Source organism: Spermophilus citellus, assembly GCF_964194105.1.
Source record: "Spermophilus citellus genome assembly, chromosome: 2".
Lineage (NCBI taxonomy): Eukaryota > Metazoa > Chordata > Mammalia > Rodentia > Sciuridae > Spermophilus > Spermophilus citellus.
This window is the reverse complement of record NC_138183.1, coordinates 227,513,471-227,657,649: the sequence shown is the minus strand read 5'-3', so window position 1 is coordinate 227,657,649 and position 144,179 is coordinate 227,513,471. Positions and strand designations below refer to the sequence as shown.

General features: G+C 43.4%; 1 protein-coding gene and 1 long non-coding RNA gene across 3 annotated transcripts; one reads left to right on the top strand and one right to left on the bottom strand.

Annotated features, from left to right (window-relative positions):
* Nucleotides 1-23,823: 23,823 nt before the first annotated feature.
* LOC308640587 lies at nucleotides 23,824-30,891 on the bottom strand. Its single transcript, XR_014020309.1, has 4 exons — nucleotides 30,655-30,891; nucleotides 30,440-30,565; nucleotides 28,559-29,296; nucleotides 23,824-23,948 (listed from the first exon to the last, which is right to left on the bottom strand). It is a non-coding gene; the product is annotated as an uncharacterized lncRNA (long non-coding RNA).
* SLC1A2 (solute carrier family 1 member 2) lies at nucleotides 29,288-142,579 on the top strand. Of its 2 annotated transcripts, XR_014020305.1 has the most exons (12): nucleotides 29,288-29,945; nucleotides 81,774-81,913; nucleotides 83,675-83,827; nucleotides 85,636-85,886; nucleotides 90,885-91,050; nucleotides 95,770-95,896; nucleotides 103,724-103,957; nucleotides 109,082-109,276; nucleotides 114,985-115,119; nucleotides 128,915-129,146; nucleotides 133,325-133,446; nucleotides 141,167-142,579. XR_014020305.1 is itself a non-coding variant. In XM_081278503.1 (11 exons), exons 1-11 carry the CDS (start codon nucleotides 29,923-29,925, stop codon nucleotides 133,394-133,396), a joined length of 1,728 nt encoding a protein of 575 aa, XP_081134629.1. In that variant the 5' UTR covers nucleotides 29,288-29,922; the 3' UTR covers nucleotides 133,397-133,465. The 2 variants fall into 2 exon arrangements, 1 of the variants encoding a protein (XP_081134629.1); XM_081278503.1 differs by lacking the exon at nucleotides 141,167-142,579 and having other exon boundaries at nucleotides 133,325-133,465.
* Nucleotides 142,580-144,179: the final 1,600 nt, after the last annotated feature.

Below are 144,179 nucleotides of genomic sequence, written 5' to 3'. Positions count from 1 at the left end.
ATGGCAGAAAAGACAATGGATCAACAGTATTAATGAAGAACGAAGGGTAGACATTTAGTCTTTTAAAGAGAAGAACTCCTTTTCTTAATGCTCTCTGTGTGTGTGCGTGTGTGTGGGAGGGTGCGTTTTCAAGGTGTTTTTCAACAATGTTGATATTTACTCATTTTTTCCTTTCATTTATTTACTTAATATCTCACTTAGATGGGCAGCTGTGACTGCTGCCTGCTGATCCACTGTCTGGTGTCTCGGTAACCTTGCCAGCTGCTGTGGATTATAGACTTGTTGAGCAAAAACTGTCCTTCAAAAATGGAAGGAAGGAAATGAATGCCATTTTGGCAGATAGACTTGATCTGTGTCAATATGGTTCCTGTCTAGGATGGATGATGGCAAATGTTAAAGACCTTGAATGAAGTCCATGGGGAAAGAGATGGAGACGTTGTCCCCATGCTCCACTGTATATTACGGACTTCATTTACATTGTGGAGAGTGTTCTCTTCTGTTACATTTGGCCAGGAGGGCCATCTGTCACTGGCTGTTTGTAATTTGGCATTTCCATCAGGTGCTCCTGCTACTCCTAATTCTCAGCCACTGTGCTCTTGGGATCCCATTGCTGGGGACAGAATTGGAAGGGGGGGTGAGACCTGTCTGTTACCTCAAGCTTTGCTCTGTGGGCAGCATTGGTGTTGAAGTCCTGTGGACTTTATGTGGCCCATAGAAACATTCTTTTTAAAAAATTTTAATTTAATTTAATTTTTATTTTTTTTGGCTTTCAGAGGATTTTGAAAATGTTCACATTTTTTAGTAACTTAAAAACATTTCACGTAAAAAGAAATTCTGATTCTGAATTTTCTTAAAAATTGGGACAATTGATGACCAAGAACCTGCCTTTTTGTCTTAGTACCATTTATTGAGTAATTACATAGCCCAGGATCTTTAAAAGTACACTGCATGCATTAATTTATTTAGTCCCAGCAACAGTGCCAAACAGCAAGTGCTATTATTAGTCCCATTTACAGGAATAGAAACCAAGGCACAGACTGATTAAGTAGCTTACCCAAGATTTCACAGCCAGTGAGTGGCAAAGTCTGGCCTTTAACTCTGGATGCTGACTGCTGGGGTTATGATTCTAACCACTGGCTGTGCCTTTTAGTTCCATGGGGCAGCATGTAGCTAAGGCTAAGGAGTGGTTGTGTCCGGAGGCAGGGCACACACTTTCCAGGTTGAGCATTGGTCATTGGGACCATTCCAGTTGTGTTATTTATTTAACCCACTATTTCTCCAAGGCAGATGTTCTGAGAGCTTGGATTCCATGCTTAGGGTATGCCACTGCCTGGTGGTTTTAGATCGAAGACTTAGTCAAAACCCCATTTCTATGTAATGAAAGGTAATTCATTGCAACTGTTTCTTTGTATCCTTGTAACCACTTCTTGTTGTTTCCTTTATCTTTGCTGTGGGTTGTTCTTAATAGAGAGTTCTTTCATAATTATTGATTGCCAGGAAGCTAATAGCATTGTCTCATCTTGATGTGGTGTTTTTAAACAGGCCAGGGCCTGACCACATGGGCCAGTCTTTGGAATATTGACTTGTGGGTATGTGTTCTTGGTGGCAAATGTGGCTGGGAATACAGCCGCCCCTGGAACTTATGCTTTTGCAGTCTTCAAGTGCAGTTCTTTAGGGTTATGATTTAACTTACCCATCCTTCTGAAACAGCTACTGACCCTGTCCTTCTGGGAGTTGGGCTGATATTGTTTGTTTTGTAACAGATGCAAACAGTGATGACCTCAGGATACCTTTTGAATGGAGGAAGAAATCTTTCAGAGGCCATATTTGTCTATTGAAGAGTAGCACAGTTTGCTGACCACCCAACAGGGGGCAGTAAAGGTGGGCACCGGTGGTCTGACTCTCTTTGGACATTTTTAGGGAATCCCAGTTTCCACAGCATTTTTTTTTTTAATAAAAATTTTTTTTTTCACCAAATATGTAATTTGGAAATAGTAAGATAATTGCAGTACATCAACAGTGTTCATTACTATCACCATGCACAGATATAAATAGGACCATTTATTTGAATTTATGCCAAGGATATGTGACAATACATATGTGACATCACTCAATTCCTGGAAAACTCCTAGGGGATAATATGCTCATTTTATAGATGGAGAGACTGAAACTTAAGAGTCTATGTTTTGATTTTGTGCCATCACTGGGTTCTTTACTTTTCTGTGCCATCTAATCCTATGGTCCTTCATTCATATTGTGTACGTTTTGCAGTTTATCCTCACTTCCTGAAACTCTCACAGACCTTTCTTTTATTTTTGTTGTCTTTGCTCCAGTGAGTGCCTCCAATCATTTTGATCAGAGAAGGCAAGGTAGCCTGTCCTTGGTGAGAAAAGGGTATGAGGAATTGAAGAGGTGACATATAAAATGGAAAGCAATAGCTACAGAAGGAAGTTAATCTTTGAACAGAGATGGGCCATTGAAAAGAAAATACCACCAAAAAAATTAAGAAAAAGAAAAGAAAAAAATGTGGAATAAATTTAGGCAACTGAGAGGGATTGTCATCGCTCAGTTTGTTGACTTCAAATCAGAGAACTTCAGATGGAAGGGTCAGCTGTGCATGAAGGAGAACAAGGAAAAAGAGGACAGATAAAACAAGAGACGCATTCTTCTCTGTTAGTGTCAGGGAAAACCCACTGTTATAGACCAACCTGGTTTTTTGTTTTCACCTTGGTCTTGACTTAAAAGAACAGTTGGGATCTGACAGCCAGCTTCATTGAGAGAGTAGATGGAACTTAACATGAACTTGCACAGCTGGATAAACCTGTGAAATGGACGGGCATTGACTGACAGCACTCACCTTCACACCCCGAAGGGACTGATGATCCCCAGGGGACTGGTTTAGCTGTTATTTTTTTATACTTATATGCAACCCATATGGCCTAGAAAAAGTGTCAAAAATAAATATTGGTCTAATTTCTAAGAATGGATTAGAGAGTAATGCAATCATAGCTGGAATCTATTTCCCCAGTGTCTTTCTGGAATTCAGAGTCATCAATCAGCACCATTTGTAAAATCATTATGGAATTATAGCACTGAAAGAATCATCGAGTTTTAGATCATGATTAATTGCTAACATTTCAAATGAAGAGCTAATCGTTTGTAGGAGTTTATCCATCTGAGAACACTCAGATTTGGATCCTTTTTTGTAGACATTAATACATTGGGCTTGGGGCATTATGGCTGGTTGGTCCCAGGAAACTTGATTCTGAAATGGAGACTTGTGTGTATGAAGTGTTTTGACAGTTTATGCACTCGGCATAAAGTGCTGCAAAGGAGGGAAGGAAGCAGTGGTGGACAGTCACAGCAAGGGCCACAACCCACCCACAGTAAGACCTGGAGCAAGGATGGTTCTTCAGATGGTGCCTGGTAGAGGAAAGGTGTGAGGCCTTTCTACCCTTGTGTTTACCGGCCATTGGATGCAGCTCTGCTCAGGCAGGGGCCATGGCCCAAGTGAGTATAGGGCCAGGATTTGGAGAGGAGTGTTCCTAAGAGCTGTCACTTACCAACACTCCCAGCCATGAAGCCAGTGATTCTTTCTGTCCTAAGTGTGGAGTTCTGGGGTTGTAGGCAGCCTACCACACCATCCACAGACTCCAAATTCAATGTTTGCAGGACAACAAAATAAGGAACACAGTTGCCTTCCATCTGAATAGGAGGCCGCCACAAAGTTACCATCTGTAACAAAATGCTATACCTTCTGATTTAGAGGATACAAAATTTAAGTTAGATGGAATAGGACATTACAGAGGCCTATTGTACAATCAGGGAATATAGTTAATAATAGCATGTTATGTACTTGAACATGCTAAAGAGTACATTTTAAGTGTTGTTTACACACACACACACACACACAGTATTCAAGGTAATAGATATATTAATTATCTTGATTTGGCTATTCCACACTGTATACTTATATTGAAACATTGTGTTGTATATCAAAACTACACAGAACTATCTATTATACATGAATAATAAATAAGGCTATACCTTAAAATAAGGGTGTTGTATGAAAAAAAAATGGAAAGTGAAGTGAATCCTTGTGGGCAAGAATGGGAAGAATTAGGGATCACCATCTTCCTCCAGTTTAGTTGTGACTCACAGAGCCAATAAGGACAGGTGACAGAAGCCCTTCTTTCTGCTTCAACCTTTCTGAGGATGCCTGGTCTAAATGAGAAGATGGTTTTAACCTTAGCGAGTAAAGTCAACTCCTGATTTCTGTCTGGTGTAGTGAAATTAATGGAAGGGGTCAGAAAGTCCAGTAGATAAATATGAGGGAATCAGACCATAGCTATTATTGATGTTTCCAGTGTCCAAAGCACCTGTTTTTATATTCCAGCTGTATTTATATTCCAGTATTATTTCCCATGGAATCCTTACCTGGGAGGAAAGTGGGCAATGACTCGATGGCCCTTTCTGGATTATCCATTGTATTATTCTGTGATTTGAGAAGTCAGGCATTCTGTCAGCCTCTGGCCAACGGCGCTCTCGAATGTTGACATTTCTCTGCTCTATTTCATTGGTAAATATTAAGGTATGTTCAGAGATGAAAGAACACTTTTGTACCTAATCCAAGGCCTTGTAGATCATACTTCTATACGTTCTTTCACCTCATTTTTTCTTGTCACTTTAGTCTGCTTTCTGAGACTAGGTCACTAATTACCCTTGTTTGTGTTTTTATTAGCACAATATAATTCAAGAGGCTCAGTTAGAGAAATAGAAGATAAAGCAAGCAAACCAAAGTTTCATTAAAATTTCTTTTCTTTCCTTTCTTTACCAGTTTTAATAATTGAAATATGTTATTGTTTTGGCAGATGAATATTGTGCTTATTTCCAGTATTTGTATAACAATATTACTGATTATTTTCAATTATATTTAGAAAATACATTTTGCACGTAGAATATAACTGTCAGCCAACTAAATACCTCTAAAGGATTTGTTATTCACTGGAAAAAAATTGTTAACAAAAATTTTAACCTTATGTCTTTTAGACCAGTGACTCTTCCCATAACACAAAACATAGCATTGTTTAAAATAAAAATATAAACCTATTACATTATGGAATGGCACAAAGAAGTAAGAGACTGTTTCCTGCCATACACAGTAGTGCACATTTGTGATTCCAGTGACTGTGGAAGTGGAGGTGGGAGGATTGCCAGTTCAAGGTCAACTTTGGCAAGTAAGCAAGACCCTGTCTCAAAATAAAAAATAAAAAAATTGGGCTGGAAGTGTAGATCAGTGGTAGAATGTCTGAGTTCCATCCCCAGTACCACAGGTACCATACATACACACAGTCTCCCACCAGATCCTCTTCTGAAATCCTGTTCTTGTTTTGTCTGCACTTTGAAACATTTTTCTATGCACATGTAAACACTGTAATCTCAATATGCAAATTGCATCTTCCAATAGACTACCCTAACAATTTGCCTTTAACTTAATACTTTTATGTATATAAGCATGTGGCATAAATATGTGCATGAGTATTTAAACATATGTATTTTATATGTAGAACTTGTAACACCTAAAGCATATATGTATGGGTATATTATAATTGATTCAAAGAGTTCGTGATTGACTTAATTAGTCCTTGATTTAAGTTATCACCGAGTCTTCATTATTATAATGATGTTGGGTAGAATATGGATGGAGAGGGGGTGGGTGCAGATGTTCCGAAGATAGCAGCAATAATTTAGTTGCAAGTTAGTGGTATGAACTAGACCACATTGACCAACATGCATTACCAGATATCAGGGAATATAACTGTCAGCCAACTAAAAAACTCTAAAGGATTTGTTATTCACATCAGGGGTATTAGAAGGACTCAGGGCCCAAGATCATGTGGGGTGAGCAGGAGGGAGGGAGTAGCACCACCTCACAGGTTGTTGGCTCAAGTAAATAGGGGGTGAGGTGATTGCAGAAAAATAATTCAGGAGCAAAATGGCACCTTTGAAGAAGAAAGAGATAATGGATTTGGTTCAGTAGGCTGGGTTGGGATTTTTGTGTATGTGGGATAGGAGGTGGAGATGTTCATGTGAGAGGCTGGAGTGTTTATAGAAAGGCAGTTATAATTGTAGAAGTAAATGAGCTCACTCAGACAAATCATGAAGGCTGGAAGCAAGAACTGGGCTGAGGGAAGGCTCCAGGGGAGCTCTGTGGCCATGAAGATGAGCAGAGGGAGTGAGTCAGGATGTGTAGCATACGGAGACATAAGGAGGAGAGTCAGAACAGAGCAGGTGTCCTGGAGTGGCTCCCAGTGCCACATGATATATAGAGAGTAAAAAATGTCCCTGTTGCAAAGTGATCATTGGATTCATCAATTCTAAGGCCATCATTGGCCTTTCTCAGAGCAGGGTCAGCAAAATGATGGCTTCTGTCACCATGTTGGTATAGATTCAGAAGTGGGTGGAGAGAAAATGAAAATAATTTTTTTAAAAAAAATTTATTTTACTGGTGCATTATAATTGTACATAATAGTGGGATGCATTATGTCATATTTGTACATATGCATGTACATGTACAGTTCTTCAAATGTGGTAGTCTTGCCTAGCTCAGGGCTGTTGTCTTTCCTGAACATTTCCTAGGACTCAAGTAGTCAAGGGCAGGATGGGGATAGGAAATTAGATACAGGGGACACCAGGATTACATTTTGGCTTACTTTTCTTAGTTTTAGGGTGTGTGTGTGTGTGTGTGTGTGTGTGTGTGTGTGTGATCTAAGCACATTCATATGCTGAGGGGAAGGCTGGATTAATAAAACTGAGGTCTTGAATACTCTGTGGAAGATGCCGATGAAGGAAATAATTGGAACCAGAGGTAACTCATTGCTTGCTTTGGTAGTTCCTGAAGGGGAAGGCGGGGAAGCAGGCAACACTTGTCCAAAGCATCTTGCAGTCTTCCTCTTTGATCCCACAGTGTTGGGAAAGACATCTCAGAATGCAGAGGGGGGGAAGGTCACCTGCCCAGTTGCCAGATCCACACCATCAATGCTGCTGATCCATAGAGTGACAGACGGGGCAGTCCGCTCTTCTTACATCTCTAGCCTCATTAATTGGCAAGCTAGAGTTGGGTATAGTTCCATGGTGGCTGCTATTTAAGATTCACCTTCCTCCAGCTTCCTGTGTCTCCCTGGCTGAAATTCTTCCTTCTCCCCCTTTAACCCTTTTGTGTTGCTCTGTAGCTTGTGAAACTTCCCTGGACTGTCTTTTTCTCAATCTCCTTTTGGCCTCTACTTTCTCTTTGGATCCTTTCCTGGGCATTTACACCCCACATGTGTCCTGATAACTCTCAAATGTGCATCTCTAGCTCAGATCTCTTTTTATACCTCAAGATCAATAAATCCTATGGCCTAATCAATGTCTCCATTTGTTCCAGGGGTGGCCTTAAAATTGATCAATCCGTGATCACTTTGCAATACTTCATCACTAGATCTCTCTACAGAACGAGTCATCCTTACTTCCTCCCAAGTTTTCCCTATCTTATTAAATGGTGCTGCCATCTATGCAGATATTCAAAGTCAGAAATATAAATATTGGTCCTGGATTTTTTGCCCTCCCATTTGCCCCACCTACAAGTCTTTTTCAGTCCTCTCTCCATAGGATTCCTCATGTCTGGCCCTTTCTATTGCCGTAGCCACCACGTTAGCCCAGGCAACTGTTAATGCTCTCCTGGAAGCCACACAGCTTCCTACCTTTCAGTTCTTCAAATGTGGTGGCCTCGCCCAGCTCAGGGCTGTTGTCTTTCCTGAATCTTTCCCGTTCTCCATCTCTCACCATTCTTCAGATGGCTAGTGTCCTCTTGTCACAGCGTCCTTCCCTTCTCAGCTTACATGTCACTTCTCAGAGAGGCCGTCTCTCCCTACTCTATCTAAATAGGTCTCCCTTTCTGAATCCTACCTCATTCCCCTCATTTGCATCAATGACAGCTTTTAAATATTTTCCTTGTTTATCCTTTTATTCATCTCCTCCCTCGCTGGAATCTGAGCACTCCGAGGGCCAGTTCACCATGGCAGAAACCCCTGCCTCCCATCCACCAGGCTATACTCAGTAAACACTTGCCAATTGAATTCTCAGCCCTTCAGCCTAGGGAAGGAGGGATGGAGTCTCAAAAGAGGTGACATTTGAGCTGGACCTCTTCCAGGGAGTCTGTCCTCATTACGCTTTGTTCAGACCTCTCTTTCAGTACTTCATTAGAATAGAGTGTGCTAAGTGTTATTGTGTCTGTGCCCTGTTCTGGTATCTCTCTGAGAATCAGAACTACAGTAATTTATTTGTGACTCAACTTATTATCATTGTTACAATGAATGTGAGTGTAATTGGATTGTCTACTTTGGGAAGAGACAAAGAAGGGCACAGAGAGGACAGAGGGAACAGGTTTAAGCAGGCAGTATGGCCAAAATTGAGAAAACATATTCGGATGCTTTTGGGGACATGGTCATCTTTATAAGGTTCTGGTGGCCAATGGAACATTTCTGCTCATAGTCAGTATCCAGCTTTTTGTTAAAAAATTTTTTTTTTTTGGTTGTAGATGGACACAATACCTTTGTTTATTTATTTATTTTTATGTGGATTAAACCAGTGCCTCACATGTGCTAGGCAAGCAAGCGCTCTACCACTGTGCTACAATCTCAGCCCTAGTAACCAGCTTTTTGATTGCTAAGTGTTAACAGGATTCAAGGAAGTTATAAGAGCAATCAATTGGGTGACAACTCCTCTTGTGAAGCCAAACATGCAGTTGTCATAATCCATCATGTCTCTGTCCTGCTGCCTGAGAAAGATTTCCAACTCCTATACCTGTGGTTCTTTTAAAATGCAAAGAAGCATAATCAATCAGATGTGCATCTCTGAGCCCCCCCAGCTTTCCCAAGACCACTTGCCTCCTCCCAGAATCACCTCTCTCTATTTTTTCCTTGTTCTTTGTTAAAAAAATAAATAAGCGAGGAGATGCTAGAATGGATTTGACATTCAATTACAAAAGAAGTAATCTAAGTCAAAGATGATTTTCACATTGCATCAGTGAATAAAACCCAGGACTTGACAGTTTAACTACTTATAAAAACTGATTTAGAAAAATAAAAGTTGCCAGGAGCTGACAACATTGTTTTTAAATCTTTGCTTTTAACGATTAAAGAGGATTTTTAGTGCATTGAATCATTCCCAATAGAGTCCCCTTAACTGTGGCTTTCTATAGGTCTAGGAGTAATGTCTGGAAGTTGGTGTGTGTGTTTTCTGGTAACCAAAATAAAAAATGATAGATACTTCTATTTTTGAAGAAGGGAAGTCCCCTCCCCCTGCCCCCCATAGTTTTCTGGTGACTGGACATGACTGGGGAGGTACTTGTTGGGTCCTGTTGGGATGAGAGAATAAAACAATGTCAGATATTCTCCTTTGGTCTCTGAGGCCCTTACTGTGTGGGTCCTATGCAGGGAAGAAAGGCCAGTGTATGGCACCCCCTTCCTGAGCTTATGACCAGTCCTCTTGGATTGAGAATCCAGGCACTCACACTGCTATTTTTGAAGGAAAAAGTAGACTCAAAACCAAGATTCTGCATTGTCTAGTCTACTCCGTTATCAATGTCATTGGCAGTGATGTCCTTCAAGAGTGATGGCTTACACGATTTTGTTGGTACTTCCTTTGCTTTCTCCCTCCCTCTGAAGACTCTCCGTGGGCTTCTCCACGGGCTCCAGATCTCAATACAATGCATATGTGATTGTTCAGCAATGGGGAAGGTCTAACCAATTTCTCCAGCAGGGGGCGCAGTGGAGCCACAGTCTACCAGCAGCTGGGCAATGGGGACTTTTTTTTCCGTGCAGCTCTGAAGCAAGAGCCAGTGGGTGAATTGTTCTTTCCCAGACCAGCACCAGCTGTTGCCTGGAATTTTAAGAAGGGAAGCCCTACCACTTTGATTATTTACATACCAGTGACCTGGAGTTGTTAAATCAACCAGAGGCCCAGAGCTCTCTGGAGGCCAAGGCCACTCTGGGACACCTGGGCCAAGTGAGGCTGGATGTGTGGTAGACAGCAGTTACCACCTTAGCCCTGGAACCTCTTCCTCAGCCTTGTCCTCCTCTTCCTCCTGGCCTTTCCCTGGGAGTCAGCAGCAGGGTTGGAGCAAGATTTGCTGGTTCTGGAGCTCAGGTAGGTCCAAATTGGTTTCATCTGGATTATTGACAAACTTTTTAAGGTGAAGGGACAACCATGGGTTAGGTGGGGGGGCCTTTAAAAGCAGGAGGGAAAGGTACTTGAAGGATTAAAGAGAATATTATGAAAGGATTGGAAGAGCCCCAGAATAAGCACACAAGAATGGAAGCAGGAAAACAGATATTCTTTTCAAAATGACCAACCAGCCACCCTAGAAGTCCAGCTTGTGTTTCAATCCAATCGGCAACAAAATTAAAATAGGCGGAAAAATGCCACGTTTTTGTTAAAGGACACTGTTCCTCAGGATTTTGGGGTTGAGTTATGTGTCCATATGTTTGTCTAAGGAGGTCTTTTCTCTTTGCCTTGAGCTAACCTGCTATGGCATGTGCGTTTTCAGGGAGCAGAGAAATCGTGATTCTGTCCAACTGTGGTTTCGGTGCTTCACCAGGAGGCATTTTAAAATTAACCTTGGAGATTCTCAGCGTCACTGGATCACAGGCTATTATTTGTTCAAGAGCTCACTGGATGAGTTCTTTACCAGAAGAGTTTCTGGTTTCACCTTCAAGACAGTCTTAGATTATTTGGGCATAAACAGAGGAACACGTGGAACACAGTGATGTCTTCATAGGCATGTGACTTGGGCAGTCTGTGGTTTAATGTTTGGCTGTTGTCATGTTGGAATTTTTCATAACAAGAGGCTTTGAGTTTTCATTTTGCACTGGACCACAAAAATTATGTGGCTGGTTCTATTGCAAAGCCACACATGAGTGAAATAGTCTGAATGGTGACTATGAACTTGATAAAGATGAGATGACCTTGAGAATATGTGCACTAGAATGTTCCAGTAATGAGCTGCTTAGCACAGAACAGCTTCTGAGAGCCAGTGTTGCACAGACGTTAAAAGGATGTGTTGTATACTCAGAAGACCCAAATACACACTTCCGGTTCTGTCATTTACTAGCTGTATGACTTCAGAGAAATTAAATGGCATCCCTGAGACTCAGTTTCCTTGTTAAATATGAACACTATCATCTACCTGACAGGATTTTGGAAGGAATTAAGCAAGACAGGTGTGAAGCTCTCAGCATAGTTTCTGGACAGGGAAGGTTCCCTGTGGTGGTGACTATCATTCTTGGAATTGCACTGCTGTGTTCCTTTTAGTTGGCTGAACTGGGGTTGGTTTTTCATGAGCCTCATGACTGTGCAAATTAGGTTGCTTGGTGCATACCAAAAGGTATGTTTGCTCAGTCTCTCTCATAGAGCCAAAGACGATAAGATTAGAAAGGAGCTCCTAGCTGCCTTTGGTCGTATGAGTGATGTCTTTGCATCAGTGAAGGGCTGTTCCAAGATTCTTCTCTTATGTGCTTTTAACCATTCAACTGTTTTTGAATTGCCGTACTTCTGAATTCAAATACATGGGATTCCCCCCCCCCCCCCAACACCAGAAAGGTGTCCTACATCTCAAATTTCCTTCAGGCATTAGATACCTGGAATTAGCATCTGCTCTCACAAATTCAGGGCTCAGTCCCACAAGTCTGTTCCCACTTCAGATGCTAGTCCAAAGTCACAGATTGTCTCTGGTTCTTCTGACTGTCACGCTCTAAATCAGGGGTTCCCAGGATTCCTCTCCTTGTGTTCCATAAGTCAGGAGAACAGCTCACAGAATGGACTGAAATGCTTTACCTGTGTTTGTTAGTTGATTCTAAGGGATACAAACTCAGGAACAGTCTAGGAGAGATGCACAGAGCAAAGAATGGGGGAAGCAGGTCTTACTTAGAAACCCCTCAAACCCCATCATATAGAGATTTTTTGGAGTTTCAACACGCAGGCATGATGGATTAAATCATTGGCCATTGGTGACTGACTAACCCCATATCTAGCCCTTCTTTCCTCCCTGGAGAATTTGGGGTGGGGCTGAAAGTTTCAACCTTTGATTTTTCTGGTGACCAGTCCCCATTCTGAAACTTTCTGCAGACCTCCAACCACTGATCATCTCATTAGCATACAAACCAGTTATCAGTATCCAAATTGGTGACACTCTTATCAGTACAGTGGGATTCCAAGGACTTTAGGAGCTGCGTTCGTGCCAGGAACTTGGGACTAAAACCAAATATTTAGTCTTAATTATATTGTAAGCCTGTAATATCAGGTTTCCCCAAGCAAGGAGTTCCCTCTGCCCCACTCGTTCATTTATTCCTAGACTAAAAATACAACTGATTGTATAGGGAGAGGTTGGGCAGAGGGACAAGGAACAGAAGAGTTACATCCAGGCTTTGGTCAGGTGGCCATGAGGCAGGGGCACCATAGAGGGACCCAAGCCTTGGGAGGAGATGGCTTGAATGACTCTTGTTTTTAACACTGAAGGGCTACGGCTTCCTTTCTGTGAAGTTACCGCCACTTATCTCAATAGGTTCAAGATTTCCAACACCTTAATGTACCTCAAGGGATATTTGCTTAGTAATTCCAGTGAGATAACTGAGTTTAACTGAGAAACGTGAGTGTTACAGTTACCAAGTGAACCATGGGGTCAGTGGAACCTGTGTGTCTTTAGAAAAAGAATGCATGCCTTTTCTTAAAGCATAAAACATAGCAAGCAGGTAGGCACCGAAAGATTTCTAGACCACTATTTTTCAGAGAAATCAAGTAGTTAGAAAGACATCTGCTTTTGCTATTATTATTCTCATTTTTAATGTTATCTCTCAGCTAAATTTTATGATACTCTGATTTTTTTAGGGATGTACCTATATATCACAGGGATAAGTCATATTAAGGAATATTTTATAAAGGTGGAGAGTATATCCATATTCAGTTTTAAGGTAGACATATTAAGTAGATATAACCAAGATTTTAAAAGCCTTAACACTAACTCTCTTGCTAACCAGCAAATAAATATCTTTAATATTGGAATATTTCAATAGTGATGCATATTTAAATGTTGATACTTTTTTATATAAAAATAGGAGTATAGCTTACAAATTGTCTTATAACCTCATTTTTTTTCACTTGACATGAATGTGTTGTGAACATAGGTTAATAAATTAATCTATATGCTTGCTTAATGGCCACACAGGCTATTCATTTTGTTTTCCTGTTGTTGGATATTTAGCTTGTTTCTAATCTTTCTCTATTATAAACATCTTGTATATATACCTATGGTAGCCCGTCTCATTACCTCCCTAGGGCTTATTGCTAGAAGTGAAATCATTGCACACATTTCTCATTTTGACACATATTGCCCAATTAGGCAGAGCCTGAGGGTCTGGAGGTTCCTAAATGCAATTGCTTTTTGGGTCCACTCACTGCAGTGAATTGCAAAATGGAATGGCTGTGTGGTTAACTTTGAATTCTTCATCATGTAGCAAAAACCTGAGCCAGGTTTAGGCTAAGTAATGTGTTTCCCTAAACTTGGTAAGTTTGGGTTTTTTCCTATGCTGACCTCATATTTTACATATCCTCTCTGACATCCCGTATCAGTTTCACTTGAAACTGATGGTCACATCCTTCTGAATGGGGATTTTATACAAATTGTGGGACATTCTATGAAGTATTTATCTGTAATTATGTAGAGATGACACTGTATTCTAAGGGTTTGCTCTCTTCTATTGAGTGCTTGCTGTGAAAAAAAAAGAAGTGTATTAGTCCATTTTGTGTTGCTGTTAATAAAATACTCAAAGATGGGTAACTAACAAAGTAGTTTGTTTGGCTCATGAGTCTGTTAGTTGGAGGTTCCAAAGAGCCTAGCACCAATGCTTTGGCAAGTGCTCCATTGGCTGCCTTACTCCATGTTAAATTGGGAAGGGAAATGATGGCATGCTGCAGAGACCAGGCATGGAGGGTGGGTTTGCTTTATAGCAATCTGTTCTTGAGAGACCTGTCTCCCCAGGGCCAACCCCAGTCTGAAGCCAGTATTAATCCATTGGTGAGGGTGGAACCCCCCCCCCCCATGACCTAATGACCTTCATGCCCTGCCTCTTGAAGTTTCCACCATCTCCACACCACCACACTGAGAACCAAACCTCTGGGCCTGTATTTTATTTATTTATATGCAGTGCTGAGAATCGAACCCAGTGCCTCACACATGCTAGGCAAGTGCTCTACCGCCAAGACACTATTCCAACCCTATAGGAACTTTTGGGGGACAAACCTCACCCAAACCAGAGCAGAGCAGCTCCTGACTTATTCAGGGCTGGGTCCTTCCTTTTGACCCTATCTTTTTGCTACAGATGGAAAGAACTGAGCATCCTCTTTATTTGGAGTAGGAATGGGTTATCTAACAGGCTACATGCAACTGGAAAAGGTCTCTTGGCTGCTGGGTTTGCTTCTCTTGTTCATAACCATCCTGCGTCAAGACCTAGTCCTGCCCTGTCCCAGGGCACTTCACTACCTGCTGCGGTGGTCATCCAGAGTGTATATCTGAGCTCTCCAGTGGTGCCATCTGCACCGTGAAGGGAGACGGAGAATTGAGGGCTCTTCTGGATAAACTGAACAGGGAAGATCATCCAGTCTGGCTTAATTGTCTGTGTAGTTCCAAGGGAAGGTGTTTGGAACAAGTAATTAAAGGTACTTGCTTTAATTTCTCCTATGAGTTAGGAGGTGATTACAGGAAGCCAAGTCTCTGTTTAAAGTCACACTTGACTATCCTGGGGAGAAAGGAGAGCTAAACTGGGCAGATGGCAAGATGGGGGTGGAGGAAGAAGAGCACTCAGGACGTGCTAAAGGAAAGTGTGGATAGGAACAGATTGCAAGCCAAACATTTTTATTCTGGAAGTAACTTGTGGGCTGATGCAAATAAACTCAAATGAAGTATGTTCCAGCATGGACTGGTGGCCTGGCTGTGGGCAGGTGATGCAGTGCCTTCCCAAATAGGAGGCTGCTATGGGCTCCTCTGAAACACCCCCTTCCTGTCCCACAGTGCCAGACAGTTGGTATGTAAAGAGGAGGCTAAGCCTTCTGCAGCTTAGGGTAAGATTTTGCCTGTATTTAGCACTCCTAAGATTAAGTAACTCATATCATCTTTCTGACCCAGTCAGCTGTGGCATACTTTCTATTTCCAGGTAAATTGGGGACCCCAAATATCTGTTTTAGCAGCCTTAAGGTGAAGCAGGGTGGTGCAGCTTAATATCTTTAAATGGACTATACGATGTGGGTAGGGCTTCAAATTCAGGCTGTGTTTCTTTGGACAAACTCAGACCATCTTTCTGTTCTTTCCCCTTCAAAACAGAGAGGTCAGGGGATAAAAGTTGGAAAAGAATGCCAAATAGGCATGCAGTATTGTTTTAGGGATAATATGGTGTTTCTGCTTGTCACCGTGGATGCAGAATGTTCCAGGACATTTGGCCCAGTCCCCCCATTATTCCTGAGGTCCAAGATTGAAATGAGTAGGGAGTCTGGGTTTTAATTCTAGCTCTGGTCAGTGGTTGCTGGACCGTATCTCAAACTATGCTCTGGGAGTTTGAAAGACTGGAAGAAAGACAGAAACGAGGTTCCCCATATCTTAGGCCATTTGTGCTCCTATAACAGAGGTCTATACACTGGGTGGCTTATAATAATAGAAACTTATTTTCTCGGTTCTGGAGGCTGGGAAGTTCAAGATCAAAGTAGTGGCAGATTCAGTGTCTGGGGAGGGCGGGTGTCATCTCCAATGGAAAGGGAGAGAGAGCTGCCTTGGCCTCTTTGATGAGAACATTGATCCCACTCCCAAAGGCTCTAGCCTCAAGAATTAAGAATCATTTCTCAAAGACCCACCTCCCGACACCATCACCTTGGGGGTTAGGATTTCAACATAAGGACTGTGGAAGGACACAAGTTTGCTGACCCTGGCCATCCAGCCTAAGTCCCAAGACTCTGGCTCAGGCATATCCCAAGCTTTCCCTCTTTCTGCCCATGACATGTGCTTTAGAAGACATGTCACCTACTTGACCTGTGACCCGGACTTCGCCTTGGACATCCCCTTCCCAGATTCTGGCTGGGCTGGAGCCTCGGGGTTCACCATGGCTTGCTGCTGCTCCCTCTGCTCCTTCCATGGAATGTCTAGTGGCTCTTGGTGGTGGGGAGAGGCGGGGAAAGGCAAAAGTCCCTTTGTTGCCCTGTCCTCGAGTTCTCCAGAGCCTCGCACATAAAAGGAAGAGGTCACTGTTCGGACTTGATCAAAAACTAAAAAAAAATTAAAATTGAAAATTAACCATAAAATGGCTACGCTCAGGGTTTGACAAGAGATCTCATGAGAGGAAACTCGGTGCAAGTGCCTGGCTCTACGTAGGCTGTCTTCCTCAGAGGAAGCACTTCTCTTTCAGTCCTTCACTGGGCAAATCACATGCTGCCCACAGGGAAGTGGCATGACCCCTGGAGCCCCTCCCTGCACAAGGATAGCCCGTAGTCGCTCACCGTGAGGTGTTCTTGAACTCATTACTGTGGACAGCACGGTCAGGGGCACCCTCCGGACAATGCTGTCTCTGACTGCCGTGAGAGCCCCCTTCCTCCTGATCTCTGGGATCCTTTGGGTAACTGTAGCCCATGACTGTCACTCAGCACAGGGAGTGCCCAGGCTCTGAGGACAGTTGGCCGAGGCAGCTCTCTCTCCCCTTCCATTGGAGAAGACCTCCATACGTACCAAGGAGAGAAAAAATTTTCTCAAAAACAGTATGATTGTCATCTGTATCCTCCATCGGTCACAGGGAGAACCCTGGACTTGATTGTGCACAGCCCTCTCCTCGTCTTCCAGCTTCCATGGAATGTCTAGTGGCTCAGCCATGAAACAGGAATGGGATTCAGTCCTCTGCCTCCTCTAGATCCAGGGCCATGCATTGCTACTCAGTCCTATTAGCTAGATGATATCTACAGCCTTCAGTTGACCTTGGTTGGCATCCTCTTTGGCTGGTAGAATGGAGGTCTTGCAGCTGTGAAGGAGGAGCTGAAGGTAAGGCCATACAATGAACACTCCAGAGAAAGAAGAACGTGGGCCCCTGGCTTGTCCTGGCTCTTTCTGCTGTGTCACCTAGTAATTTTCTGAAGGCCAAAGTTCATGTTCATTCCTTGTTGTGAAGTTAGGGAATTTTCTTTTTCTATCAGGAGAGTTAAATTAGCTATTTGCTCTTCCATATATTGGAAAAGTGACCTTTTACTCCAGCTTGTTCAGGGCAGGCTGCAGGTCCACCACCCTTGGGCACCAATGGCACAAATGCCCAGAGAGTGGAGCAGTTTCTTGACCTGAGCTGCAGGTTGAGGCTTTGGAGACTCAGATGGACATGTCTCTGGTCCCTCCACACCTGGCCAAAGAAACACTGGGGGACAGGGTATGGATCTCAGATGTAGGCTGCAGCTTCATGAGAAAACTAAGATGGGAGGCCTCTTGTAGCAGAGAGGGGTGGGAGTTTAGCTTTTAGAAATGTTCAACCCTGGGATGGTGTAATGTTTGTTCCAGGGTCAGGAGAAGGTGGTAGAGAGTGAACTTGAAGGCGCTGAGGTGTGTGTGGAGGTGGGACTGGCAGGCTGACTTCCTTTCCGATTGGACTGGAGGATAATCCATCACAGCTACAAGAGCCTATGGGAGCTCTTCCAGCCATTTCCAAAATAAGAAATCCAGGAAGAGGAAAAGTGTGAAAAGAATGCTTGGTGAACAGAGAGTCTGTTCTCTTCTGTCCTTTAAAACCTGGGCATTTGGGGTAAACAGATTGTCCCCAACACAATGGTTTTGACTTACGACTTTTTGACTTTCTGATGGTGTGGGCACCTGTACAACCAGCCTGCTACTCGCTTTCAGTATAATATTCAGTAAATTGCATGAGGTTTCCAACTACTTATTATACAATTGGCTTTGTGTTCGATGAGTTTGCCCTGTCGCAGTGTTCTGAGCATGTTTAAGGTAAGCTAAACTAAACTAGGCTCTTTCATAGGTTAGGTGTATTAAATATTTTTTTTCAAATTATAGCGATTTCAATTTACTAGGGGTTTGTGAGGGGGTAACTCCATTGTAAGTTGAAGATCATCTGAAATGTCCCTTTGATGTCCACATGTTATTTAATGATGCTTACTTTCTTCATATTTTTAATGTTTTTATTTGGTTATTTCCCTGAAGGAGACACAAAACCACAGAAGGAAATGTTCAAAGCTCAGAGGGAAAGTGGTTGGGGAGTTTATTTTCCATGTTTGTGAAATGTCCTTGCACATTGATCTGAATGCCTCTTGCTAGTTGCCAAATCCTAGTTTGAGTCAAGGCTCGGTAATGGATACCAGTTTGGGAATTATTTTGCCATCTCTGCCCAGGACAGCAAGACAGCAGAAAGAACTGAAGGGGGGGTGTCACTTCATGGGGCACGTGGCTGCTATGATTCATTTGCAGCCATCTGTCCTTGAAATGACCAGGGGAGGGCCTCCTGTATTAACTGGGGTGGGGAGGGGGTGGAGATCGGTGACTGGGCTGGCCTCTGTCTTCAACATGGCAGTTCTAGAATTCAGAGGAGTCTCCTGGAATGTCATGTAGGCAGCTCATTTTATTGCCAATTGGCAATAAAACATGGTGCCAGTCATTCATTTAGCAGATGCTTACAGAGTGGCTGGCTCTCTGTTGGGCATTAGGACAGCCCTCTGGGAGACAGACACAGCCACCTTCTGGCAGCCACACAGAGCGCAGCAGCCTAGTGCCCTGGGAGATACCGCGTCCTGGGCCTCTGCTACCTGATGGCATCACACGCTGACCACAACCTTGGTACAGGACTTGTGGCACTCATAAGGAACACAGAGATGCTTGAATCTAGAACCAGCTACTTACTGGACAAATGCCTTGGCCTCTGGGTGCTTAGGTCCCTTACTATTCCTGCTGTAAATGGAGGATAAGAACATCTACCTTGGAGGGTTGTGATCGTGGTCATCTATCATTTGACGGAGCCTGGGACATTTGGTGCTCCACAAAAGTTGGCTAATTTAAAACATTTTACCATTTGAGCTCAGTTGTGCTTCTGGCTCCCTGGAGCATCTAAAATTGGGCCTTCTAGAAGTAGAATAATTTCAAAATGTTCCATTTATGCACCTCTCTCCCTCCCAACATGCACACGCACCTCGCTGCTGTTGCCTTCCAAGAAAAGGAGGTCCTGTGGATGGAGGGCTCAGGGCTCCCCTCTGGTGGGCTTTCTCAGGACCCTCTGCTTGCTGCCCTTGGAAACAAGAGTGTGGGAACCTCGGGCCCTTTCTCTAGGCAGCCAAGGGTGGGCCTTGGGAGCCCCAGCTCTCTCAAATTTCTGTTCTGGCAAGAAGGAGTATGAATAACAAAGTCAATAAGCATTTAATTGCAGCTTGGCCCTGGGAATTCCTAGTAGTCTGTAAGGAATTGCCCAGCAAGGCCCCTTCCCCTGAGGAGCAAAGAAGTCAACTTCTTCTCCTTGTTCCTGTGATTTCCATTGTCCTGGACACAGGGAGGCACTGCAGCTCCACTTTTGCTGGAAAGACAGAAGGATGCCCTCCCCGTCTGACCCAATCCTAAAAGATCACCGTTTTCTATTGTACTCGCATGAGGTCACATTCTATGTGTCTTCCCATGTGGAAATCAGTGGAAGGTTGACAGTGACTTAAGGAAACAAAACAATGTGCCTGCCTTCTTCAACCAGGAACAGAAAATGACTCAAGTAATGCATTTGTCACTTATGCAAAACTTTAAAAATCAGTATAAGCAAAAAGAGCCCCATACACCCTCCACTGGGCCTTCTAGAAGTAGAATAATTTCAAAATGCTCCATTTATGCACCTCTCTCCCTCCCAACATGACACGCACCTCGCTGCTGTTGCCTTCCAAGAAAAGGAGGTCCTGAGAATGCCAAGCCTGGATGAACCCTGAAGGGCTCAGGGCTGTATACACCCTGTATACACCCTGTATACACGTGTGTGAGCATGAGCCACATGTACGGAGTAGAACTGTTGTGATATTTATTTATTTTCCAAGGTAATGTGTCACTTGACAAACTACTTTGTTAAGTCCTCCTTCACTTAAAAATAGCTTTTTTCCACATATTTTTTTCCAAAGTGACTTTGGATATCTGAGATTTTCAAATCCTGGATTGGAAGCCCTAAGGTTTGAGGGTTGAAAATGAAAAACAAGACATCTCCATGGAAAGTCCACATGGAAGTGGGAAAGGTGCAGATTGCTCTCATTTGGGCCACTCCAGGAACAGCATCTGAACAACAGTTTTTTTGCCTGGTGGGTAGAAGGCAGGTCATTTCCCTAAGATGATAAGAGATGTCAACACCAGGCCATATCCCCAGGATGCCTTCTTCCCCAATCCTGCTGTGTATTTATACTTAGGGCACATTTCCTATTTCCTTCTGGGCTGGTTGGCAGTCATGTAGGGGTGGGTTCTCCCAGCTACTCAGGTGGAACTTGGAACTCTCTCTGGGTACTAGGTGTTTGTGGGAAGGGAAGGGGACATGCAAAGTAGAAATGGTGGTGTGTGTTTTGTTACAAGACTGATGAGGCTTCAAATCTCAGCTCTGTTGCTTGCTACTCAGCAGGGTGACCTCAGACAAATTACTTTGAGCATCATTTGTAAGATGTGGTAATAAAACTCCTCTGTCAGGATTGTCATCAGTAGGAAGTCTCTAGCACATGCAATCAGCCCTCTTAATCTGGGGGTTTCACATCCATGGATTCAGTCAATTGCAGATCTAAGATATTCAAGAAAAAAGTTGGGTCTGTAATGAGCATGTATAGACTGTTTCTTGTCTTTATTCCCACAATAATACCGCACAGCACCCGTTCACATGGCATTCACATTGTTTTAGGCATTACAAGTAACGTAGAGATGATTTAAAGTACACTGGAGTATGTGTGTTGGTTATGCAAAGTGCTAACCCATTTGATATAAGGAACTTGGGCATCCACTGATCTTGGCATCCATGGGGCTCCTGGAACCAGTGTCTTGAAATCACAAGAAATGACTGTATGACCTGGCACAGTGACTGACAATAAAAAGTGCTCATGCTCTATTATGAGCTGCCTCTTTTTTTTTTCCCCAAGAGTTAGATGGTGAATAATTTAAAGTTCTCGGGTAGTACTGTCTCTTGCAACTATTCAGCTCTGCCCCTGCAGCATGAAGGCAGCCACGGACAATATGTGGATGATTCTACGTGGATACATTTCAGTAAAACTCTACATACAGAAACAGAGGGTCTGCTGGATTTGACCTGTGGCTGCAGCAGGTCCACACTGCTCTCAGTCTGCATTGCCCAAGAGAGACATACCGGGAATCACATCCATAACAGTCCATTTTCTCACAGTCACACTAAAGAAGGAAGGAGAAACAGGGTATAGTTTATTTATTTCAGTGTATTCAAACTATTATTGCTCCAACATGTAATTGATATGAAAAATCTTTACTGAGGCATTTAATGTTATTTTTGGTATTATTTTCAAAATTTGCTGTATAGTTTATACTTAGGGCACATTGCATTTCATGCTCAATAACAGCGTGGGATACAGAGCACTAGTTAGTGCTTCTCAAAGTGCAGGACCTAGCTATTCAGTTGGCTGGAACATCCATTTATGAGAAAAAGGTCTGATTTTTAAAATGGAATGGAGGGCCGGGGCTGTAGCTCAGTGGTAGAGCACCTGCCTCACACGTGTGAGGCACTGGGTTCGATCCTCAGCACCACATAAAAATAAATAAATAAAGATATTGTGTCCATCTACAATAAAAAAAAAATTTAAAAATGGAATGGAGACAAATAGAAATTCAGAATACAAGAATTCCCCCCTTATTTGGGTTTTGCTCTCTGTGCTTTGTTACCTATGGTCAACCAGAAGGAGGGTGACTGTAGTATCATCTTTTGAGAGAGAGACAAAAATGGTTAGATTCGCATAACTGTTATTATGGTATATTATTACAGTTCTATTTTATTATTAGTTTCTATTGTTAATCTTACCGTGCAAAGTCTATAAATTAGACTGTAACACAGGTACATATATGAGAGAAAATACAGTACATACAGGACGCTGAATGTATTCAGTCTATATGGTGCCACTTGTATCCATCAGGGATCTTGGAGATGTGCCCCTTAGATCAGGGAAACAATTGCACACTGTGTGCAGAAAGGATATAGATTTGTTTCCTGTGGTTCTTTTTGTGTGTGCATCTGAGTGTGCATGTGTGTGTGTGTGTGTGTGTGTGTGTGTGTGTGTGTGTGTATGTGTGTGTGCATGTGAGTGTGCACGCTGGGTCTTGACAAGAAACAGAAGACAAATCTTTCTTCCTGCAGGGGATGGTCAAATATGTTTGAAATTCAAGGCTTGTGCTCTCAAGTCAAGGAATTTCTTTTCTTTGGTCTTTGTGTTTTAAATCAGGCTGAGGCGCTTCACTTCTTCCTCGCACAGGCTGTGCTGATGCTGTGCCAGAGTTATCTATTGACCAATTGACTGTCTAAAACCAGCCAAACCAGTTACTGAATCATGGTGACCCCTGAGCAATACAAATTGAAATTGCAAACTTTCAACTTCATTCTCTCTATATGGGGTCTGGGGGAACCCTCATTTTACAGAGAGCAAACTGAAACCTGGAGAGGTGAAATTCTTTATGAAGACCTGGAGATCTGGGAAGGAGCATTGGGAGAAGGATGAGGAACTGTGTGCGTGCACCTTGGGGAACAGCCATTGGCTGGCACTCTCTACCTGTACATGAGAATGGGACACTGGGTCAGTGGTTTAGTTGTCATGAGTCAGTGTTACTTGGAATATTTGAATGCGTGAGACCAAAGTTAAAGAGGTATTGCTTTAAATCATGCATTATCTTATGGATTCTTCTACAAATATTTCTGAGTATCTGAGAGTCTCTATGCTGGAAAGACATGTACTGTGGGCCCTGGGTGTCCTGTGCTGTGGGTACAGAAGGCAGTCTACACTCAGGTCCCAGAACACAGGGGATGGCTGGGTCTAAATCCTGCCTCCTCCATGCCCTGAGATCAGCTTACTCAACTATAAGATGGGATGATAATGTTGACTTCAGAAGGGTGCAGTCAAGATTAAATTGGAGAACATATGTTAAGAGTGTTTAGTGTACAGATTGCTTTATTATATGAGTTATCAATGTGAGTAAGTTTTCATAATAACAGGCATGAGATGAGTTGTCTTCATTTCCTCTTCCTTCCAGAAGGGTGCAGTGTGAGGACGAGAAAGGCACTTGGCTTCGCTGATTCCAATGTCCTGATTTTTAAGATTCACAGACTGCATTTTTAAGATATTTTTCCTTCGCCCATTCACGTCTCACTCCTACACATATACAGTATCTGTCAGGAATTCAATATTCATGGAAAACAAAATGGCCCAGACACATTTAAAAAACAAACAAACAAATAGGCCCTTCAGTGGTTACCATGGCAGCAAAACCCTCTCTTGTGAATTATTCAGAAGTGAATTATTAATGAGCTTTGTCCATCAACACACCCATTGTTCTCCAGGGGAAGGTAATGTGTCTTTCACAGCAAGGAGGTCACAGTGCTGGATGTGTTCTTGCTGCTTCGTCCAGTGTGGGAAAGACCGGACCAAGCCAGACATTCACATGGGTCCTCTTTGCTGGCCAAAGACCCGATTTCCCTGGCATTTTGGGATTGTGCAAAAGGCTGGGCCTCTCTCTGAGTCACTCTTCCAGAGACAGGATGCTAAGGCTGGCCTTTTCTTCCTGTCAGAAAGATTTGACCCATTCCTGTTTGGATAATCCTGTTGCACAAATTGAGGCTGTTGTTTCCAGTGATGGGTTGACCAGATGGAGTCACACACCAGTTCTGAAAGAGGGTGGAGGAGGCCACCAGAAGTCAAGACCGTTGGATGTATTTCTGTAACTTACTGAAGTACAGATTCCTGCCCTTCATTTAAATTTAATAAAAAGCACTGCAGGTGAGTCATGGACAAGCTTCTCAGTCAAGGCCATTTTAAGGCAATTTACTCAACCTCTCTGAGCCTCAGTGATCACATATGCAATATGGGTTTAGCAATAGCATGAAATTGTGAAGGCAGACACGTGTGTATGGCGAAATTCCCACCATGTGGCAAATTCCTTATATGTTAGCGGTTGCTGTCAAAACGATTTATCCCTAGACTCTATGTCAATATTTCTCAACATTGAATCTCCTGAAATCTGTTGTGATATTCAAAATACTGTCTTTTAAAGCTGACATTTTTTTTCTATATTCAAAAATAAAACTTGCTTTCCTTTGCTTTTTTCCAAAGGAACATGCTTGAAATTGCCATCCAAGCTGGGTACAGTAGAGTACACCTATTATCCCAGCAACTCGGGAGGCTGATGCAGGAGGATTGCAAGTTCAAGATCAGCCTCAGCAACTTACTGAGAGGCCCTAAGCAACTTAGTGAGATGTTGTTTCCAAAATAAAAATTAAAAGGGACTGGGAATACAGCTCAGTGGTTAAGCAGCCCTGAATTCAATCCTTAGTACCAAAAAAAAAAAAAAAAAAAAAAAAGAAAAAAGAAATTGCCTTTCAAGAAGTGACATATTAATGTCTTTTCTTCAACATTTCTCTTCAGTGTTCAGTTTTGGTTTACATTGACATCCCTGAATGTCACTGCCACATGTCTGAAGGTATCTGTTAATGTGAGTGAGTGAGTGAGAGTGTGTGTGTGTGTGTGTGTGTGTGTGTGTGTTATACACAGAAAGAATGAGGGATGAGCGGAGACAAAATGGGCCTAAGTATTTAGAAATTTCATTGAGGAGACAAGCCTGGTGTTGTAAAAGTTATATAGCAGGGAACATGTCATTATTTTTAAAGACTAATTTTGCTCCTTGCTTTTAGCTCCTCTGGCTAAAATGTTCTGTGCTGAGACAAATTCCACTCAAAACTCCAAACAGAGACTTTTTGGGCTCAATAGTTTTTTTTTTTTTAATCACTAAATCATTATTTAAGATTGATTAGAGATACTGAGGAGAATCTAAGAAACCAGAGAGAAATAAAAGTAAGCTCTGTGACTTTGAAGAAACACACCTTGTTGAACCATGAAGTAGGAAGAGATGACTGGCTTGGCTCACTGTGGAGCTGGTGTTCTGAAATAACTCACAGGCCCTGAACAGTGCATCTTTAAGATTTTCTTAAAAGAACACTTTAATCCTACCCATAACCCTCCTCAGGACCTTCTGCCTGGGGAGCATAGAAGGCAAAGCACTGCAAAACCTGTAGGCTTTAGAACCAGACAGGCATGCTCTGTGACCTTTAGGAAATTGTGTAGCTTCTTTGAGCCCCAGTACACCTATTAAAAGAAAGGTAAATTATACTGTTTCCTTCCAGGGCAAACATGAGGATAAAACAAGATGTGTTTGTCATGTTGGAGAGTCTGAACACCTTTTAGCTCTCCTCTTTGTGCTGAAAACCTGTTTCCCTAATTCATAGAGGAAGGAAGGGCAGAGGTGGTTTGAGCTGGGAGACTTACTGGCCTTTCTAAGTTACAATCTAGAAAAGAACAAAGGGAGGGCTTTTATTTTTGCACATTTCTGCTTTATCACTCATTCACTTTGGGGCCTCTAGAAATTGTATTCTCCAGATGGGGTCTGATCTTGACATTCAGCAAGTGGGTAAATTTTTATCACCATACTTTGTTTTTCCTTCTATACAATCCTTTGTATAAGTTTCCAGGAAATTTGCCCAAGTGCCTCTGTACAAGTGGTGCCATATTTAGGCAGGTGATTCCCTATTGGGTTCACTGCTGCATGGGGAAGACCATCTACTAAGACTCTGAGACCACAAGCATCCTGGACTTGCCAGCGCCCCCGCCCCTTTAGGTTCCAGTCAGGTGAGGGTTGGGTTTCTAGGATCCTTTTAAAACTCCCAAGGTCTGTGCTTAAAGTCTCTGCATAATAGAACAAGCACAGAAGTGACCTAACTTCTAGGATGACATTCTTTCCTCTAGAGCTGGTGAACCTCCTGAAAGTTTGGAAATGGGGGCATTGATGAGTAGTCCACCATGGCAGATGGGTGGTCACCTCCACTAGCAGGTGGGCTTCTCGGGTGACTCAGTCTCCTCCCATCCCCTGGGCTTAGAGCTGAAACTGTCTGGGACTCATTTGGAATTCTTGGATCCAGTGTGTACTCGTCATTTTGAATTGTGGCCATGTGCTCTGCAGGTGGCCTCTGAGTTGGTTTTCCTCGGTGAAGAAGGAGGAGGGTCATATTGAGTATCTGTACATTACTTTTCTAAGCCTCTTGGAATTCAAAGGATGAGATCAGAACTCAGACCATCAAGAAGCAGCCTACATGATGACCGCAGTCACCTTCCGTGTTCCATGTGGAATCTGAGCTCATCCAGAGTTCAGCCAAGGCATATTTTTTTGCACATTTAAAATAGTTGTAATATTATGATATCATTTCTACAAAATCCTCTCCAGGTCTAATTGCTTTTGTCAATCCACCACCCAACCATAGGTTCAAACTGAATCTGACAAGAAAGCCCTATTATGATCTTGTTTCTTGTTGTTGGATTTCATAAGATATTCATACTTAATTATAGAAAACGCTCCTCTTTTATTTGCATGAGTGTATTTTCCTCTTTCAGACAAGGAAAGAAAGTCCTAAGACAGAGGCTGATAAGGCAGGCAGGCCAGTGCTTAACTTTGTTGTGCTATAGCAATGCAAATTCTCAACTGTCCCCTTTATCTTATTAACTACCAGGGCTCCCAGCAGGCAGTAGAACAAGCACTGGCCCTTCAGTACTAAGAAGCTCATGAAAAGGGTCTGGAAGGAGAAGTCATGCAATGTACGTACCAACTACATGGCAGCCTGGTGGCCACTGCTCAAGACCTCATTGTTGCCCCCAGAATCCACTGGGAACCAGACAATAGACATTTATCAGGCACCTACTGCAAGTTGGGTCCTTTGGAAGGTGTGGAAATATGGCAATGAGTAAGATAAGGTGGTTGGCCTAGAGTGGTTTATATCATAATCATAGCAACAACTTAAGTCTGTGCCAGGCATTTAAAAATGCTCATGTGATTAGCATGAAATTCAGGTTAATCACAGGTGTTAGCTCTTGTGATCTTAAGAACACTCCGTGGGATAAATACTGTTGCACTCATCTCCCTTTATCTGTGGGGAATATGTTCCAAGATCCACAGTGCTTTCCTAAACTGTGGTTAGTATCAAACCCTGTGGAGTATGCCTTTTTCTTATACATGCATACCTAGGATGAAGGTATGCATGTATAAATTAGGTATTCATTAGGTATAAATTTATAAATTAGGCAAGTAAGAGATTAATAACTAATAAAAGAATAGAACAATTATAGCAATGCACTATAATAAAATAATCCAGCATCACTGGGATACCATGTAAAACTAATAACCAAAATGGTTACTAAAGTGACTACAGGGAGGGTAGTATCTACAGCATGTATACACTGGACAAAAGGATGATTCATATCCAGGTGGAGTAGAACTAGATGGCGCAAGACTCTGTCCTGATATTCAGAATGGTACCCAATTCAAAACTTATAATTGCTTTTAGAACTTACAATTTAATATTTTGGGCCTCAGTTAACTACAGGTAATTGAAACTATGGAAGGTAAAACTATGATTGTGGGAGAGGGACAACTGAATTATCATTCTTATGAATGATAAGGAAACTGAGGCACAGAGATGCTGGATAACTTGCCCAGTTACATAGCTAGTTAATAGCAGAACCAGTATCCAAACCATAGCAGCTGACTCCAGGGTTTGGGCTCCTCCCCTGGCTTGTACTTTCCTTTTCTCTGATGTCACAGTAACATCATCTCCTTAAGCTCCTTAAGCCTGGTAGCATTGTCTTAGGCTTGTTTCTTTCATAACAACCATTGTGCAAATAATGCTGCTCAAATCAAAACAAACAATAGCAACAAAAATGTTCAACCAAAAAGGATGGCATGGCAACAACAAGAAATTCACCCAGACTCCCTCTACTGTTGTCAGTTGAGTTTATGTTGGAAATCTGTGTCCTTGTTGTTTGTGTAGAACTAGACATAATGTTGTGAAGCCTGTTTTTCCACTTAGGATTATGTCAGATATTTTCCCCACTCTATTCTTCCTTGATGTAACTTCTAATGACTCGATCAACATGCATGTTTTAAAATCACAGCTACCTCATACAACTGAAAACAAATCCCTCATTCTTGGACACTTAGATTACTTCTAACATTTCATTGTCATAAACAACATTATTGTGAATATCTTTATGGAAGGGTTTTTTTTTCCCCTCAATATCTGACAACTTCCTTAGGTGGTTATAGACTTTATGTTTTGTGGTGTCTAGTTGGAGAATGCAGAATCAGATTCAAAACAACCATTTATGTTCCTTTCCCTCCTGAAGATCTAGAAACAATAATACCTTGAGTGTCTGAAGCATGATCCAAATCACTCACCTTCTGCATTTCAGGAAGAAGGTTAAAACTTTAGATTTGTGCTTTTTCTTCATCATGTCCCATAAACAAAATTTAACTGGTCTGGCTGCTCTTTCTAAATCTCCTTCACCCTATGGAATGATGGAGACTCAAACATGAGAGGTCAAGAAGACACGGAATAAGTTTGACAGGAACTCTATAGGTGAAATGATGAACGGGTGACAAGGACAGGAAGAAAAGCTCAGTGTGAAATAATGGCTAGTAAGGATCCTCCAAGCCGTGGGTGATTGAGTAGCAAGAGGGTATTTCCTAGTGGTTGAACACAGACTTGGTAGGTACAGTGGTTGAATTGGAAGCCTGACTTCACTTCTTAGTTCTTTTCTAATTTTGTACAAGTGGTTTAATCCTTAAAATAATTGGGGTGTCTAAGGATCCAGGGCTGTTCTCTTGACTCTTCCTGTCCCGTCTCTTGGCTGGTCTTCTTCTGGGTTGTCTTTGTTTTAGGCAATGACAGCCTTTAGCAGCTCAAGATTTACAGTATCCTCAAGCTTAATGACCCCAGCAAAGAAAGGCGCCTCTTTTCTGAGACTTCCGTGAAGAGGGCCAGGGAGGAGTCTCATTGGCTGGATTTCAGCCCCGCCCACTCCTGGTCTGACCACTGAGGAAAGGGCTGCTGTGATTGGCCGGGTTTGGATCTTTGTGTTCCCAGTCTGTGGAACAGATGGAGAAGGGTGGTACCCCAGAGAGGTTTTGGAAAGACTAAAAGAAAAGAAGGATGGAAGGATGGTTTAAGTTATCATAATTAGATAACTTAAACCTCAGCCCAGAACTTCTCTGCAGCTTAGTTGTCAAGATTTTCTCCCTTTCCCTCACCTCCATGTATGTGCAAGTTTTAAGTTAAGCGTTGTTTCTTCTCACCTGAAGCTTTAGCAGTTGCGTGAATCCTGCTTCTTTAAGCTCAGTGAGTCATTAACGGCATAACAGCCACCCTGTGCTGCTTAACCTCTCCCCACAGATTCTAAAAATACCCAGAGGACCTCAGAACAAGCAGGGAGCCCTGTGTGTGCTATGCAGACTCGGCCTCTAGTTCCTTAGCACTGTCTCTGTGGAGAGGGTTGTCAGCTCGCTCGGCTCTCTATTTCTTTATTTTTGGTTCCCCTATACCTCTGTTGACACTTAAGAGGAAGGGGTTGAGGGATGGAACAGCATTGACTAGAAGAGAGAAAAAGAGGGAAACTCGTGCCCTCTCTTTTTCCATCTCTCTATAAAACTGAAAAGATGTATCAAGAGATCAGACCAGTCCAGGGAGCAGCACAGATTAGCTGAGATTTAAAATAAAACTCTTTACCAAGAGATCACCTAGAATAACTCTCCCGTATGTATCCATGAAGAGACCCAAGGACCACAGGTTAGTGCTCGCGGAGAACAGGGCTACAGCCTGGCTTATTTTTCAAAGATAAAACAAAGATCAAGCCCCTTTCTGGGGAATCTTTAGGTGGTGTTGATACATACCAGGGACCAGGGACTTCTTAATTCAAGGTCACGTTTTGTTTTATGGACCTGAGGGGCTGAGGGTATTGGCAGCCTAGACTGTGCATCTGCAGTTTCAGAACCAGCTCAGTGTTGGTTGTGTTGTCAAACTAGTGAGCAACAGGGTTTTACAAAAGCTGCCCAAGGGATTAAATGATAATAAGAGACAAGTTATGGAAATATGTGAGTCATAACAGATCTGACCTTTTATATACTGCCTGGAAGCCTCGGATGTCTGCTTATTTGGATAATGAACCTGACCTAGTGTAAGCATGCAGAGCAATGTCTTTTGCTGGTGGTAGTCACATAGTATCTATTAGATGCTGCTAGAGATGATCATGGAAAAGAGAAAAAGAGGCCATAATGTCTTACCAACTCTGTGGATGTCTGGACCTCATGGAACATCTGTGTCAGCCATTGGGAATTGCCACGCGATTAATAGATTGCCCAGAAGTTGTTCTCAGAGCAACCTTTCAGTTGGCCGGTTTAAGCAGAATCCTGGGATTTAAATTAAAAAGTTAAACTTTAAAGGATAAGCATGAGTAAGTTCTTGGGACAGAATGTGCTCTGCATGTTTCCATCCATACGTGAGTGGAGGAAGCTCATGTTCCCTGGACATGTGCTTCTCATTGGAAAATGCGATCAAATGTCTCTGTCTCTCTAGACCGGTTCTCATGGAAAGTCCTTGGCATCTTCTCAAGCTTCAAAAAATGGCTTCTGAGCTCCCAGATTGCTAGGTGGTCACTCCCAGGGAACGTGTCAGAGGCAGGGGTGCCTTGCTCTTTGTGGGTGGGAGTTTGCTTCTCCAGTTTTTCATTTCTACCTTTAAGAGGAAAAAAAAATCTGCATTGCCTATATAAATTGCATCACCTAAGTGTAGCAAAGGATTTAGAATAGTTTATGAGTCAGGGCAGCCTATTAATAATATTAGTAGTAACAGCAGACACAACTCAGTAAGATCTAGCACAGTGCTTCTGTGTGGGCCAGCTGCTATTCTATGTGTTGCAAAACACAGTGCAATTAATCCACAGACAATGGATTTTGGACTTATTCCTCTACCTTCTCCTTCCCTTTCTCAGAGCTAAGATTAGTCCGTTTGGCTATGCACCCTTTCTAAACCTACTTTACCTGCATCTTTGCAGCCTTGCCTTTGAGTAGAATCTAATTGAAGACAGCTATGGGTTATGTACTTGTTTACAAATTCCTTGTCTTCACACTCTTGTTGATCTCATGGCCAGTAAATTCAAAGCACAGGACTCATCGTTCCAGCAGAGAGATTCAGTTACAAGGACCCAGTTCCCTTGCCCCTTTTTACTCCACACATTAGAAACGTTCTTAATTTCATGCTGGTGGTTCTTAATTTTCATTAAAAGGAGGTACAGTGGATGTTCAGAGTTGCTCAGAGAAACACCGATTGCTGATGTGACTGAAAAGGGAAACTCTTTGGGAGATAAAGATTTTCACAAGTCAGTCTGGGCTTGTGACAGATTTAAATGGCTTCAGATCAGCCAGGCCTAATGTTGGTTCTTTTTTTGCCTTTGGTGAAAGATGTACCCTATGCTACAGGGAGTGGCTCTCGTGTCTTCCCAAGAGGCAGAGCCCAGGCTCTCTGGTGTCATCACCCAAACAACCTTCCAGGGAGTCCCTAAGGCATTGTTTTGTAAAGGCATCCATCCAGCTGTTCCCACTTGAGCCTGACGATTGGATCTGGGGGTTCTGCTGTTTCCAAATTTGCATATTGACTTCCATTTTCAGAATTTGGAACCCTGAGCTGTGAATGGGTTTCGGGGATGGGCTGAAGGGGTGTTGTTCACATTTTCAAGTGTAAAACTGGGCCTGGCTTTGTGAAGCTCCTCTGGTTCAGTCTGGCTTTATTCTGACCTAAAGGACTAAAGGGACTTCCACATTTCTTTACCATGCTGGCTCCCTTTACAAGGTCCAAGTGTTTACTGAAATGGGTTTTGAGTCTTATTCTTACAGAAAAACTCATGTTGGAAGGAAGGAGAGGGGTGTTTGTAATTTTCGAGGTAAATTAGAACATAGGTACTAAAATAGGTGACTTAGGCCCCCAAAGCAAACAAAACAACAGAAGCTCTTTCTATTTGCTGAGGGTCTGAGTTACCTGGAGTTGACAAGCCTGACAGGTGACATTAATTGGATGATGGCCAAGTCAGCATGATTCTGCCAGGCTTTCTAGGGCTACTTCTCAGGGTCCGCTGGGGGTCACTTCCTGGTACCTGCTTAATGATTTTTGCACCTTGAAAGCCTTCACACAGTGGAGTGAGCACGGGCTTTCGCTCTGGGGAGTGTGTGGGTTTAAACCACTAAGCTGTCTGGTTGATGGACAAGTTACTCAGGCTTTTGGAGCTCATGGCTCCCCATTCAAAGGACCGAAGGGAATGATGGGTGGGGAGCACCTGTTCCCTGGTTGTGCTCTGTGGCATTTGTCTGGTTCACTCCATGTCCCACTCTTGGAGTTGAAGACAAACCAGGGGATGATTTGACAAAGATTGCAAGTCCAGTATTGATTGGAAGAAAGAGATGCCTACAGTCTCTGGAGGCACATGGTTTCCAGGTTCTAACACCAGCTCTACTGCTGACTTGCTGTGTGGCCTAAACTCTCTCATCAGTCTCCTAATCTGTGAAGTGGGTATGATAATGATGCCTCCTCCCTCCTAAAGCAGCAATGAGTTTTAAAGAAGTGAATGCAGGAGAGGGTTTTACCTTGTATAGGAGGGAGACTGCTGACTCCATTTCTCCTTTATCCTTCTGGCTCTCAGCCATCCTGACCCTTGTGAGGACACCTGGGTCTTCCTGGCTTGCTCATTCCTCAGTGTGTAGAGTCCTGTTGCATTTCTGGAGCCTCACGCCTGCTCACGTGTGACCTTTTACCTCGGGAGGATGTAGCCCTTCCTAGCAGCGGCCATCTGTGTGTGGATGGAGTAGATTGGTTGGGAACATGAGCCAAAGGCAGGGAGATGGTGGATTCGCACAGCAAAGCCTGTGGGAGTGTGCTGTTAGCTGAATCAGGTCCAGCTTGCTCAATGTAAGCATCGCCAGCGTAAAAAAAAAAAAAAAAAGAAATTATTATTCACAATTTAAAACACATTTAATGTTAAATCAAGGTGAGCACACATTTGCATGCATATGTAGAAACAAGGTAATCTGATTATAATTGCAAAACAAGCATGTTAGTTTATACACTGGGAAAGTCAGTGGCTTTTTTTGTCATTTGAATGTAACAATTATTTTTATTTTGAGATAGTTTTATACTTGTGGAAGAACTGCAAAAATAATATATAGAATTCCCACATTCTCCCTGCCCAACTGCCTGTAATGCCATCTTACATAACCACAGAACCTTGATCAAAGCTAAGAAATTAGCCTGCTGCTAATACTGCTGCTTAGAGCTTATGTGGATGCCACTCGTGCCACGAAGGGCCTTTGTCTGCTCCCCCACGTGCACTTAGCTGCCCTGTCTCCATCGGCCCCCCACACTGCCTCCATGGGGGTTCCTCCGTGTCTCCATATCTTCATGACCTTGACACTTTCAAAGAGGACTGATCAGTTATTTTGTAGAAATACTTCCTCAATTTGGGATTGTCCGATTATTTTCCCAATTTTCAGCTTTTTAATTGCCTGCATTCCACACATTTTACTGCTCAAGGATCCAGTGACAAGTGGAAGTTATTAGTCCTAGTTATCTAGCTATTTCTGAGACCAGCCTGACTGAGCATTATAGATCCTGGAGGGTAGGAGTATGGAATCTGGAGCCAGACAACCTGGGTTCTGTTCATGGCTCTGTGACTTATCTGCTGTGTGATCCTGTGAATATTACTTGACTTTTCTGTGCCTTGATGTCATCTGCAGAACGGGAATGATAATATAGCTGACAAAGCACAGAGAACAGTAGCTCATGGGTAGGCATCAGCACTAGGACTTCCCTGTTGCCATGGTAGCACCCTCCCCCATCGGCCCCTCCTGTGCAGGTGCAGTGATACACTGATGTCATACCTCAGCTCTGCAGGTTGTGCTGGCACTGATGGCTTTGCAGCAAGCCCTGGGGTGTCCAAGCACGGCTCTCATGTCCTAGCTGGAGTAGCTGCTTCAACCAGAGGGCCCGCGCCCTGGGTCTGGCACCTTGTTGGGGCTCAGTATCCAGGTCCACTAGCTGCCCTCTCTCCAGCCCTGCACAGCAGCCCTGAGATCTAGCTTGGAAACAGCTCCAGGCTCCCCTTTCCTGCCCTCCTTTCCTGACCCCCTTGTGTGTCTCTTGGGCTTCCTACCTGGGCCCTCTCTTCACCTTGCTGCTCTGGGTCGAGAGGAAGGGTGGGCGTGGTGGCTGGCTGGGTTTGCTTCTAGCCCTGCTTCTTAAGAAGCACTGAAGTCTCTGTTCTTCCACTTTGTGGTATCCAACAGTGGCTGGTAAAAGCAATCACTGTTAAAGTTACTGAGGTTTCTTCTCTAAATGGTACCACTGTTATTTTATTGAATCCTCATCATGACTATAAATACTAATGACATAAATACTAAGTCAATCCCAGGAAGAAATTGCAAAACAGTGTTTTAGGTAACTTGTCCAAGATCACACAGCTAAGACGTGGAGGAAGCAGGACTCAAACCCGACCTGATTTGGGAGCCCACGTTCTCCCCCACTGTCTATGAGGGATAACTAAGATCATCTACCCAGAGCATTTAGCAAAGTGCCTGGCTCAGAGGTAATACTTTAAATTTTAGCTTTTATTAATCCCATGATCTGATTTTGGTGGCCTCTGGCTCCTAGGGGATCTGACTCTGGGATGCTGTTTCTAGTGTTTGCTAGTCCCTGATCTGTGCCCATTTCCCACACAAGTGTGCCCCCTGCCTGTGGTGCAGTAGCTCTGCAAGCCCCTACCCAGGAGATGGGATCACTGATGGCTGTTGAGTTCACCTTGATACAGCTCAGCCTGCAGTCCTCCACCTGTTTTAGACTAACTCGATTTCTGGTGTCTTCACCCACTTCTATCTAGTTTCACTTTGTACCTTGACCTTGGTTCTGCTTCTCTGACCAATTATTCTGTTTTTCCTCCCTCACCCACAGCCTGGCCTCACCTCCTGCCCGGGTCAGCTGCTTCCTTGCTCCTTGCTTGGTCTCTGTGGCCGGCCATGTGGCACAGTCTTGGGCAGATCCTCATGGGTGGTGATCCTGCTGGGCTTGCCCAACTCATGAGGGACCCAACCCTACTAAGGAAAGAGCTGCATTTGGCCCTGGGCCTGGAAGTCTGAAGGAAGGTCTTCAAAGTAGGAGGGACTGTGAAGGACAGCTGCAGGAGGGACAGGAGGCAGGAGGTGGCCTGCATTTCAGATGTGACACTTCACTCCCTGGTCCCAGGATGCCCCTTTCCTCACTCTGTGTGACTGGAGGCCCTTTGTGTTCTCTGGGCTGTCATGTCACCCTCCCTGAAAAGACGTAGCTCAACCCTGCTTTGTGGCCTTAGAGCTTCTGAATTTGGAGCCCTGAGCTGCACACAGGCCCAAGTCTCTGACCATGATCATATAGTGGGCAGAGCTCAGATGCCTCAGGCAGATGTGTTAAACAAGCTCTGGCAAGTTTCTGAAATCCCGCTATGCCTCAGTTTCTCCATCTGTAAAACGGAGATACTCCCAACTGCACAAAATTAAGGATTAAATAATTAACACAAGTAAAAGGCTTAAGAAAGCACTGGCATCTGGTAAGCTCTCCAGAAGGGTTATGGACCAAAATAATTATATAATTGGCAATTTCTGGAGGCCACGTAAAGTGTTGTTCTTGCTTTTGGGGCTGGTCCTGGCTTAGATCCTTCCTAGTCATTGATAATAGGTTTGCAATAAGAACTTGAGGATTTGAGTCTAAATATCTCAAATAAATTGCAGGACATGTGTGCTGGGAGATGCTAGAAGCAGTAGAAGAGTTTGTGTCTCGCTCAGGGAGTTTTAACTTGCGCCCCTGCTTGGCCTCCACTGGGTGGGTGCAGACAGACCTCACCTCTCACATCGACACTCCTGTGAGCCCTTCCCTCCTTTCATGAGTCTGGGCTGGAGAGCTTAGAAGGCAGACTCTGCTCCTTGGAATTCTCTTCTAATCCATCAATTCCACCTGTCAGGCTCCAGAGTTTGCCATGACTTGGGCCTGCTTCTTCTTCAGCTGGTGAGGAAGGTGGTTTACTGCAACTCAGCCCAGTCCTTGCCCACCTAGATGCATCCTGCAGGCCACTAAAGGTCAGTAGGAAAGGGCGGAGGAATGTCCTGTGGTCAGCCTCAACCCCATCACTTTCTCTGAGGGCCTGGGCTAGGTTCCTGGAGCGATCATTCACTTGACCTTCAGCAAGGTCAAGCTCATTTTCCTTCATCTGAAAATTGAGGTTAATAATGCTGTATTCTTATGGAGGTGCTGTGCAAAAGAAAGTGGGTGCTCTGAACTAGCCTTTGCCCAGCCGGTGGCTTAAGCACATCCTAAGCATTAGTGATGATTGAGGCTGACATCTGACCTGCGGCCTAATTATAGGTAGCATGTACTTTCTCTTCCCAGCCTTCGCCCAAGCTCTCCCTCTGCCTCCCCTCAGTGTCCTCTCCTCTCACCCTCACTTGCTATGAGTCTGTTGAAATACTACCTTACTTAGCCGGGCACTGTGGTGCATGCCAGCGGCTTGGGAGGCTGAGGCAAGGAGGATCGGGAGTTTGAATCCAGACTCACTAAAAGCAAGGTGCTAAGCAACTCAATGAGACACTGTCTGTAAATAAAATACAAAATAGGCCTGGAGATATGGCTTAGGGTTCTAGTGCTTCTGAGTTCAATCCCTGGTCCCCCCCCCCCAAAAAAAAATTACCTTACTTATCTCTAATTCTTATTTTCAAGAATCAGATTCTGCATTAAAGGCCTGGGTAGGCATTCTCAGGAGTCTCCCATGAGTCTTCCAGATGCTGTATTTCTATATGGACCATTTCTTGCTTTGCCGGCTGGAGCTGCGTGTCATGTTCTGAGTTTCGTTGGCATTAGTGATGTATTTGAGTCACTACCAGGCTGTCCTACCCCTGCTCCCTCCCTCAGTACATACGCCCTGGTATCCACCATGAGTATCTGTTCTCAGAGGGCAAGGCCAGCCTTGTGTGGCCTGCAGGTGGAGCACAGAAGGCAGTCAATGAAAAGTCAGAATTAATGGAATCTTGAAGTGCAGGTGAACTCTTTTCTGGCACCTGTGTGTGGCTCTGTCACACTCTGGTGGCTCTGGGGAGCTTGTGTGTGGAATAATACTGTCACAAGCATCAACAAAGCCATTTTCACAAATAGGAGAACATGTTTCTATCCTGTGTTCTCCTTCTTGCAGATGCCACTTTGCAACCTCAGGTGTCTGTGGCCGTGGCTCTGAGCTCTTTATGCTATGTCTGTCACGAGCCTCCTGAGAACACCCAGCCAGTCCTTTACTGCAGAACGGAGGGGTCAAATCCAAGCCATTCAGAGTCCAGCAGATTCTGGGAGGTGGAGCAGTTGTTCTGGTCTGTTCCACCTATCCCAGGGCTCCCAATATGGGCTTGGACCTCTGCTGCAGACTCTTGGGTGTGCTGTGGGAGAGCTCCCCTCAGTCCTCTGTCCCAGGGTCCCTTAGACGATTTAGCTCCCTTATCCCCAAAGCCCCTGTGATTTCCATTCCCAGCCCCAGAAGGGGGTTCCATTCATTATCTGTACATTGTTTTGCTTCAACTTGGGGTCAGGGAGAGTCAGAGGCCTCTGATAGGAGACCTTGAGCCTTGTAGCTAATCCTAGACTAAGGACAGAAAGCCTGAAACACACTCAGACCTTGTGGGTCACGCTGATGGCTAGCTTGCAAAATTTCTGCCGAAATGGTGTCAAATCCTCCCCTCTTCATCCTTTGAGTTCCATGAGAAATAACACCCCTCTGTACTTGATCGCCAAACCCCTGCAGTCTCTGAGAAGGTCGTGGGGCAAAGACTGTGACACACTTGGCCTGTCTCATTTCTGCTGTTCACTCACGGCCCACTCCAGAGCAGAACTTGGTGTCTGAGGTCCAAAGAGGGATGTGGTGTGTTGTCCCCCAGATGTGTGCTTTTTTGCAATTTTAGAGTATTCTCTGCAGGTGGAAAGGAATGAGCAACTAAGATCAGGGGGCAAGTGTATCAGTGGAATCTTAAAAATAAAAATGAACAGGACTGACATTTTCCACACTCGTCTCTATCACAAGGTAAACGACAGGTCTCGGTACCATTGATGCTTCTCCAAGAGCTGTTAAGTGAGACCCCGGCCTTCATGTGCCTTCCTCCACAAAGGTGAACCTCAGGACAAGTCAGCACATTTTGGGGGCCAAAGACCTGGCAGGAGCATCAGAACTGGGCCTGAGTCTGCTCCCCCTGATTGCCTATGTCCTGGACCAATGTCCTCTGTATTTGAGGGTGAGGAGTTAGGAAAGATAAAACAGGGCAGGGATAAAAATACCTGACTCAAGATACAGAAGAGAAGCAAGGTTGTGGGACCTTGAGGGGTTGCTTAACTGGGTCTTACTTTCTTCTGTAGAATGGGTATAAAAATACCTATCACACATATTTGGTGATAATAAATAATAATGATATCCATAACAGGTTGAGCACGACTCTTGGCTGAGCATTTTCTGAAGGCCTTCACATAATGAAGGACTATGATTCTCCCCATTTTGTAGATGGGACTATGATTTTCCCCATTTTGTAGATGAGAAAAGAGCTCAGAGAGGTGTAGTGACTGCCAAGGTCACACAGCTAAGAGATGGTAGAGCAGGAACCAAACTTACATCTGATAGGCTGTAAAATCTGTGTTATCGATAATTCAACCCTACAGGTGTAAGGATCCAGGGAAATAATACACCTTTATTCAAAGTGCAAAAGGGATACCCTGGTAAAGTGAAAGATGATGTCAGGAGCACACGAGGTGACTGGGTACTGTGACGAGAAATTAAGTGCCATTGTATAGTGTGGTGAGAAAATGATTTCTTTTTCAGTTCTCTGTCAGTCTTTCTCATTATGACCGAGACCAAAGCTTGGTTGGGTTCTGTTGTGTCTTTGAAACTGTCCTAGTAGCTTTAAACTTCCCTTTTTAACAAAGAGCTAGCAGGGGGCAGAAACAGCCATATTCAGCTGGTCTTCGGTAGAAGGACCTTCCTCAGTAGAAAGTCCCTGCTCTCAGTCATTTTCGTGCCCACCTTATGCTAATGGCGAGTGATACTGGTTTTTCCATTGGCGGTGGTAATGTGAAATTTCCTCTTGGAATGCGTGGGTTGAAGTTCAAAGCATCAGTCAGTGTCAAAGCCAGTGTCAAACTTTATCAGGAAAGGAATGATAGAGGCGATACTCAGACATGGAAAAGATAGCCAAGGCTGGTTGTGAGTGTGCAAGACGTGGTGAGAAGCCTCTGGGAGTAGTTACCAGCTGATGCACAGCACATGGTTCCCGATCAGTAGAGGTCCAGGGCAGAGGAAAGGAAAGGCGTGGCTTTCACTTCTGATCTGTTGGAGGAGAAAAGAAACAAGCCATTTGTAAAATGAATGAGGCAGCCTTTCTCCTAACAAGTTCGTTTTGGTCCTCATTGACATAGAAGCTGAGTGCTGGGATGGAGCTCCATCTCAGGGTCAGATCCTGCCTTGGGAAGCTTCAGATGGGAAAGGACTTCCCCAAGGTCGCCCCTGCTGAGAGGAACTGCAGCGTGACTATGACTTTCATTCCTTTCTGGCCAACCTCCACCATCCGTAGTCTTCCCACAACAGCAACCAGGACTGAGCTGACTCACTGAAGCCCACACAGCTCAGGGTCAGACCCAGCAGACCGTAGGTGCTCATCAACTCCCCAGCACTGCACAAGGCACAGTGAGTTAGAGAGATTCACAAAGGGAAGGAAGTAAATAATTGTCTCCAAACTCTAGGAGCTGACAGGGTTCTGCTGTCTGATTTTGCTCTAAGAAGAATGTCATTGGGGACCTAAGTAGCACAGGCTTACTATAAACGAGTTAGTTAAGAAGGTTCCCAAGAATTGAGAAGCTGTTAGTCAGCTTTTATCAGGTTATGCTGCAGTAACAACCATCCCCAAATTTCAGTGGTTTCCAACAATAAAATTTTGCTTATTATGTCTGTTATTTATTGGTTGCAGGTCAACTATAGATGTTCCCCATGTCTCCTTCTGAGGGGACTCAGGTGGAAGAAACAGCCCCTACCTGGTTGGTGCCTCTCTTATAGCAGAGGGGGAAAAGAGTAATGTCAGAACCATGGAAGGTTCTTAATACTTCTGCTTGGAAGTGATAAGTGTGACTTGGATTCTGTATTGATTTGGGTTCCTAGGAGATGCTTCTAGGACAAGGGTTCAGGCGTATGTAGCTCATTTAGGAGGATTAGAAACACCAGAGGGGAAGTGAGACAGGAAGGGAAGCCAGCCAGGAGAATGTGGGTTAAAAAGTTAGCTCTACTCCGAAGCAAACTTGAGTTAAATCCCATTCCCCATGGGCAAATTCTGGAAAACAGGTAAAACAGAGTTATCCTCTCAGGGATCAGGGGAGCTGGATATTTACACATCCAAACCTGTCAGTCATTGGTTGAGGATTACTTCTAGGGGCTTTGATTCCCCAGCACCGATGGCCTGTGTGGACACAGGCAGAACAGCCATCGAGCTTCTAGAAAGGCCTCAAACACAAGATAGGCATAAGCAGCTGGAAGCTGGCCTAGGAGTGATGAGGTGAAGGGACTTCATTGGCCAAAGAATCACACGGCAAAGAAAATCTTCAGGGATGGGGGAGTGTCATCCTCCCACTGAGCTTCCAAATTCCCAGATATTTGAGAACAAAAAACATTTTGCAGCATGTCCTGAGCCCTGATGTATGAAGTCGGCAGAGTTGACCACGGCACCTTGATCTTGGCACTGCTGGCATTGGGCTGTCCTGTGCACTCTAGGATATTTAGCGGTGTCCCTGACCTCTCACCCACCAGATTCCTGCAGCTTCCTTCCTTTCTGTCTCCCATGTGTAATAACCAAAAATGTCCTCAGACATTGCCAAATGTTCCGTGGGGGCAAAATCACCCTTTCACCCCGAAAACCAGTGAGGTACACCATACGTGCATGGCTAATTCTCAAGGAATTGCAATAAAGAGTAGGTGGCTGGATGGAGGAGGTGACAGCCTAATGGGAGAGACTAACGGACACATAGCCCACAATGTCAAGTCACTCTGTGTTACAACAATTTGAAATAGTTTCAAATATGAAGAATAAATTGTTCAGGAGTGGGGAAACATTAGTTCTGTTAAGAGTTGGAAATGGTCAAAGAAGGCTTTACAGATGTGAGATAGCTGAGCAAGGTTTTGAAGGTTGAAGAGGGGTTTTCCAGATGAGCAATACCACATGTGGAATTTAAGTGTCATCTCTGGGGATGCTGAGCATAGCTCGGGAATGCTATACTAATTGAACTTGGATATTGCTGACCTCAGAGTCTTCTTATACCAAGAAAGGCCAGTTGTCCAGTTTGACCAAGTGATCAACATTGTGTACAGAGCAATGTCAAGGACTGTGGGGGACGGTTAGATGAGTTGCCCTAATGGCATGGATTCAACCCGGCCTTAGAGAAACCAAGAATGCCCTTGCTCTATGACGTTTAGTTCAGGGAGAAGGCCAGGTAATTCCGTGGGCTTCTCAGTACCATTTCCTGATCCATCTGCTTTGATGTTTGTGACATGATGTTGCACAAAGAATACTGCATACAGTTTCATCATTTATCATCTCTTGCTTGAGTTACTTTACCTGTGAGGGAGGGACCAAGGGCTGGCTCGCGCGCGCTCTCTCTCTCTCTCTCTCTCTCACTAGCTTCGTAGTCTTGTTCTAACCACACAATGAGAGCACAAGCATTAACTGCACACTCAGGTGGTCCTGGTCCCAGGACAGCTCTGTCATTGGTCAGGTGTGGACTTCTGATTCCCCACTTTCTCATCTGTGAAATGGGTGTGGTTCTTGTCTCATGAGGCTGTCTTATAGACGGAGTCATGTGAAATCTTTGAGCTCTGAGCCCTGCACCAACACACACACAGAGGAATAGATGCCTGTGTATTGTTACCATGACAACATCGGTTGTGAGCACAACGGTAGCTGAGTTTTCTTGAGTGCGTATGGCATTCTGGGCACGGTCATGAGGCTCTGCCTGTATTAATCTATGTCTGCCGGAGTCATTATAGTTCTCTGCATTTTACAGATGAAGAAACTGAGGCGCGGAGGCATCTGATGGCCTGCCTGCTGTGCACGGCTAGCGGGTGGTACTCAAGACTCCAGCTGACTGTCCCAGTGAGTCATCACTTTGCTGGATTGTGTAGTACCCAGTGTTTCCCCAAAACTCTGGGGGAAAACAATCAAGGGCTTAGAGAGTCCCAAAGCCACTTTGGCCACTTCTGGGTAAATAAGGTTTCCTTGTCATGGACTGAAGGCCCTTAATACATTCACAGAATGTTAATGAGCAGGGATATATTATTAACTACAGTATCTGAGCTGGCCCCAAACTTAACCCTTCCAGAAACATCTGTGAGAGCAACCCATAGGGAAGCCTCAAGTGGCTTACCTCTCCTGCACCCGCACCCCCACCCCCACCCTGCACCCCGCTATTGAAATAAAACTGGAGAGATTATTTGCCATCGTCTGGACACCACCTCCGGAACAGTGGGGAGTTTGTCTTCTCTGCCTTTGTGGCAGGGACCCATATGGTGTTTTTTGGGCTACAGGGGGCAGATTCTGTTCCAAGAGCTGTCTTAAATGTTGCCTCTGTACTCAGAGTGGCAGCAATAAAAAGCTGAGCAGGGCCCTCTGGCCAACGGGCACCTCGTCCTGCCCATTTCCCTGCCTGTGCGGGGGCATCTATTGTTGTCTGTCCTCTGATACTTGCTAAGCTCTCACCTTGGACAACCTTGCCTTGCTCGGAACAGAAAGTACAGCTGAGCGCGCCACAGTCCTGGCCTCTCTGGTGCAGCTGGGTGTCCCTGCCTCTGGCTGGGCCTCCAGAGAGAAGGAGTCAGTGGATGACAGGTGGAAACGCCCACTCCTGCTCGAACTGCACCTGCTGTGTAGGGGGCGGATCTTGGGGGGGGGGCAATTCTTTCCCTTCTTTGTCTCATTCCTGGCCACAATTCTTGTCAGTCACATGTCTCTGAGGCAAGTGACTTTCTCTCTCTCTGCCTTATTTTGGGCAGAGTGTTGCAGGAAGGACTCAGGGAAGCACCTGCCAGACAGGAGGTGCTCTTGCCTCAGTTCTTCTCTTTGTCATTTCCAGATAGAGTCAGATGAGTTGGAGATGTCCCCGGAGACCTGCCTCCTGCAAGTCCACCGCCTGACGGGCTCTTAGGCACCTCTGGTTCTGAATCCCAAATGCCTTTGCGGCCCTCTGATGAGCTCCCTGTTTCACAGATACAGAATCCTCTGGCAACCCAGAAGAGGCATGTGTAGTGGCTTCACTCCTTTGCTGGGTCCTAGGCTCCAGGCTGTCCCCTGGCCCCCATCCTTCATTGCTGCCAGACAGCAGCTTGCTGTGGCCTCCTACTCAGATGTCCAAGGTCTGGAGCAACCCGGCACTGTCTGCTGGGGCTGAATGTCAGCCTGGGCTCTGCTGAGCCTGACTAATTGATTAACGGACTGTTTTCTCTACACAACACCCAAAGATGGCTTGACTTTCTGTGCCTTGCCTGGTGCCTCCAACTTCCCATCTTTTCTTATGCATTCCTACTGGAGAGACGGCAAACACCTCCAGTGAGAGAGAGGCAGAATGTGTAATGGTTTATGCAAGGGTGAGGAATCAGACTTGAAGGCTCTGCATTGATCCACTGTGTGAACTTGGGCAAGTTACTTGACTTCTCTGTGCCTTCTTCTTGTCTACAAATAGGGATAACAGTGTGCCTGCCTTATAACATTACTGAAAGATTTCAACAAGCCAGAAACATGTAAAGCACTTGGAATATGCCTGGCACATAGAAAGCCTCCTGTGAAGGTTAGCTAGTATCAATATCCTAAAGTGACCCATGTCAGCAAAACAGGAAGTAGATATCAGAATTCAAACGCAGTCAAAGCTGCCAAGGAGATATGAGACCAGAAAATCCAGTTTCCTGTGGATTTGCTATAATTCCAATGGCAATTTCAATAGCAAAATTGCTTGTAAGAATTTAAGGATTCATGAGGCAATTGTTATTTTTGCCTAAGAAATATTAATGTAATGAATAAATCCTGGTGATGAGAATCAAAATTAGCCTGTGTTACATTTGTTCCAGGCACTTTTATACATATTGACTAATGTAATTATCACAACAGTCCCATGCATTGCTATTATTATAATTGTTACTACTATTATAAGCATCCCTTTTATAATGAGGTATTTAAGTTCGTAGTTGTCAGGCCCAAGGTCACGCAGCGCAGGAGTGGTGGAAGTAGGATGGAAATCTCAGGTGGAGCTCCTAAAGATGTCCACTGCAGGCTCCAGTACTCCTCATTCTGGTATATTTACTTAAAGCTGCAACTAGGAACCAACGATCCTTTCTCAGGGGCAGGTTCTCCTATGAAAATTTCTGATTGGGACGGAAATGGGCCACCGTGGGGCCAGAGACAACTTGTAAAAAGAGCCACACAGATGGCGAGAACTCTAGTGGATCAGATCCTCTGGGCTGGAGGATCAGGCAAAGCCTCCACTGTGGGGGTTCCCCTTCAGGTCACCTGCAAAATACCTCCGACACCTGCATTCTAGGGTGGATGATGGTTCCCATATTTCCTGGCCTCTTTCTTATCAACACCCATCCTGGTTGAGCTCCATTCTCTGTGCTAACTTTGGTCGGATTAATCATTCTACAGGGCAATCTGAATCTTAGCAATTTTTGACAAAAGCCTTTAGTTAGATGTAGATCCAACTAGGTCCCTCACCCCACTAACCCTTCCCTCAACCTGAAAGGTTGTCCCAATATGGGGTTTCTGATGGCTGGCAAGGGATGGGGAAAACAGAGACCAGGAGACAATGATGAGGCAGACGCTGAGGAGGCCGGACCCTTGCCACGTTAAGGAGCTCGGTCTTTATATGGCAGATACTGCTTCAGAGTGTGACCCTGGATCATTGAACCCATAACATGCCCATAGTGCTTATGTATGAAAGGAAAACAAAAGGAAACAGGTTGTGGGTCCCAATAACCTTGGGTCTGGCTTGGTTAAATGACGTTGGTGAGTTTCTTCACGGTGGGGCCTCTTAGAACCTTTCATGCATTAATGCACATTACCTCCAAGGGTGAGGGGTGCTTTCCAATCTTATTTGACACCCTTCAGTTTGGGGTCCAGGAGCCCTTTGTGGGATTAATAATCTGAGGGACACATTTCTTCAAGGTGATGTGTGCTTCCACGGGGAAGACTTTGAAGGTGACACAGGAAGGCCTGCTGTCCAGACCTGTCTTGAACAAGTGGGATTTGCATTTTACATTTAATTAGAGGTCCTTAAATTTTACATTTAAACAGGGGTCCTTCAACCAAATCCATGGATAAATTAAAGCTAGAATTTTAGCACAGAAGATCAGAAGCTGGATCATTTCTGGGTCTCAACGGGAGTCAGTTTCTTTTATTTACACTGGGGATTATAAATGAAAGACTCCCTACAGTAGGGCTGAATGTCAAGATCAAGGCTTCCCGGGATTGCATGGTTAATGAACATGGTGGTTGGAGGGACAGGATTAGAGAAATAGTAGCAGGTGCCATGGAAGATCTTCTGGGAATAGAGCAGTTGAATCCAGGGCTTAGCACTGAGCTGTTTGGATAGCAAGTGGAAATTCACAAAACCTGGGAAGGAAACAGCCCTGTTTCTTGCTCAAGGAGAGGAGAGGGACATCAAAGCCCAGAAATAATCCTGATGAGGTCTTTTCTCCCATAATTACACAATGTCCAAACAAACGCTGGGCAACCTTGGGATCTGAAGCCAAATATCAACCATCAATAGGACAGTTTGTGACTTCTTTGACATCAAAACACTGATTGGGTAAACTTTAGAGCACCTGACACGTTTTCCCCCGGGGTACAGGGGGACAGTGATGGAAGACGGCATTCATTCCAGCACTCCACGGTCCCCGCATCCCTGGAGCTGCAAGAATGAGGTCAGGAGTCTTGGGTGAGCAGGGATGGGCTGTGAGGAGAAGGGAGGAAGCACTTTACATTCAGGAGAAAGAAGAGGCATGATCAGGGAGGAAGGACCAGCAGAGGTTACTATAAGGCAACCATGAAAGTCCCTGTGGCATGTGGCAAATCACTTGGTTTGCCCAGGGGCTGAGTGACTTGAGCTTCCATCAATGTAGAAGATCTTCCTTAGGAACGTAGAGAATCAGAGAAAGAAGGCGTGGAGGTTTGGAAGCACCATCTGTTTATGCTTCCGTAGACAATTGGCCTCTGATCTCAGGATGGTGTACAAAATGCACTGGTGGCTGGACCCCGGTGCCTGACCATGAGCCAGGCACATGGTACCTTTGGAGTGAATGTATGTTGAAAGGATCAGTGATATTTATGTCTTCCCACCTGGGATATTTTCCTCTTTAAGTGACTGCTTAAATGATGCATTAATAAGACATCTATCTAGTGGTGGATTAGAAAAAGTTGTATATGTTACAAAACCATCACCCAGGGTCATATCTCATAAAACTTAAGCACCCAGAGGTGCGTGACATCATCCTTAATGAGAATGTTTTCTGCACTGTTACAAGTTCTTTCTAGAGATTGAAAGGTTAGCATCTTCATCAATTGCTGCTGAGGAAATGGGTCTAGATAAAAATCCATGATTTTCAGATCTGCCTGTTGTGTGATAGCTGTTGTTTCCATTTATAAAGACAAGGTGAAGTGAATGACTTAATATTTTTGTCAACTGATTATCCTGTTGCAAAGCTCTGCAGGTTCAAAATCCAAAGCAAAAGTGTAAGTGATATCACACTCTTCCTGCAGTTGGTATGTTGGGAAAAAACAGCAGGTTTGGTTTTGATGGTAGAAAAGGTAGTTTCTACTATTACTACATCCATAAGGTCAAATGATATCCTCAGGACCCTATTAAATATTTCTCAGAGTGTGGGTATAAAAAGTCCACCAGCTCCCTCTTGCCTTTAAGTTACTCTTCAGATTCCTCTTCATTCTCCTCCATGGTTAGAAAAAAAATGGCCTTGATCATTTAGTCCCTCAACAAAATCTATTGAATGTATGTGAGGTTCTAGGCACAGTCCGAGGATTTACCAGAATTGGAGCAATGTTCAAGTGTTCCATCCTTTTACACATTGGCTTCCATTTTCAGAAATCCAATAAGATGACATACAAAAATGTCATCAGTGAGGAAGAATCTGCTGATAGCAATGACTCAGGAAAACAAAAAGCACAGAGAGTATGGAAAAGCTGGACTCGGAGAGAGGGCTTTCTGTAGTGGCTTGGTCCTGGGTGATGCAAAATTATGAGAAATCTAATATTTTTTTATAACCATATAAATGACTTGTTTAGCTTCTATTTTGTCTATTTAAAACAGATTCCTTAATGTTGATTTGTTCAGTTTCATTTTTTAAAAAAAGATATTGATACTATGATTATAAAAATTCTATATGTTCATTTCAGCGAATTGTTAACATATGCAGAAGTGTAAATCAGGGGGAAAATCATTTGCAACTTCTTCAACCAGAGATAAACATGGTCAAAATATAGATGTATCTCCTTCTTATTGTAGTATACAATAGGTATTTGGGACCGTCTCATGTGGCTTTAGTCCAATATCTGTTTTTTAGGTTGCCTCCTATTTTTTTTTTTAAGAAAAAGAACTTAAACTGTTTACCATGTAATCCTGTTCTAGACCCTCTCTGGTCTGGGCATTGTTCTTCTGTCTGTAGTTAAATTGTGTGGACTTTTTCTAGAATCTGCTCTGTGCTCAGCTCTGTGGACACTCAGTTGCCACACAGGAATATGACATGAAAATATGGATGACAAATGACATCTTTTAATGGATCTATCTCCTGCACTATTGCTGTCATTTGCTTAACCTTTTGGCAGTGGTTGAACTTTGAGTTTTCTCATTTTTATGAAGTAGGGCTGCAAATGACCATCTTTGTCTCTATTGCATTTATTTTTCTTGGAGATTGTTCCACGTACCATATTCCCAAAATGGGGTCACCAGGCCTGGGTGCAAAAACAGATTTATAACACTTCCTATCCATTTCCCCAAAGACCAAATCTGGTTAATACTGCTACCCTGATGGCCAAATGCACTTGTTTGTACAGAAAACACTCCTGTCAGGTTTAAATAATCTAGATTTTCTGCTTTAGTAGGGATATAAAATTAAGTTAAATATAGGTTGAATTTAGTTTTTAAAACTCATACCTTTTTTATAAAAAGAAATGATATTTGCAATAAAATGTGCAAATTGAATGAATAAGAAGTTAATTTGCCTGAGTAAACAATAATAAATATTGTTATATATAAATAGGTATAATATATATTGTTATTAGAAGGATAGTTTCTACATTTTTAAATAATAAAATAAACAGTGGTTTTCCTGGGGAAAGTTTTGAAAGAACAAAAGCTGTTTCTATCTTCATTTCTTCTCAGTTTTCATCTCCTCTCCAAACTGTCAGAAAACTGGTGTCTTCTCAGTGCTAGCTACCTACCCTAAATGTTTTAAGACCAGCCTAAGCCATAAGACTAAAGTGACATTATAGTCCCTGAAGTGACTAAGAAGGGTCCTTGGATTTTCTTCTCAAGAGAGAAAAGACATATTATGCTCCTGACCCAAAGTAGCCTTTTCCCATCCCACCAAAGGCATTCGGGCAGGGCTCCAGGTGGAGCCCTGGGTTGCCCTGAGTCTCAGCAGTCTTAGGTACTGCGCGGCCACAGTGCTTGGCCAGAGAAGCCCAGGAACGTGAGTGAATTTTCTCCAGTTAAGCCTTTCTGTAATACAGGGGCATCAGTGTTTAAGAATAACCTTATCCCCTGAAATATGATAGACCAAAGCATCACATTTCTACAATATTTCTGTTAAAAATCAATTTTTATTATGTGCATTGATGATAGGTTCATGAGGATAAAGTTGGAGAAAAAAAAATCAGGGAGGTCCCCATCTGGGTGTATTCAGTGGCATTTCATCTGCTCAGGAACTCCTGCAGCGTGGCTGAGGACAGTGCTACGGGGTCTTTGGAATCATGGTGGCTGGGTATCTTACAGAGTCTGCTCTGGAGACTAAACCAATGGTTAAGGGCAGGACCATGCACTGTGTATGCTGCATGATTATTTTTTTTTATATTTAAAGAGAAAAAACAGCACTTGGTGGAAAGCGTCATGACCTTTCATACAGAGAGCCAAGGCCCACAGTGGCCTAACTTGTCTAAGCAGACAATCAGAGAGGGTGTTAGCCTGGACCTGTGACCGGCTTCCCTCCAAAGCCCGTGTGCTGACCACTCCTGTGTTCTGCAAGCAGGATCCAAGGTACATCTTTCCCAGTGAGCCTCAGTCTGCCCCAAGTGCTGGCACCAGCCAGTTAAAGCAGAAAAGAGATAGGGAGTGTAAATGTGGGGAGAAGGGTTGGGAGGAAGGAGACCAGGGCCGATGATGCTGAGGTTTTAAAAATAAGCCCCCATGGCTTCATTCCGAGGGTAAAGTCTCATCCTGAGGGTAAAGTCTATGCTTGAAGCCTTTCTATCAACAAGGCAGAAAAATAAGAACTCCATTGGCTGAAGGAGCCTGCAAAAGGGAGGAATTCTGTGAAAGCCTGTGTTATCCTTGGGAATCAAACAGATTTTGTATCATTCTCCATCATCTTTGTGTGTTTATTCCTAGGTGACCATTATGTTTCATACTACATACCATGTAATCACCTCTAAGAGGTTCCATTGACTTCAGGACAGCATTCCCCCCACACACACTTTTTTAAGGAAACTACATTAATTATAAGACACCCTACAATTTCAGAAATGTTAAAATATGAGACGAATCTTAGGCTAAAATAGTCCTCAGAAGATGTGTGGTGTTTCTGGTGAGGCCTGTCTTCTGGCAGATATTTGTGTACAGGTGGGATTGGACAACACCTCGGTAGGTGACACACAGTCTCAGATGTGAGGCTGAGTGGCAGGCGTGGGGTGGTCAGGGGAGAGGTGGGAGGAATTGCCCAGGGTCTGTTCGTGGTCCTTCTGCCTCCTCTGACATCTGTTAGGGCAGGATTTCTCTCTGTTGGCACTGTTGACATTTGTTGTGGGGGATGATTAGCAGCATCCTGGTTAATACCCACCAGTATAATTTCTTCCCCCAGTTGTAACAACTAAAAATGCCTCCAGTTATTTCCAAGGGTTTCTAGTTGTGAAGTTGTTCTCAGTGGTTGATAGGATCATGGAGTTTTAGAGAGCACTAATAATAAGTGGCATTCTTCTAATACCCCTGTCTGTTGAACTCTTCCTTCCCTAAAGTTTAAAAGGTTTATAGTTTTGCCCTAAATGCTGTGGTAATGTTCTTTATCTACTTAATATCCTCTTATATGAGGCTTTGGTTTGTAATTCAAAAAGGAGCAAGAAAGAGTCATCAGGAGCTCACAGGGCAAAAAGCACAAATAATAGTAAATGCCTAAATATTATTTGACATGCAGTTAAGTATCAACATGGCTCAGTGATGGTAGGAAGATGACAAGACTTTCTCCTTTTCTGAAGGTCTAGTTCATGCCCACCATTGCACTTGGCTATGTTTGTTAAGGATGATTGAAAAACTTACGATCACTGGAGTGGAAATCAAACATTTATCTTCTGTCTATTAGACACTTACATTTATTCATGTAGCAAGAATTTATTGAAGTTTCTATTGTGTTCTTAGATAGTAATGTAGCAGTGAGGGGAAAATGGTCCCATTCTGGCCTCATGGTGGGTACAGTCTACGGGGGGGGGGGGCGGGGGGGCAGAGATGATATCACACAGAGTAACAGGGGAGTTGGACGTGTTCAGGTAAGCCAGAAAGCCTTCCTGGGAGAGGCAGTGTTTGCTCACCCTGAAGGATGAGCAGGTGGTCACATTGCTTCTGTGCATTTCCATGAACAGCTGGGACAGTGGCAGCTGTACCATCTCAGAGACACAGGAAGGAGGAAGTCAGGGAAGCCGCATCTGTTTCTCTCAGGAGATTCTTCAATGCATTTGCTCCATACTAAATCACCCTTGATTTTAAGTTGTGCTTGAATTTCAATAATAGTTTTTTTGGAATTAAAAAAAGAAACACTTTATTGGATGTATATTGAACATAATATACATCACAATCTCAGCAATGTTAAAAGCAAAAAAACCCAAAAAAACAAAAAACAAGAAAAGAAACCCCCCAAACGAAAAACAAACTGCCTTGAAATCAAGGCAATAAGATATTAAAATTTAAAGAACAGGGTCTGGGGATGTAGTAGCTCAGTTGGTAGAGTGCTTGCCTCGCAAGCACAAGGCCCTGGGTTCAATCCCCAGCACTATAAATAAATAAATTTAAGGGTCAGTCTCAAAATGGTTATTGTTGTTGTTATTATTATTATTGACATCCCTTGGTCATGCCACCAGCTGGCATAGTTTCCACTGGGCATCTTTGCCATCAGGAAGCCACCTACCTCCCCACCATGTGGACAGGATCTCTTGCTCCCTGGTCATTTCCCTCCTCTCTCCTCCCCATGTCACTCATCCCAGGCCCCAAGTTCTCATTTATTTCTCATGCAGGATAGTCTAGCCATGCGGGATCTCAATCGCAGCCATCTCAGCCTACACCACGTAGTGAATTGTGTCCACGAGGTGAGGATAAGTGCAGCCCTCTCTGCTTGCAGGCAGCACCCGAGACAGCTGCAATCCCAGAGCAGGTGAGAATGTTAGGAGGGGAATTGTGGGTCCTCTGGAGAAGGGAGCTGTGCCTGGGCTGGCTCCTGGGGACACAGCTTTGGAATGGCTTTTAGAAAGCTTGGCTTGGCTCTATGACAGGATGAAAATGCCTTCTCTCCGTGACCTCCATGACCTTTGAGGCTTGGCCAAGGCAGAAGGGGAGGAAGAGTTGACCCGCCCTGCCAGGAATAGTGTGGGCTGCTTCCAGAGTTTTCGCTAATGAAGCCTTCCCTCTGCAGAAGGCCATGGCCTGGGCTGGAAAGGGCCGTGGGTGTGTGGAGGAGCCTCATTCCCAACTCTGACAGCCTCCTACTACTCTCAGAAGTTGGCTTGAAAACCCAGAAGTGCAGGTGGAGGTGGACGTTCATAGCCAGGGCTCCACGTGTGCACTGTGAGAGGGGAACGTGACAATGAGGTCACTTCCAGATTAGGTTGTTCTTTGTCTTACTCCAGGTCACCTAGACTCTGTGTGTGCATGTGGTCAATCGACTTATTGTAGAAACTTTTTTTTTTGTTTTATTTATAGAGCTGAATTCATATTTGTTGTAGAAAATTTGAACATAAAGGCGAGACTCAATAAGGAAAAACAAAGCAATACCTTCCCACCATTCACAAATAGCCTCGGGGATCTTTTGTGTCTTTTTTTTTCCTCAGTGCAATATACAGTTTTTAAAAATGTTTAGATTATGATTTTTCTGTCTTGTCTTTAAATAGACCTTAACATACTTTGAATGATATTTTGTATCTTGGGTCATTAACTATTACTTGGAAGTCAGACCGTTTTTTAGCTTCAGCCCTCCTTAGGGCGCCCACTGAGTTGCGGACAGGCTGGGTGAACTCATATTGCTAGGAGAGTGTCCTGCTCTGCAGTGATCTTCAGGCAGAGTCCACAGTTGCAGGAGAAATCGAGGTGCCTTCTGGGAGAGCAGAGGTGTGTGGTCAGTCATTCGGGAGGTGAGCAGGAATGGGACCTCCCAACCTCCCCGGAGAGAGTCTCACTCAGAGGACAGAGCGTAGGCTCCCAGGAAAGCCTTCCAGGTTGGGATTCTGCCTCCACTACTTCCTGGTTACTGGATCTTGATTAACCAATCTAACCCCCCCACCACCACCAAACCTCTGTTTTCTTGTCTATGAAGTGAAACTAATGATCATCTGTTTCCCTGGGTTACTGAAGGATAGTAACCTAGGACTCAATACCTGTCAACCATCATTAATTTATTACTGTTATTCGTCTCTCAGTTGAAGACCTGATCAACTGATTTCATGGGACAAGGATAGTGTATAGGTGGGTTCCATCTTTAAGTTATTCTCTCCAAAGATAAGATAGCTTTACCATGAAAATATTGGCAGGTTCTAGTGTATTCTCTTGGAGAGGTGTTGGGCTTAAGGTTTAGGGTGCTCAAAAGAATGGAATCTTCAGACTCCCTCCCTGACTTGCTGGCCATGAGTCTAGGGGGCGTCGGTGCCTGGAGAAGAAGCCAGGTCTCAGCCTAGGCATCTGCCTGTCTCCGTCAGGCTTCAGTAACTCATCAAAGGATTCATTACCTCATCCAGGCTTTCTTGAGGCCTAAACTGAAAAGCTCAGATAAAAATCTTATCTCAGTGAGTGTTCTGGAAGGATCCCCAGGGTCTGGGGTTCAGGCCTGGCTCAAGTCAGGAGCCAAGAAGGAGCATGAGGTGGTTGGAGAAACCTGGGTTTGGATCTCATCTTTGCTGTTTATCAGCTGCTGTGTGACTTTGGGGACGTTTTATACCTCAGTTTCTCTTTATATTCTCAGTTAATGTGAGGCAAACATTTGTACCTCTTGGGTTGTCAGGGGGATTAGAGGAGACACGGTCTATGACATGCTGCTAGGATTTGGGTCTGGACTCTCACCCAAGAGCTCTTGTGTGAGGCAATGCTGCCATGTTCAGAGGTGACATGATTGGCTTATAAGGGCTCTGACCTAATCAGTGGATTCATCCATTTGGTGGATTAATAATTTCAATGAGCTACTGAGTGGTGGTAAAAATTAGGCAGGTGGGGCATGGCTAGAGGAAGCAGGTCACCAGGAACGTGGCCTTGGGGACTATTTCTGTCCCTGGCCCCTTCCTGTCTCTGTTCCCAGGCTGACGTGAAATGAATACCTTTCCTCTACCGTGCCCTTTGACCATGGTGGTCTGCCTTGCCTCAGGCCCAGAGCAGTGGAGGCTGCTGACCATGGTCAGAAACCTCAGAAACCATGAGCCAAAATAAGTCTTTCTTTAAGTTGTTGGTATGAGGGATTTGGGTCACAGTGATAAAAAGCACCACACTTTTTCACTAAGTGTCGATACCATCTTCAGCTTCCCACATCCTGCAAGAGAAAACAAAGGAGAATATGAGAGTCTCTCTGTTTCTTCCTCTATAAATAAGGAATTGGAACAAGAAGAACTAAAGACAGAGGCTCACACAACCTCCAGGGTCAGGAAGATGATGTCTTATGATTTGATCATCAGTGCACGTTACCTAAAAAATGGCAGTGGGCCCCCCACTCCCTCCTGGTACATCTCAGATGATAGTTATTGAAGTGCCTGGCGCTGTACCGAGCGAGCCCTTTGGATGGGTGATCTCCCCCTTCAGTGCTCTCCTTTCCAGATGGGAAAAACTGAGACTCAGGGACATTAAGAAACTCACCCCCAATTTTTTTAACCGTTGAAAGGTAAAGCTAGAATTTGTACCTAGGTCTCTCTAGAGCTCAGGTTCACAACCACTCTAAATGCAAGGATCTCACAGTATGTAAGACTTCTGCCCCCTGCTGGAAAAGTAAGTGCAATGCAAACTAAGATGACCTTTCAGCTGGTTTATCTTAAGCCCCCTGAGCACAGACACTGTGAGCTACCTTCTGGATCCCCTCCCAGGCTTGCAGCCACTAAGGAACCATGGAGGCACATGCTGGAAATAGAAGATCTGGGCCAGATGTCCCCAGAGGGGCAAGCACCTGATTTCCTATACCTGAGTTCAGCAGATGCTTAGCATTGCTTAGGGAGAAACCAGGATTTCTCAGATCCTGGATGGCTGCCCAGAGTGAAGAGAACCTGGAGGGGAAGGCCCTTCTCTCTGGTTATCACATCTCCAAGTGAAGGGAGTAAATGACCCAGGAAGGGGAGCTGAGAAGAGCAAGACAGCTCCTCGGGTTTCATGGGAGAGGGCATCTGAATTATTGGTTTCCAGGCCCTGAATGTTTGCTGGACGAGGCTTGTGGGGTCTGTAGGCTACATCAGAATCCAGGTCTGTTGGATTCAGAGAGAATTGCCACCCACTGTAATCTCCTTTTATTTACCCCCCCTCCCCGCAATCTGTTGGCCTTTGATTTTTTTTTTTTTTTTTTGCAATTTTGATTCCTGCCCGATCCTCCCTTTTGATTTGGCCCTAGTTTTTATCTTTATTTCAATCTGTAGAGTGCATACCTTAATTTGGAATGCAAACCTCACTGCCTACCTTCCTGCAGTACCCGCCTCCCCATTCATAGATTGGTGTCCCTGCTTCTGACCTTGCTCTGGCTGCTCCAGCTTCACCCCTGGGTCCTGTCTGTGTCCCATCTTGCTTTTCCTGCCTTGGAGTGTTTGCTCCGGGTTTCCCCTGCCTGATCTGTCTCTCTCTTTCTGCCTCCCTACCCAAAGTCTGCCCATGGCCTTCAAATCCTTCTCTTTGTGAATGTTTCAATTGATTCCTTCAGTCTCTGCCTCTTTCCTCCCTCCCTCCCTCTCTCTCCCTCTCTCTCCCTCTTCCTTCCTCCCCTCCCCTCTCCTCTCCTCTCCTTCCTCCCTCCCTCCCTCCCTCCCTCCCTTCCTTCCTTCCTTCCTTCCTTCCTTCCTTCCTTCCTTCCTTCCTTCCTTCCTTCCTTCCCAGGGATTTCACCCAGGGACGCTTAACCAATGAGCCACATCCCCAGCCCTTTTTTAAAAAGAAAATTATTTATTTAGAGACAGGGTCTTGTTAAATTGCTCAAGGCCTCACTAAATTGTTGAGGCTGGCTTTGAACTCACGATCCTCCTGCCTCAGCCTCCTGAGCCACTGGAATTACAGATGTGCACCACTGCACCTGGCAGTCTGTGTCTTCTTAATTCCAGAAGCACTGACATGTGCCTCTGTTGGTCCATTTGGCACTTGATCATGTGCTTCCTCCTGTCCCCTCTTTGAGATTCACTTGCTTCTTAGAGCAGAATTTCTCACCTGTTTGTCTTCCTTTCTACCTATGCTGGGAATTATTTAAATTTAACATTCCTGACTTGTTCATTGGACATTACTACATGCAAGTGCCTATGGAGGCTTGAGAGACAAGAAAGAGGAAATACAGGGTTTGCTCATCAATACACCCTTGAGGGAAGACCTCCAGAAATGTGTGTCCGTCAACCCAGCCCAATTCTAGACAGTTCTCTCACCGTCAACAGGAGAGGCCAAATGCACTCCATATGCCTTTGTACCTCATCTCTCTTATATAAAAACCAGATGCTCAAAAAACACTTTGGGGATATCTCCAGTTGCCAGGCTTGATCCGAGGGAGGCTCTGCCCATCAGTTCCAGGATCCGTTAGCTGTGTTAGTAACAACTCCTGCAGGGCCACGGCTTGGTGGGATCTGTTTGGGTTCAGTCCACAGAACAAGAGCTGCCTGAGTTCATCCCAGGTGGAGCACGGACCTTCACAGGGATTTGACCCTAGGCAAGGTCAGCATGAAAGGCGACTTCAAAGCCAGAGGTCTTTCCTGCCACCCGTGCATTCCGAAAACTAGCAGCAACCAGCTTCTTTGCCTTTGTTTTTCTTAGGGACAAATGAGTTTGATCATTCACTTAACAAACATTGGCTGAGCAGTTTGCACAGTGCTTACCTGGCACAGGGCCTGGCACAAAGGTAAACATGACTATCTCTGCTCTATGTGAGCCCCTAGCTAAGAACTAAAGGGAATGCAAGTAATCCAAAGCAAGCATGGCAAAGAGGGGCACCTATGTGGCCATGTCTCTATTTTGTGTTCGAGGCAGAGATTGCTAATCAATCACAGATCTCATTCTCTATTTTGAAGGGGGGAGGGTGCTGGGGATTGAACCTGGGGTGCTTTACCACTGAGCTACATACCCTGCCTCTCGTTTTTGAGACAGGGTCTCACTAAGTTGCTTAGGGTCTCATGTCGAGCTTCATTCTCTTTGAATCTGGATTAAGCCTCAGAATCCTTCTCAACACATTGCTCCAAGCAGCCACTAATAGTGAATTGGACTTTGTACATGAAAAGAAATCTGCTTGTAATCCCTTTTTGTCTTTAAAGTGGTCTAAAGGCCTGGAGATAGAGGAAAGAGGCTCAAAATAGCCATCAGTATACTTGTCAGTAAGTCTGGCTAGGACAGACCAGGAGAGTCACTTACTGGTGTGTTCAAAAGCCCTGGAAAATTGTTCTGTAAGATGCTTTCGTGGGGCTGCTCTGTCTCGTGGCTCCTTCCTGTCTGACTTTGTGGATTCTTCTTTCCCTTAGAAGTGGCTGTTTCTGTAAGATTTAGACTTCATCCCTCTTGTCTGTCCTCTCAGTTGGAGAGCTAATCTCTCTTCTCGGCCTTTACTAAAGCCTTGAAGTAGCTAACTCCCAAATCTATATCTTTTTCCAAGTTTCAACTCCTTCCTTTGGCGATCGGGCGGTTCTGCCATCTGACACTAAGTATCTTTCCAGCCTGGCCCCTGCCTTCAGAGCTTCTGCTGTGACCACACAGTCTCCCTCCATCCTGGGTCATTGGCAGTGGGGAGACCTGTCCCGTGTCTTGGCTTGAACATCACCCCTCTTCTCTGCTGTGTCCAGTCACAGCCAGCCCAGAGTCTCAGCTTTGCTGTTACTTCATCAATAAAGTTATTCCTCACTTCTTTATGACAGAGAAGAGGGCCATGTGCTGATCTCACACTTTCATTCATTCAACATTCACTGCATGTCTCTTGTGAATCCAGGGAATGCAGTGAGACCCTTCCCTCAAGGGGCCTAGAGTCTGGTCCTGTCTCCTGCCATTGTTTATATGTCCCGTCTCTGCCTCTAGATTAAACCCCTTGCTGTCAATCATTGTATCCCCTCAGCCCTGTGCACATGCTAGATGCTCATCACAGCCCGAGTTGTGTGAAAATTGGTGTTCTTCTCTGCCAGGTGAGCAGTCAACCTATGAGTGTATGGCGCTCAGGGAAGCCCCCTTCTCCTGGAAAGCTGTCAGGAGAAGGAAAAACCCAAGGAACCAAAGAATGGAGATGTCACTGCTATGTGCTCGAGCGGCTGGACAGGGATGGAAGTGGATGTGTTGAGTGGAACGTGATGGTGGTGAAGACCCATCAGGAACACGGGGCTGTCTGAGTTCTAGCTCCTTTGCGTAATAATTGTGAGACCTTAATAATTGCAAAGTACTTACTTTCTCTGTGTATTCTCAGCTACAAAATGGGTCTTAAAATAATGGTCCACCCTATTGAATGGTTGGGAGGTTTAAGTGAATAAATGAGTTTAAATGAGTATGAACATTGAAAGCAATCCTTGGTCCAAACGCTGGCTATTACTTCAACTTCCCCAGCTATGAGATTGACTGGTGGTTTTCATTTTTTTAAAATTTATTCTTTCTGCAAACAAAATGCACATTATCTATGTAATCTGGAAAACATATGCTACAACCTTCTCTCATTCTCTCTCTCTCTCTCACTTTTTTAAGAGATAAGGACAGAATCTGGTGGGTGAGGAGGATCTAATTGACCTTGCTGGCAGTGGCCCCTTGCCCAATGTGGGGAATTTCATGGTGCACAGGGCGAGGTAACCTTCAGCTCCCCTTTGCCCCTGCCTGCCGCTATCCTGGTCCCCTTGCCAGTTAGCAGAGGCTCCAGCCAGCCTGGATGGTGTCACGTTGGCGCCTGTAGAACTAGGGATGAAGTCACCTGGCGATTCCTCTGCAGAGAGTGCAGGGGCAGGCCAGGGGCCCAGACTTACTCAAAACTCTTAGAACAGAGGGTTCTAAGAGCTGGGAAGTGCTTCCCAGAGCCAAGGGGAGAAAGGAGGGAGGCGTGTCCGGTTTTGCAAAAGCAGGAGCAAGGTTCACACGTTTTATGAAGTGTTTTATGGGGCAGCTGTAATGGGAAGGCTGGTACTTAGCAAGAGTTATGAGGTGTGATGGTCTTAACACTGAGAGCCCCGTGGTGGTGCGCGCAACGCTGGCATGAGAAACAGGCCGAGGTCGGGGAGTGGGTTGCTTGGACCCAGTATGCTCCTTAAATCAGCCTGTGCATGGTGCTTAAAATAACTACTATTATTATGATTATTTCACTCTTGGGACATTCAAAGCTCAACTTAGAGGCAAACCAAAAATACATGTCAGTTATTCACTCCCTGTGAGAAGCAGAGCTGCCAAACCTGATCTAAAAGGCCCAGTTCTCTTAATACCTCTGGGGACCAAAATCACCTCGAGGTCACTTCCAACCCAGAGTGCAGTAGAATCTGATCCTTCAGGGTGCTCAGGACTCCAGATGCCTCTTCCATGTCCCTGTGAGTGGGCGAGGTCTGTGCTCTTCATCACCCCAGGTTAATTTCTCAAGCCCAGGTAGCAAAAAGATCTCCCATTCTTTCAGAAATTCCAAAAAGAGGTTTGATTTATCTTTTGGTCTTGCTTTTGCCCCATGAGGGATGGCAGCCAGGATTACACCTTTTTTTTTTTTTTTTTTTGTATCAGAGATTGAATCCAGGGGTGCTTAACCACTAAGCCATATCCCCAGCCCTTTTTTATATTTTATTTAGAGATAGGGTCTTGCTGAGTTACTCAGGGCCTGAGTTGATGAGGCTGACTTTGAACTTGAGATCCTCCTGCCTCAGCCCCCTGAGCTGCTGGGATTACAGGTGTGGTGACCCCGTGCCCAGCAGGATTTGGTCTTTTTGAGCCATGGGATCATGTCACATGCAAAAAGTGGTTAGAGTAGAACAAGAGAGGATCTTAACCAGGAGCTGTGGGTGAGGGTCTGCAGGGGTCTGAAGTTGTAAGAACAGTTTGCCTGAATGTGCTTTGGGGGAGAGCCCCTTATCCCCATTAGCCTGTGTTCACAGAATTTTGCCTGTGCACCTCATGGTGAAGAAATCCTCCTTTCTATTTCTAGAATTTGCCCAATTTTTTTTTCAGTTTCCTCTCTGAATATTTTCCCTATGAGCCCACTCTCACTTTCTCTAAGTCACTGACTAAACATCCCCTCCTGGCTAACTTACATTAAACATATCCTGTTACTATTCTACTCACTGTGACATGGATTCATGGTTCTTTACAGTACTTATTCCCAAAGGGCTGTAACCACTTGTTTGTTTATGATCTCCTCCCTTGATATGGATGCCTCTGTGGTGTTCACAGTGGGACCTGCAGCATGTAAACAGAGCCAAGCCCAGAGCAGATGCTCAGAAAATATCTGTTAATGGGCCAGTGAATGAACATATTAATAACTTTCTTCATATCCGGGCTTCAGATGTAAAAAAATTAATATATATATATTTTTAACTGATGGAAAAAGAGACCTGAGTTCTCAAAGGGGCTCCGCTACATGCTTTCGGTCCCCTAAACATTTCATACCTCATGAAATGGTCACCTGGTCATCTGGGCACTGCAACAGATGTTTAAGGCAGAGGGCAGAGGTTGCTGAGAGATTTCACAATGTTTGTGAATTTCATCAATCCTCCAAATATACCCAGTGTGTGTGTGTGTGTGTGTGTGTGTGTGTGTGTGTGTGTGTAAATACAGAGGCTGGGTCCTAGTGCAGAGAAATGGCTGTCCCCATTTGAAGATGGGATACCACCACTTTTGACACACCACATAGCTCTTGCGCCTTGTCTGGGGCTGTGTGTATGAGAGCAGGACAATGGTGGAAGTCCTATTTGTAACCTCACTCTGGAGTCATGATTATTCCATTCCAGAAAGGACATCCCAGGGATTGAACATCAGTGACCAGAATCAGCCCGGGGCCAGAATTTTCCAATGTATGAACTCCAGCGTGAATGAGGTGTGACTGCCTCTTATTGAATAAGAGATGAATTTTTTTCTAATTTTAAAGGAGATAATAAAAAGTGCCATTCTAGAAATCAATATGTTGTACTTCGTTAAAAAAAAAAAAAAAGAAAGGAAGAAAGAAAAAATGGTAGCCACTTCATTAAGGGGAGTATTCCCTCTAAGGCAGAGAAACCTCTTCTCTTCTGGACAAATTGTTTGCTTTGATTGTCAGGCATAAACCTCAGAATCATTAGGGACAAAAGGTTATCTTTTGTCAATATCTGTAGCAGGTGAGCTTGGAGGTAAATTCATCACTCAGTGCTTATCCCATTGCTGGAAACATCCTTTGAAAATGATAGCTTCTTAGAATCATATTTTAAAATATTAATATTTTCCTGTAGTAAAAAACAAAATACCATTCATTCTCTTCCATTTTAGATGGCCGATTTACCATTTCTCATAAGAAGTTTTAACTAGGCATTGTAATATGTGAACAGCATTGTTTTAAAAGTAAAACATACCAAAATAAAAAACCACCTATAAAATAAATCAAAAGCTCCCTTTACGCATCTGCCTTCAAAACCTTCTTCCAATCTCAGAGGTAACCCTGACAATTTTTTTTACTTCTCTTTCCACGCAGTATAATGTTCACATGTACACCGGTTTTCACTATACACCTGAAGATGTGTCTTGGATATTTTTCTGTGTAACTTCAATCATTTAAACAAGTCCATAGTCTTTCATGGCATCAAAATATGTCAGGATTTAGTTAACCACCCCTATTGATGATATAGGGGTGGTTGAATAAAAGTATAATTACTCATAATAAGCAGAATTCTTTAAAGAATTGTTTGTAATAATTTCTCTAGAATAAATATTAAGAAAACTGGTTTTGAGCATCAAAGCATATCATATACTTCACATTTTGATAGAAACTACCAGATTCCCCCCACTCCCAGTACCAGTTTGGACTCCTTATTTAAAAACTTTATATTTTTACCCATCATAGGTGTTATCAACTTTTAAAAAATACTTTGTCAATTTGATGTGCAAAAATTGATGTTTTCAGTGGTTGGGGGGATGTAGTTTGGGGGTAGGGCACTCACCTAGCATGCATGAGGCCCTGGGTTTTATCCCCAGTGCTGCAAAAAAAAAAAAAAAAAAAAGTTTTCACTTGCTTTCCCTTGATTTCTGAGATGGTTGAGCGGGTTTTTGTTGGTTGCTAGTGGTGTTCTCTACGTGTGAGTTTTTAACATAGTTTCAAACATTTTTGTTGATAAAACTATTTCAGAAGGACTTTTCTTCCAGGACTGATGTGCAGCTAGTAGTAGAAATGTTTTCATTTATTGGTATTGACAGTTAACAAATGATCGATGCTTGTTGGAACAGTACCCCAGCTCAATCTTTGCCAAGGTCAAGTCAGTGCCCTCTGTCCTCTGCTCTGCCCTCTGGCTTCAGTCCCACACCTGCCAAGGAGGCAGCGAGGAAGAGGTTAAAATGCAGTGCTTCAGGCCTGCTCAAGAGCAGGCCAGCCTCTATTCAGATAATTTGGCATCCCGACGTACCATTTCAAAGGTGTTTCTGCAGTGCCCTCCCCAACAAAACATACTCAGCTCCTTCTTCACATAAGCTTCTGGCCTCTGAGAAATCCACGGTAACATACTGCTAGTTTGCTTCTTGAATGGGTCCCTGCTTTGTCTGCCAATTTCTTAGGATTATGCTTACATAATTTCCCTTTGATCTTAGCCTCCACACCGTAATCCAAGAGGGCAAGTGGGGGGACTAAGATGACCCTTATGTAACTCGTTACGTAAGAGTCCAGAGATGCCCAGGGTCACTTGAGGGTTGGCGGGGTTTTCTAGGAAGTCTGAAAGTTCATTTTGACCGAGTTTTGTGTGATCTCTTTTCTTCAGTGAAGTCTTTAGAAAACATTCCTTCATTCTGAGATGGCCAAAGGGAAGAAGGAATGAAGAGAGGGTAGTACTGATTGCTACTAAGAAGTAGACACTTAATAAAAGTTATTGCACCTAATTTACTCCTCTCTAGGTCTTCTTCCCAAGTAAAGATAAGGAAACTGAGACTCTCAAGGATTCAAGTGAGTGGCCGAGGATCATATAGCTAAGGAGTGGTAGAACTTGGCTATAAAACAAGACCAAAGTCTTCCTACAGTGTGTGTGTGTGTGTGTGTGTGTGTGTGTGTGTGTGTGTGTGTGTGTCTGTGTCTCCAGGACTGTGGAGTGCCGAGAAATCCAGAATCATGCTGACCAGTTCTGTGTCATGTCCCACTCTCTTGAAGTCTTAAACTTGATCCATTGGCTGTAGCAAAGCAGACAGGGAGCTCAGGCCATTCCAAGGACTTCGAGCTCCCTGGAGACCAGTTGTGATCAACTCTTTGATCTCTCTGCCAAGATGCCTGCCCTGTCCTGTCTGTGCCCAGATGGACAGTGGGGCCTTTGGAGCTGGAACTCTGGACTCCCTTATGACCCTGCTTCTCTTCCTGTCTGGTCTGACACTGAGCTAGGGCATTCCCCCCAAGCAACAGGCCCTGTGTAACATGTGTGCCTGGCACAAGCTGGCGTTTTCTCTGTCCTTAGGGAAGTGACGCATGGAGCAGAGAGCTCATGTCCACACTGAGTGTCTGCAATGGCTGCTGTCACCAAGCCTCTGAGGAGAAAGCCCAACCAGAAGGCCCGAGGACATGGGGTTCTGGTTGTTGAATTTTTAGGGTCATTGAGACATGATCAAACCCCAACAGGGTTGTGTCATTAGATACATTTTTGCTAATTTCTTTTTATTTTTAACCCTGACTTTGAAAAGTATCGAGCTTGTGTGGGAAAATGTTCAAACCGTGCTAAAAAGTATGTAATGATTAGTGAGTCACCCTGTTATTTGAGAAACCCAGGTCTGCAATCTCCCTGGAGGCCACTGTCATTAACTCTGTTCTGCAGTCCTTCCAGAAATATTGCTTGCAATCCTTGTATATATAACAAGTGTGTAATTTTATCTTTACTATCAATTTTCCATCTCTCTCTAATCTATCTAATCACCCATCCATCTAACCAACTTACGCTTAACTCTCATGGTTGAATTCATTCTCCTGAGCTTGAATTCCTTCTCTTGTCTTGACTTGGTGTGCTGAGATCAGTATACCCCTGACAGAGAGTCTTTGTGTCTCTAAGATGTCTGTCTGGCCCCAGACCTCATTAGAGAGTCCTTCAGTGCATTAAAGTTAGCCACATATCAACCAAAGATCTCTTTGTGAGGTCTCCTCTTGGATTCTGTCTTTCTCTTCAAAGCAGAATATAAGACGATGCCCTGGGAGATGTGTGGTTCCAGTTAGAAGTGATTTCATGGAAACTGTGCTTGAGCAAGGTCCCATCCTAACTCAGTCCTTGCCACAGAAAGGTCTCAACCCACAGCCTTTGTCCCCACATTGAGGCTGCCTGGTGATATATGTTACTCGCTGGGTGACCAAACGTCCCAACAGAAGTAGTCACCTTTCTCCCCAGCACTTTTTTATTTTGGCAGTTACATGGCAAGAGTAAAGGGCTGGGAAGTATTGGGCCCCGCTCTTTATTATAACTCCTCCTGAATTACCACATGAGAAGCTAGTATTCTACTGGGCCTTGTCATGGGACAGTCACAAGTAGAAAACAGGATGATCCCCAAAGAACTGCCCTCTGGAGAGGAGCAATGTGATTTGGAAGCCTTCTTCTTCAAAGACAGAAAAATAACCTGCTGGCTCTGTTCCTGGTCCTAGCCAGGTTTCAATGCTGGCCCCTTCATCTCATACAGCGCCATGGGTCTCAGATTCTGCCACTCACTAGCTATGTGACTTTGAGCAGGCAAGTCTTAGTAGGGAAAATAATTATGTATATTCCAAAGGGTTATTATGTTTTAGTTGCTTGCAAGTGACAGATGCCTAACTTAATCTGGCTTAAATAAAACATGTATTAGTTTATTAACTGAAAAGTCTAGAGATAACTGGATCTAGAGGCTAAGGTCTTATCATCAGGACTTATTCTCTCTCCAGGTCTCTTTGTCTTCAAACATAGGCAGGTTATTTCCATGCAGGCTCCAGGGAGCTCTGGACTTCTAGTAGCTCAGAAACGTCAGCAAAAGAGAGCTTCTCCTTCTTACCTATTTCTAGAAAATGTCTTAGAATTTCTCATTAGATCAATGTGTTCTAAGTACCCAGTCATGATTGTGGTCATGGGATGGAGTATTCTGATTCTCTCCAGGCCTGAGATGGGCATCAGGTCAGCTCCACCCAAACCACGGGAACCAGAGTGGAAGAGGGAAAGTCAGGAGCCTGGAACCAAAGGAGCAGTGAGCAGATACTAGGTAGGAGAGGGCTTCAGGTTGCAATGCAGGGTCTCAGTGAGGGGGTCAGCAGTTTTTCTGTAAAGGACCAGATAAATACTTTAGAGTTTCTGTTACAACTCTTCAACTCTGCTCTTAGAGTGAAAGAGCAACTTCAGAGAGTAGGTAAAGCAACAGACTTGGCTGTGTCCTAATAAGACTTTGCCAGAACAGGCCTGGACTGGGTTTGGCTTATGTAGAGCAGAGTCTTCTTCCCATATATTCTAAAGATTTCAACCAGTAAGATCTGTCACATACAAAGAATTCAACACGTGTTGGCAGTTATTATTATTATCATCTTTGCCATAAGTAAGAGTAATGACAGTAATAACATTGGTGGCAATTACAAGAACACTAATTGAATAAGGAGCCTTAATGAATTATGAGTCAGATAATGTATTTCAGGATCGTTTTCACACTGTTGTTGGAGCTTTCTGTCCACATGCTCATGGAGCTGGAAGGCACAGCAGAAGTATCCAACTCACCCCCTTTTATAGGTGAACTTATAAAAGAGATGGCAGCTCTTTTATAGGTTCAGCTAAGAGATGGCACAGGCCCAAGTTCACACAGTAAGTTGGGGCAGTTTTGGAATCTAAAGCTCTTTCCTCCAGTCTTTATGTAACCTTGAAGGACTCTTCCTTACTGCATCTGGTATGCCTCATACCTTTGAGCACATAGGTATAATCAGATAAATATTCATGCTTGAATCCAAACTGGGTAGGGTAATAATGGTATTGGTCAGATTCTTGGTATGTCATTGAGCTGGTGGAAAGATCTGATTTGGGACCAGCAGGTGTTACATGACTCATGAGAACCCCCTGCTGCTAAGATGACTCATGTCTGTGTTCCACAAAGATTACCCAACACCCCCCACTACATTGAAGACAATGAGTAAGATGGGACGCTCCTCACTGCCTAGCTGACTACCCTCTTTGTCACTATCTCTGCTGGCTTAGCATGCTGGCAGCTACCCGGCTAGACTTGAGTTTGGCCACATGCCGGTGAGAGGATTTCCCTCAAATCCCCCATCACTGTGGACAGAGAAAGGTCTGTGGGCACTTTAGTCTGCACTCAGTGTAGATCCATTTGCCATATTCTTCTTGACTCTGGAAGAACTCTCCCTGGATTTTGGTTAACCAGCAGCTCCACCACAATCCAGGTGGTGGATGTTTTAGGACCACAACTCCTTAGCTCTTGTTTTTCCTTTTTCCCAAATTTATTTCCAACTGTCATCACTCAGAGCCATTTACATGAACCAATGCAAAGAAAGGTTTTCATGAGTCAAAAAGAAGCCGTAGAATCTTCTGGTGCAAGTACTACAGAGATCTCAGTGGATGGAATGGGAAATTGGGGATTTGGTTTACTGTCCCTTTTAGCTGAGGATCAGCCAAGTTTTTCTGTAAAAATCCAGATAGTAAATATTTTACGATGGGCCGTGATTCACAATCCCTGCCTCGAGTGTTGGTAAGTTTAAACATAAGACCAAAAGATGGAGTGTTTGAATTAGTTTCCTAGACACTTGACTAGTCTCTGAAAACTAGGGCTTTGGAATTGGGTGGATGTAGGTTTGGCTTTGCAGTCCAACTACCTACTAAGTGATTTTAGGCACTTTTGTTCCTTAGTTGCTTATTTTATTTTTGTAAAATTGAGTTCAGGGGCACCCAACCACTGAGCTACATCCCCAGCCCTAGTTTGTATTTTTTTTAGAGACATGGTCTCACGGAGTTGCTTAGAGTCTTGGCTTTTGCCGAGTCTGGCTTTGAACTTTCTGTCCTTCTGTCTCAGCCTCTAGAGCTGCTTGGATTTCAGGCTTTTTTAATTGCTTTTTTTTTTTTTGTAAATTGAAAATAATGGCAGTACTGAACTCACCCCCTCCCCAAGCTGCCCACAGAGCTGTTGTCAAAATGATCAAGCACAGTTAGTCACCTACCCCAGAGCTGGGATGCTCTGTAAACAACAATAGTAGAATCGATACTGCTAACCAAACTCATGGGGCAAAAGCAACATTTCCAAGAGCATAGATAAGATAATGCACTATATATTAAAAAAAACTAGGTGAAAGGATTTCGAATGTTTTAGCCATAAAGAAATGATAAATGTTGGTGGAGATAGATATGTTTAACCTGTTTTAAACGTTAAACAATGTATATCAAAATATCACAGGGAACCCCATAAATATGTACAACTTTTATGTTTTTATGTACCAGTTAAAAAATCCCTTCAAAGGGATCTGGGTGGAGAACATCAATAAACCTTTCCCCAGCATTGTCTTTGGGGAAAGTCTGAAGGGATTGATGGGATTTTGCTTATCATTGTTGCTATATCCTGGTGCTAACTTGTGACAAAATGTAGTTGTGTCTCAAAAAAAAAAAAAATGATGCTTTGCAGTATTCAGAGGAAAATTTTTACATTAAATAAACATCCTTTCCAGAACATTCCCTTCAGCCACCGAATTAAGCTAAATAGCATGCGTGGGGTCAGGATTGTCAGGAGTGATTACAGGCCAGAGGACTGGACACTTCAGCTAATTAGTTCCTAGTGACCTCATCTTGATGCCTTCGTGGCTACTATGGCTACCACTGGAGTCTGAAAGGACTTGGCCTGAAGCCACCTACATGTCCGACATATGTTGCTTTCCGTAAGTAAGCTTTGTGGATATTTGTGAAGAATTAGCAGCTTTGAGGTTGAGGATGGGTATGTTGGTAAGACTGTAGAATGAGAAGTTTGCTTGAATAAACAAATAAAATAAAAAAAATACAAAGCACCAGTCCCCCTTTCTACAACACACACACACACACACACACACACACACACACACATAACACTAATTGGGACAATTGATAGTCATTCATATTAAAGTCCTAGGCCCGTGTTGCCACCCTGTTGTATAAAAAGCAACTGTGCTTAAATGAAGACAGACACAAGAGATACGATTCCCAGTTCTGTGCTTTCCTAGCCACTTGACAATGGGCAAGTTACCTAAACCGTGCTTCCTCATCTGTGTAATGACTAAGAATCATTTCTTACGGTGTGCAAACTGTTTGTCTTAAAAGAGGCTACAAAATGCTCCTGTCTGGCCAGCCTTTATGGGCTGAGTCCAGCTCCGCCATCTGCACACTCTATAAACTTGTAAAGAAGAGGCTGAAGTCATGTCTTAGTGCCTCAGCACATACTGAGTCATTACTGCAGAGGGTTCTAATCTTGGGACCATTGATAAGGAGACAAGCAGAGAGGAGGATGAAACCTACTCTGTCCCCGTCATCTGTAAGAATCAGAGTCAGTCGTTGATTTCTCTTCCTGCTCGGCCTCTGCCTGCTTTTAGGAAGGTGAGATCACAGTTCATTTACTTCTCTGCTCACACTTGTCCCCAAGGAAACTGCTCCAAGTTGTAAATTATGTGACAGATTTAGTGGTGACAACATGAATCACTCTGTTAAACCACACCATACCTACTTTGTAGTTGGGTGAAGAAATATGCATTCCTTGTTGGGGATTTTGTTTGAGCATATGGAGAAAGCTCCCATCTGTACAATATGAGGCGCAGTGGGGAGGGGGCTGTCCACGTAACAGAGGCCAGGCAGGTGTGTACAGGGAATCAGGATAGTTTACTTTCCTCTTAACACTTCTTTCAGATAAAGAGCAGTGGAAGCCTGATGATAAATAATTGACACTTGGTGTTGGTGTCAAGGATACGATAGGGACTCGTGGGGACTGTAGCATGCTGGAAAACTCATGCCTGACTAAAGGACAGTCACTTCTCAGTTCTAGCTGATGTTTGCTACTCAGGAATGTAGATTCCAGAGCAGCTATGTTTTCTAGTACTTTATAAGAGAAGGGTGAAATCTGGATTTTGATGCTAAATCAACCAGCTTTTAAATGCTGTTAAAATTCAAACTTAAAAAGCAACAACATGGGCAGCCCTGGGCTTCCCTTGAGTTTATAAGCACTCTTAATGATAGCATGGCAAAGTTGTGTGGGGATTGGTAGTGTAGGCGAGTGCTCTTCAAATTGTAGGTGGCATTTACAGTAAACGACTCTCCATAGAAGCAGCTTGCCTATTTATTCAAGTTTTTTTTAAAAAATATTTTTTAGTTGTAGTTGACACAATACCTTTATTTTATTTATTTATTTGAGGATCGAACCCAGGGCCTTACATGTGCTAGGCAAGTGCTGCACTGCTGAGCCACATCCCCAGCCCTCAAGTTTTATCCTGTCCTTAAACTACATTTATCAAGGAAGGAAAGTAGACAGACACCTTTAGTTTCTTTCAATTACAGAGTTAAAACAAAGACCACTAGTGTTTAATTATGAAATACTTAAGTGACTAACAATTTGCTAGAATTTACCATTGTAAATGAAAAGGTTTTAGAATTCATTCCAAATGCTTTATCATTAACATTGTTAATATTACTGCTTATTAAGCTTAGAAAGGAAAAAAAAAAGGAATCCTGACCTAAAAGATATAAGGCACCTTGCTGGCCCTCCAGACCCAAGGATCTGGATTCAAACAGCCACAGACAAAAAATTATTTGGAAAACAAATTGCATCTGTATTGAACAGCCAGTCTTCTTTTGCTTTGACATTTCTAAACACAGTGTAGCAACTGTTTACATGGCATTCTCATTGTGTTAAGTATGGTAAGTGATTTAGAGATGATTTAAACATGCAGGAGGGTTGTACGGATTGTCATGCAAAAATGACATGTCATTTTATATAAGGGACTTTTGCATCCTCAGGGGTCCTGGAATCAACCTCTCATGCATGCCAAGATCAGTTGTGTGCATTGGCTCAGGGTAGATTTACTGTCCTTGATTCTATGTCTAGTGGGACAGGCATTCAGACCAGAAGCCAACCCTATGAAGGGAATGAACCATGCAACCTGAGATCACAGAGGCATGAAAAATAGATTGGTGGCCTGGGAGAGGATTATTCAAACTAAGAACACTGAAGAATCCACTGAGATTTCGGTTCTCATGGGTGAAGTCATATAGTCCCCAGACACCATGAATGAATAACGGAGGAGGACACAGCCCATTGTGGATGATGCCATTGGACTGGTGCAGAGCTCTGTGAGCCAGCCTCTCGATAAGCTACCAACGTGGGAGACACATGTTCTCTGTCAGAGGTGCCTGTCTGGTGTGACGATTCCCCTTCTGGATAGCACAGTCTATCACTTGTAAAATCAGCATATCAGACTAGTTAAGCCCTGTGGGTAGTCAGTAAGCTGAATTGACTGGTGGAATCAGCAGGGACTGAATATTTAGTGACTGATCAATAGCCACAAATTTAATGGTTCATTAGAAGAAAACCAAAGTAAGCAAAGGCACAAACCCTTTGGGAGGCCTTGGAATGCTCCTGTCTGCAGTAGGAGTCATTTGGGGCTTGGGGTTTTCAAGCCTTTTAAACAGGTTATTGGCCAAGGAGAGAAAGATGTATCTTTATTCTGTGTTTAGCTAGGGCCTTCCTCAAAGCAGGAAGGAGAGAAGAAGGGCAGATCTAGAAGACGCCTGCTGGCATCTCAGGGGGCTGGGAAGCCGGTGTCTGGTGCATACTGCCTCTCTGAACAGATTCCTAGAAGGAGCGATGAGTGGGTTTTGACAGGAAGCCGTCTCCCACCTCAACTCACAGGCTTATTGCAAACGTCAAGATAACGTACGGAACACTTAGCATAGGTTCTGGTACCACATCAGTTTTATGTTGTTCCTGTGACAAATTGCCATAAATGCAGAGGCTTAACTTAAGACCAATTTATCTTACAGTGTCCTGGGAGAGGATTATTCAACTATCTTACAGTTCTGGAGGTCAGAGATCTGACCAGGTTCTCATAGGGTGTCAGCAGGGATGATTTCTTTTCTGGAGGCTTTAAGGAAGAATCAGTGTTCTTGCCTTTGCCAGCTTCTAGAAGCTTCCCACACTCTCTGGCTCGTGGCTCCTTTATCTTTAGAGCCAGCAATAGAGAGCTGAGTGTTTCTCATGCTTCTGTCTTTCTGGTCCGCTCTCTCTGGCTTCCCTCGTCCACCTAGAAGGACCTTGTGATGACTTTGGGCCCACCTGGATACTCTGCCCATCTCAAGGTCAGCGGCCTAGTAACCTTGGTTCCACTTGCAACCTTGTTCCCCTTTTGCCATGTAAGTGACATGTCTACAGGTCCTAGGGATTCAGTTGTGGACATTTGTTGAAAGGGGCCATTATTCTGCCCATCATGGCACATAACGTGAAGCCAACAAATGGTCTCTACTCATTAAGCTCTACCCAGACATGCTGAATGGGGATGGGGCTTGTTTTTTGATTTGTTTTATTTGTTTAGTAAACTCTTTTTGGTTTTGAATTTTTTATTGGTACATAATAATCATACAAAATAGTGGGTCTTTATTTTTTTTAAAGTAGTTTTAGGTTCACAGCAAAATTGAACAGAAAGACATATCTATCTCCTGTCCCCACACATTCACCACCTGCCACCACTGTTCACATCCCCTACCAGAGCGGTATGATACATATAGCTGATGAATCTACACTTCACTATCGTATGAAGACCGTAGTTTATATTAGGAGTTGTCTTGGTGTTGTACATTCTATGGGTTTGGATAAATCTGGAATGGCAAGTGTCTGCCATTTTAGTATCATAAAGAGTATTTTCACTGCTCTAAAAAGTCCAATGTGCTCTGATTATTTATTTCTACCCTCAACCCCTGGCAAGCACTGACCCCTTACTGTCACCATAGTTTTGTTTTCCAGACTGTCACGTAGTTGGAATCATACCATATGTAGGCTGTCAGATGGGCTTCCTGCACTTAGTAATGGGCATGTATTGATCTCCTTTTATTTGACCTGCATGTATAGTTTAGGCCAAGATTCATGTCATGGGGTTCTTCCAGCAAATCCTGGTCTTAAGGAGGGATTGAGAAGCTCCTTTGAGCTGGGGTGACAATGAATGGGTGGTTTTTTCCATATGGCTTTGACTTAAATCAGAGTCCTCTGTTGGACTAGAAAAGGGACAGGGCTTCAAGGAGAAATTCCAGGCCCCTGGGAGCTGCAAGGCCTTTGGGTGAACTCTGAGGAAGGCTTAAACATGCCTTAAAAAGCACAGTGTGGCCAGCCCTGGGAATCCTCACGATTCCCATGGTCATGATGGTGACTTGCCTTCTTATTTGAGACAGCGCTGCTTTGCTCAGTCTAGAAAGAAGAGAAAAGGCACAGAGACCAATGGCTGTGCTTGAAGAAGGGAGAGCACTCCAGTGAAGAAAAGCCATCATAAGGCCTCCCTGAGACACTGAGAAGATCCCAGTGACTGAATACCCTGCCCAGCTCTGTCTGGTGCCCAAGGGACCTGCAGTTAATTTAGCCATTTCCTGGTCAGCATCCCAGCTATACTCCCATCTGGGAGACCAATGGGGAAAACTCAGCTTGGAAGAAAACACGAGAGGAAGCAGCTCCCCAGCCTGAGGGCCAAACCTAGAGCTCTTAGCCAAAGTGCTCCCCGAAACAGGATTCTGTTGATTCTTGGAAAGGGAGCAAATGTTCATTTCTCTGGAAGTTGAAGAACCACAATTTGGAGGGTCTACATTTAGAGATGTTGATGCTTTATGATTGGGTCCTAAGAAACTCTCAGGGACTAGGGTATCTTCTTGTGTCCTCACTAGCTTCCTCCAAAGGCCTGGGTACCTGAGCCTAGACTGACGGATTCCTGGCACCATCTTTGAGAGTGCTGGGAGCACTGGGACTGTCATGCCTTGAGCAGGTCAGCAGGACCAAAGCCACCAGCAGAGAAGGACCAGCCTGGCCCTGGTGCTCACCTGCCACTTTCTGTCACTTGCTGATTTTTCTAATGCAGATGTTTCTTGCATCTTGCAGGATGGACTTTCCCACTTGTCATTTCTGATCCCCCTGCTTTTATTTCTCCCTTTTCAGGTTTCTGAAGCTTTTGGACCACAGTTCTTTAAAACTGAGTGTCATAGAGAACCTATGACTTGGATATATTTTTTATCTAATCATCCATCCATCCGTCCATTCATTTCGTTCAACACACAGTCATTGAACATCCAAATGCTAGGAATGATGCTAGGTGTGTGGGGAGGGAGAGTTAAATAAGACAGTCTTATTCCTAAGAGTTTACCTTCTAAAGGGGAAGACAGGTGAACTGTGAGAGACGTCTAGAGAACACAGGTGATATGATCACCTGCAGAGGGAGCATCCTTGCAGGTCAAGGAAGCCTTCCTGAGGGAACTCATGCATGAGTTTTGAAGGAGAAATAGAAATTAGTCTTAGCAGACTGGGCCAGAGGGAGGGTAGGGAAGACATTCAGCTGGGAGAGACTTATTCAAAGCAATCTGCCTTATTCATATGGAAGTGAATAATTTTTCTTTGGCTCAAAACTCAAGTGCATTCCACCCAAGTCTCCTCGGTTTATTGGAGTTGTGTGAAGTTTCAGATGAAGTTTCATGTTGTTCCATGAACCAGAGGTGGGTAGCAATTACTTCAGAAGTGACATGTCTTTGGGGACTGGGCTGGCCAGCCAGTGTGCTCCTGGGCCATGGCATAATCTTTATTTTTAGAAGTGATTTCCAACTGGGGATGATTGAACACCCCACCCAGTCTCTCACCAGGTCCGAAAGACTCACTCTTCCTTGGTGTCTTATTTCTGTTTGGGGTGGTGAGTATTTATGGAAATGGGCCAATGTGTTGGGTCAAGGCTGGCTTAAGTCTGTCCTTTGGGAGTGTTTCCCAGAGTCCAGACGTTTTATGTGGAAGGTTGTATTCCTGATGTTCTCTGTGAGATTGTCCAGGCATTCCATTGTCTGGGACATAATGGCAGTGGGGACTTCTTAGGCCCCATGCCAGCCTTTCTAGAACTTCCTCCTAGTAAAAATGACAAGCACCACTATGTTGACAAAGAGGTTTAGTTAAATTCAACTGAAGATAAACTGTCTTAGCAATCATGGTGTACTATTTTAGGTGTGTAAGTCAAAGAAAGGAAATTAAAACGGGATATCCACTGTACATCTGATACTCTATTGGCCCTTTCCTGAATTTTATTTCAAAGGACTCTCTAATGACCCAAGGAGTTGAATGTTATTAAGTGTCTTGTCCAGCCGTAGCTGGGAGGGGAAATTTAACCAAGAATCCAATGGCAATGTAATTATGTAATTACCTTCTGCCAAGTTGCCTTCTATAGGCTGCTGATCAGAGCAGGTGTTTAACTTCTGTTTTTGGGCAAAATTCATGCTATTTTTATGCATCCTTTTAGAATTTTGTCTTCTACTCCTTCTTTGCCCATTGGGTGAGGACACCCAAAGGCCCAACCGGCTCTTTTCTCTCAATCTTCATCTCAAATGCTTCTGTGAGTGCCGTCTGTCCATAGGAATTGACCGTGAATGATGGTGGTGTTCTTCTAATGATTTAGTGGTGAGTTGGTTGGTCCTAATGCCAACTTACCTGAGTATGTTCCCAAGACACTGACCTGACCATCTTAGAAATATGGACTGTGAATTGCTCAAGGATGATGAAGAGTCAAGATGATGCTCATATCTGAATTCTAGACTGAATTCAACCCCAACCCAGCTTTACTGGCACTAGAAGGGCATGCTTCTGTAGCAGAGAGAGAAGGGGCGGAAATGGAGGCCAAGACCTAAAGAATTGGTGGTTGTCAGTTTGCTATGCTCTCTTAAGTCACCCTCTGCCTTTCTCTATGCTTTATGTGATACAGCCTCTGGGCTGTGCTCTTGTGGGATCCTGTGTCTTAGATGGGATCTACCTTCTGTGGAACTGAGTTTCAGTGACATCTTTTCCCAGTTAAAGAATCACAGAACGTTAGAACATTAAAGGATTTCTAATCTAACCGGTTTATTTTACAGATTAAGAGCCTATGATCTCAAACATAGAAATAGGCCCAAATCCAAACCTACATCCTGTTGATTTTTCACATTAGGTGCATGTTTGTAACCACCCACAGCTCTGTATCCTTCTGTCTATTATCAGGGGCAAGTGACTTTATGTCCATTTTATCTTGCACTATTTCTGAGACAACCAGTCAGAGGCAACGCTGGAATTGGAACCCCCAACCCCCTGACTTCTCTCCAGGTCTAAGCCCCTCATGATCTGGGGTAGCTGAAAACTGTGCTCTTTAGCCTGAGCCTCGGATTTTCAGGAGGAAGCTATAGAAAAGACGTATTATACATGAAATCTAGAGTGGCTCTCAGCGGGACCTTTTCAGAAATTATTTTTGTGGTTTTGCAAATAGACACAGTGACAGAAAACGAACAGAAGGGATCGAAGAGAACTTGGAGGCTGTGGCTCTTTCCCTTTCATTTGCAGGAACTGTGAGGATGCAGTAGCTGTCAGAAGAGAGACTTCTCAGCCAATAAACTCCTCTGTATGGTTAAGCCAGGGCTTATGGGATCCAGCAAGGGTGGCAGAGCTGGCAGGCTGTCTTAGAGTTCCAGGTCCTATTACAGCAAGGATGGTGTTCTTAGGGAGCTGGGGAAATCCTGGATGCAGGACAATAACAGCTGTGATCACTGTCACGGGTTGCTAGGTGTTCAGAGCTGATACCATTAGTATTTCCTGCATTCTTGACCAAACACATCCGCTATCTCAGGGGAAAGCCCCTGAACAAGCATTATTTTTGTTGCTGACCTAGTATCTCCCAAGAGCGTGATTTCTGGACAGCTGTGTGACACTGCCAGCCTGTCTGCAGAAGGGCCTCATTCGCAGGAACATCTGGACATCTGTGTCCTCCTCAAGTCCTCAACCTAGTGGGTGGGGAATCGTCCTTGTGCAGTGCAGGGGTGGGTGAGTGGCATCATTGCAGACTGCCATTGTCCTCTGGGCAAAACACACCAGTTGCTTTTAGGCTCCCCGGGGGAGTGTTCCGTTGCCACCTCACGAAGCCAGTGAAGGAGGAACAAAGTATTGGTGCCAGATGAGGCTAAGCTGGAGTGTGCAGCAGGAAATCTGAATCCAATACCACCTCTAATGAGCCTGTTATTAGAGGCTCTTGGCAGAGCGAGGAAAATTGAATGCTAATGAAAAGCAGGTTCTGGGAATAGTTTAAAACTTAGCATCAACCCCATTACCTGCTCCCTTTGTGTCATGGAGGAGGATGATTCGCACAGGAGCTGGGCTTGCCACTGAAACGGGGACTCACGTGGATTTGCATGTGAAAGAACTGGGCAAGGATCGCAAAATTAACAGCTGTTTAAATAATTTGATGCAGAGGCTAAGGCTGAAGGAAATTGTAGGTTCATTGTTCAACTTTTTAATTATCTCAACAGCTGGCCCTCAAATAGCCTGACTTTGCTGTTGGGTAGTGGAAGCCGTTGGAGAGATCTGGGTGAGTGGGCCTAGGGAAACCTGCAGTGTAAAGGAATTTCATTGCTAAGTACATCCCGGATGTACTTAAGTTGAAACAGAGGTGACCCAACGGTGTTGGAGAGTGTTTGGTTCTGTGGAGTTGTTGTACCCAGCCCTCCCTGGCTGTTCCAATTCTCTATTGCTTTGTTCCATCTCCACTATCAGGGGATGTAGAAGGGCAGCATTAACAAAGGGATAAGCACCCACCCTTGCACTGACTTGCTGTGTTCATCCAGTAGTCCTACCCAGACCAAGTCTTGCCCTTTCTGCTCCGGAAGCAAACCCTCAGGCTATCAGGATCTCAGGACTTCCATCTGTGTCCGACTCAGCTCCCTGTCTCTGGGATCTGGGACAGACATTGAAGCTCCAGAATATTCATGATGGCAATAGGACCCAGCAGTACTTATTTGACATTCATTTGAATCAGTGCCTGGGCTAAAATCCCACATGTGGACAGCAGAGGTTGCATCTGCAGGGAGCTATAGGCTCTGGGGTGGGTACATCGATTTCCATATCCTGTGCATTCCATTTATTTGCTAAGCTTTGGAAAAATTTCATTATTAATTTGAGTAGATCCCTCATTTCTTCCAGGTCTATGTTCAAATGTCCCCTTATCACAGAAACCTCCCTTTGGCCACTTGAAATAAAATCATACTGCTTTCTCACGTGTTACTCTCCATCTCCTCCGACCCTCCACCTTGTCCTTACTACCACTTGCAATAGATTCGTCCACCGATTTGTTCTCCCACTAAAATGTCCATTCCTTGAGAGTAATGGCTCTTTCTCTTTTGCTTATTGCACTATTGTTAGCATGTCCAACATGTGAGGCCTTTATTATATGCCCAGTAGAAATATGTGGGATAAAAGCAAGACTGGGAAGAGCTTGCTCTTTGGCACACTGCCAGCCTGTCTGTAGAAGGGCCTCATTCCCAGGAGAGAGCAAGGCACCCATTAGGGTTACTTTTCAATTCTTGATTTCTTTAGCAAAATTTATGGAGTACTCAGTATTAGGTGTTGAAGAGCTCCATCCTACTCTCTCAAGGCTTATCAACTGGTGGAGGATGCAGACATTTAAATTAAATCCATTTTTAAGATCCACTTCAGAAATCAGTCACTCCTGGGGGCCTTTCTTGAACATCCCTTCTGCCTCTTCGAACCTGGGTTAGGATTCTTCTTATGATTTTTCATAGCATCTGTGAAGAGCTTTGTCATGGTCCATTTGGAAACCAGTAAGCACAGTGCAGTATGCTTTCTAAGCCTTTCCTTATCAGGAAAGGCTTCATTATCAGAAGGATTGTTCCTTACTCATTATTGAATATAAATGCCTGATAGATAAACAATAGTCAATAAATATGAGTCAGCAATTATTACTGCTGCCTCTGTATGAATTCAGTAGCCAGCATTATTTAGCTGTGTGTGTGAATGCATTTTAACAGTACCTGTTCTTCTGAAGGTGTGTAGGCTTAGAAACAGCTTTATATTATGTTTCGTTCTATCTTGCTATTCTCTATAATATTCTCCATTTCAGGCTCTCTTTGTGTTCTGGGAGATGCAGTCATTCAACTGGTATAGAATTTTTGCAAAGAGTTTTCAGGGGACTCCTTGTGTCCCCAGCTGTGAGTTGGAGCTCTGATTTATTTAAAAAAATTTTTTTTTGATGTGCATATGTCAAGAACTCTTAGAAGCCTGGAGTGTCTATTTATTCCAAGAGGGGCAGTTATGGGAATTCTCTCAATAAATACTTGTGGGTTCGTTATATTTTGATGCTGCCACTTTGATGTGGCTATTTTGATTCAGGGACATTTTGTCATGGCCTCGAAAGCAAACCCTTAGACATGCAGCAATTTTGTGTAGCTAAGAAATGTGCACAACAGGCATCTAGCCACATCCCAGGGCTCAGGGTTGGGTGCGTATGTTAACCTAATATTTGTGTGTTTTCATCTTGACGTGGCTGTTTCGATGCCTGAGGCTTTCATTACATCATATGGATCTTATCAGAATGTTTGCTTTAAATATTTGCTTGTCTCACTTGAATACCGACCATGTGCCTGATTCTAATTTCCATGGCAGGAGGGATGCAAGCCAAGCAGAAGGCAAGGGGATCAACAATCTCAAGGGGACCCCGAGTTTTGCCAAGGGCTGGCTGAGGGAGCACATTCGCCCTTGCAGAATGCATGCTACCTCTGTTCTTGTGGGCTGTTTCCTGGTTTAGAGCTTCACATTACAGTACTGGCTGGAGAAATGTTTAAGAATGGAAAAAAAGATCCCAATGAAAACACAGAAATATGGTATCTCCATGTTAAACAGATCATTTTGATCATTTGCTCCTGCTGTCTTACAAAAGTACTTTTCCTTCTGTTTCCCATGGTGATGGGAGGACGTGGTATTCACCACTCACTGATCAGAAAGGCTCTGGGCCACAGGCTGGGAGAACCATGCCCTATTTTCTTCTTTAGGTGAGCTGAGGGATCATTAAACACATATGCCAGGAGTCAAAGGTTGCCTCAGACCTTGACTAGATGACTAGAAATACAGGCCATTAAGGGGAGATTGAGAAGTGTTTGTTCTGACCAATGTTTTTATCTGAGTTTTCTACCAGATCATGCAACATTATTTCCAACTTTAAAACATTTTGGTAGCAAGTATATTAAGTGGCCTGTTATTAAAAAAAACAAAAAAAAAAAAACCGAAGTCATCATCTTTGGGTCCCGGATCTTAACTGTGGGACTGGAAACTCAGTTCTTGGTGTCTTGATGGAATGTGGTACCACTGAATAAGTCGCCCAAATTTATACGTCACCTTTGCCATGAACTTGTCGAGAATGGTCTCTTCCTCCCGTTCCCTAGAGAAAGGAACTCCTGGGTGATGTACCATAAAGCATGCCTGTGCTTAATTTTCACAAGGTGTAGGTACCAGGCCCTTCTTGCCACACTCCACACAGTTAGTGAGTGACAGAGTCAGGATTTTAAGCCACAGCGTTCTGACCCTGAACCCTCGCTCTTCCCGTTCTTACCAGTCCATAGATTGTCATGGGCTCCAAATGAGGGTCTGTCCAGTCTGTGGTGAGACTATCTGGGGGTGGGGGTAACACTCTGGTGTCTTGGAAGGCACTGTCCTGCCATCTACTGTCATCTATTCCGAGATGGAGCCCTGTCCTTCTAGGTATTAAGGATCCCCCCGCCCCTCTTGTCAAATGAGGTGGTTGTAAATGGCAGTTGCAGAAATGTACTAAGTTGTTATGTCAAAGTAAAAAAACTGTCACCCTTCGTGCCAATGCCCAGGCTTAATTGTGGAATAGCATGGGCCTGGGCCTGTCAAAGGTGGGCAAGGAGCAGCTGCCAGGGCAGCCTGGGTCCACCTGGGGTTTGTACAGAAAAGGGCTGAGCTGCAGCCACAGATGGAAGGGACCAAAGTGCCTCATAGATCCCTACATATTTCACTCTGTGTGGCATTGGCCTGTGGCCAGTTTGACAGTCCTCATTATACAAGTGACCTTCTAAAAGCCCCAATAGACTGAACTTTCCTTTAGCTAGATAAGCTAGCTTTTCCTACGGGGTGTGGTGGGGTAAGGCTTGGGTTATCAGCCTCTGTAACTTTTCTGTGTCCAGGATGGCGAAGGCTAGAGCGTGGAGGCATTTTCATCTTGGCCTAACTCAGGCCGTGACGCTCCTGAAACCACCATTTGGCTCTTATTTAAAGAATGAAAGAGCAATTGTATGTCTTCTTCTGCAAAGTGTCTGTTTAGTTCAGATATTCAACTTCTCTAGTAATTAGAGAAATGCAAATCAAAAAGACTCTAAGATTTCTTCTCACTCCAGTCAGAATGGCAATTATGGAGAATACAAGCAATAATAAGTGTTGGTGAGGATGCAGGAAAAAGGCACACTCATACATTGCTGGTGGGACTGCAAATTGTTGCACCCACTATGGAAAGCAGTATGGAAATTCCTTAGGAAACTTAAATTGGAACCACCATTTGACCTAGCTATCTCATTCCTCAATCTATACCCAAGGGACTTAAAATCAGCCTACTATAGTAACACAGCCACATCAATGTTCATAGCAGCTCAATTCACAATAGCTAAACAGTGGACCCAACCTAGATGTCCTTCAACAGATGAATGGATAAAGAAACTGTGGTATATACACACAATGGAATATTACTCAGCATTAAAAGAGAATAAAATTATAGCATTTGCAGGTAAATGGATGGAGTTGGAGAAGATCATGCTAAGTGAAGTTAGCCAATCCCCCCAAACCAAAGGCTGAATGTTCTCTCTGATAAGTGGATGCTGATCCATAATGGGGGAGTGGGGGCGTGAGGAGAATGGAGGAACTTTGGGCAAAGGGGAGGGAGAGGAGGGGAGGGGCATGGGGGTATGAAAGATGGTGGAATGAGATGCACATCACTACCCTAGGTACATGTATGACTGCACATGTGGTGCGACTCTACATTTTGTACAACCGGAGAAATGAAAAGTCATGCTCCATTTGTGTACAATGAATTGAAATGCATTCTGTTATCACATATAACTACTTAGAACAACAGCAACAAAAAAGAATGAAAGAGCTTAGGTTTTAGATCCTGACTATCTGGATTTGCATCTCCATTTCCTTTAGGCTTTGCAACCTTAGGCAAGTTAGTCTTTGTAAAATGGAATGGGGAATGCATCTCCCCCACCCCCAGGATGAGCATGTGGGGTCTCTTGAAAACCTGACCACAGCTTGTAGTCTTCTTTTCTTTACTGCAAGGACCCAAGAAAATGGGAGTAAAAGCATCAACCACATAAGTGCTCCAGGTGTCCTACTGTCCTGTTTATAGGTGAACTGGAACTCAGCATGCCCTGCGTCACTCTTTTTTGGGGGGAGGAGGTGGTTACCGGGGATTGAACTCAGGGCACTTGGTCAAGCCACACTGAGTTGCTTAAAGCCTCGCCTTTGCTGAGGCTGGCTTTGAAATCGAGATCCTTCTGCCTTGGCCTCCTGAGCCACTGGGATCACAGGCGTGTGCCACCGTGCCCAGCCTCTGTCACTCTTGTTTTTATATGCCCAGCTGTGCCTGGGGGAGGCCCCTTTACCTGAGCCTCTGAAGCTGCACAGGGAGGTGCCCGCTGACTCCACTCACCACCGTCCCTTCTGTTGCAGTGCCAACAATATGCCCAAGCAGGTGGAAGTACGGATGCTTGACAGCCACCTCAGCTCAGAGGAGCCCAAGCACCGATCTCTGTGCCTGCGCTTGTGTGACAAGCTGGGGAAGAATCTCCTGCTCACACTGACGGTGTTCGGTAGGTGCCAGACACCATGTCACTCTCTCTTCTCGGGGGCTCTCCTGGCTCTTGCTAATTGTCAAAATCAACTTTCTGTTACCAGAAAGGGAACTGCGTGCTCTGCCCAAGGCCTGTGGCCCAGGCGAAATCTTTCCCATCACCCACTCTAGCCATTTGTTCTGCTTTGGACTCTAGTAATCCTCAAGTGTCAGGCATAGGCTTGTCCTATGAGTGTGTTAGCATGCAGATTCCCAGGCTACACTCATGGAGACCATCTGAAGTGAGACCCTAGACTCTACACCTTAGCAAACCTTCTAGACGATTCCAAAGAAGGTGGTCAGTGGATCACATTACCTGCATCAAGGCCAATGGCTTCAGGAAACCCCACTAGAAGGGCTCCCCAGGCACCTTCTGCAGATCATTAACTTAGGTTCACTGGGCACGTCAGCCAATGAGAGCAGCATGCAAGAAGCACATGGTGAAGCATTGATCTGCTTCATCTTCCTCCTGGCTTCAGGCCACATGCTGGGGTTGTTCTTCTGTGTGGACTGTTGCTAAAATCTTGGTCTTCAGGTTTCCAACCAGGGTTTTTTAAAAATGGGGATAAATGGCAGTTTCTTGCAGTGACAGCCACATCATTTCTCTTTGAAATCCCTCCCTTGTTCTCCAGCCCTCACTTAGCAACACAGAGAGGCGATGATGGCTCATCCTCCCCACCCCTCACACCCACCCACACACCCTCCATCTGTGGCCCAGCGTGTGAGCCAGTCATCCTGGATGCCAGTGGACCAGGGTCAGGATGGGGAATTTGCCATGGCTCATTTCACTTAATAATAGGAAAACCATAAGTGTGGTTGGATTTTCCAAGGGTTTCCCTGCATGTAAGCAGATCTCACTCATCCTAGGACTTCAAGTTGGACAGTACCATTTCCACCTGTAGAAGAAAACGTGACCAGGCCTTCAGCCTCATTGGTCTGTCCACATTCTGGAATTTACTCCAAAAACCTCACATCTGGAAATGCCTCCCCTCCCTTCCAGCCCGAGGTGCTGTGACCTCACCTGTGGGTTCCACAGCAGTGTATAGGGTTGGCCACCCTTGTCAGGGGTCTGAAGTTTTGCTCGGGGGGGATCTGTGGGTTTGTGAGGCTGAAGCCTCCTGCCAGCATCTCTGCTGGATGGGGTTCCTCCCACCGTCTATATTTTCAGTGTCCTTGAGCTCCCATAAGATCAGCAAGTTCAAGGATCATGTAAAAGGACAAACAGGGAGGGTGAGCTATAGGGAAGTTATTGGAAGCCCCCTGTCCCCTGCCCCCTGCCCCACCAGGGGACAAAAAAGGAACGCATAGTATTTTGGTCAGTCATGTTCATCTTATCTGGCCTTTGGTTAAGAAGGAAGACACATGCTTTGTGCCAAGTTGTGTGGCCAGACCTGGGCTGGGAGGAGAAGCCATATGGGGTGCTGTGAGTTTTTTCTATGCATGAACAGTCAATATCTTCAAAGATGGTGGAACCAGGTCTTCTTTTTAGCTTGCATAAAGCCTTGAGAAGGCTCCCCTGCCTCTCCTGGAGCTGCCTGTTGGAACAGTTAGCGCTCCCCAAGGGTCTCTTGCTAATTGTCCAAATTAACTTCACTTACCTTGTGCTTTTATTACATTTTATCCATCTTCTAATAAGGCAGAGCATGAGAACGTTGAGTATCATTGAAGTAAGTCCTAGAACTATTTATTTGACTGTGGCAAACAATAAACCCAGTCTGCCCCCCACTTTCCTTCCTCCCAGGTGTCATCCTGGGGGCAGTGTGTGGAGGGCTGCTTCGCCTGGTGTCTCCCATCCACCCTGATGTGGTCATGTTGATAGCCTTCCCAGGGGATATCCTCATGAGGATGCTAAAGATGCTCATTCTCCCTCTCATCATCTCCAGCTTAATCACAGGTAAGCCTCTCTCCCTGTGGATGGACAATGGAGATTTTGAATTGACTGAAGAATCTCAGTTTGGTTGAGTGAGCAAATGTCTGTGTCATTTCACTTTAGAGCCTCCTTTTCCCAGTCTCTGAAATGGAGATAAGCAATCCTAAAAAAAGAAAGCGCTTGCTCTTTGTTGGTGGACCCATCTTTCCCTGTAACAAGACAAGAAGGAAACAACTGCGTGTTCAAAAGGGTGATATCTCTAGTGATTTTAAGTTTTGACATGCACTTTTCTCAATTTTCTAAATTGTGTTTTGTTCAGAAACTGATAAAAGTGAGAGATGGGAAAGGACACTGTATTATTTAACCTGGCATGGACTAAGGTGTGCATTAAAAATAAATGAAATGCTAGATATGAAAGCCCTTTGAGTTTCTCAGAACCAAGATATCCTTAATGGATGTCATCATGGTTGCTTTTTATTTTTGGCTAAAAGAATTCATGACTTTATTTGAGAGAATTATTTTCCTCCCTCCGTGATTGTTTCCTCCTGCCACGTCCTGTTGTTCAAGCAGGGAATACGTTAGTGTTTAAGACTTGCTCTGAGTGAGGGTGGGCACCTGGGCCTTCCTCCAGGTGACCTTGAGGAGTTGCCCTTCTTTCTGGACTGATCGCCTTACGAAGGGAATGAGGCTCCAGCAGCTCCAAGAGATTGAGATGCTAAGCCAGGGTTTGCTGCACCGTCTCGCAGCGGGTTGACCAGTGAGCCCACTGGGCAGGAGGGCTGGGGCTCAGGATTGAGTGCTCAGAAGCTAACCAGGGTCTCATCACTCAGCCCTGGATTAAGTGAATCTGTTTTTTTACCTCCAGTGTTTTCCAGCAAACAAGAAAATGATTAAAAAAAATTCTTTGCTAACAGATGACCAACCTGGCAAGGAAACCTGGCCTCCATTGCCCAGAATTAGACTGTAGGTTGTAAAGAGAAGTAGGTCGTATGTGGGTCAACTCAATTCAGAGAAGTTTGCATCAGTGACTTCCTCCCCCACAGCAAAAAGAACGGATCCCCAGAAAAGGGCTCCATCCTCTGCCTAGTAAAAGCAGGAACTGAAACCAGGAAATGGACAGTTTGAAGAAACAACTAGAAAAAAACCCAGTGAAGGCTGGAGTTTTTGTGACTGGCTTGGAATTTTCTCTCACCTCCCTTTGTAGAGCTGAGGGCCACAGCCGGTGGCTGCTTTGCCAAATGCTCTTCAAGTCCCTCATGAGGACTGGGGATGAGGACCATCAGACTGCACCTCAGGGAGATGAGAGGGCTGTGCTCAATCCCTGTTCTCCTCTCTGTTTCAATGGCCAGTAATGTATTCCAAAGAGACTTCGAGTATAGCATGGGTTGACCAACTTCTTATTTTCCTAAATAAGGACCTTAAATAATAATAATAATAATAATAAATAAAGTGAACACTGGCAGGTACCAGCACCATCACTCCACAGAAAGGAACCTTAAGGCCACAGAGTAGAAAGGGCAGAGTGTCAGAATTTAAGATGGAATAGATTCAACTTTAACTCACGACTGTAGACCAATAAACATGTCATGACCGGCCACTTGCAAACTCTGAACTGTATGATCCCTTACTCTCTCCAGTTCTCCAAGAATCTCAAAAATATCCTTGGAAAATAGAATTGTAAGTTGTAGGATAGGTCAGATGTTTAGTGGTTGAGGTGTAGGGGACCCCTGATGCGTATGAGTAACGGGAAGCCAAGGCTTAGAGACGTGCAGACGTGGAGCCTTAGCAGAAGCTTGGCAGTATTAATCCTTCTGGATTTCTTTTCCTCCCAGGGTTGTCGGGCCTGGATGCTAAAGCTAGCGGGCGCCTAGGCACGAGGGCCATGGTGTACTACATGTCCACAACCATCATCGCCGCCGTGCTGGGGGTCATCCTGGTCTTGGCCATCCACCCTGGCAATCCCAAACTCAAGAAGCAGCTGGGGCCGGGGAAGAAGAACGACGAGGTGTCCAGCCTGGACGCCTTCCTGGATCTTATTCGAAATCTCTTCCCGGAAAACCTGGTCCAAGCCTGTTTCCAACAGGTAACCTGAGGTTCTGATTTTCTCTCTTCTCCAAACTTCTGAGTTACCAAGGAATGTCGAGAGAGACCATTTCCAATGAACCAACTCTGGGTACCAACTTTCTTAATATTTAATTATCTCTCTCCAGGCCCAGGGATTGGATGAAGTGGTCTGGAGCAGGATCTTGGGATTAGAGTCTCATGGTTTTTTTTGTTTTGTTTTGTTTTTTAAACCTTCCCTTTTCTCCTGCTCTCTTAGTGTGTGTGTGTGTGTGTGTGTGTGTGTGTGTGTGTGTGTTGGTTTCTTCTTTTGTCTCTTCCTTTCTTTTCTGCTCTTATCTCTGAGTTGTGCCTGAGCATATTTTAATCAGTCTTGTTTACAATCCTCTGAAGTCTAGTAGTTCTCAATCTTGGCAGTATAACAAAACTCTGTGTGGCACTTTAAAAAAAGGTACAACTACCCTGCAGAATCAGAATTTTAAATCCATCTTTAAGATGGGGGGTGGCTCGGATATTTTTTTTAAAAGCTGTGGAAATAGCACATGCGTGGATTGTGAAAAGTTTAAACAGTATAAGAGGGAGATAAAATAAAAATTAGAAGCTCCCCTCCCCCACCCTAGAGCTTCTTAGGTTGAAAATTTGTTTCTTTCCATATATATATATTTTTTTTTTTTGTGCCACATATGCATGTGTGCCTGAACTTAGAAGTTCAACCCAAGTGCAGTGTGTTACATGCACCTCCTTCTTTTTCGTGATTGTATAATATTTCTATGGTGTAAATTCCTAGAAGTGAAAATGCGCTGCCAGAAATCTTGGTACTTTGAATTGGCTGGATATTGCAAAGTAACCTTACAGAAAAGGGTTGAACTATGTATTCCTGCTGACAGCACACATGAATTTTTTTTTTAAACTGTGACTTTTAAAAACAGTTAATTCTGCCAAGTAGAACCACTGAATAACCACTGAATCAGCTGCCTAGACTCCACTGGCTTATTTTCTGTCCCCAAGGCCAGAAACTTAGGTTACAACTTACCTGAGTTCCCAGCAGCCCAGGGAGGGGCGAGGTGACAGCCATTGAGCCTCTGTCAACCATTTCCAGGGAATCACAAAAGAAGGAATTTAGGAGACAGAAGGAAAGTCTGTGTCCCCAGTTGACTCCAAGATGCAGTTGCCAACTTCTGCTGAATCCAGAACACATGTGTTCTTTGATCTTAGATGCTATTTTACAAAGAAATGATAAATAATTGAGTGACAGATGCCCACTATCCTGACTTGATCATTACACAGTGTGTACATATATCAAAACGTCACATTGTAGCCCATAAATATGTATAATAATTATGTTAACTAAAAACAAAGTAAAACCAAAAAAAAATGCTAGTTTGGTGGTACACGTAGCATGGACCTGCATCCGAGGAAATCATTCCAAGAGGGGAAGTATAATGGGAACCACTAGAATTAGACTGGAGAAGAGGGTGCTTTCTGTGACCCCCCACCACTGTGTCATGTGCTTGCCCAGCCGCCAGCCAGCCAGCTTAGAAAGATGAAATTACTTGCTTTGGAGTGACAGACGCAATTGGCTGCCAAGTCTATTCTTAAGATTTTGGAAGGAGCCCTCTGGAACTTCTGGAACTGTAGCTCCTGGGAGCTGAGTTAGGAGGAGACTCTGGAGGGTTGGAGCATGGGAGGCACCGGGAAGGACAGAGCTGGGCCTCCCTCCTGTGCCTGCTGCTGTGCCTCCAGATGCACTTCCTCTCAGTCTGGAAGGCAGGCCCACTAAGCAGTCAAGCCCTTGAAGCTGTGGTTCCGATCTTAAAATGAATTTCTGTGATGTCCGCTGGGCTCATACTCAGGGACCTCTCTGGCTGGTAGACAGTCTTTGCAGATAGCTGTCCATGGCAAAGGCCACCGTCTGTGACCCTGAAATAGAGGAATGCACTATTCTCTGCCTCACCCTGGCTTGGTCCTACCCTCCAGTGACCAAAGTCACAGGAGCTTTAGTCTCTAACTCAACCCCGGATTAGAGTTCCTTTCTGTTCGGTTCGACCTGAGGAATAATAGTGTAGAATCCTTTACCTCCTTTAGCCTGAGTAGGAGGAGGGCCTTGGAGGAGAGGAGGCCATTCTTATACAGCAACATGGCCTTGCAGAGAGAGGGGGCAGGAGAGGCCCTCTGTGCCCGTGGAGTCACAGCAGGAGTGGTGTGATCTGCCGGTCTCCAGAGGAGCAGGCTTCCTGATCAGAGAAACAGAGACGTAAAGAGGAAGAAAGGGAGCTGTCTGAGCGAAGGCTGACTTACCCAAGGACCTGGCTCACTGGAGTCAGGCCCTGGGTCTCTGAGAGCAGGGAGGCTTCTGGCTTGGTGTTTAGGACTGACCGGACCAAGGTGAGGTTTCCAAGGGAGCAACTGGCTGTGACGTGTAGCCTGGCAGCACAGCTCCAGTCCAGCAAGAGGCCACGCAGGATCTTTTCTTCCAGGGAACTCAGCCAGTGCCTGTGGGCCCTCTGCTCAGCATCGGATGCCACAGGAATGAGAGAGGAGGGCACAGCTCCAGGGAGCTTATGCATATCCAGGGGGAGGGAGAGAGCCCCAAACACGTGTCCGGTGAATACACAGGATAGGTGCCTTCTGAGGGCCGGATGACGTGGGCTGAGTAGTCACTAGGGGAGATATTTGAACTGAACCGGCAGGAAATCAGAATGAGCTGGGCCTGTGGGAGGCTGGGAGGAGAGCCTTCCGAGCTGAGGCAGAGGCCAGTGGGTGGTGTTTAGAAAGGAGAAGGGAGGCCATTGAGGCCACTATATGTAGGGAAAGAGCAGGAGGAAGCCCAGCACAGGGGGACCTGTAGGCCAAAGGCAGATGTGGGTTCTTCTAAGAGGGCTTGAGCCAGGGAGGTGACTGGTTTTCTATTTAAAATAACAAGAAGAGGGCTGGGGATGTGGCTCAAGCGGTAGCGCGCTCGCCTGGCATGTGTGTGGCCCGGGTTCGATCCTCAGCACCACATACAAACAAAGATGTTGTGTCCGCCGAGAACTAAAAAATAAATATTAAAAATTCTCTTTAAAAAAAAATAACAAGAAGAATAAAATAATGAATCTGGCAGTTATGGAACTACAGGCAGCTATAACTGTAGATGGTAGGTAGACAAGAAGGAAGGTGAGTGAGTCAGGAAGTGTGTGTGTGTGTGTGTGTGTGTGTGTGTGTGTGTGTACTGGGGATTGGGCCCAGGGCACTCTACCTCTATGCTACACCCCCAGTCTTTTTTTTTTTTTTTTGAGACAGAGCTTCCCACTAACTTTCTGAGGCTGGCCTTGAACCTGGGATCCTCCTTCCCCAGCCTCCTGAGTTGCTGGAATTCAAGGCATGCACTGCCACACCGGGTGATTCTGCAGTAATTAAGCTGGGAGGTGAGGGTGACCTGGACTCAGGTCGACTAGAGCTGGTACTCATGTGGGGTTGTCCACCCCAGAGAGGCTCTGTGACTCCGGGACTCAGGCAGAGGACTAGGCCTGTGTTTCAGTGTTCCCATGTCTTCAACTTCAACTTCAGTTCCTGGCCTGTGCTATTTGGAAGCTGGATTTTGGAGTCAAACATAAAACCTTTTGACCCCTGCTTCCGTCACTAACTAGCAATCTGCTCTGGGGTTGGCCACTGACAGGGGCAGTAGGTGTCAAACCTGGAGCACCTGGCCTTCTACCTGATCCCTGCAGCCACCGTATGCTGGGCCAATGACCATGGCTACCTCTAATACGAGCCTTGGCTTCCTTTTGCCTCCTCAAGATAGGCTGTCAGTTTTCTTTCCTGGGAGCCTGATTCTACTACTCCTGGAGGCTTCCCCTCTGACCAGTCCTGTGTCTCTCTTTCATACTGCCATTGCCCAGAGCAAGGTGCCAGTGAGCTGCCTCTTCTCTCCTTGCACAGCCGGACCCTGCCCTAGCGCCTGGGCCAGGCTGAGAACACAGCACCCGACTCATCTTAGAGAATGCCGCCTCCCTCTCTCCCATTTTTATCATCTGGTCAACTCAGCACTGTTGGGCCCAGCGGCAGGAGGATTGGGTTCGTCTAGTCTAACGTACAGCACAGGTAGAAGGAGCGACCTCAATCATGGTCAGGCCATTTGAGCTCAAGCCCCAGCTCTGCCAGTGACGATGACGTCTGAAGATCCCTTGGCTTCTCCACGCGTCCTCTTTCATATCTATTCAGGTTCAGCCATCTGTCACCTTCTGCATGCCAGCTCTGACATTCTAGGATTCTGCCTGAGTTCTATTTTCATACCCTCGGAGGTGGTGCTTTTGGGGGCTCAGATGTGAGTTTTCACAGCGGTCTGCGTGCAAGGTGCCTGACACCTTTAAAAATAGGGCCGCTGCCCGGATATCGAGGAACGGCATGGGAGGTGGCAGGTTCCTTGGGGGCCATCTGCGTGGAGTGACGTGGGGAGCACTGAGCTAAGGACAGTGGCCAGCACTGCCCAGAAAGAGCAGGTTTTCTCTCACCAAACACAACATTCAAAATACAAGCACATGCTCCTGCCGAGGTGGCTGCGGGCAGCTGCCATACCTGGGGTCCCAATGGACACCCTGGTTCTGGAAGGAATCCAAAGTGAGAGTTGGCTTTTGATGAGTGTCCGACGGGCAGGGAGAACCACCTCGCTGGGTCTCCAGCTGGACATTTGATGTTGTCCCTGAGGCCCAGAGGTGCAATCATGGTAAAGAAAGACACCCATCCCCCGACTTTCAGCTTGCATTCTGTCGCACAGGACAAGCTAATTAACCAATCCTGTAATTATCTTGAGATAAAGACAGTTGTATCCCACCATATGTGTGTAATAAAATACCATTTCTTAAATACAAACATATGAAATAGCCTCCAATTCTCATAACCTTGTTTTGGCATTTCTTCATTATTTTTAACATATGGGACCCTTAAAATATATGAGTGGCGGGGCTTTTTGTGACCTTTCAGATCAAGTCTTATCTGTGTGCTTCTTCTTCTTTTTTTTTTTTTTTTGTTCCTCCATTAGATTCAAACAGTGACAAAGAAAGTCCTGGTGGCACCTGAGTCAGAGGAGACCAATGCCACCAACGCTGTTGTCTCCCTGTTGAACGAGACTGTGACGGAGGCTCCCGAGGAAACTCAGATGGTTATCAAAAAGGGCCTGGAGTTCAAGGACGGGATGAATGTCTTAGGTAGGCAAACTGATTATGGGGGGGTTCCTGGCCCCGGGAGGTGCCTCTGCCCGCTGGACGCAGCCTTACCTGCGGTTCAACCTCCTCCTCTCAGCAGCTCCACCTCCTTCACACCTTTTCAGAAAATTAACTCTGCTGACCTCTAGGTGGAGCAGGAGGCTCTCTCTGGGGAGCAACCTGAGTCTCTCTGGGACTGGAAGCTGATAAGAGCAAGGGGAACCGGGCTAGCAGTCAGGTGTGGGAAAGAGGAAGGGGCTGACATTCACCGGGCACATTCCCTGCCTCTCTGATGTTGGCAAGTAATCTTATCTGAATCTCCATGTTATTCCGTGACACATGCATTTCTTTCGATGCCTAAGTGTTGTTTGGTGCTGCCTGTCTGTACCAGTGCTGTGCTAGACAAGGTGTCCTCCCGTCTGTAAACAAATGCAAAGCTACCAGTATCTTGGAGTATTGGAGTAGGGTCCCAGGGGCTTTGCAGATGATCTGTTTAACTTTCTGGGATTCAAGGGAGCGCTTACCGCCAGCCAGGTGCCTTCTTAGCATTCCATCCTGGGAGTTTTTTGCAGCTGGCCAGACCTGGGTTTGGACCCTTTGTGGACCGGTCACTAGTTCTCTGACTGGTCACAAGTAGCTCCACTTTTCTGAGCCTCTGTTGTAAAATGGAGATGGGATTGTCATCTTCTTTGCGGATCCTTGTCAGGGTCACATGAGATTGTATATATAATACACAATAGTGCCTGCATGTGCTCCATTCAGATGGACTATGATCCTTAATAAAAGTGGCTGAAGTTGGGTGTGGGGGCGCACACTTGTAATCCTAGCAGTTTGGGAGGCTGAGGCAGGAGGATAGCAAGTTCAAAGCCAGCTTCAACAACTTAGTGAGGCCCTAGCAACCTAGTGAGACCCTGTCTGTAAATAAAAAATAACAAGGACTGGGGGTGTAGGTCAGTGGTAAAGCACCCCGGGTTAAATTCCCAGTACCACTCCTGCCCCCTATAAGTGGCTAAAGAGCTGAGGAGCTCAATCAAATGCACCCCCACAGGAGATGAGATCTCCCCCAAGTTGGTAGTTATACTTTGACCAGTTTACTCTGCACTCCCCCACATTATGGGGCATGCTCCCCTTCATAATCTCCACCCACCACTAGAATGGAGTCCCTAAAGAGGAACATTTAATCATAAGAGAAATGGAGAATCTGGTTTTCTAAGCCAGGTCTTCCAAACGACACTTTGAAGAAATCAGTTGAGAGCATTTTAGATCTCAACTATCTAAGGGGGCAAATGTTCCATCTCCTTGGTTGGGTTGCCAAGTTGAAATACAGGGTAACTCAATTAAATTTGAATTTTAGATAAATAATAAGTAACTTTAAAATGTAAGTATGTTCCAAATATTGCAGGGGATGTACAAATACCAAACAACAAAAAAAGTCACTGTGTATCTGACATTCAGAATGTAATTGGGTGTCCCGTTTTTATTCTAACTCTTCTAACTTTGATATCCCTACTGCTCACTAATCAAGGTAGTGCAAAGGTAGTGCGAGCAGGACCTCTCAGTTACTGAGAAATGGGAGTGGGATCTCTTTTATTTGGCCTGGCAGGTAGCAGGTTGGGTAAGTGATTGAGGGAACAGATAAGCTGACTGGGTTGCCAGGCAATAGGAATATCAATAAACATTGTTGATCATCAGTGGGAGGGGAGGGGTGGAAGGAGAGAGGAGAAAGTGGGAGAGTTCTGAGGAGGCTTTGCAAATATCCTTGGCCTGTGAGCAGCTTCCTCCAACTGCCCAGATATCCATGGTCCTTTCAGGACCTTCCTAGTGCCCCCTGGTTTCTTCTGACAGGTCATAACTGGAGACCTAACTCTTTAAAAAAAAAAAAAAAAGAAGAAAGAAAAAAATATTTTTCAGTAGTAGGTGAACACAATATCTTTATTTCATTTTTATGTGGTGCTGAGGATGGAACCCAGTGCCTCATACGTGCTAGGTGAGTACTGTACCACTGAGTCACAACCCTAGCCCCAAGACCCAAATCTTTGTCACAGTGTCTGCCCCCCAACTCTGTAGGAGGTGGGGGTCCTGAATAACGAGGGGTCAAGGCTTTGGAGTGAATCATTCAGAGTCTTGGTGGAAAGTCACATGACCTTTGACTGCTCTGGGGAGTTTCAACACAACTTGCAACCCTCTCAACCCCAGTGACCGTGCATCTAAGAGGGCTTTGTTCAAGTGAAACTCGCCAGTCCCAGTGAGTGATTTCAATTAGGCAATGTTTACCCAGGGAAACGACAAGTTGTATATGGGTTTCCATCCAAGTACAGATCAAGGCTCTGGAAGCCAAAGGAAGTTAGGCTATTGAGAAACTTCCCATGTACCAATCATGGTCGAAATAAGGTTCTTTCCATGATCTTCCAGGGGTGGAGATGGAGACTTTTTTGGTTTGGTTTTGTTTTTTTTTCCGTCTTTCTGCTCTTTGGCTTTGGAAAGTCCTAAGGATCCAGCACATCAATAAATAAATGAAGATACAGCCCTGGCTCTGCCTCACACTCCTCTAAGGACCTGTTTCTCTCCTTTAAAAAAAAAAAAAATTCTGGGCTCCATCTTAATCCCAACTGCTTAAATCAACTCCAATAGCTCTTTTTAAAATCTGCCTTCTGACTCATACATACAGTCCCTGTTCACTGACCCAGGAGGCAGCTTTTTCATTCCAATTCTTTGGGACCTTGAGACCCCATGCATTTTTCTCTTGAAGTTTTCAAATGGCATTAACCAAGTAACACTGGGTATTCTCGGCCAGAATATCCACAGATTTATTATTTTTCACTCAGAAAACTGCTTTCCCTGGGCTTAAGAGAAGGGTTTAGGAGTAGCCTGAGATTGATCTTATACATTATTTAGAACTAGTCTGCTTGGTTCTGGATCCAATATTCCCTAAGCCCTTGTCTTTCTTGGGTGAATAACTCACATGTGAAGTCACTAGTTAAACCTTATGGCCAAAAGCCATATTAGCAATTTAGAAATATAAGAGTTGGATTCTTTTTGCTGGAGAGATAGAGATAGAGATAGAGATAGAGATAGAGAGAGAGAGAGAGAGAGAGAGAGAGAGAGAGGTTGCCACAAAGGTTAATTAAACAATTTAGGTAGAGATGTGCTTTGTACAGGTTGTGGTGACTAGGGAAAGCATGGAGTCAGAGATTTAAGGACAGAACTTGACTAAGAGAGTCAAGTTATAATGCTACAATTTACCTGACATAGGTCAGGATTCCAGGCATAACTGCACACAATAGGAAACTGGATATAATGGGGAGAAACTGGAAATAAGGGCTGCCAAACTGGGACAGGGTTGGTGTGGAGATAGAGGATAGAGGGAAGGGGGTAGAAGATGGCCCGTGCTTCATGGTCAGGGTCAAAGCCACAGGACAAGCAAAGTCTGTACCAAAGGTATAACAAGATTTATACGTAGTTCACGCAAATAGCCAGAAATAGCCCCCAAACTGGGAATAATGGGTCAGAACCCATAGCAATTGGCAATCAGAAATCCAGATCAGCCTCAGGAGGTACTGGAGATGTCTGTGGGCCATGCAGTGTGCCCCAGTCTCACCAGGTTGGGGTGAGATTCTGAGGGAGAGAGTGGAAAGGATTAACTGGAGTGGCAGAGGGAATCTTCTAGGGAGGGAAAACCTAATTGGAGCAAATAAAATACAGAGCAGATTCCCAGGACCTCAGGTGCAGGTGATGAGGCAAAAACTAACACAGAAATAAGACCCAAGGTTGAGAGTTGGACTTAGTCCAGGACTTAATGCAATTCCATGCTGACTGACATCAAGAGGGTGGGGACCCAACTTCTCAAATCCTTCCCGCCTGGGGTTAGGATTGACACTGGAGGCTGGCATGGGGCTAAACTAGGATATGAAGTGAATGGAGGAGAGGGGAGGGGGCTAGGGACTAGCAAAATCTGACAGTGAAATCTACATTCAGCCTTTATGATCCTGAAAAAGATAGATAAAAAAGAAGGTATTCTAACCATTTGATCATGAAAATAATTACGACAAATTAGAACATAAATAACAGGTTGAATTCAAACAAGATAAATTGGGGTTTCCCAATTGTCGTTGGATTTCTTATCACTTCCCATTTGAAATTTCAACATTCTTCCTCCTTTTCACGTTAGATATATAGCAATAGAAAAATAATTTTATCTCTAGGGTTTTCCAAGAGTGAAACCTGCCAACCATTTATTATGTGGGGAATAAGACCCAAATAATCTAGACATAACCCTAGCAAAGACTTTATTAGCTAATTGGTCTCTGCTGTTCCAATATTGGCTGCAAAGTTTGCATGATAATCTCCAAGTCCCAACAAGTCTTTCTTCGTTAATCTATGTAATAATGGAATCTGCTTACACGTGGTTTCACAGGATTTCACAAGTGAGGAGGGAAAAAAGAGAGCACATTTTTTTTTTAAGCTAGAAATGAAAATGAATTAATTTTCTTCAAGGAACTGACACTTAAACTACTTGGAGTTTAACCTGCTGATGTGGAAAGTGTTAAAGGAAAGTTGTGACTATCCAGGGAGAAAATACTTTCAGTGTGAAATATGATGGTTTTGTCTCTCGATTCCCAGAGTAAATGGCTCCCTCCCCTACATTGGGAATGGTAAAGACAGAGGGAAAAGAAGCACATGGTTTATAATTTGCCCTTATGTGTAATGTGATTCCCCCAACAGGTCTGATAGGATTTTTCATTGCCTTCGGCATCGCCATGGGGAAGATGGGTGAGCAAGCCAAGCTGATGGTGGAGTTCTTCAACATTTTGAATGAGATTGTAATGAAGTTAGTGATCATGATCATGTGGTAAGTTGTGTGCTCTTTATCGTAGTGGGGAATGCCAAGGCCTAGGGGTCCCCAGAGGATACTGGACCCTCCCTATGGGAAAGAGTGGGTATGCACTGTCAAGTGGCTTTCTAGAAAGACCTTGAGGAAAGATGGAAATATTTTCTTGAGCTTCCCCTAGTACAGGGGCCAACATATAGTGACCGTGGAGTCAAATCTGATATATCGCCTATTTTGTAGGTCCCATAAGCTGAGGACAGGTTTAACTGTTTTAAGTGTCTGTCTTAGTTCAGGCTGCTGTAACAAAATACTGAGTAGCTCATCCATGACCTAGATTTGTTGTGCAGAGTTCTGGAGGCTGGCAGTCTGAGATCCGGGTGCCAGCATGGTTGGGTTCTGGTGAGGCCCTCTTCTAGGTTGTAGATGACCAACTTCTCACAGGATCTTCACTTGGTTAAAAGAGAGTTAGAAACCCTCTTATATCCTTTATAAGGACATTCTTTCAGTTCATTTCAGCTGCTATAACAAAATGCCTTAGACTGGGTAAATTATGAAGAATAGAAATTGACTGCTCATAGTTCTATAGGTTAGGAAGTCCAAAATCAAGGCATTAACAGCCTTGGTGTCTGGTGAGAGCCTTTTCCTCATAGAGGACTCCTTCTATATGTAGAAGGGGCAAGCAGGCCTCCTCAAGCCTTTTTGATAAGGACACTAACCCCCTTCTTGAGGACTCTCCTCCTGAATGGCCCACTTGCCAACACTCTGCATGAGAAATTAAGTTTCAATGTATGAATTTTGGGGGGAAACACAAACATTCAAAATGTAGCAGGCACTAACCCCACCTAGTAGAGCTTCACTATTATAATCTAATCACATCCAAACAACCCCCACCGCCTAATATCATCACATTGGCAGCTCCAATTTCAACACATGAATGGAGAGGGGCACAAATGTTCAGCTGATGGCAATGCTTAAAAAGCAAAGAAAATCAAAAGAATAGTGTTCCATGATACATGAAAATTATGTGGAATTCACATTCAGTGTCCATAAACAAAGTTTTATTGGAACACAGCCATGCCCATTTGTTTTTACACATTTCCTGTGGCTGCTTGCTTATTATAACAGCAGAGTTTAATAGTTGCCACTGTGACTATAGATTCCCCCCAAACTAAAGTATATACCGCCTGGCTCTTCACATAAAAAGTTTGCTGATCTCTATACTGGAAGAAAAAGGAACAAGACTGAAAAACCAACCAGCAATATTACAGATGAACCGTATCAGAGATGTAAGACCAACCCAAGATACCAGGGACAAGGCCAGATCCAAGGTGTGTGGAGATTCTGATCCTATATTCTAAACTCCAAAAGTAATGTCTTCAACTCATGATTCATACAGAAGAGGAAAGAGGCAGTTGTCAGCCATGTGGACAACAGTAAGGTTGCAGAGGTTGTGCTAAAACCGGACGTGCTCTTAGAAATCTGGTCCCACCCACTGGTTTCCCAACTCTGCTGAGTGTTTACTAAGCAATAGTACATAAAGCAGAATAGGCCTCTCGCCTACATATTAGAATCTGCTCTTGTTCCCTAGAATTCATAGCACAATGTACATCCTTGTTCTAAAGACACAGTTTATATTTCTGAATATGATGCCAACCATGTGGATAATGTACACAAATTGGGTTCATCTATTCCAACATCATTTCTACTGAACCCTTGCAGAAAATGGAATCTTCTAGGCAATCTGATGAGTCAGGGGGGTAGAGCATAGTCTCATGGGTGAAGGGTGGTGTGGATTAAGAAGTTTCCCATTCATGAAACCAAAACTCTTACAGATTTAGCCTCATTCCCTGGGAGATGAAGGGCCATTTTGAGGCATGATTCCTGACAGCTGTCTGGTTGCCTCATCTAGGTAGTCAGGAGGGTGTTCTGCGTATGAGGTGCCAATTCTACACATTCTATTCATTTTTTAGCCACCTCATCAGCATCATCATTTGATAATGACATATGTGTGAGAAGGCTCTGGGAAAACAGCCAACCACCCTTTAACTGACCCCTCAAGTTAAAATCATCAGAGTTATTTTGTATTCTTCTCTATGTAATAGTAAAAGTTTGAAATAGTAGCGAAATATAGCATTGAGAAACTAATAATAGTAATTATTAACTTTTAACAGTTGTTAAATTCTTGGTATTTGTTCCGTGTTATTGTGATTACTGTATATGTATTAACCCATCTATTATTGAGGAAATTATAGTTATTATTGTTAAATCACAGTTAAGATTTACCAAATTCCTGCTATATGCTTGATATAGTTCTATTTATTTTACATGCCTTAACTCACTCATTCCTCACAATAGTACTTAGATACTTAATAGATACATAAATAGATACTTCTTTTAGCCCATTTTCCAGGTGAGAAAACTAAGCACAAAGGTTGACTTTCCCAAGTTCTTTGGAGCTATACGTAAGTGCTACCTAACTCAATTTCTTTCTGTCTTCAGATCAGATTGAATCTGAGATCTTCCTGTTACAGGCTGTGTGAACTTAGGCAAGTTAGACACATTCTAAACCCCAGTATCTTCACTGTAAAATGAGATGATTGTAGAATTCGTGTCATTGGGTTGCTACGAGAATTAGGTGAGACTGTGAGCCAGTTGTGGAACATTTCCTGTGTGTCAGGAACTGTCTGAGTGCTTTGCACAAATTAGTATCAATACAGTAGTTTTATGATTAGCATCATTATCATCAATTTGAGCCATATCTTGCGTATTTCTGTGTTCAGGAATTCTCTACAAAGCCCGAAACACCCTTCATTTGGTGTGATTTTTTCATATCCTCTTTTTTCCTTTTCTGGAAAATCTGAAAAACTTAAGTAGAAGGTATAACTTCTCATAATCTTCTACTCTGAAAACAAAAATAAGTAAAATCTCTATGCCCCCTTCTAATTTTTTTTCCCACTTAACCACTGCCTTCCACCAACCGTCCACACTGTTAAAACGAAACTAATTAGTGACACTTGTTAAGAAAGTGAGGAAGGCATTATTCAGGACCATCTTGAGGTCTGGGGACCATGGCAATGGGATGATGCTGTGCGGGAGAGAGAATAGGCTCCACCTCTAGTACAGCTGGGCAAGTGGGGAATTGGGAGCCAAGGAGCAGGCTGGAGGTCAGTGGAGGGAAAATTTCTAAGCGGTCATGAGGAGTGAGAGATTGTGGCTAAACTGACTTAATGGGATTCTGCCTACAGACGGGTCAGGGTGAAGACATCAGCTGGGAGATGGAGGATGAGGAACCTGATCAGATATGCACAGTGATGAGAAGTGAGGATGGGATTCCTGCTAAGTGACTCAGAAGGGCTCTTACAGGAAGTACACGGGTGGACCTAGAAGGTGGAGGAGCCCCGCTAAGTTTAGTCTATTCTCTCATTCAGTACATATCTCTTCCGTCTATCATGGCGAATAAGACAGAGGAAATTCTCTGCCCTCATGAAGCTTACATTCTAGGGAAAGGAGAGAAGAGAGAACAAACGGAAGCACATAATTCAAGTAGTAATAAGTTCTACCAAGACAAAAAAGCAGGGACGTGGGATAGAGTGATATGGGGGTGGGTGTGAAGGGACAGGCAGGGCTCTCCTGAGGGGAAGGCAACACCATGAAGACCTGAAGAGTGGGAGGGTTTTGAAGATCAGGACAAAGGTCTGTGGTGGCCAGAGTGTGGTCAGTTGGTGAGATAGGGATAGAAGGCAAGGGAGGTGGACAGGCAGATAGATAGTAGGCAGAACAGGAGGACCCTGCAGGCCAGCTGATGAACTGGGGTTTATTTACTTGTGAAACTAAATCCATGGGCTTCCCCCCCACCTTTTTTTTTTTTGGAGGGGTGGGGAGGTGAGCAACAACCCTGGAGTCTATATGAACTGAATTTTACTCTTTCCAGATAAATGTTCTAATCTACATGTGGTGACTCTCAACAAAAATTCTTCTTTGGGTAACTGAAATAACTATCCCTACCTGGGAAAAAATTGAGGTTTGGAGATTTTCTGAGCCTGAGTCCAGATAGCACTTTGAATCAACTCTTGGGATGTGGGGTTACCTCTTTATTGATGTTCTCTTTTAATTCTGAATTCTCTTGAGATCCATCCCAAACTGTCACATGGGGGTTGCTACTGGAAACTATGGGACAGAACCAGAGGGAGTTTAGAGCAGGACTGAGAAAGTCCCTTGGCTTACCTCCATTCCCAGAGACTATCCTACCATCTGTTCCAAGCTTGAAAGTCCCCAATTTATCATTTTAGTGGGTTGGGCGTCAAAGGTCTTGAGTAAATTGGAGCTAAGGTAAATGGTCTCCAAAGGCTAACCAAGTTCTATTTGCAGTTCCTCATTGGCCTATGAGATTCTTGTTCCTTGAAACAGTGGTTTCCAAACACATCAGGCCAGCTTTAGGTGGTGAGTTTTGGGAACACACACTGTTAAGACAGCCGGGCAGTGGTGACGCAGGTGGCCCATGAGTGCAGACACTGGTAGGTTGAGTGCTGGGGATGAGTTTGTGGAGTGGAGACCACGGGAAGGGACATGTTTCTGGGTCCCCTATGCTCATAAGAACTGAGTTCTTAATGAATAGAGGCTGGAATGGATGTCACAGCAGTAAGAACAAGACTCAGGCCAGCTCTTGATGATTAGTGGCCTTGAAACAATGAACAGAACTGAGAATATCACCAGCTGAGGGTGGCATGGGAGTGAATTCACACCTGCAGCTCAGGGCTCATGTCCTTCTAACTTAGAAACAGGTCCAAGAATGACTGGACATCACTTTTTACTTTTCTACAGAACTCTCAGTTGGTCTTGTAGCCTCTTGATTTTGTTGGTTTGTGACTTTCTTGGCTTCGTCTCAGGAACTTTGAGTGGTGACTTTAGACCCTGGGCGTAGACCCTATCTTTTCCATGGAATGTCATTTTCAATGGGGTGATTCGTTGATCTGGAAGCCAGGAACTCAGAATCTCAGCTTCTGAGTGAAGACTTGGTACTTGTTTTCAAAACAGTTGCAGGGAAGTATCAACCCCTAACCTTATCCCAGAACAAAGGCTCTTTTCTTGTCCTAATCAATGCTCATAGGAGTCCTGGACACCAAGGTTTTTGGTAAACAAGGGCTCCTGCATTCCATGTTGATTGACCAGAACACTTCACCTTCTGTCCCTTGACTAACACTCTCCATTTACACTGGGAGCTCCTGCTTTCCCTGTGAGCAGAGGGCTCCAGAGGTAAACTCCTGCCTCTCTCTAGTCCATTTGGCTCTGGCTCAAATGAGCTCTCCAGGGCACTCCAATAGCTGGTCTTCCTTGGCAAAGAGCCTTGAAAACATTTTCTCTCCATTCTACAAACTGCTTGACTCAGATTGGGAGAGGGAGGGGGAATGGAACGGCACCCCAAACAGCTCATGTCTGTGTTTTTTTTTTTCTGGACATTGTTAAAGGGTGATTGGTGCTTGGGAAAGAATTGATCTCTTGGTTTATGAAGATAAACACATTCTGGCTTTATAAGAAGGTGCGTTTCTGCTTAGTTATTTACAATGAGACTACCCTGCTGACTTATGAGTTGTTGTGACCATGGATACACCAGGAGAATGTAAGACAGCAGGAAAGACAACGGATCAATGTCATGACAGAGGTCTCAGCCTTTCTAATATCTAAGAAAGTAGGCCTCAAACATGGCCAGCCTGTGCCCCAGGGAAAGGATCATAAGGGCCAGGCTGGATGGTCTTCAGGAAAGAGAGGGGCTATGTTCCTGTTCTATCTCATTACTGTCAGTTACTATCCTGGCTCACCCAGGATAAACTTCCTCTTGAGATAATATTTTGCTCATAAAAGCATCTGCCATTGGGTGGCCTGCAAGATGTCTTGGGAAGCCTCGTTAATTCCAAGTTGACTCATTAAGCATTGATGATGAGGGGACACTGGGTATATGTGTGACCCCAGAACCTCTGAGGGATTCCTGTGTCAGGAGTCAGAGAACTAACGGTCCTGGCGGGCACGGAGGAGGAGACTGAGTTTCAGCCATGCGCTCATATGCGTGTTCAAAAGTTTCAAACTCACAGCACCAGGTGAGGTTGGAGTCAGTCTCTGTATACCTGGACAGCCGTGTCTGTAAAATGGGAATCAGGCAAGGTCACATAGCTGACAGGTGGCTGGACCAGCCTCGTGTCTTCTGCCGTTGCCTGTGTGACTCACACCTGCTCTTCTGTAACCCAGGGAAGGACTTGGACCAGGTGCAACTGAAAAACATAAGTCCCTTGAGGTAACTGCTTTCTTTCCAGACTCCCTGCCCCTGCGGGGAGTCTTATGTGGGGACTTCATCCACCCCATGGTCTCTCTCACAAATATGTTTATCATTTTAAACAACATATCAACCTTCCTACAAATATGTTCATTTCAGCAAGAAACTATAACAGACTGAACAAATTCATGTCCCAGCAATATCACATGGGATAAAAGAGAAGAAGAAGAAGGAAAAACAGGATGTTGCCAACACACAGAGAATAAGTTCAAGACGAGAGAGAAAACGGTTGGCTTTCCCAAGGGTGGGAACCAAATCAGTTCCCAAGCTCTCCATAAAACAACGATAAGCTAGGGATAGACGATAAGCTTTATAGGGCAGATGGGGACGTGGTGGGTTGTCTGCTTATCTTCCAATAACTGGGATTCCTCACTAAAGGGAAGTCACTTGGTTTGAGAGAGGAAAACCCCTGGGTCGTGGAGATCCACAGACCTGAGTTGTTCTTTTACTTCCTGGTCTTGTGGCTCTTAGGCTGCGTATTGAACTTCCCCAAACTACGGTTTCTTCACTTGCCATATGAGAATAATGATGTCTAGATTTTAGTGTTGTGGTGAGAATTAAATGAGGCTCTAAGCCGGGTGCGGTGGTGCATGCCTGTAGTCCCAGTGGCTAGAGAGGCTAAGGCAGGAGGATAGAGAATTCAAAGCCAGCCTCAGCAAAAGTGAAGCACTAAGCAACTCAGTGAGACCCTGTCTCTAAATAAAATACAAAATGGGGATAAGGATGTGGCTCAGTGGTTGAGTTCCCTGGAGGTCAATCCCCAGTAAAAATAGACAAACAAACAAACAAACAAATAAATAAATAAAGGAGGCTGAGTGTCCCTTTCTCACCAGGGTGCTTGAAAACACAACGAACAGTGGTCAGCTTTATTGTTAAGGAAGAAGTAGTTTCAGGCTTAGAAGTAGTAAAACCACACTTCTCTAAATGCACACTTTGGTTTCAGGTGGTTTTCTTATTTTGGTAGTGTTTCTCTCTCTCTCTCTCTCTCTCTCTCTCTCTCTCTCTCTCTCTCTCTCTCTCTCTCTCTTTATATATCCCTGCCTTCCAAACAAAGCAATGCAAATTTACAAACCCCAGTTTATAAATTTCTGAAAAGCTCTAAAAGTTATCCCCAATGTCTAAGAAGGAGCTGCAGGGCACAAAAATCCAACAAGTTAGCTTCCCAGAGATAGAACCCTCACCTCTCAGTTTTTCACTTGGCGGCTCAAGAAAGACGGTTGGGGTGAAAGGTGATAAGGCGTGTCCCTCTTATTTCCCAAACCCACCTCAGCAGCACAGTGTGCCTTTGGACTCTTCGTCAGAGCAGGCGTCATTAGGTGCATAAACCAGACTTCAGTTAAAGCCGTTAATCCAGAGGGAAAATAACAACGATTGAATCCCATGACCCCTTTTCTGAGCAGAACTCTTTTTGTGCAGAAACTGAACGGTTTCCCTGAGGGTGAAGCACATAGGAGGGCCCAGATTTGAGTTCTGAATCCCCTAATGATCTCTTCAATGCTCTTTCTTTCCTGTGTGTTTTTCAGGTACTCTCCCCTGGGTATCGCCTGCCTAATCTGTGGGAAGATCATTGCCATCAAGGACTTAGAAGTGGTTGCTAGGCAACTGGGGATGTACATGGTCACCGTGATCGTGGGCCTCATCATCCACGGGGGCATCTTTCTCCCTTTGATTTACTTTCTGGTGACCAGAAAAAACCCGTTCTCTTTTTTTGCTGGCATTTTTCAAGCTTGGATCACTGCCCTGGGCACTGCTTCCAGGTAGAGAATATGAGAAATCACCTTTCTTTCTGCTTCGTCCTTTGCCCCATTGGCCACTTCCCGTTTCTCAAAATCCTCCCGTTGCAAAGTTCAATGAGAACGCTTTTCACCAATTATTAAAATCCTTTAGGAAAGGTGAACACTTCAAATTTTTGACCTTTTTCTAGGAACCTCCAAGCCTTCTGATGAACATTTTTGTTGCTGTGCAACTGAATTGGAAACATGATATTATATTATATTTTTTAATGAATGCACACTATCTATTTGCATGCCTAACTTGCTACATAAATCATTGATTCAGTTTGGTTTTTATGTCTTTTCCAGAAGGGTGTTATAGGATGTTGTTCAATTAACATCCCACCTATGATTTGGAAAAATGATATAAAAAAGTTTCACTCTTGAGATTTTGGGAAAACTATTTTTCAAAAGGAGGAGGGCTTTTACAGGGTGAATGGTATATTAAGTGAGATTTTTCCAACAAAATGAGCCAAGCCTCAAAGCCAAGCCTTTGCCCTCAACATGAACCTTTAATGGGCCATTCCTCCCCAGCTTGATGTTTTTTTCTCAAAATCAAATTGACTTGATTTGACCTTGACATAGAGTCAGATCCTCCATGACCTCATGCCAGTGCCTAGGGAGCCAAGGAGCATCCCAAATATATGCAAGGAAAATAATTTTTTAAAATATAATCTTGGAGCCCAATTAGCAAAAGCAACACATAATAAAAAAAAATAAAGAAATATGAATACCTAAGAAATGCCTGGTTATTTAGAATTTCAAAGACTTAAAGAGTTTTATTACTTCAGGATTCTATAGTTGTTTTATTTTTGCCTCTGTGTCCGTAGGTCACAAAATTAAGTCTGAGATCATGAAACAGATGGCAGTGAGGCCAGCAAACTCTGAATCCCACAGCTTGAAGCCAGATCCTGGTTGCTAAGCCCACACACCACTGGTGAGGTGGCCCCTCTGTGACACAGGTGTGGCCAAGCTAACCTAAGGCTACTGAGCAGGCCGTCAGTTTTTCCTGAAGTGACCTACCAGGCCCAAAGTGGTAACCACCTGGGAAGCCAAATTATATTTCCATCTTGCAAATCAATGAGAATTTGTTATTAACAGAACACAGGCTTTCATAAAAAGCTAAAATATATACATACCATCCTGGGGACACAGATTCAGCATCCTATTTCCTAAGATGAAGGGAAACACTTTAAAATTTGCTTTTTTTTTTTTACTTGGTTCTATAAATTATCTGTGGTTAAGTATCTCTATCTAATAAGACCCTCTCGCTTTAGAGGAAAAGTAAATCTTTTTTTTTTTCAAAACTAAAAACAACCTTACTCGATTTTATTTTTGATTACTAATTATGAGTGTGGTATTTGCTCATAGTGATAAAGTTCAGATAGTGAATAAAATTTTGAATAATATAATGAACATGACAAGTTAGTTATTTTATCCCCAAGTGATGATTGCTAATAACTTTTTAGTTAATCTTTATAGTTACATATATCTGTCCAGTCTTACTATGTGTATGTATTGACTTGGAAACTGCTATTTTTCACTGATCAACATATAATAAAAAATTATGTTCATTCATAGATTTTTTTTTACTACTATTTTGTAAAGTACTGTATGTACTATGGTACAAACTCCATCCCTTTCCACCCCCAGTAATATACATTTAAAGCCTATCTATTAAAGGAGGCTGTGACAAGAATCCTTGTAGGTATATCTCTGCAAGTTTATCTGATAACCTGCGGAGGACATACTTCTAGAAGTGGAACTCCTGAGTCAAATGGTGGACATATTGACAGTTTTGAAACATATCACCCAATTGCAATTCATAAAAGTACACTATTTTATGTTCGCCCTAACTAGAGTGAGCCCTTCCCTACCTACCTGGCAGGAAGGCCAGATATTCTGAATACGTATTAGTCACTTTAACACATTCCAGTCTCATTAGTGAAACGCTATCTCATTGAATTTGTGTATCGTGGAGCACTAACAAGGGGAAACATCTTTTCCAATGCTTATTGATCCTTCTCCCTTCCCTGCCCACCCTACACTACTCTCCCCACCTTTTGAATTGTATGTGAACTAGCTCGTTTTTTTTTTTAAATCCTCTTCTGCTCTGTTTTCAAGCTTTTTATGTGTGTCCTGTGCCACATGTTGCAATGATGCCCCTCTCCACTTGACTTTGTCAAAAAAATTCACAGTGCTCTTTTGCCACCAAAAGTTTTAAATTTGACCCTTGTCAAAACTTTATAAACTTTAAGGAATTTCAGTTTTGCTCAGGCATATGTTTCTACTCACAATTTCAAAATATTACTTTCTGTTTTCTTCTAGTACCCTTATGATTTTTATCTTTAAATGGTTTCAAATATATATATATATATATATATATATATATATATATATATATATTTTTTTTTTTTTCTTTTGAATGAGCAGATCATTATTCCAGTGCTTTTTAGGATGAGATAAATCAAGGCATATCCTCGTATTTAAATCAAAGATAAATGCTTGGACCAAGACTGCAAATATTACAACTATTTCTCCCTTTACCCCTGCATTTCATTTGAACAAAACATATGGTTTTAATCTTCCCCTAAAAACATAATTTTTGCCTGGATGTGGAGTTTCCTTTTTGAAAAAGGCAATGTGGCAGGAATCACATAACAAAAATTAACTGAGAATTTCTTTGTCATAATGGCCACAAGGGAAATTAAAAAAAAAATCCCAGGGATAGTCTGTTAAATATACTTTCTGCTTCTTTGGACCTTATTCTGAATGAGGACATTGAAAGTGGTTGATTTGCTCTTCTCGATGGGTACAGAGTCTAGTGACAAGGAAGACAGATGGAGGGGTGTGGCCCAGATCAGACCTCTGTGCATCCCTGGGACTTCAGTGTATGTCATTAAAACTCATCTGGAAAACAGGAAGACTCTCCAGAATCTGACATTATTATTAGCAACATTTGAAGACAGCCCTATGGCCTTTGAGGCAGGAGCCAAAAAGCAGTGCCAGAATGCCAGCCTGTCAACACAGGAAAGCATTGACATTCTCAAGTCCTGGTTTGGCTTGATTGGGTCTTTGTGGATTTTCAAGACAAAAATATAAAGTCTGTCCAGTGGAGAAATAGAGAATATTTTCCTTTTTTTTTTTTTTTGATTATCTAAAGACCCTTTGATGACATTTTGGGAAAATGAATAATAAATATTACACAATAATAAAAATTAATATATTCCAGTGATCCAGAAGTTTGGTTAGGGCCATGTGATGGAGGATCCAGCTGCCAGCTATGACTGAGTAGCCCTTTTAGACCAGCTATGGTGTCCTGGCAACCCTTTGAAACAGTCCCAGGAAATGATGAGGGGAAAAGGGTGAGAGAGATAAAGAGACACTAATTTCTCATTAAAACATCTGGGGCAGCAAGCCAGGTACAATGGCATCTTATGCATGCAAAACAACAGCAAAACAATGTTTCTACTGGGCTTATAATGTTTTAGTAATGGGATAACCCCCAGATATACATTTCTTTTTCTTATGATGAGGCATTATATAGATCTCTGACTTATAATCACAAAGGATATTCTGGCAAGATGATTCTGAGCCCCCTAAGGTTATTATTATTAGCTTGTAAGTCTGTTTAAGATGCATATCAAACCTGTAATCCCAGCGGTTTGGGAGGCTGAGGCAGGAGGATCGTAAGTTCAAGGCCAGCCTCAGTAACTAAGCAAGACCTTAATCAATTTAGCAAGACCCTGTCTCAAAATTAAAAAAAAAAAATGAAAAAGGGCTGGGAATGTGATCAGTGGTTAAACAGCCCTAGATTCAATCTCTAGTACCAAAATAAATAAATAAATAAATAAATAAATAAATAAATAAATAAAATTCAGATTTGGATGTCTCTGATTTTAGAGCTTCTGGGTTCCCTGGTCCTGAGCAGTACCTGGGATCTGCATTTCACTTAGATGTTGGTCTTCTCTCACTCTGAGAAACCTGGATTTTTGTTATCTCTGTCTAGCCTATTTGGAGCCCCAATTCTGACTTGTAGAAAGTAGTGATTATGACTGAGGCTCTAAGTGCAAGAGAGTAGACATTTCCAAATGCTCTCTGCATTCAGGGTTTTCCAGTGCACTGTGCTAAGATTTGAATAGGAAACAATTCAAAAGAGAATGAGCCCCGAGGCACTCTCATGCCATTTGAGTGTCCTACATTGCTTTCCATATTACTTAAACTTTGAAGCAAATATGCCCAACCGCCTATGCACCTCTCCACAAGGAAATCATATTCTGGCCTTCAGGAGCCCTTGTTCTAAGAAGTGTCTATTTTAGAAGACATATGGACATGCCAAGAATTCTAGGCTTTGACACTGGGTCATATGGTTTAATCTCCAACCCACGCCTGGGAGGAGTGTGAGTGAAGTCACTCCATATTGTCTTTGATTAGCTACAGATCACATGCCTTACTGCCCCAAGTCATTGTAGAGATTTAGAGTTGGCTGATGGCCATATATCAGGGAGTTGGACTCTATGAGAGGTTCCCCCAGCTTGAAGCTTGGGTTCATGCTGAAGAGTACCTTGACATTTTTGTCCTGCATTTTCTAAATTTGCAGGCCAAGCTCAGGGCAATTCCCAGGGGCTGGATGCAATTCATGTAGTCATTTTGTTGGAAACAGTCTTTCTAGCATGAAATTATGGGTCATTCAAAAATTCCTCAGTCCATTTTACTGTTGACAGCTGATTCTTTCTCAGCTTTTTTTTTTTTTTTTTTTTTTTTTTTTTTTGCAGCCCAATTCATGTGGGCAATCAGATGTGCTTCAGTATTTAATCCAAGATGGAAATAGTGACCAAAAGAAAAAGAGAACTTGAAGCTCTGAGTAGACCTCAAAACCAAAACCCAACAAAAATATTTTTCTGCCTATTAGCATCTTAATAAGATTGAAGTTGAGCCTCTAACTCACTGGTTTTTAATTTGGCTCCAGATACTGCTTTTCTGCATGTCACATTGCCTGATGAGAACAAAAGAACAAAAAATTTGCAGTGTCATTCTAGTTTGTTCTTTGTCCTCATTCTCCAAAGCAGACATAACCCTCTTTCTCTCTGTTTCTTTCTGTCCCCCCAGTGCTGGAACTTTGCCTGTTACCTTCCGTTGCCTAGAAGAAAATCTAGGGATCGATAAGCGCGTGACCAGATTTGTCCTCCCAGTTGGAGCAACCATTAACATGGATGGTACAGCCCTTTATGAAGCGGTGGCCGCCATCTTTATCGCCCAAATGAATGGTGTCATTCTGGATGGAGGCCAGATTGTGACTGTGAGGTGAGGAAATGGATGGGGGCAGGGCGAAGGGGGATGGGGACAGCAGAGTGACCACCTTCTACCCTGTTGCATCTCCACATTAACTCCATTTGACAGAGGCTATTTGAATTTCAGTTTTCCTAGTGGATGAAGGAAATAACAGAGGAGGGATTGTTGGCCACCCTAAGGGGAAAGGTTATGACAGAAAAGCAGCAGACTCATATGAATCCCTTCTGTTTGTATTACACATGTTGACTCTATCCAGAAATTGAATATTATTTGATTATTGACAATCCTATGGTACAGGTAGGGCAATTATTTCTATGCCTATTTAATAAATAAGGAAACTCAGGCTACAGGAAGCATGGATATTTGTCCGAGGTTACACCACTAATCCTGAGTTGGCAGGGCTGTAACTGGGGCTGACATCAGCTGATTCTGGATCTAATTTTTCTTTCATTAAATATTCTTCCTTAAGTATTCCAGGAAGTGATGGCAGAAATTGTGAAATGCTGGAAGAAACAATTCCTCAATATGACATATAACATTTTATTACAAATAAATAGCACATATTTTTGTTTTTACTAAAGCTATTCAAAAAAAATTCAGAACACTCCCAAGAGGTCATTAAAACTGCATTGCTTCTGTACAAACTTAAAGATCACATTTACTAGCCAGGCCAACTTTTCAGCTTCTTGCTTAGATGTTATTGAAAACATCAGTCTTCAAATGGTTCCTTGTATAGACATTATAGTATGAAATAAAACTCTTTGCAATCATCATTTTAAGATTATCATTCCCAGTCCAACTAAGAGTTTAGATAAGTTAGAAGACAATTTTTGGCTTTGATTAAAGTCAAACAAAACAACACACAAAAAATGAGCTGGCTACTGGTCTTATTCATGTCCTGTTTCTACTCCTAGATTCTCCTTATCTGCAAATAAGGAAGATATTCAGAATTAGGAACTGTAAATTGGTAGTTCATGGGCTGAAGCCAGCTCAGAGTCTCACTTTGTCTGCCCTACAGTATGTTGTAAAAAGTTAGAATTTTACTGACTTGTAAGATGGGTTCTTTCCAGTTTTCAACAGCCTCCCCTGCTCCCTGTTATTTGTACCTGGTCCTTGTCACCTACACCACTGTTTGGCTCTTTAAGACAGTTGAGTTTGTGACCTTTGGATTCTATGATTACGTTTTCTTTTTTTTTTTTTTAAAGAGAGAGCGAGGAGAGAGAGAGAGAGAGAGAGAGAGAGAGAGAGAGAGAGAGAGAGAGAATTTTTAATATTTATTTTTTAGTTCTCAGTGGACACAACATCTTTGTATGTAGTGCTGTATGTGATGCTGAGGATCGAACCCGGGCCGCACGCATGCCAGTTGAGCGCGCTACCGCTTGAGCCACATCCCCAGCCCCTATGATTACGTTTTCTTTCCTCCTCTGAGATTCCACGAGATCAGTAAATGCAGGGGACAGGAGGATCACGTTCTGTGCAACAAATGCACTTAGAGAAGGAAAATTTCAAAACCCATGACATCCAAGTCCGAGGCCCAGTCTGAGAAAAACAATTAAGTAGATACTGAAACATACTTTTAGTCCCTAAATTGAGAGTAACTCCACTCTTTTGGAACTTCTGAGGTGGCAGTCTCTTTACATATGTCACCTTGAATGTCTCCAATAATCCTGGAGAGGAGCATAGTCACCATCTCCATTTTTCAGAATAGTCACATGAGGCTCAGAGTATTTATATGACAAACCTAAGTCTCTATGGGTGCCAGAGGCAGGAGGCAAATCTACTCCATGACCAACTTCTTTCTGACTCATCATCCCTGCTTTCTGACTTTGACACAAAGGAAAATTCTAGAATCATTATTTCTTGCTTCCCCCTCCACTGGATGGTCAGAAGAGGCAGTGGCCTTTTGTTAAGATTAAGCTTTTTCCAAACCCTAGATAACACTGTCAGCCTTTATTTCAGAAATGCTGGTGATAATCAGGTGTCTGGTTGGCCCACTATTTATTTGACAGATCATTCTCTGGGAGACCTTCAGTGGCCTATGGGTCACTTCAGGAGACTTCTCCTAAGAGATGGGGGCCATTCATGTCTGATTTCTCTACAGGCTGTGCTTCTTGAACACTCCAATCGCAAGGGATGACCAATGTCTACAGTAATACTGGAATTTGTCACTGGTCGGGTCTTTTGTGTGTTCTGCTGGCTAATATTGCAATGGAACCACGTGTCAGAACTTGGCTTGATCTATCCAGCTCTGAGGCGTTTAAGAAGCCCAGGGATATTTTTATAGACTCACCCATTTCTCATCTCCCCTTATGACTATTCCAAAAGATTTGTTAAATATCCCATATGCATCTGAGCTCAGTTTGGCAATGAAATCAGAAAACAGAGAAAAGGAAAACTCACCATGTGTAACACACAATATGAAAACATAAATAAAAATCAGATTTATTTTCTCAGCAAGAATGCATCTGCTGAAAAGTTTCCTGGAGGCTGTCTTATCAAATGCCTTTCATCTAGTAGATAAGGAAAGGGAGGCTCAGAGAATAGGTCACACATAACCAGATAGAGGAATCTTCAAATTCAGGTTTCCCAATGCTTATGTGGGCTTCCATTTATTGAGAATGTTAACTTGTGTTTGTAGAAAGAGACCTGGAAAATAAGTGTTGGGTTTTATATTTTGCAGATGGAGAAAATGAAGTGCAGGAAAGTGAAATAACTTGTCTAATGAAAGTGGTAAAAATGGGATTCGAATCCAGGTCATCCACCTCTGGGGTCTGGCCTTTAACCACTGCACACAGTACCCACACTAGTCTAAGCTGTTGGTTTGCATATGTTAATTTATCTAATCCTTACAACCACTTCATGATGTATGCTCTATAAAGGGACCTCAGTTTCCTCATCTCTGCAATGAGGATGACAATCACACACTCCAGAGTGTTTGAGAGCATTGTACTGGTGTATAGTATAGTCAGCTGTCAATACACATGAGCTGTTAGAATTGTTACTATTAAAATACAACTGGACTCCTATACTATTTAAAAAAATATATGGCAGTGACATAGCGAGTACTATGAGGTTTCTCACGATGGGAACTTTGCTTCAGGTCAGAGTCTGAAGCCTTCTACATCATGTCCTAACAGAGAGCATGTGAGACTGCCAATTCCCTTACTTTTAAACTCCAAGGGCTTAAACCCTTTACCAAGTAAAAATGGTTTCTGGTCCCTTGATTCCTGGTCTTGACGCAACCCTGGCTCCCCATCAAGTTCATTCTGTTAGGAATTAAGAGATGGGAGAATGAATCAGTGACTAAGTGATTCAATTGTGCTGGAATGATTCAATTTTATCTACATATTTTATATTAATAATGATAGTGCTGAGAATTTTCACTCAGGAAAGGATAAGGTTGGCCATGTATATTCAAATATCTGGTCTCTGGCAAGTGCTGCCAAACCTACCTTAATGGTAGATACCACAAGGGCTGCCTCTGAGGGACCTGCATAAAGTGTGTTGCAGTTCACTGCTGGAAATTTATTTGGAGAAAAATAACCAAGTCCAGCTTTATGCTGTGTTACCAAGTAAATCCCTCATGCTTTCCTACCAAGGATCCCAGCATATTCATTAGGTTATAGACTTCCAGGATGGGGGTGGGAATCAGGGACACTAAGAGCCATCAGGGACTTGGAATCAAGCTGATGAGTGTTCAGATCCCAGCAGACCATGTTCCAGCTGTGTTACCCTAACTTTCTCCGTCTAGCTAGTCCACTGTTTCCTCATGATGGAGCCAAGTATTGCTACACATGTATCTTGCAGGATTACTGGGAGGTTCTGCTTTATGTTGTGTATATAGCACCCAGCACAGTCTCCATAACTGGTCATAAAGAAGTGAGTGGAAGGCCCAGCAAAGCAGAAAGGGTAGAGGGGCAGTATTGCCTAAGGAGACTTTGCAGCTGTTGCTTGGAATTACACAGACGCTGTGCCCATGGGAGGGTGAAGGTATCACTGGGGTGAAGGAACTGACTCCCAGGAAGAACTTTCTTTATAGGATTTGTCTCACACAACCAAAAATAAGCCAGATGAAATGGCTACAGTGCAAAGGATGTGTAGAGTGATTCATAACAGAAGAAACTGATGCTGTAAATAAAATGCAGAGGCCAAGATCATTGGAACTTGGAAACATTCCCTTCCCTGCTATTCTGTGTTTCTTGGGGGAAATGGTTGAGAATTCCCACCTTCCAGTGCTGGGGCTTTTGGGAAGTTTCCATTGCAAAGCAGTCTCGCCCTTCCCCTGATAAAAATGACAATTCAGTTTTCCCAGGGAGGTACAGTGTGACTGGCCTCTTCAAAATGCATCTATCCTCACTAGTTCCTGAAAGCTTCCGGCTACCCTGTACATGAGATACCATTATTGCCTCCATTTTTAAGATGAGAAAAATCAAGGCACAAAGAAGTTAGGGTACCCAGAGTCAGGGGGGTTAATAAATGAGAAGGCTGGGATTTGAACCTGGGTTGTTGAAGTGCAGAACTTTGAGAATCAGTACACACTGTATTTGCTGATGCAGATGAGTTCAAGGAAGATGTAGTTTTCTAAACCCAGATACCAGATCCACATTGATGGATGGGGAGGGGAGAGCACAGAAGGGAACAGACGCCCAAGACAGGTGTCTGCACTGACTTCAAGGGATGGCATTATGAAAAACTCAGCTCAACTTCACGGAATCTCCAGGGGCCTTCATTTCCTCCAGTGTAAGATTATTTAATCCCGGTCCCTTCCCGCTCCCTGTAAAATCCCAGGGTTCTGTTCTCAATGATGACCTAGGTTGGCTCTTATTCTGGAGGCCGAGTACCTACTCTGGAATTTTATGACCATAAATAAAGCAAACCCCCTTTTCTTTTCAGTGAACACAAAATCAAGTTGGGCATCCTTCATTTTAGAAGCACCCTTCCTTTAGAAGTGATAGCTTTTATAAACGGCATCCATAAAAGACACTGCTCTTTGCTGGCTGGGCTTCAGAGACCCCCTGGTGTCTAGACAGAGCACTTGAACCCTAGGTTAACCTCCCAGAGACAGACCTGGAAATGGCCTTGCTTGGAAAGAAGACAATGGGATATTTCGTAATGAAAGCTTTTCTTTATTTCATTATCGTTGCTTGGCACCTTCTTTCTGAATAATATATTTTCCAGCCCGTGGACAAGCATCCAGGCAACTGAAGCTTAATGTCATTTGAAATCTGTTGATTTCTTCCCCTGATGTCCACTCAGTTGGGTCTGGATAGTTCCTATTCTGAGTTCTCATGTTAACATTGGCAATGACCTTCTCAGACTCTTGCCACATAGTCCAAGCGACTCTGGTGCTTGTGGAGACATAAAGGCGTAAGCAGAAATGAATGCAGTTATGTTCCCATGGGAGGGTTAGGGTGATTTATTTTTCTCCTTTAATATTTCCTTGTGCCTGCTTTTAGAGCTATAGTTACCTTATTTGAGCGCTGTGATCAATTAGGCTAATTGGATACCATGATGAGAATAGGCTTCAATCCATAAATTTATAAGCTTCTATCACAGTTGAGCAGAATCCAAAAGAGACCCTAATTCAGTCCTTTAGACTTCTGTGCTCCTCGGGGAGGAGAAGGGATTTTTTGGCTGGAGGAAAATTGGAATTGAAGATTTCCAGGGATGGTTTTGCCAAGACTCTTCTTCCCATGACCTGGCCTTCTCTGTTCTCACAGCCTCACGGCCACGTTGGCGAGTGTTGGTGCAGCCAGTATCCCCAGCGCCGGGCTGGTCACCATGCTCCTCATTCTGACAGCTGTGGGCCTGCCGACAGAAGACATCAGCCTGCTGGTGGCTGTGGACTGGCTGCTGTAAGTGCCTGCAGAGGGGATTCTGCTGGGGGTTGTGAGTGCTGTCTTCCAGGGGTGGACAGGTGGCAAGGACACAATGGAGACCTTAGCCAATCCCATGGCACCCCCTTCTCCCTGGCTGCCTCCCCACTTTTCTCTAACATTTACTGAGTGTCCACTTAGAAACCAAAGAAGAAAAAGAGGAAACTCTGAGGGCCTCACAGTCTAGTGGAGGAACCAGATAGACTGCAATACCAAGTTAAAAGTGAGTAGTAAGAAACAGACAAAAAAAATCTCCAATTATGTATACAAAGCCAGATAGAAAGGAGCACATACCACATGATTCTATTTACATGAAGTTCTAGGAAAAGATAATATAATCTTAGCACTAAAAAGAGGTCAGGATTGCCTGAGTTTTGGGATAGAGGTGTAGAGATGAACTGGGAAGGGGCACAAAGGGAACCTAAGGAGTGATAAAAATATTCCATATGCACAAAACCTCATCAAACCAGGAACTGAAAATGAGTATGTGGGCTGGGGATGTGGCTCAGCGGTAGCGCGCTCGCCTGGCATGCGTGCGGCCCGGGTTCGATCCTCAGCACCACATACCAACAAAGATGTTGTGTCCGCCGAGAACTAAAAAAAATAAATAAATATTAAAAATTCTCTCTCTCTCTCTCTCTCTCTCTCTCTCTCTCTCTCTCTCTCTCTCTCCTCTCTCACTCTCTCTTTAAAAAAAAAAAAGAAAATGAGTATGTTCTATTGTATATAAATTACACCATAAAAACATATTAAAAATAGCACCCACAAAAGAGCATAGTGGTGGAGAGAGACATCCATTCCAGTCTAGGATGCAGAGGCACAATGGTGAAGGTCAGAAAATAGTAAAAATGGTTCCTGAATTTGAGTGCTCACTCTGTGCTTGTATGTCCTCTTTTAACAATTGTGAAAAATTGGGGTTATTATTTTCATATTATAGACGAGGGAACTGAGGCTCAGAGAGGTAAAATGATTTGGAAATGAACAGAGATTTGACTTTAGGCTGTACTGGGTTCTGGAGTCTGCCATGTCCTTGTTCATGGCCATATTCAAGATATAAAATGCAATGATAGCTGAGCTGAATCATACTCGACAGGTAGAAATTACCCAAGAATATGTAGTGGAGGGAAAGTCAAGACCAGCCTGTGCTGAGGCTACTAACAGTGTACCTAGACTGTGAGGACCTATAAGTGAGAAAGGCCAGGCAAGATGGACATCTCTGAAGCTCTGCAGGGAAACTTGGACTTGACCTTGGACATGTAGCCCAGCCTCATTTCTGATGAAAGAAGTTTTCTGGCCACGCTTGAAGGTAGACAAGTCTAGCCAGGTGGTCCCCAATAGGGACTTTGGAATGGACTTTCTCTATAGTTCACTTCTCACATTTGGGCACGACTGCTCTGTGAGAAGTACTCTGGTACCTCCTGTCCAGTTTGGGGGTTAAATGGTAGCAGTCTGAGCAATGCCTTGGATTTTAGTGTCAGAGGTGCAGAGTGACAAGTGCTGGCACAGAGGTCTGAGGCTAAAGTGTCCACACTGGCTTTTTTGAATAGCCTTATACACCAGTGGCAATGGTCCTGACATTTATTGGCATGAATTTTTAAGAGCCAGAAGCCACACTTTATGAATTCGAGTTTGTACTTCCTCCCTACTTTCATGCTTCCAAAGAGAGAAAAAAAAGCAAGAGACTGACAGGAAGAAGTACATCCAGGAAGGTAGAAGAAAGCTTGGTTTCTCAATAAAATGTGCCTGCTGGTGGTGCAGACTGGGGAGTTTACATTAGAAGAAAGAAGGGGCTCTCAGGAGGAGTCACATTATCTTCCTAACTGGCTCTTTCCTCATCAGAGAAATGGGTTGGAAATGGGAAGGTGAAGAGCAAACTAAATCATCTCAGATCTGTGTCTGTCCATCTCCCAGCTACTGATGGCTCTACTCTGCTAACTCACCCTGTGTGGGCACCAAGGGGCAGACTTGCTCATGGCCTCCCTTCAGACAATGGCTGGAAGGTGCCCTTCCACCTTCCATTGTGATGCAGCTGACAGTCCATGGTGGGGTCTGGGTGGGAAGGGTTGGGAGAGAATGGGATGAAGGAGACAAAGGAGTGGGGTGGGATTTAGGTGGGGAAGAGGCAAAAGAGAAATGAAGACCTTTTCAGTGATTGTGGGGTTGAGCAGGAGCTCAGTACATGTGTGCCAACCTTGACCACAGATGCTGTGTGGCCCTCAAGGTCTTTCCACACAGAAGACAGGGAAGAGCTCCAATTCCGCTCCCTTCTTCCATGACTTGCTGCTTCTTTACACCCTGGCCTCTTTGTCTGTTGAGTCCCTCTACTCATGTTGTCATCCAGGGTCCCTTGCCTGTTGTGATTACTTTGCCTGGTCTCTTCTCCATCTTGTTTCTGAGGCCTGAAGTCCACCAGAAAGAGATTTATCTTTTAAAAGGATGCACCCCATCAGAATGCAAATGCCTTTGGGTTGAAAAACATTCAATAATATTTTCAAGAATGAGGAAAAGGAGCTGACATCCGGTGGGGACTGCAGTGCCTTTCCATCTGCTTTCATTTATTCCTTAAAGAGCTCCATGTTATATTTCACAGATGAGAAATGGGCAATCAGGAGGGTCAGTCTCTTGCAGAGGAGCATGTGTGGCCAGGTCAGAGCCCTTTACCCCACCCAGGCTGTTTCCTCATTTGAATCAAGTAGTTTACTGGTGGAGAAGAGTACCACAGAGATCCAGAGCTGGTGAGGCTAGGGAAGACATAACTATTAGGGTCCCTCGTACTTTGGTTTGGATGTCTTTCAAAACTCATGTTGAAATTTAATTTATATTGTATCATGCTGAAATTAAATTATATTCTCAGAATTAAGAGGTGGGAGCTTTACAAGTTGATTAGGCCACTAGAGGTAGGATTGGTGCCATTGTGAAAGGTGACTTTAGCTCCCTCTGCCTTTGCCCTTCCACCTGCCATCATGTGATGATGCAGCAAAGGGTCCCTGGCCAGATTCTGATGTCTTTATCTTTCTGTTCTCCAGAACCCAAATAATTTCTGTTCTTCATAATTACCCAGTCTCAGTAAGTGTTACAGCAGCACAAATGGACAGAGCCATCCCTGATTCTTCATCATAACCAAAGATTTTTTTGTTTGACCTGTTTTCGCCTCCTTTCTCAGCATTAAAACAAAACAAGGAGCCTAAATGGGGACAAATGGGGCATGCTCAAGGCCTCTCTTAGAACTCAAGTCCTCGGGCCCCAGTAGGTCTGACATTGTGGACCCTGTCTTGCTGGCAGGCATTTGCTCTCAGTTCTGTTGGATGAGTGTGACTTCATGAAACATTCAAGACCCTGTCTACTTCTGACCTAAATGTTAGCAAATGGAACCGGAGGGCTGGGTCCTCTGGGATCACCTGATGCAGGTGATCACATGCTCACGCTTGCACAGAAAATCAGGGCTGACACATGGGAGCAGAAGGGAGTTGGCTGAATAACAACTATAAAAAAAAAACTGATGATATATTTGGATTATCTATATTGAAGAAATCATAAGAGAAAACTACCCTCTTCTAGAACTAGAAAGAAAAGAGCACATGAAGAGCTCTTCTCTACTTCTGGGGTTCTGATCTCAGATGCGGGGAGAGGAAGGCATGTGGTTGAGGGAAAACAAGATACCAAGGGGCAGGAGACCTGGCTCTGAGCTCTGCACTTACTGTCTATGGGACTGGAGCAAATTTCTGACTCTCTGGGCCTCAGCTCTGCCGTGTACGCAATAAAACAACGACTTTGGCCTGAATGCAGGAATCTAAACCCAATATCTTTGGGTACCTTCTGGTTGTGAGTCCTGACGTTAAGATTCTGCTAGTGAAGGATGTTTGTATACAAATAAACACGAGTATTCCATTTAAGAAGGAAAGAAAAAGGGAGGGTTGGGGATACTGGGAAGATAGGCATCTGAGCCTGTAGCTGGGTCAGGTCTGCTTTGAATTAGTAATGATGCCACATTCTTTCTCACCAGCTGGAGGAGTTCTGGAAACGAGCTCTTAGGGTAGGCTCCATGGTTTTTGGGTGCTGGTCAGTGTGTAGGTTGGGGTGGGCGTTGAGTTGAGGTGGGGGCAAGGGGGAGGCTGAGAGAGTTTCTCAGAAAAGTAGTTGGTAGAGGAAAAGCAAAGAAAAAGATGGGGGAATTTTTGTCCTCTTTAGGCAAAGTACTGTACGCTTTTATAACTCTAGCAATTTTTCAGTCTAAAACCAAACAAAGCTTCAGTGACATTTAATGTGTCACAGTGCTTGCCAGCCGCTGGACACCAGCCAGCCTCATTACTGCCTGCGAAGCCCTGGATACTTTTCCATGGGCAGGCTTAGCTGTTCTGTAAATGTCATGGTGAAATCCAAGATTCCAGAGCCCTGAAAAGTGCCCAAGTCCTAGAACAACACATAGGCAGGTCTGGTTAAAAGCAGAGCCTTCCCCTGGATCCAGGAAGTCATTTGTGTGGGGGAAACCCTTGGCAGCTATTTATAAGAGAGCTCACTGACACCCCCACCACAGAGACAGGATGGAGTAAAAACTGGGAGTCCATATCAGGGAGAGGTAGTAAGTAATTCAGTCTGGCTATAGGTTGAAAAGAAATCTAAACTCAATATCTTTGGGTACCTTCTCGTTGGGAGTCCTGATGTTAAGATTCTGCTGGTGATGGATGTTTGTATACAAATCAATATGAGCATTCCATTTAAGAAGGAAAGAAAAAGGGAGGGTAGGGGATACTGAGCCCCTCTTCCACACTCACACTTGATAGTGTTAGGACAGGTACAGTTGAGATGGCCCACGAAGAGCCCTCATCCTGCAGGACAGACTCTGAAGCTCCTCTGAAGCCTCTCTGGAGGGAATAGAGTTTTGGTTCTCAAACTTGAGTGTGCACCAAAATCTGTTGGAGAATCTGTGTTGGGGTTCAGTAATTGTCACTTCTAACAAGTTTCCAGGTGATGCTGATGATCAGTCCAGGGACCTTCCAGAAACAAGGAACTAGAGATCCTGATAAGAGTTCCTAAGGGTGGGCATATAAGCCCCTCTGCTCTTTTTTGAGAAACTCTTCACAGTTTCTACATCCATTCAATAAAAATACTTCAAAAGGACACAGAATGCTAAGAGCTAATGTTCGATGAGTGTCCTTAAGTGTTACCTATTGCTCTAAGCACTTGACATGAATTTGTATAAAAGTGGTAGTTCACAATTAGGCAGCTGATAGTATTGACTTATCCCAGTTTAGTGGATATTAAATATGTGAACTGGGATTCAGACCCAGATGACCTGAATGTTGCTTAGGGATTCCAGGTCTGCCAATGTGCATGCGTACACACACAAACACACCTTCACACAACTGACTTAAACTCCACTCCATGCCTGATTGAAAAGAAAACCAAATCCCACATCTGTCTTATCTCTGAAGATTCCAGACCCGTCTGTTGATCTTAGTCTTGATTTCAGCACATACATTGAATTCTCCTCATTTCTACCTGCTGCCTTATCTCTAGTCTCTGTCCAACCTCACTGTGAAAGGTAACCCCTATGCCACTGAGTCCTTCCTTATCCACTAATGTGTCCCTGCCTCGGGGCAGTACAACCACAGATCAAGGAGACAGAGTAGGGGGTAGCTCTACACAGCAAAATAATTTTTTAACATATTACAAAATAAATGTGTGTTCACAGAAAGGGGAGAGAGCTAATCTCTGGAGAATGAGAAAATGAAAAAGTTTCCTTCACCTGCCATTGAATCTTAACTGCCCATTCTCTGAAGTACTGTAGTCACCATTAATAATGTCACATAGCACAGGAATTCAAATTTTAATATTAGGCATCCCTTTTCTTAAAATCAACAACAAACCTTTTTATGTTCCCCGCCTCTGAGCATCTCCCTGCCCTGTTTCCACCTTTCTTGGTCTCTCACTGTCTTGCTGGATCTCCTCGATCCCCATTTGTTTGGTTCTTCCCCCAGCTCTCTGGATGCCTCTCTTATTTTCAGTTGCAAAACAGTTTGGGCTGTCTGCATCTCCCTCCGCCTCCAAGATTATGCCCTTTTCACATCCAAAGTTCCCAGCCAGACATCTTGCTAAATAAAAACCAGTTCTCTAGTCTCTAGAGTTCCCAAAGTAAAAGTCGATCCCATTTTGCCTGCTTCATATACCCACCTCCCAACTTTCCCACACCAATCCTGGGCCTGAAGGAAGAGTTATTGGTTTCTACATCCCCAGATTCAACCAACAGTGGACATAAAAAAAAAAAGAGGAAAAAAACCCTGTGTCTGATTGAACACATACAGTTGTTTTTCTTGCCATCACCCACTAAACAGTATAGCATAACAACAGTCATAGCATTTCTGGTGTTTTAGTTACTCTAAGCAACCTAGAGATGATTTAAAGTATATGGAAGGATCTGTGTAGGTTATATGCAAACACCAAGCCATTTTGTGAAAGGAACTTTCACAAAGTTCCTCTATGAACATCTATGCACTGGAGATCCACGTGGAGTCCAAGAATCAATCTCCCACAGATCCTGATAACTATAAAATATGGTCTCAGCTCAAAGAGTTTATAGTCTAGTACTGAAGTTAAAAAAAAAAAAATCCCAAGAGATGTGGTCAAGAAATTCCAACAGCGTATGCTAGTTGCTAAAAGAGGAGTGTGCATAAGATTTGGTTGGGGAATTAAGGAGGAAGTGATCTCATTTGCTTTTTACTTGAGGTAATAATAGTAACACACTGAGCAGTTGATGGCTGGCACCTACTTTGTGCCACGTGAGCCTTTCATGCAGAGGGTTTGTGGAGCACCTCTCAGATGGTGATGATGATTGCCTTCTCCATGTGTCAGGAGCTGAGTATTGCTTCCCTTATTTTGCAAGTGAGAAACGTTGAGTGGGAAAGGTTAAGTAACTCACCTTGATGGATCCAGGGTTGCAGCTCAGTCCGAGATCCAAAATTCACACTCTTGACCCAAGGTCAGAGGGGAGTCTCCTTCCCTTCCTTAACCCCACATGGCTTTAGCCCTTTATTTTCCCCCAGGCCTGGGGTTTTAGGTGACCTCTCTGCCACACTGTACCCTCATGACAGTCCCTTAGCACCCTGCCTTCTGAGAGCAGGCACTATAGTTTGTTTTCAGTAAGTTGAATCATATGAAACTGCCAATATTTGGCCTCTTTAGAATTACAAAAATGGCAATTTCTATGGTATGACCTAATACAAGGGATCAGAGGAATCATGTGCAAGCCAACAAAACCCTCAGCTCTGTTTTTCTTTGAGAAACAGGCTTTTCTGACAGTCCCACTTCTTTCTTGCCAAAGGATTTAGACCAGGAAATAGAAAAGAAACAGAGCACCTTGGCAATTACTTTTCTTCCCATGAGCAGACCCAGTGACTGTGCAATCACTGTCAAGTCCCCCTTCCATCTTTGGTTCCCGGCGGCCCCCAAAGGACAGCTGTATCATCTAGTGAGTCCACTAAATGCAAGATTCTTCTCTCACCTCTGTCTTCTTCTTGCAATCCAATCACACAGCATCCAGACCCAAAGACAGGGTCTATACCTCTATTTTTTTTTTAATCTAGACAACCTAAAAGTTGCTGAGGTCAACATAAAAGACACAGTTCCCTGAGAGGCCAGGGGTGATCATGAAGGAAAATGAAAGTACTTGCTTGTGGAGAAACTTTCCAGATGTGCACCATAAATTCCCACATCCTGCTTTGGACTTCCCCTGAGTTGGTCAGACATTCCCCTAGTGTTCTCTGTGATGCTGTTTGTCAGTACATTCAGAAAGAAAGGTGCAGATAGAGGAGCCACGATGGACCTCCTGGCTGAGCATCCTGTGAATTTTCCCAGTATACTTTGTGGCAGAGAAACCTGGCCCTGACAGGGCTTTAATAGCATAGCATAATCCAAATTTGCAAATTTGCATCTTGCTCTTCACCAGATCTCCTTTCGCTGTTGCCATTTCACTTAGAAATCTGCATAAACTTACTGTTCACTCCTTCTCTTCTGTAGAGGTGGGACAGAGTCTCTCTGCCAAAGACATGACCATCATCTCCACTTTGGAGCCCATCCTCTCAAATCTCCCTAGGGGCCCAACTCTGTAAATGAACCCCTCTTCTCTATGCCTTTAGTTCCTCTTCCACCAATTCCTTCTCGTTAGAATTTAAACATGTTCAAATACTCCACATCTTAAAATAAAAGCAAACCAAAAATTTTTCGTCAACCATTCCTTCTCCTCATCTTCATAATAAATCTTCTTGAATAAAATGATTACGTATAATGTCCCCCATTCTTCACTTCACGATTATTTACCTATAGTGAACCAACTTCTGTCCCTACCTCCATATAGAAACTGCCCTTAGCACATCAACAACAGAGGCACCTTTATGGCTAAAACCAAGAGACGCTTCTCCTTGACCTCTAGGCAGTACTTGGCATTGTCCACGGCACCCTTCGTTTTAGAACTACTTCTTTTTACTCCTTTGCTCATTCCTTAAATGTCAGTTGCCCTCAGTGATCTAGTCTGGTATGTCTGCTCTTCTCCCTCTACATTCTCTCTGAGGGTAAACCAACACTCCTGTGGCATTTATGGTTACATCTGTATAATGATCCTAATTTATGTCGTGCGTCTCAGGTGTGTCTGGTGACCATCAGTATATATTCCTAGTCACCTGTGGTACATCACCTCTTGACTAAGTCACATGCTCCAGGCTCAATGTGTTCAAGATGAAATGAGAACCCTTCCCACCCCAGCTGGTCATGACCCCAATGCTTGACTATCTTCTTCTGTATTCCTTACAACCAACTAGTCCTCTCAAGTTCTTTAATTCTATATCCTAAATCTCCATCTAATCCATCTGTCTGTGTACCTACCACATCCTCATTAACTGGTCCCTCTCTCAGTCTAGTCCTTATTTAGCCCATAAACATGATCTTTCCCTTAAATGGCTCCTAACTACACTTTGGGTAAAGTCCTAGCTGTCTGAATTTGACTCTTAGGGTCATTTGTGACTTAAGTTAATTCTTATTTTCTGCTTCTTTTACTCTATTCAGCCATCTTGAATTCTTTGGAGTGCTCCTTCTCTTAGATTTCATGTTTATTTCTCATCTCTCCAAAGCTCTTTTTTTTTTTTTTTTTTGACTCATCCTTTGGGCCCAACTCAAGATATGTCTACTGGAAGCTTTTCCTGTGCCCCATGTGTAATAGAGTATCCCACCTCTATAACCCTATAACCCTCAGTACTCATTCCTATTAAAACATTAATTTCTCAGGTGGAAGACAAGAAAGTGAGGTTCTTGGGGAAAAGGAAGGGTTGGCAGGGTCTTGTTTTATTCTTTGCTGTCCTGAATACCCTGCACACACTAATATGCTCATTGGCATCTGTTGAAGGAATGAATTCATTAACAAAAATAACTCAGCAAGTATTGGTGTTGATGGTTTCTTCTTTTTACTTAGCTATTGAGAGAATGTTTGCAGAATGTTAAAAAGAATGTTTGCAGGTTCATGGGTTCTTGCAACCTGTAATGAGTACTTCAGACATACTGAGTATTTCTCTGATCATATTGAACCCTCGCAGCCTCCTGTGAGGTTGGGAATAGCTTCATTCCCTACTTTCTGCTCAGGTGAGAAGTGATTTTCTTAGGTGAGTCAGAAGATGTGGGCTAAGGCTCCAACCCCAGGTCCCGGGCTCTTTCTATTTTGATTTTGGCAGCTACATCAGTCTGCTTTAATTCTACTCAACTCTGTCTTCCATCCATTCCTGTCCTGATGGCTGTTTCCAAGAACTGATGGAATTGAAGACAGATGACTGAACAACCGTGGGAAAGCTCATCCAGAAATCCTATTCCAAAAACTTGATTCAGTGGCTGCTTTAGGTGAGAAGAAATTTGGTGTCAAAAGTTGAAGAAACAGGAGTCTGTGAACTTTTAAGTGAATGTGCCTTACTAAACAGAGAAGTCATGAACTTTGAGCTTAGTATTTTATGCTGTTGTCCACATGATGGTGGATGGAGGTTATACACAAAGGGAAAGGAGCCAGGATATACTGAGTATTAACTATGGATCATGAACTGATTTTATCTTTCCCAAATCCTATGAAATAGATATTTGGACTGCATGAGGAAAATTCTGGCCGAGCAAGTGTTTTAGCCCATTCAGGGTGCTATAACAGTATGCCATAAAATAGGTGGCTTATAAATAATAGTTATTTCTCACTATTCTGAAAGCTGGGCAGTCCAAGACGGAGGTACTGGCAAATGCGGTGTCTTGTAGAGCTCAATTTCTCGCAGATAATTATGTTCTCACTGTAATTTCACATGGTCTATGGGGAAAGGGATCTCTGATGGGCGTATTTTATAAAGGCATTAATCCCATTCTTGAGGGCCCCACCCTCATGAATTTATCATCTCCCAAAGGCTTCTCCTGCTAATACTTATCATTATGGGGACTAGGTTCAACATATAACTTTTGGAGGGATGTAGATATTTGGACCATAGCAGCAAATCATCTGAATCACATGGTTATTAAGTGACTGAGCTAGATTCAAAATCAGGGCTGTGTAGCTATGAGTTTCTTTGCAACATGTGTCAGGCAGTGGATTCTGGAATCATACTGTGTGTGTTAAATTTGGCTCTGTGAGTTTCCTACGATTGGCACTTTGGGAAGCCACTTGATCTCCTCAGAATTCATTTTTTTCATGTATTAAATGTGAATAACAGTACCTCCTATGTAGTTATGGTAAGGATGATTTAAGGTACTATCAGTAAAGTATATTCCTAAACCTGGTCAGTGTGACATAATCATTGTCATAATCATTGTCATTATTTTTGTCACTATTACCCCATTACCTCTTGCCCATCTATTCTCCAATAAAGCAGGTACTCTTGGATCATGAGATTGATGGGTCCTCAGAGAGTTGTTTTTGAAGACTTTATCACTCTTTGGAATTTAACATTTGGTCAAAGGTACTGGACACTTGCCAAGGAGGAATTCAATATCTCTTATCTGAAATATTTGAGACCAGAAGTGTTTCAGAGTTCAGGTTTTTTTTTTTAATTTTTAAATAGTTGCCCTATACACAATGAGATATCTTTGGGATGGACCCCAAGTCAAAAGACCAAATTCATTTATATTTCGTATAACACGCACACATACATGCACACACACATATGTCTATATCAGATGAAGGTGATTTTATACAATATTTTTAGTGAACCTACATTTTTTTTTCTGTGACCTGTCACATGAGGTCATGTGTGAAATGTTCCACTTATGGCATCATATTGGTACTCAAAACTTTTGGATTTGGGAGCATTTCAGAATTTTGGATTATATGGTTCACTACTTCCTCAGCAGACCACAACTAGATGATGGCCAGATAACACAGCAAGTTAGTTGGGAGAGCTGTCATAGGAGTTTTCCTACAAGTGAAGTTAGTGTTTTTAGGGGGGGATAGTAGCTTAGCCAGGTATGTTTGGTTGTTTTATCAAGGAACTACCAAAAATACATTTGAATTTACCTGATAAAATTTAGAGTAATATTAAAAGTACACATATATTAAATAATGTCTTTTGGGTTTGGACTAAATGGAAGTCTAAACACTTTGCTATGTTATTTAATCTTCACAAGAACCCTTTTTATTTGGCTATACTGGTTATTTCAATTTTATAGCTGAGACAACTACAGCTCACAAATGCTAACGTGCCAGGGTTGGCCACACAGAAGGGGTAAATATAGCATTTGAATCCAAGTCAGTCTACCTCTAGAATCCATGCTTTTTTCTTTTTCTTACTTTATTCTTTTCAATTTTATTTTAAACTGATAGATCAAAACAGAGTCATACATATTAATGAAGTAACTAATATTTCAATACATGTATACACGTTACATGTTTAAATTAGGTTAAAGATATCCGTCTCATTAAAAATTAATCATTTCAGGGCTGGGGATATAGCTCAAGCGGTAGCATGCCCTCCTGGCATGCATGCGGCCCGGGTTCGATCTTCAGCACCACATACAAACAAAGATGTTGTGTCTGCCGAAAACTAAAAAATAAATATTAAAAAATTCTCTCTCTCTCTCTCTCTCTCTCTCTCTCTCTCTCTCTCTCTCTCTCTCTCTCTCTCTCTCTTCTCTCTCTCTCTCTCAAAAAAATAATCATTTCTTTATGGTGAAAACTTCCCAAATCCTTTCCTCTAGCTTTTTAAAATATGCAATACATTGCTGCTTGCATAGCCACCTATAGTGCACAAGTACATGAGAGCTTCGTACTCCTCCCCGTCACCCTGCATTTCATGACTACTGTCATATATTGCTCCTCATACCCTTGTACTGGGGCTTCCTAGTAATCTACTTCAAGTGCTTGATTTGGTGGATCACCTCAAGACCTTGTCTTCATTTATATACAGACTTTATCACCCTCAGGCAGATTTCTCCAGGGCAGAAGAAGGCAAGAATATTCCAAGATGGAGAAATGCTCCTGAGAGTTCAGAGTCAACTCTGATTTTCCCTCTCCCCATGGGCAGCATCTTCCTGCTTGAAATCAGGACAGCTGGTTTATACTTTTCAAACAACTGGCTTTCAAGGGAGCCAGGATAGACTTTTCAAAGTACAGCTTCATTATTATTCTTTCCTGGATGTAGGTTTTGAGCACAGGAAATAGAATTTATTTTATACCTGTGTTCCAAGAAAAAAAAAAAACACTAAAGTTTACACTTTGCTTGGAACTAATCATAGTACTCATTACTTGAACTGAAGGCTAGAGTGTCCTGGACTAAGAATTTCTCAGCAGCATCTTTACCTAATTTCCTTTCTTTTCTTTTTTTTTTTTTTTTTGTGTTGTTTACTTGTTTACAAACTTGCTTAGTAGTTTTCCAGAATCCTTCTCTTTAGGACTTTGAATACCTAGTAAACATGCTAAAAGGATTTTTCACAATGATTTGGTTCATACTTACAGATGGGAGGACGTTACTTACTCTTAGGAACTCAATTAACCTTCCTGGCACGGATCTCCTAAGAGGAAGAGTTGTATATCAACCATCACATATTTCAAGTCAGAATCTGCAACTCAAGACTTGAAAAAGGGCATTCTTAATACTTTCTGGTACCAGAAACAGTATGGAAGATTCAATTTTTTTAGGTTAATTGAAAGAGCAAGATACACTATTTTTATTTTTTCTGGGGCACACAGTCACAACACATATTTGAGAAAATTGTGGCTGGTTTCCTATCCAACAGCAATCTCTGCAGGGTTGAGGGGGTGGCAAGCTGGGGGAAAGGGCAGGCTTAGTTTACACCCTTAAAAAAAAGGTGGGTTTTCTATTATGGAAGAGTTCACAGCTCCTTAGTTGTTTTTAGTAGAATTAATAAAACAAAATCAGCAGAGGTAGTATGGAATCTTTGAAGAACAGTTTGAAAGGATACAATGTCGGGCACAATTTGGTGTGTCTGGAGCCTAGATACCAGTTTTGAGACACATTTTTCTCTAATTCTTTCTTCTCCTCTTTTCCTTGGCTGTTTCTTATTGGTTCTTTACCATTCATCGGGCATTTTTTTGCTAAGCACTTTACCTACGGTATTTCATTTAGTTCTCACACAAGCCTATAAGAGAAGTGGAAATCAAGGTCCATGAAGGTTAAATAAGTTGGCCCCGGTCAGACAGAGGGAAAAGGTGGAGTCAGAACTCAACCCCAAATCTCTCTTGCTCTAGACCTTGTCCTTTCAACCATCACGTTACACTGCTTCCTCATTAAACTTCTTCTGTTCTTTATCCCAGGGACAGGATGAGAACTTCAGTCAATGTCGTGGGTGACTCTTTTGGGGCAGGGATTGTCTATCACCTCTCCAAGTCTGAGCTGGATACAATTGACTCCCAACACCGAGTGCATGAAGACATTGAAATGACCAAGACTCAGTCCATTTACGATGACATGAAGAACCACAGGGAAAGCAACTCTAATCAATGTGTCTATGCCGCACACAACTCTGTCATAGTAGATGAGTGCAAGGTACCTTTTTCATTCCTGGATATCGAGACTTGTATATAGTAGTGCATGCTCGACTTCTTTAAAGAACAAAAACCCCCTGCATCCATTACTGACATGTTTTTTTTTAAGACCATGTAACCTAAGCTTCTATGAGTCCCAGCTCATCTAACTCTGTGTCCAACATGGCAGGAAATCAAGTCTGACACTAAAAGAACCAATCTGTTGCTTGTTTCATCCATGTGATGTGTTACAACCGTTCTCATTCCGGCATCAACCTACTCTACTAATTGGTTAGCCTTCTTGACTATTTTACCCAAGAATGTGGAGATTGCTAGAGCTCTTCTGGCTTCTCAATCTTCTATTCATTCCTTGAATGGAACATTGAGAAAATACCACTCAATTGATACCGCATGAGTGTTCCTCTTTGTTGTATATAACGTTGGTAAAAAGTGTGCCCATAGAACTTTGCTTTCTCTTTATTATTTTTTTTGTGGGAAGGGTAAGTTTTGACCTGGCAGTACTTTGCTCCCAAAATAGGGAAGCAATTTCAAGTGAAGAAAAACTATCCTTCAGAACAATTATCCAGATAAGTCTTTTAAAAACACTGTATCTCACAAACTACCTAGCAGCGCCATCTTTTCTACAGCGTGGATGTACTGGGTTCTTCTCCAGGCTGTTGGAGGCCAAGTCTTCAAGCGTGATGGGTTCTGCCCAGCCTTCATTGTAGCTAACTGGACCTTGTTAAAGACGGAGTGTTATGACCAGAGTAAAGCAAACTTGGAGAAACCCTGGCAGGTGGGCAGAGTCAGCTTGGGTCTGGTTTGCTAAAATGATTCCATGAAGCAACTGAGGACAATCTGGTCCCACCACAGATCTCTGGTACCTTTTTAGCTTTCTTTATTTATTTATCTGGTACTGGGGATTGAACCCAGAGGTGCTTAATCACTGAGCCACATGCCCTCTCTGGTACCCTTTTGATTCCTGTTGATGTAATCACATTAAATCTTTGATTCTTTCCTGTGTTATATCTGAGCCATTCCAAATACATACCCTGATTTGTGACAGACATCTAAGGAAGCAATTCTCTTTACTGGACTGTGTCATAGGTCTGGAATTCTAGTGGACCAGGCACAGTCTTCTGTTTATCTCCTCTGCATCAGGTACCTGGGTGGGTGAGCGGGGGCTCTGATACAAATCAGAGAAGAAACCTACCCACCAAGAAGCCATTGCATAAATTATTGGACTCAGTGAAAATAATTTAAATTTTTAAAAATTCACATTTACCTAAAGGGCATGATCCATTCCTTGGAATTAGTGTTTTTCAGAAGTGAAAACACTATTCCCCATTGAAACGTCAAGGGTCCACATTCTCATGGAATGGATTTATATTCTATTATATTTCACAAATACTTATCATGTGCCTTGTGAGATTTAGTTGAGTGTCCCCACCTCATGTCTGGGACATCCTGCATTTTGATCATTCATCAAGTTTTTACTGACAAACCCCTTAATTAGGCACTGGAGGACAGTGAACGAAATGTACAGTGTTGTAGAGAAGATAGGACTTGAACTCAAATCATTGACGTGTAAGGAAAAATTGCACGAGACAAAATGGCAATAATCATATATATTTTTTTAATTTCACAGTCATATGTATGAGGAATCCTAGTGGTTAATTGCCTGTGTCACAGCCCTTTTGGAATGTTTCAAGAGGTTTCTTAATATTGTCAAGAACATGTTTTGAAAAAAAAAAAAATAAAGGCGTATGTGCCTGGAGATGTCTTTACAGTAAAGCTTCCTGGATTTTTTTTTTTCTTAAAGGACACAAGGAGAAATTTGCTTCATTTTTAAGCAAAATATTTCAAACTCTAAAAGGAGATGGTTGCGAATTATTCCTGTCCCTAAGAAGTAAGCTTATGAAGAGTAGAATTTTTGTCCCTATTCATCACTACCATGTCCCAACTTCTAAAACAGTATCTGGCATGTTGTAGGTACTCTTTAAATATTTGTTGAATGTATCCTCTTGGCATCTTGACTCCATGCTATATTTCATGTAACTTTTTTGATGGACAGTTTCATACAGATGGACCAGTCTGAGATGGACCATAGAGACTGAGATAGCTCAGTCTCTCCACACAATTGACTATCCAACCAGCCACCTGTAGATGTGTTCATTTGTTAGCATTTAAATGGTCAATGACCCAACAGAGCTGGTCATGAAGATGATGACAATAGAATCATTGGCTTAATAACTATTTCAGCTATTTGCATTTTTAGTAAAGTGACTGGGTTCAGCTTAGAGAAGAAGAGATGGTCCTCAGCCTTTGGTGGGATGGGCAAGTTGGCTCCTCTCTCTCCAGTCAGTTAACTGTGTTAACACTGACATAGAAGCAGGTAGTCAGAGCGATGGGTATGAGTGGACATCATTTTTCACAATATCTGGGCCATACTTATTCATTCCTTTGAACTTTCTTCTAGTCAGTTTCAGTCTCCTCAGTTTTTAAGCCAGCATGGGAAAAGTAAATGTTTCCTGCCAAAACCCTCCCCTTTTTCTTTTCTATCCTCAATTGATTGGACCACAGATGGGTAAAATGGGTTAGGGAGTGGAGTCCCAACTTTCATTAGTTCAGCCAGGAAAGGAAATGCCAGAAAAAAATCCTTTCCCAGCTCCTCTTGAAGCATAGGCAACAAACATACAAACATAAAACAAACATAAAAACAAAACAAACAAACAAAAAACCCACCTCCTCCAAGTTCTGTCTGGTTCTTACAAAGGCACCACACTGTGATTGATAATTTTGCACTGCTATTGATCTGGTTCATCACTGAGAGCCAAATGAGCACATTCAAGGTCACAGTGAACAGCCAGCTTTGTCCAGTCTGTCCCTGGCAGACTTTCTTGACAGTTCACTGAAGGGGAAACCAATTTGCTGTAGCTCTGGTCAAAACTTTAACCACTTCAAGTATTGTTATGTCATGTTGGTCTATTTTCAACTCTTGCCTGGTAATAGTAGCTTGAAGTTATGTGATAGCTTTTACATTTTAATCAGAATAACTGCATGTGGCCTAGTCATTGCTAACTGACTTCCTAAACAAAATGGTAAAGGGTGGTTGGCTAATAGGGATGGGAGGAATGAATGGCTTTTATTTTTATTTGCTTGGTTTGCAAAGGGCGCTTGGTTCTCTGTTCCCAGCATGCTGCATGCTCACGATGCATGCATTTCATTTCCACTTGGGTAAGAAGGTCAGATTTCTTTCAAACATTGCTGCATTTGTCATGTCTCCATATTCTAATGCTTCTATAAATCCAGTCTCTCCATTATGTGGAATATCAGTCGTGGGTTTAAGTTTGCACATGACGTTGAGGACAGACAGAAGGTAAGCTAGGAAAACTGCTTAGTAGTGGAGGGGAGAACCTCCCGTTCTGCATAAGGGTTCAGTTTGCTTTGAGCCAGGAAAGCATAATATAGATGGTCTAATAATTATATTTGATTAATTAAATGTCTGCACTGAAATAATTTGAATTATTATGACTGACCTCAGGCTTTGAATACTCCCCCCCCTCCTTAAAACAATTTTTTAAAATGTAAAGATAGCTTATTTGGTAGGGCCAAATCATGATGATTTCTGATTTTTAAAATGAGCAGAGACTGGGAATTTAGCTTAGTGGTAGATCACTTGCCTGGCACGTGTAAAGCCTTGGGTTCTATCCTCATCACCACAAAATGAATAAGTTATTTAATTAATTAAAAAACCAAAATTGTACCTGTGTGAAATATACCTGGCCTCATTGTAACTGAACTTTTCACATGCATGAGTAGAACTAGCTGTCTAGTTCTGGAATTTTCTCTCTGTGGTTGTATGGAGTAGCACATGGCACTCACTGTATTTTTAAAATTATGTTACTGTGTGATGGGTCTGCGGATAGCAAGACACCACACAATCCTAAAACTGTATTAGGAGCTATCCCCCAAATTGCAAAACATCCGTAATCCCTAAATACTTGTGATATTTTAACTCTCAAGTCACTTCGGAATGCCAAGACAGGTTCAAAAATCAATTTGGAAGGAACTCTTTTTAAAAACAATACTCAGTTGTGTATTGCAACCCTGGATCTAGTGCTTCTCCATATAACACCCCCCCCCCCTTTTTTCTGGTTCTTGGCCTATAAGCTGGATACTGATGATAATTATTTTCAGGTAACTCTGGCAACCAATGGAAAGTCAGCTGACTGCAGTGTTGAGGAAGAACCCTGGAAACGTGAAAAATAAGGATATGATTCTCAGCAAATTCTTGACTAAGCTCCCCAGCGTACCTTATGGTAAAGATGATATCAACAAGCTTTCTTTTAAAAGGAAAAAAAATGCATATATTTCTATGTTACTTAATCTGTTAGCTGAGGCTTAAAGGAGCTGTTGTGAGTCATGCTGACAGGCAGGGTGCTGTGTCTTTGCCAAATAACGCTTCATAAACGTCTAATTTGCTCACTTGTATTATTATTGTTTGAATGGATGCTGCTGGAGGAATCACACTGAATTGAAGACACATTCTTGCCAGTTTCTTTTTTTTTTTTTTCCTCTCAAGATGCATAACTGTGGAAATTCTTTTCCCAGGGGATATGACAAAAGCAGTGTGGTACATTCCAGGGACTTGGGACAACAAACGCACATGGTGTGTTATTCCTTAAAGTGTTCATACCTTGCCTTGTTAAGCACAAGAGATTCTGCTAGAAAGCCTCTAGAAGTAACCCCCCTTCGATGTCTTGTAGAGTTTGCACATGTTGAGACTAAAAGCAAATATCTCTTAGGGAACTTGGACAATTTATCTTTCATGCACCCTTTAAGTTAAATGTTTCCAGAACTTTAGTGGAAGCCACACGCTTCAGTGTGGCTCATCACCCATTGCCTCTCCATCTCATGCAATTTGGAGATTCGAGAATGCCTATATGAATAATAGTTGAAATTTCAATATATATATATATATATATATATATATATATATATATATATGTCATAATTCTAAGTTTGATAATGGATTAGAAAGCATCTTGTGCATAACCACTGCATCTATTGACGAAATTAAGGGAGCACAGTTGCCATGGATTTTAATCAGACTTAAATATTCAAATTCATTTATGCACTCACTGACACAGTGAAATCAAGTGAGATTGTTCCATCTGTGTTTTGCTTTCTTTGTTTTTCCCATAAGGTTCTCATTTGGGATTCTAACCAGAAAGGTAGTTTCCGTTCCCAAATTGCTCCTATCACATTCACCCAGCTGGCCTCTCATTTTGTCCTCCTGGCACACGGAGGATGCTTGTGTTGGCCATGCCCCTTTCCATACCGTATCTTGGCACTTATATCTAATATGTAGAAAGCTTATTGTTGTATCAAAGCACACAAAGCCAGTTACAGGACACAGTTGGAAGCAGAGCCTGTCTTCCTCTTCAGTGGGAATGGAACAGAAAACAAACAGCCACACACAATCCTGTACAGGTGGCATTCCTATGGCAGAGTCCAGGCAGCCTTGAACCACAGAGTGGCAACAAAGGAGGCTCCACACAGCTTCCCAGATGGAATCTCTTTCAAGGCTGTGGGAGTCTGAAGGAATCCACAATCTAATTGGCATAGCCCAGTGCCTTGCCTGTGGTAGGCAGCCAGCATGACCTTAAAGATTGGTTATGCGAGCTGAAGGCTGAATGCCTCTGCTACTGTCTCCTACTGAGTCACCCACAGTATTCCTCTAAGGTGGCTGGGTTTGGGAGTTAGCTGGGGACTTGAGTTATTAAGTAAAGCACATTTGACTCTAAGGAGAAGGTGAACCTTGGTCCACAGGCGGGAATAGGGTGTGTCATCCGAGGCCAGCAGAGGGCTGTGGTAGTTCTAGAACCCCAATTCTCTGAGGAGAAGGTGGTTTTGGAATCACCTACCCTTAGTAATCTACTGCTTGTGACTTCTGTCTCCCAAATAGGACAGCTTTGGAACCTACAAAAGATTATGAGATTCTGCCTGTCTTGTCTCTTAAACCCTATTTTTTTAAAAAATAAAGATCACTATGGAGCAGTATTAGCAGATTTTTAAAAAATGATGTGGGTCTTCCTTTCCATTAGATGACCAGTTAACAGGGTGGCCAAGGACATGCTCAAATGTAGTAGTGGACTGTACCTCCTTTATAGCAGATGTCCCGTAGGCCAGTAGCCAATGGGACAGTCCCAGGGTTTAGCTGTGAAACTGTTTAGGATCCTCTCTAAGTGGTAATCCCAAGAGCTTTTTTTACACCAAGTAGAAGAATCTAGGCGAGGCCTCTAGGAGCCTGCTGTTTTTTGCTGTAGAGGGCCAACGTGTCACTGGTACAGGCTAACGTGGTTTTTCAAAGCATTGGTCACAGGATTGTCTCAAAGTCCTGCCTGAAAATCAATCTGGTTTCTTTTGTCCTCAGCTTTTTTCTTGCTATCCTGTTTAACCGATGAATAGATAAGGGGATAATGTGTTCAGAAGAAACAAGAGGCAGCTTTACAAAGCAGGCTTTTCTGGTTTGAGGCTGTAGGCATTGTCTCATGATAATATACTCAGGAGATCACACTTATCTGTAAATTTAATAAATCATTAAAAGTAAACAATGGACCAAATTCAAGACTAGCCTGAATTTCCAGGATGTATGTAAAGTTGTCATGTGACTTATATCCTGTGGTGTTTTAGGCCTCATTCATTCTTCCCATGCCATGCCCATTAGGGATTCTCTTGCCCAGAATATGTGCCATAAACAGTGCGAACAGATCCAGAGTATACCTCTAATAGCCTTTATCTAAATGGGATACCTGTCAGTTAGATGTATAGATTTATTCTAATAGAGCCATCACAGATGAATGCATATAATAGTCTGTTAATGTTTGATGAAGCATAAATGTTACATAGCCACAAATTGACACAGCAGGACAGGGACACATACCACATCCTGTAAAGTTTGTGAGTCAGAGCTTTGGCAACAGCATTTGTTGTAGGGTCATTTGATCTTTGCAGGAATCAGAATTATTTCAGGAGAAAACCACCCACGTAGACATCAATCCTTCTTTTTCTCAGTTTACCCTTTGGGAAACCGAAGTAGAATCATCACCTAATGATTAACTATAATTCAGGAGATCCAAATCAGTTAATGAGAAGGATGGCTTATCTTTCAGGCTAATGTTTGACCCTAGATTTTTTTCAAGATTGTGCTCCTGACCTATGTAAAAAAATAAAATAAGGAAATCTGCATCTAAGAGCACAGTTCCTTGATAAAGGATGTTAAGTGACTTTAGGAAGCTATTGAATTCCATTTTGAAAAAATTCCTATTGGATACAGAGGCAGGCTGTGATGTCCTTGCCTGTAGCAGTTACCATTTCCTATAAAAGACAAATATTTATTTTCCCCTCCTACCCACTAGTCAGCCTGGTTATTCACAAAAGCTTAAAGAGAACATGCCAAAATGCCTGCCTCCTGGATTTAGACTTGTGGATGCTGAGAGGGGCTTGGAAGGAATTCTGTTCATGGGGGAATTCCTGGTAGGTGCTGCCAGGAATCCCAATGACCAGTTGATTGGGTCTCAGGTCATTTCCACTCATGCATGGAGAACGATGTCATTTGCAAGTACTTCTAGTCAAGAGGCCCTTTCAGAATTGAGTGGTTGGGAAACTTCTCTATTGGGTCCCCCAAAGAAAAACGATCCCTGTCATATTTTTTTGCAAATATCACACTTCCCTTTGAAAGTTTGTTATGATTTTTCACCTTTGTCAGAATTAAGGCTTCTGCCTTTGCAATATTTTCCCATGGAGTACAGCAATAAATCCATGTAGGTATGCACATGCTCAGAGATAATTCTCCTTGGTTCTCACTCTTAAAAAAACAAGTCTCGACAGCTTTTGCCTGATTTGATGACTAAAAGTGCACAGCAGTTACACCCTGGGGGAGGGTGGTTCTTCCCACTTTGCTGCTCTTGAACTCTGAGGACCAGTTAGTTGTCTGGGTTGCTGGTTTTGCTTTGTATAATGTCCAGCTGAACTCATTCCAGGCAAAGATAAAGCACCAAATGGGATTTTCAGTTATTGTAATACTCACTCTTTGAATAAGGATCCTAGATCTAGGGGCATAAGAAGATTAATTGAAAGCAAGGACTCAAGTGAGAGTTTTATAAATCTAGTTGTCAGAGAAGATTAATAGTTTCAGCATCTGTGGGAGGTTCTGGCTAGCTCTAGAAGAAGGGTCACTGTGTGCCAGTCAGGTAGGTGGCACTAGAGTCAGAAGATTCTCCTTGAGTGGAGTGAGTTCAAAGACACTCATGAAACATTAGCTTATGATTTTCCCTAAAAGAAAACCCAGTTTTCCCTCTTCCTCGTCCTTCCTCTTATTTCGATGCTTATGAAACAATTAAGTGACCATAAATACAGGTTACTATAAAGATTGGTTTTTAAGCAGATAACAGGGAATCTTAATTGAATAGTATCTAATTTCACAGCATAAAATAACTAATTCAGGCAATGACATAGAGATGAGAGAAACAACATGATTTGGTAGAGGAAATATTTAATTTAGACTCTGTCCATCTTTAGCTGAATGTCTTACACAAGCTACTTTATGCCCAAGCTTCATTTTCTCCCATATGAAAAGTGAAGGGGTTGGATTAAATGATTTAAATCCCCTTTCAATCCTACAAATCCACGGTATTACAATCTCTGCTTTATTTTCTTCTTTCACAAGAGGCTTACTACTATAAAATATTACGTATTTATACTCTAAGTCAGGGGGGCCCATGATAATGAAGAATCTAGATTTTTTTCTTATCCCCTTTGGGAGAAATTGAATTCATGTTATGCTTTCCTACAAGCTTGGAAGGTGGCCAGGTCAATCTGCAGTTTGATGTGTTGAGACCCTGATAAACATTTTGTAAAAGGTCCCTTTACCTAAACTCACTTTCCTAGTAGCAGTAGGGATTCAGCTCAGGGAACATGCTGCCATCATCGGCAGGAGGGACTGGACCTGTCTCCAGCTGTACCCAAGCTCTTGCATCATCCCTGCTGTAGCAACAGAGCCCACTCCAAATACCCAAACCACATAGTTTTCTCCAGACAGTCCTAATTGCCAACCCAGTATGGGAATTTGGGAGCCTTTGGCAAATAAACTTGAACACTCATGAAATTTGGTGCAAGACTTACACAATCACAGCGACTGTCTGTAAATACCTTGCCTCCTCTGCGTGGGTGCAGACATGCACATCCATTCACAAGTAAGTGGGGCTACATCTTTTCTCTGGAGGGATGTGCAGGGAGATTTTATTGAATTCATTTTCAAATTTTCTGCTTGGTTTGGTTTCCCCGCGGGCATCACCACAGAAGTTAGAAGTTCTAACTTCACTGACCATCATTACCCTTTTGGATGCCTGCAGAGTTTCTGAGTGGATGGGGTATGGTGCATGGTCTGCAAGGTACATGCCACAAGCCACGACCTTTAAGCAACCTCTTGCACTTTTTTGCTATTGTTGCAGTGGGCCACTGCTTGCATCTTTGCCCTTCTTCCAAACTGTGCTAATACAGAGTAGGGTTTGTATTTCTTGTGTGGTGACTTACCTTTATGGATAGAAAAGGCTTCAACTCTCCACATTTGGGGGAGACAGACACAAAGCTGGGACTGAAAGTATTGAGTATTTTTGTTATTATCATTTGCTTTGATTTTTTTTCCATTAACATGGAAGATCTAATGCAAAAGCAGCAAGATAAACAGTTTCTTAATCAACCCATTTAAGAAACCGTAAAAAAGTGAAAGAAGCCCTTCAGGTCCTATTCCATTCATTCTAAATAATATCCTGAATAATTACTAATCAGGTTCTGTCTCTATGTCCAGCCTTGCTTCACCTTCTAGCCCTTAAGCCAAGTATCTGTTTTGATATTCTTTAAAAGTCCTGGTTATTATTCAGGGACTTTTTTGCGCTTAAAATGAAACCTACTACTGGAATAGACCTTGCTGCTTTGCAGAGTCAGCACTTGATCTAGACAATGTGTACCAACAGGTCCCAGGCTCCTGGGAGACATCCACCATCCCTGGGTGAGGGTTGGAACCCTCGTCATCTTCCCCTGTGGAGATGGATATGATGCAGTCAGAGTCTTGCTACTTCTGGGTCACAGTTTCTTCTCCCAGGTACCAGTTAGCCTGCCTGGAAATAGCCCCTGGTAGGGGGCAGATACACTCAACAATCAAGGAAGTTTGTCCGGCACATCTCTGAGGTTCCCCCGGCATGGGACAGATAGATCTCTGAGATGTACAATGGTCTCTTGGGTGGCTTACTGCTCCATGAGGGTTTCTTTCCTGAGCAGGAACTCATCCTTTGGCATCTAGATTCTTCTACAGATCCCCTTCACTCCCTCTTGTCCTCCTCTCCCTGGAAGAGCTTAGCATTCTATCTCCATGTTGCACAACTCAGATCAGATTATCTGATCACTTGAGAGATTTATATATAAAAGAGCTACTTTTTTGGAGAATTTTTGTATATTCCTTTTCTATTTGTTTTCTACAGTTTGAGGAAAGAGCTGGCACACTGTGAATCTAATTTTATCTTGCTGCCAGCGGATATATTTTGTCTTTCTGGTAAGAATCTATGGTACCAGGGACAATATATTGTCCTCTCATCAGTATTGCACCCCCAAAACTACAAATCACTTTAGCTCAGTCTTGCATTTTTTTTCTTAAACAAATCCCCATGCCTCTTTGCTATTATTTATAAAAGCACGAGAAAATGTATTTATAGTCATGGAAATTATATGTTTAATATTAATTTAGCCTTCCATAATGCTATACATTTGTATCTATTCTTCAGAAATCATAAAGAACTCAGTATAGACTGAAGTAATCTATTTAGTATCTGTAATTTTGCAGACAGATATTTTCTTATGGTATTTTCTATATAACCACATATATAGAATTATAACTAGAGCACAAGAAGTTTCTACAGCAATTTAGAGCTATCAATTCTTTCCTGAGTATATCACCACATTTCAAAAATCGAAGGACCCATTCTTATCAATGCAATGAACATGTCTATGAAGAACAAAGAATTACTCAAATGCCTTAGATTGTTAGGACGTGCATCTAAACAATCTTTCTAACTCAAGGAGTGGTGCTGATTTTGAATTTTTGACACCAGGCCTTGTTTTTCCAGCTAAGCATTCTAATTTTAATGGTCTTTAAGATGATCAAAGGCAAGATGATAATAGCAGGATCGTTTTTATATCAGAATCTCCCCTACCTCTAAATGTTTATATGAAATTTGGCTTAGGAAAACTTTGAGTAGCAAAGACTGAGTACTAGGAAGGAAATTGGAAAGCTATTTGTTGCAGTTAATTCTTGCTAAGGAAAATGCTAGTAAATATCACATTGTTATATGAATTGAGCACATATTTTTAAGGACAATTTGAAAACTTTTTTTTTAATACTGACAATGAAGCAATGCTGTGTCACTGGGAGCTGTAGGTGGGAGCTTAGAGTCACACTGAAATTGTTTAGAAAAAGCCCAGGTAGATTTTTGTCCTCAGGTGAATAACAAACTATGTAACTTTCCCAAAAGGGAAGTGGTAAATCACTAGCCACTGAAAAGATGAGGTGTCTTTCCTCTGCCAAACATACTTTCTGATAGGGTGGTAGGATTAGTTTTTTTTTTCCTCCCATTTTAAAAAGTAGCCAGTCACATAGAAAGCATACTAGTGTGTAGTTGAACCTGCTCCTCATTAAGCACACAGATTAGATGTGTCCTCAACTGGCTAAGATTGTATCTGTTTTCAAGTACAGCTAGCTGTCAAAGCATGAAGTTCTTGTGTGTACACACTGATACTTGGTTCACGCATGAAGAACAGTGCCTAAGCACTTTGTGTAGCTATAATGTAGGTATCTAAGTGTAATTTCAGTGAAATGGTGTATAGATGTATTGTAATTTAATTTAAATGTTATTTTTGGCTGTTCATCTAAATGCAATTAGACATGTTGATCTGTGTTTTAAAAACCCTTCTTTTTCTTCTTAGAAGCTAGAAGCAGTGAGTCATTTCTCCTCTCAATGTCATTTGAGGATATATATGAATGAAGAACTTCTCTATGAATCCTTTCTAGTAATGATTGTGTGAAGGTCTGTGGGTGTCCAGCACCTCTGTCAATACACTTTTCAGAGCAGGGATGGGTCAGATGTGTGGTCTGGTTCTTAGGGAAGGTCATGTGATATCGGTATAATACACGGTGAATGCAGTGGGGGAGCTTTTGATTATCTTGGCTTAGGTAGGTTCAGAATGAGGACACTCACCTGCAGTCCTCCTGCATCTGGTGGATCAGGTTCATTGAGACAAAAGGTCGGTAGGCTCCCAAGCATGTGAGCATCGTGTCTTTAGGGAAGAATCATTCTCTCTGGTTGCCAAATACTCAGTCACGATGCTCATGCTCTGAAGGTTCTGAAGAGCCTAGTCTCCCTTGGCCTTTTGATTGAGGATATGGGAAACACATTTTCTGACTAACTGCCATTCAGGTAAAACCCCACAAAAGCACAATTTGGGCATCAAACAGCACAGTTTTAGAAAGAGAGTGCCCTAGAAGCACAGGGTCAGTCAGTTTGCAGTCTTGGGGACTGCTGAGGGCCAACTTCCCATATATGTGAAGGGAGTTTGACCTCTACCCAGTATGCTTCGGGTGTATGCTTGGAATGACTGAAGATGAGATTAATGAATGCAATTATACCTTTGTCTCTGAAAACACACATTCTGTCTAATTTCCACTAAATGCCATGCTAGGAGTTCTGTAGTTCCTCTAATCGCTTTCTCCTCCCTAAGAACAGAGAAGAAACAGCAATGTGCTGTGGGGAACACTGAATGCCTCTCTCTTTTCTCAAGGGACTGAGGCCTGAGCTCACAAGGGCATAGAAGCACATTCGTTTGCAGTGTTTTCTGCAGATTAAGTGGAGTGAGGGGATACGGTGGTTGGACAGATTTTTTTTTCTTTGAAAATGTGGCTTCTTCCAATTCAGATTGAAAACTTGCAGAAAGAAACAAGCCTTGAGCCAGGATTATCTCTGAAGATTCTTGTAACTCCAAGACAAGAATCATAGTTTCCCTCATGTTCACAATCTCCGTTGGTCTGAAGTCATGTAGCATACAACATCTATAGCACATGGTACTAATGAATGCAAAAAGATAAAACTTCAACTAATTTTGGGATTGTTTGTTACGTATGGTACTAGGAAATGCCTTGTTGGCAAAGCACATTTTGGGGATTTGAGGTCTTACATTTTCGCCTTTAGCTTTCCAAGCTTTCTTTTGGAGTGGACTGATTAATGTAACATTTCATGTGTAAAACAACTGGATATTCTTTATATGCTGGAAATAACCTGTGAATCCAATATTTCACTAAGTGTTTTAACTTTTGTGTATATATCTCTCATCAATAAATGTGGACTTCAATTTCTCTTGTTGGTTGCTTCTTCTTCAATTCCCACTTTAGTTTCTTGTTGGATACATAGAAAGGGTCTTTCTGAAGATATGCATGGACTATAATATGGCTATAATATGCTGAATGTTTTCTTGGAAGCTTAGAATACATGGTGGGGTTACATATAATTATCTGAAGTTAGTAGTTTGGGGGAAAAAATGGCATATAATCAGTGAACGAGCTAGTATGGGCTAGCTCAACAAATCTCAGGGGCTTAAAACAACCAAAGTTTATTTTTTACTCAAGTAACATATCTACCACCAGTAAGCTGGGCGATATCTGCTCTTTGATATCCCCAGGGAATGTCTTAGTCCATTTTGTGTTGCTACAATAAAATACCAGAGATTGTGTACCTTATAAGAAAAAGAGGTTTGTTTTGCCTCATGGTTTTAGAGGCTGACATGTCCAAGTTTGGGTGTCCACATCTGGCAAGGGCCTCATGTTGCATCATAACATGGCAGATGGCATCACATTGAGGAAATACATGCAAGAGTGACCAGGGGAACCTGGAGAAGAGGCCAAGCATGTGCTTTATGACAACATACTCTCATGAAAACTACTCAAGTTGCAGGTGGGCATTAATCCCTTCTGAAGGTGATTTCCCCATTGACCTAATTACCTCCCACTAGGTTCCACCTCTTAAAGAGTCCATCCCCTCTCAAAAACTCACACTTGGAACAAAGCTACCAGCACATGAACTTTTTTTGGGGGGGGGTGGAATAGGATGGCGTGGGGAAGAAGAACACCCCCAAACCGGGCCAGAAGTGTAAGGGAGGCTCCATCTCCATGCTCCTGCAGTTACCAACACAGGAAAAAAGGAACATGAGGATCCTTGACTGACTCATGGAGCTTCCCCGTGAACATATGTACCTCACTTCTGCTCGTATTTCAATGGCAAAAGCAAGTCACACAGCTCTGCCTGACCTCAAGGGGCCGAGGAAGTGAAACTTTCCCAGGTGCCTAGGAAGAAAGCTGGGGGTAGCAGGCAAATGGCTCTAGTGGCTATCAGGCCATGAAAACTCCTTACATCATTCATAAAAGATAATTCACAAAACATGGTTTCTTTGTAGGTCCGGCGCAGCCCGCTTTCCTCCAGTATGGGGGAAATTATAGTTATGGAACTGAGTGGCAAGCAGGGAAATGTTGTGTTAGAGAAATGAAATGCGTGGTCTTCAACAGCGGAATCCCCTCAGCGTGGCGAGATGTGCGTGTGGTGAATGCAGGCCACTGGGAGATCCCTTTCCACATTTCAGGGTACCCACTGCAGATGGCCTAGACTCATTAAATTGTTCTCTAGAATTCTTTTTTGGGGGGAGGTAGAGGAAAGGAGGCAAGTATTTGATTTTAAGTAAGTAAAATACATAGATATGTTACATCATCAATTTTTTTTTCATTAATGGCAACAGTTTATTTAAATTACTGGTGGGAATGAGCGCTTCATTTGAACAGACATTTTTCCTCTTCCCTGGAAGGCCAAGTCTGACTCACATCCACATTTCAAAATGCTGGTCAAATCTTAATTACAGAAAACATACTTAACCGTAGGTGTCCAGGCTGCCATTTTAT

Bases quoted from the DNA above. Each gene is read 5' to 3' on its own strand.
- SLC1A2 (XM_081278503.1), top strand. From the start codon at position 29,923: ATGAAGAGACCCAAGGACCACAG. The intron at 85,887-90,884 runs GTAACCTGAGGT...TTCCTCCATTAG, and splicing joins TCCAAGCCTGTTTCCAACAG to ATTCAAACAGTGACAAAGAA. The intron at 103,958-109,081 runs GTAGAGAATATG...CTGTCCCCCCAG, and splicing joins GCCCTGGGCACTGCTTCCAG to TGCTGGAACTTTGCCTGTTA.